The sequence below is a fragment of the Lynx canadensis genome, chromosome C1, assembly GCF_007474595.2.
Source record: "Lynx canadensis isolate LIC74 chromosome C1, mLynCan4.pri.v2, whole genome shotgun sequence".
Lineage (NCBI taxonomy): Eukaryota > Metazoa > Chordata > Mammalia > Carnivora > Felidae > Lynx > Lynx canadensis.
This window is the reverse complement of record NC_044310.1, coordinates 110,231,153-110,375,331: the sequence shown is the minus strand read 5'-3', so window position 1 is coordinate 110,375,331 and position 144,179 is coordinate 110,231,153. Positions and strand designations below refer to the sequence as shown.

The following is a 144,179-nucleotide window of genomic DNA, read 5'->3' as shown; positions in this document are numbered from 1 at the left end:
GGGAGGGTGGGTGATGGGTATTGAGGAGGGCACCTTTTGGGATGAGCACTGGGTGTTGTATGGAAACCAATTTGTCAATAAATTTCATATATATATAAAAAAAATAAACATCAATCAATCAATCAAAAAAAAAAAAAAAAAGAAGAAGTTCTCCAGCTTAAACCTACTCCGTCAGTGACTGCAGGACAGGATCTGTAATCGCAATCAACACATTCCGTAGGGAATTCTAAAGCCATCAAAGTTTGAGAAGCATTGATTTCTTGTACGGACTGAATTGTGCTTCCCCCAACACCCAAATTCATATGTTGAAGCTCTAACCCCCGCAATGTGATTGTATATAGACATTATAGAGATAGGGTCTTTGGGACACATTAAGGTCAAATGAGATCGTCAGGCAGCAGGTATGCTAGCAGGAAGAGAGCTCTCACCAGGAACAAAATTGGTGGATGCCTTGATCTTGGACTTCAAGCCTCCAAAGCCATGAGAAATAAATTTTTGTGCTTTGAGCCACCAGGGTTTTGTGGCACTTTGTTGTAGCAGGCTGAGTTGGCTAAGGCAGATTTGGGGGCAAAAAATGCCAGTCTGTTGTCAGCTACAAAGAAGGGACCCTCATTCTAGATCTCAAGTCTCTGGTGTGAAAAGCCAGGTGTAGCGGTTAGCGGGCTGGAGGCTGGGACCAGTGGCTGGGAGGGGGCACAAGGGTGCTCCTGAAATATTGGCAATGCTCTGTTTCTTGGTTAGGGTGTGATTACACAGACGCGTGTGCTTTGTGAAACCTTGTTAGGCTTAGGATTTGCGTACTTTCCTGTGTGTACTTCTACTTAAAAAAAAAAAAAGACAATATTCAAATAAAAATTTCAAAGGTTTACTTCTTAGAACGGTGAGGATTAAGTGAGCACCTATGTAAGGTGCCTGACCGTTTTCAGCACACAGGATATACTCATTACGTATTTGCCAGCTCTCATCAGCTCATTAGGTGAAAGACCAAACAAATATGCAAATGACCAAACTGTGTGAGTAAAGCATCACCGGTCCACGCCCTCCCCCCCCCCCCCCCCCCCGCAAAAGAGTGCAAGGAGCAACTGCACAGATTTGGGGTTTGTAGTTATGCTTCTCACCCCTGGGAGCAGGGTCACTTAAGCTCTCTGAGGCTCAGCTTTGTAACTGCCCAACAGGTGAGTTGCCAAGATTAAACACTGTACGTAAAGACCCTGTCCTCACAAGCTCTGCTCCCTGCACTCTCACAGCTGGAGGAGTGCTAAGCATGATGGTGAGGAATGGGAAGCTTTGATGTGGCAAAGTCCCCAGGCTCCTGCAGGCAGAATCAGCAGGCGGCTTTAAATGCAGATTCTCTGGTGGCCATTAACCCCTAAGCGGCTGTAGGCTAAAGCTTTCAGTGTTGCTCTAGAAAAGGTAAACTTTCCAAGAAACGCTGTTCGCAATTGACCTTCAAGGAAATCATTTGCAGATGCAGCTGCTGTGTGCTGGCTTTGAGGTTATTGCTGGCGATGACTGAGCCAAGACAGCGGGTGCCAAATACAGCCTTCCTGAGTGACCTTAAAAAAAATTAAGCTAATGGCAATTTTATGTTTTATGGAAGCTTTTCCTGTCTACTAACTGCCAACAAGAGCCAATCCTGGCGTCTTGTGCCTCTATCTCAGCCTGGACACTTCAGGAAACCCAGCAGGAAAGTATATCAGTGCAGATTAAGATGCCTCTTAGCTGTACTGTGAATTTTAGGAGACAAAGGCATACAACTAGGTGCTTGTGGAAACATGATTTTAACAAGTATTTTAACATGCATGGTAATGGTCACTATTATCCTCCTCAGGCTCTTGTTACAGCCCGGATATGACGCAGGCATCAACAACACTCCCAGTGTTTACTTACCCATCAAAGGTGAGGAGGGGCCTCATCTCCTACAGTCTCTCTCTCATGTCACCTTGGCTCTTTGCAACGGCTAAAAGGCCACACATTATAGTTTTCTTGGTATCTTGGTATAGTTTTCTTGGTATTGTACACTCAAAGAATATACACATCCAAGATCAAGAATGAGTAGATGCATCTAAAGCTGATAGCCAGACAAATGTGTGGCAAAGGAAGGGACATTGGAGTGGATGCCTGAATTCTGCCTGTGTTTACCTGCTCTTTGAAAATAAGAGGGTGTGTGCACAAGTGACATAGAGAGATTTGTACTTCCTTTTTTTAAAAAGTTTATTTATTTTGAGAGAAAGAGCATGAGCAGGGGAGGGTCTCACACACACACACACACACACACACACACACAGAGAGAGAAAGAGAGAAAGAGAGAGAGAGAGAGACAGAGAGAGAGAGAGAGATAATCCCAACCAGGCTCTGCACTGACAGCATAGAGCCCGACTCAGGGCTCAGTCCCACAAAACTGTGAGATCATGACCTGAGCTGAAATCAACAGTCCGACGCTCAACCGACTGAACCCCCCAGGCGCCCCAGGAGTAAACTCCTTTTGTGCCTAACCCATAAATCTGGCTTTTCTATCATAAGTCTCATCCATAAGCACAGAACAAGTTAATGACAATGGGTAGGTTTCCCAGTCATGTGATTGTCCTCATTGCTGTATGTATAGCTGTCCCCAATCAGGAAGGGTTTTCAGTATCAGATGACAAAAATCCATTTTGGCTGCTTTAAGGAGATGAAGAATTTATGGAAAATCCTGGACTTCTTTGGAGAGCTGATGAAGCAGCTTGGTTCCCAGGCCGTGCATGAAAAGCACAGTCAAAACTGAACATTACCACAGGTCCTGCGAGGACAGCAAGGCTGCTGCTGAGCAGTACAGGGTTCAGAAGCCAAGCCTCGGGCATAGTGCTCCTGGCATTAGCACCCCAGGAGGGGAGGTCTATTTTGCCATGACTAGTGGTGGAAGACTCGCTATCATTCTGGACCCTTCGCATCTTAGGGACTTACTTCAAGTCCGGGGGAGACAGATCTGACAGCCAGAGTCACATCCTATGCCGTGGTTGACCCTTCTAGAGCTTGCCCACACCTAGTCCTCTTTTCCTGCCAGGGACATTAAGTGTTACATCTTCTTGTCCTCTTGCAGTAAGACAGAGAGGGCAATGGGCTGTAAGTCAAATGGGCTAGCCAAAGGGGTGTGAGTCAAAGTGACAAGTCTCACTTCTGGGCGGAAGCATTTTATTGCCCGGTGACCCCTCTCCAGCAGTCTATTCCTCTGGGGTATTGACAGGGAGGGTCCAGTTATTTCCAGCTACAAGATGGTAAAGCTCTGTCAGCCTGGGTTGCAAGGGGAGTGTGCAGTGCAGAGTCCTGGGACAACCGGTATTACATATGTAACTTAAGCAAGGAATAAACTTGTGCTGTTGAGCCACTGGGATTTAAATTTTTTTTTTCAAGTTTATTTATTTATTTTGAGAGAAAGGGAAACAGAGCACACAAGTGGGCAGAGAGAGAGGGAGAGAGAGAGGATCCCAAGCAGGCTCCACACTGTCAGTGCAGAGCCCTATGAGGGGCTTGAACCCATGGACTGTGAGATCATTACCTGAGCTGAAGTCAAGAGCCAGACACCCAACGGATGGAGCAACCCAGGTGCCCTAAGCCACTGGATTTTAGGATTTTTGTTCCTATAAGAAAATAGGTCAATCTTTCCCTTAAAATTTAGATATTGCCGTATAGTCATTGAATTTGGTACAGAGAAGTCAGGTGAGTCTTATATTTTGACCTCTTGAAGAAACATTTTTTTTCTTTAATGTTTATTATTTATTTTGAAAGAGAGAGAGCACAAGCACACACCAGCAGGGGAGGGGCTGAGAGAGGGAGAGAGAGAATCCCAAGTCAGTTCTACTGACAGTGCAGAGCCCGACATGGGGCTCAATCCCACAAACCGTGAGATCGTGACCTGAGCTGAAATCAAGAGTCGGACGCTTAACTGACTGAGCCACCCAGGTGCCCTGAAGAAACCTTTTCTTAAAAATATAGCTTTACAGAGATATAATTTACATGCCATAAAATTCACTGGTTAAAAATGTGCAACTTAATGGGTTTTAGTATATTTGCAGAGTTTTGCAACCATCACCATAGTCTAGAAGACTTTTATCGCTGCAAAGAAGGACCTGCTACTTATGAGGAGTCACTCCCCATTCTCTCCTCCTTCCAGCCCCTGGCAACCATTGATCTATGAATTTGGCTATTCTGGACATTTTGTGTATATATATGGAATCATGCAATGTTTGGTCTTTTGTGTCTGGTTTCATTCACTCAGCATGTGTTCTAGGCTCATCTATGTTGCAGCGTGTATCAGTACTTCATCCCATTTTAGGGTCAAGTAATATTCCTGTGTATGCAAGGACATATAACATTTTGTTTACACAATCATCAGTTGATGGATATTTGGGTCGTGTCCACTTTTAGGCTATTATGCACATTCATGTTCAAGCTTTTTTAAAAAAATTTTTTGTATAAAGTTTTTTTTAACATTTATTTATTATTGAGAGACAGAGAGACACAGAGCGTGAGCAGGGGAGGGGTAGAGGGAGAGGGAGACACAGAATCTGAAGTAGGCTCCAGGATCTGAGCTGTCAGCACAGAGCCCTATGTGGGGCTCAAACTCACAAACTGTGAGATCATGACCTGAGCCGAAGTCGGTCACCCAACCAACTGAGCCACCCAGGCACCCCTAAAAAATTTTTTTTAATGTTTATTTATTTTTGAGACAGAGAGAGACAGAGCATGAGTGGGGGAGGAGCAGAGAGAGAGGGAGACACAGAATCTGAAGCAGGCTCCAGACTCTGAGCCATCAGCACAGAGCCTGATGCAGGGCTCAAACCCACAAGCTGTGAGATCATGACCTGAGCTGAAGTTGGACGCTCAACCAACTGAGCCACCCAGGTGCCCCAATGCATGTTCAAGTTTTTGTGTGGACATACGTTTCCATTCTTGTGGGTATATACCTAGGAACATAATTGCTGGATCACATGGTAACACTGTTTGACATTCTGATGAACTGCTTGTTTTCCAGAGTGGCTGCACCATTTCACATTCCAGCTTGCAGTATATGAGGGTTCCAGTTTCTCCACATTGTGAACAATGCTGTTATTACAGTGATGCTAATTGGTGTCTTCTTATGATTATTTGCATAACTAATGATGTTAAGCATCTTTTTATGCACTTACTGGCCATTTTCATATCTTCTTTGAATAAATGTTTATTCAAATCCTTGGCCCTTAAAATCCTTAAAAAATTGAGTTATTTGTCTTATTATTGAGTTGCAAGAGTTCTTTAAATATTCAAGATACAAATCCTTAGCAGATACAAGATTTACAAATATATTCTCCTATTCTGTGGATTACTTTTTTACTTTTTTGGTGATGTCATTTAAAACACAAAAGTTTTTTTTTATTTTATAATTTTTATTTATTTCTTTTTAAATGTTTATTTATTATTTTTGAGAGACAGAAAGAGACAGAGCACAAACAGGGGAGGGACAGAGAGAGAGAGACACACAGAATCTGAAGCAGGCTTCAGGCTCTGAGCTGTCAGCACAGAGCCCAACGTGGGACTCGAAGTCACGAGCTGTGAGATCATGACCTGAGTCGAAGTCAGACGCTTAACCAACTGAGTCACCCAGGCACCCTTATTTCTTTTTTTAAATTTCTTTTTTAAATTTACATACAACTTAGCATATAGTGCAATAATGATTTCAGGAGTAGAATCCAGTGATTCACCCCCTACATATAACACCTGGTGCTCATCCCAACAACTGTCTTCCTTAATGCCCCTTACCCCTTTAGCCCATCCCCCCCATCCACAACCCCTCCAGCAACCCTCAGTTTGTTTTCTATATTTAAGAGTCTCTTATGTTTTGTTCCCTCCTTGTTTTTATATTATTTTTGCTTCCCTTCCCTTATGTTCATCTGTTTTATATCTTAAATTTTTTTTAATGTTTATTTTTGACAGAGAGAGAGAGAGAGAGAGAGACAGACAGAGCATGAGTGGGGGAGGGGCAGAGAGAGGGAGACACAGAATCTGAAGCAGGCTCCAGGCTCTGAGCTGTCATCACAGAGCCTGACGCAGGGCTCAAACTCACAGACCATGAGATCATGACCTGAGCCAAAGTCAGACGCTCAACCGACTGAGCCACTCAGGCACCCCTGTTTTGTATATTAAATTCCTCATATGAGTGAAGTAGTATGATATTTGTCTTTGACTAATTTTGTTTAGCATAATACCCTCTAGTTCCATCCACATAGTTGCAAATGGCAAGATTTCATTCTTTTTGATTGCCGAGTAATACTCCACTATATACATATACCACATCTTCTTTATTCACTCATCCGTTGATGGACATTTGGGCTCTTTCCATACTTTGACTATTGTCGATAGTGCTGCTATAGATATCAGGGTTGAATCACAAAAGTTTTAAATTAAAAAATTTGTTAATGTTTTTATTTTATTTTTGAGAGAGAGAGATCAGGGGAGGGGCAAAAAGGGGGGGACAGAGGATCCAAAGCAGTCTCCATGCTGACAAGCACAGAGCCCCACACAGGGTTCAAACTCACAAACCATGAGGTCATGACCTGAGCTTAAGCTGGACGCTTAACCAACTAAACCACCCAGGTGCCCCACAAAAATTTTAAATTTAGATAAAGTCCAACTTATTTTTCTCTCTTGTCACTTATGCTTGGATTTACATCTAAGAAATTATTGTCTACCTAGATACACTGTTTTCTTCTCAGAGTTCTATAATTTTAGCTCTTACATATGGGTTTTTCTGCCATCTGGATCCAATTTTTGCATGTAGTATGAAATGAGTATCCCAAACCATTGTTTTGCATGTGGGCATCCAGTTGCCCTGCATCATTTTGAAAAGACTATTCTTTTCCCATGGAATTGTCTTTGCATGGACACTTTAGCCTTTTGCTTAGTTATCTGAAAAAATGTTTATCCTTAAAGTTCAAAAATGTAACCAAGTAGGGTCTTTTTGTTGTTGTTAAGATTTTATTTGTAAGTAATTCCTACACTTCATATGGGGCTTTAAACTACAACACCCAGATCAAGAGTTGCACACTCCACCACCTGAGCCAGTCAGGCATGCCAAGTAGGGTCTTTATGGCAATTGTTCTCTATCGCTTTTTTCTTGTGCGTGTCTCTTTGACATGCAATTTAAGTGTGTTCACTACAGGGGTGCCTGGGGGGCTCAGTGGGTTAAGTGTCCCAACTCTTGATTCTGGCTCAGATCATGATCTCACAGTTTGTGACTGAGTCTGAGTCCCAGGTCGGGCTCCACGCTGACAGCGTGGAGCCTGCTTGAGACTCTCTATCTCTTTCTCTCTCTCTGCCCCTCCCCTGCCAGTGCATACTTGTGCACACACTCTCTCTCTCAAAAGAAATAATAAAATAAACATTAAAAACAGTAATCATGTGCAGGCTCCTGGGTGGCTCAGTAGGCTAAGCATCTGACTTCGGCTCGGGTCATGATCTCGTGGTTCGTGAGTTCCAACACCACATCAAGCTTTGTTCTGATAGCTCAGAGCCTGTAGCCTGCTTCAGATTCTGTGTCTCCTTCTCTCTCTGCCCCAACCCTGCTCGTGCTCTCTCTGTCTCTGAAAACTAAATAAACATTAAAAAAAAATTTAAAACAAAGTAATCGTGTAAATATATATATTTAAAAAGTATGTTCACTACAGGGATGCCTGGGTGGCTCAGTTGGGAGAGTATGTGGCTCTTGATCTTGGGGTCATGAGTTTGAGCCCCATGTTGGGTATAGAGATTACATAAATAAATGTAAAAAATTTTTTTTTAAATTTAAGTATGTTCATTTCAGGGAAAACTATGCTATATAGGCATATCTTGGAGATATTGTGGGTTTGGTTCCAGACCACCATAATAAAGTAAGTACATATTGCAATAAAGCAAGTCAATGCAGTTTTCGGTTTCCCAGTGCATAAAAAGTTATGTTTACACAATATTGTAGTCTATTAAGTGTGAAATAGCATTATGTCTAAAAAACAATGTACATACTTAAAAACAGTTGATTGCTGGGGCGCCTGGGTGGCGCAGTCGGTTAAGCGTCCGACTTCAGCTCAGGTCACGATCTCGCGGTCTGTGAGTTCGAGCCCCGCGTCAGGCTCTGGGCTGATGGCTCAGAGCCTGGAGCCTGTTTCCGATTCTGTGTCTCCCTCTCTCTCTGCCCCTCCCCTGTTCATGCTCTGTCTCTCTCTGTCCCAAAAATAAATAAACGTTGAAAAAAAAAAAACAGTTGATTGCTGAAAAATGCAAACTATCATCTGAGCTTTCACTGAGTCTAATCTTTTAGGGGGTGGAGGGCCTTGGCTCAGCGCTGGTGGCTGCTGACCAGGGTGCTGATTGCTGAAGGTGGGGTGGCTATGGTAATTTGTTAAAGTAAGACAACAGTGAAGTCTGTGGCATCTATCCACACTTCCTTTCACAAATGATTTCTCTGTAGCATGCAATATTGTTTAATAACTTTTTACCCACAGAACTTCTTACAAAATCGAAGTCAATCCTCTCAAGCCCTGCCACTGCATTATTAACTAAGTTTATGTCATATTCAAAATCCTTTGTTGTCAGCTCAACAATCTTCACAGCATCTTCACCAGGAGTAGATTCCATCTCAGTAAACCATTTTCTTTGCTTATCCATAAGAAGCAACTTCTCATCTGCTCAAGTTTTATGAGACTGCTGCAACTCAATACCATCTTCAGGATCCACTTTTTTAAAAAAAATTTTTAACATTTATTTATTTTTGAGAGAGAGAGAGGGACAGAGCATAAGTGGGGAAGGGGCAGAGAGAGAGGGAGACACAGAATACGAAGCAGGCCCCAGGCTCTGAGCTGGCAGCACAGAGCCCGACATGGGGCTTGAACCCATGAACCATGAGATTATGACCTGAGCCAAAGTGGGACACCTAACCAACTGAGCCACCCAGGCACCCCAAGGCTGTTTTGCTTTCTTATCATTCATGTGTTCACTGGAGTAGCACTTTTAATTTCCTTCAAGAACTTTTTCTTTGCATTCACATCTTGGCTGACTTTGGTGTAAGAGGCTTAGCTGTTGGCCTGTACTGACTTCTGACATGCCTTCCTCACTGAGCTTAATCATTTCTAGCTTCTGATTTAAAGTAACACATGTGTGACTCTTCCTTCCACTTGAACATTTAGAGACCATTGTAGGGTTATTAACTGTCCTAATTTCAATATTGTTTTGTCTCAGGGAATAGTGAGGCCTGAGAGGGAAACAGACAGGAACTAGTGGTCTGAACACATACAATATTTATTTATTAAGTTTGCCATCTTATCTTACATGGGATGTTCATGACACCACAAAACAATTATAATAGTAACAACAAAGATCATTGATCACCATAACAAATATAACAATGAAAAGGTTTGAAATATTGCAAGAATTAACAAAATGTGAACAAATGCAGAAACACGAAGTGAGTAGATGCTGTTGGAAAAATGGCACCAATAGACTTGTTCCACACAGGGCTGTAAAAAAACCTTCAATTTGTAAAAAATGCAGTATATGTGAAGCACAGTAAAGCTAAATACAATAGGGGCGCCTGGGTGGCTCAGTCGGTTAAGCATCCGACTTTGGCTCAGGTCACGATCTCCTGGTTAGTGGGTTTGAGCCCCACGTTGGGCTCTGTGCTGACAGCTCAGAGCCAGGAGTCTGCTTCCTATTTTGTGTCTCCCTCTGTCTCTGTCCTTCCCCCACTTTTGCTCCCTTTCCCTCCCTCTCCCTCTCTCTCTCAAAAATAAATAAACATTAAAAAAAAAGCTATGTGCAATAAAATAAGGTTTGCCTGTATACTAGAAGAGGGTAGGGGAAGAAAACTTCTCTTTCCTCCCTTCCAGTTTCTTTGGCTGGCTTACTAATTACATTGACATGAGATAGACTAACAAGAGAAAAACAAATTTAATTATATGTGTACAGAAGCCTCATAATAATAGGAGCCCTACAGGCAGCCAGGCAATTGGATATACTATGGCATCATGAGCAGAGGAGAAGGGGTAAGGATCTGGGACTTCAAAGGGAGGAGAGGAAGACAATTTATTGGAAGTTGGGAAGAACAAATATTTGGTAAACATATTTGCCATGTTTTGCAGAGAGGTGGGACACAGAAGAATTTGATCTCCAGGCCCTGCCAGCTTCCCCCCCAGTTTAACATGCCTACCCCATATTCTTTGTAGTGATTCCTGGTTACAGTCCTCTTCCTGAACCACACTCTCCATCTAAATTCTTCTAGGTAAAGGGGAAGTAAATAGGTCTTCTGGAGGGTCTTGATTGACTTCAGCTCAAAAGAATCCACATGCCAAAGTGACAGAGTCGTGTATTCTGCTCCCCTTCAAAGGGCAGCTCCAAAAAAAATTGACACCTCTTATACTAAAATTCAGTAATTCCCTCCATTCCATTTTAGTTTTTTCACCTTTAAATTTAAGCAAAATAAAGTTTAATGCTGTTCATATAAAAAAATAATTTGCATAGCACAATCCATTCTATAAAAGTGTTATCTGCCTTTCATCTCAATTATCTCCCTCTTATTGTAATGTCTAGAAATATAATCACTGAATGTTAACACTAATTTTTTCCTAAATGGTAGAGTTTGGGCACATTTACTAATTTCTTCTTTATATCTCTCTGTGTGGGTTAATTAAAAACAATAATGAGAATGTATCATTTTTATATAAAAGTAAAGTCATGAGTTCAAAAATTCATCATAAGTTTTTCAAACACCTTTAAATGGCTATCAAAGCAATTTCGTTCTTTAATATTACTGCAATGTTGCACTTTACTAATCTTTTTTCCCAATTTTATTGAGATATAATTGAAATATAAAATTGTTAGTTTCGAGGATACAGCATAATGGTTTGATATATGCATATGTTGCAAAATCATGAGCACAGTAAGTCTAGTTAAACCCATCTCCTCATATAGTTCTACATTTTTTCCCTTGTGACGAAAACTTTTAAGATCTGCACTCTTAGCAACTGTACAATACAGTGTTGCTAACTGTAATCACCATGCTGTACGTTACATCCCCAAGACTCATTTATAACTGGAAGGTTTGGCCACCTACACCCATTTCTCCTACCCTTTAACACTTATTTCTGATCTAGAGATCCCTCACCTCTGATGAAAGCAGTGAATGTTCATCGCTGTCTGAATGCCTGGTCCTGTGTTGCTGTCTTAAAGGCTTTGAATAGAATGTCCCATTTAATCATCTCATTAACACCTCAGAAATAGGAACTATGATCCTAATTTGACAGGTGTGGCAATTGAGACTTCAAGATGTTAATTAGCTCATCCAGGGTACTTGAATAAACGCATCTATCTATGTATCTATCTATCTATCTATCTATCCATCCACCCATCCATCCATCCATCTGCTTATCTATGTATCTGAGGAGATTTATTGTAAGAATTTGCTCATGTAGTTATGGAGGCCAAGAAGTCCCACAAACTGCCATCTGCAAGCTAGGGAATCAGGAAAGCTGGTGGTATAATTTATTCTGAAGCCAAAGGCCTGAGAACCAGGGGGCTGCTGGTGTAAGTTCCAGAGTCTGAAGGTGCAAAAATCAGGCCAACGTCCAAGGGTAGGAAAAGATGGCCCAGCTCAAGATGGAGAGTGAATTCACCCTTCTTTTGACTTTTTGTTCTGTTTGGGCATTCAATGGATTGGGTGGTATTTGCCCACGTTAGTGAGGGTGGATCTCTACTGAATCACGTAATTTATTCCAGAAATACTCTTATAATAGACACAATCGGAAATGTTTATCAGCTATTTGGGTATTCCTTACCCCGGTAAAGTTGACACATAAATTAACCATCACAAGTCCACCCCTTGTCAGCTATACACATCTCCTTAAACCATACTTAATCTCCAAAGGAAGATAGTAACAAGGTTATAATTCTCCTTAATGTGCTACTACTATCTTGTATACAACCCAAAACCTGCTAACCCCTTTCCTGGAAGAGGAGGTCAAGTCCCTGAGTGATGTTTGTTCTTCTTCTTGATATTCTGTGGCTAAATAACATGATTTAAAATTAACAGTACGAAGCACCATGATATAAAGTCAGTATATCTCATGTTATATGAGAGAATAAGAGAGGAAAGGAAACAGAGATATTTTCTTAATATATGTATATATCTAAACAAAAGTGTATTCAATACAAAATGAAGAGGAAATACTCATAGCAATTACGGTCCTCGTTTCTGTAACCAGTCATGTGTCACAGCTGGTATTTATAACACCTTCTACTACTAAGCATTTTGTATTCACTTTGTCTTCAGCAAGTACCTCAGCTGGTTGTGGTTCTTTACCTGGTGGGATGACTCAAGCCTTCATTTCTGAAGGGTCTGGGTCATTACTAGTCCTGCCTGGATTGGGTTGTTGTAATTTTCCACCGACCTTAATCACAAGACATGGAACTTCTAAGAGACGGCCTGGGGGTGTCCTGTACTCCAGACACACTCTTCTTTCCTTCCATCACGTAGTAGTCCAATTTCCCCATGGTAGTCAGGACCAATCCGCCAGTCACTCCCTTCCTTGCCTGTTGATTCAGAGGCATGAGAAGCCCAAAGTGACTGGGAGGCAGTCTTAACTTCTGGTTCAATGGAATCACTGTTGTGTCTCTTTGTGGAAGTTTCCCTTCCTTTGGAGTTAAGACCTCTAGGCCAGCAGAGCATAAAGTCACAGGAGTAGGAAGCAAATGTGCTCGTGGGTTGCTATGGGTAGCAGTGAGTGGTTCCACTCCTGTTTCTTCCCCTTGGTTCTTGAATCCTGACTATGGAAGGAATAGCACCAGATACTAGTTGCTGTTTTATGGAACACACAGCCTAATGGAGAACCTTGTCCCATCACTGCAAGGTACTGCCACCCAGCTCAGGGCTGTTTGTAACTGAGTCTTCAAAAGCCAGCTGCTTCAGGATGGTGGGGACATGGTAAGACAGTGAATTCTATGAGCATAAGCCCATTGTTTTACTTCTCTTGCTGTGAAGTGAATTCTTTGAACTGCAGCAATGCTGTGTGGAATACCATGATGGAGGATAAAGCATTCTGTAATTCTATGGATGGTAGTTTTGGCAAAAGTTTTGTATGCAGGGAAGGCGAATCCATATCCAGAGTAAGTGCCTATTCCAGTAAGAACAAAACACTGTCCCCTCCATGATGGAAGCAGTCCAATGTAATCAACTTGCCACCAGGTAGCTGGCTGATCACCCAGGGGAATGGTGCCATATTGGGGGCTCAGTGTTGGTCCCTGCTGCTGGCAGATTGGGCACTCAGTAGTGGCCATAGCCAGGTCAGTCCTGATGAGTGGAAGGCCATGTTGCTGAGCCCATGCATAACCACTTCTGCCATCATAGCCTCTCTGTTTATGAGCCAGTTAGGCGATGCTAGGGCTGGCTGGGGAAAGGCAGACTGATGTCTACAGAATGGGTCATCCTATCTGCTTAATTAGTAACATCCTCCTCTTCTAAGATCATCATTTGGTGAACATAGGATGCAAATATACTCATGGTTTTTTTTTTTTTTACCCAAAGAGGTCTATTCAAATACCTCTTCCCCAAATTTCTTTGTCATCAATTTTCCAACCATATTCCAAGTCCCCAATCATGAAAGCAAATCATTGGCTCAGCCATGAATCAGTATACAATTACACATCTTGCCACTTCTTCCAAGCAAAGTGGACAAGCAGGCATACTGCCTGAAGTTCTGACCACTAGGAGGATTTTCCTTCACCACTGTTCTTGAGGGATGGCCCAGAAAGGGGCTGCATGGCTACGACCATCCACTTTCAGGTGGTGCTTACATATCACGCAGAACCATCTGTAAACAAGGCCTGAGTCTTTTCTTCCTTTGTCAACTAGTCACAAAAAACTCCCCGTGAGGTGACAGGTGCAGGAAGGAAGGGAGAAGGCCATGCAGCGGGAGTGGAGAGCATGGGCATTTGGGCCACTTCTTCACGTAATTTACTTGCACCTTCAGGTGCCCGGGTTTGGTCACTTATATACCACTTGTCATTTGATGCTGGAGTGTGGTTGTGCACGCCCAATGTTGTGGCTCGGTGGGTCAGATAACACCCAGTTCATGATAGGTAGCTGAGGTCACATGTAATTTGATGGACCACAGCCAAGCATTCAGTCTCTTCTAGGGCCCAGTAGCAGGCCAAGAGCAATTTCTCAAAAGGAGAGTTGCTATTTGCAGAGGATGTCAGGGCCGTACTCCAAAATCTTAAAGACCTGTAATGCAATAAATCTACAGGGGCCTGTGAAAGGCTCCATGCAGCATCCCTAGTGCCACTGACACTTCCAGTACTTCCACAGGATCTGTGGGTCACGTGGCCCACGTGGCAGAGCAGCTTGCACAGCAGCCTGGAATGTTGCAGAGCCTTCTCTTGTTCTGGGCCCCACTAAAAACTAGCAGCATTTGGGGTCACTTGGCAGATGGGCCAGAGTAACACACCCAAATGAGGAGTACATTGCCTCCAAAATCCAAGGAGGTTGGAGAGTTGATGTCCTCCTGGACAGTGCAGGTGTATTGCTGGTCTTGCCACCTGAAAGCAAACTGCTTTGCTCTGCTGGGCCTTATGGACAGGTTGTGGAGAAAAAGGAATTTACCAGATCAATAGCTGCATGCCAGGCACCAGGGGATGTTAATTTGCACAAGCAACAAAGCCACAGCTGGGACAGCAGCTTCGAATCACTACCTGCTTTAGCTTGTGATAATCTGGTATCATTTCCTAAGACCCACCCGTCTTCTGCAAGGGCCACATAGGGGGGCTTAATGGGGGTGAGGGTGAGCTGGGAGTCACCTTTCACGTCCTTGCACGGATGTCTGCAGTACCTCCAGCAATGCTGAATGGCTTTTTTTTAACAAATATTTTTTAAATGTTTATTTATTTTCAGAGAGAATGTGAGCAGGGGAGGAGCAGAGAGAGAGAGAGAGAGAGAGAGAGACAATCCTAAGCAGGCTCTGCGCTGTGAGCACAGAGCCCGATGTGGGGCTCAATCTCATGAACGCTGATACCATGACCTGAATGAAATCAAGAACCAGATGCTTAACCAACTAAGCCACCCAGGTGTCCCTGAGTTGCTTCTGATGTGCTTTCTAGGTATGCACAGTTCTAAGGGTTTCACTTGGCTTTTCCCACCCTGGTAGCCCTCACTCCACAGGCTGGAGGGCAAATGTGGCGATTCTGCCAGCTGCTAGCTATGTCTGTTCCATTTATATATTCTGAACTGGGAAATCACCACAAGATGGGCTTGGGGACCCACTAGGCCCACAGTGACATGGACCTGAGTTAAAATCTCATTGATCCTTGAGCCCCTACTCTGACCAGAGGGCCACAGTAACGTTTTGGGCCTCCTGGAGTCAATGCCTATTCACAGCCAGTGTCCAGTAATCCATGAGTGGTCTGATTGTTTCCTTTTACCCACTGCACAGTTATCCAGGTAAATGGCTGTAAAGGATCTGGTAAAGGTCAAGGGGACCCATTTCCCTGGTTCGTTCAAGGGGTTCCTGGTCTGGGAACTGGCTCAAGTCTGGGAATTGATCTATTTTATGATTTGAGTTAGACTTTTGTTCACTTTACCTAGAACTTTTCTGCTTATACAGACCAAGTAAGAATTTCATAGGCTTCCTATTTATTTCGTTTCTAGGAACACGATGATTAACCGGCTAGTGCCGTGGGTCTCTGTGAGTCAGACTATTCTGCTTGCTTTGATTCTGCAGTCCTTTGTGGTTACCACACCCACCTTCCCTTTTATGTTGTACAGCCAGAAAAACACTCCTTGGGCCTTGAAAGGGCAAGCCATCTTGAGTTCCCTCGGAATGAATTCTGCCAAAAACCTGTGAGGCTGGAGGAGGATTCAGATGAGCTCCCAGCCCTGGCTGGTACCATGATTGCAGCCTTGCGAGACCCTGATCAAGGCCGTGTAGTTCTGTTATACTACACTCCTGAAGCATGGCAACTGAAATGATAAATGTTGTTTTAACCTGCTAACTTTGCGGTAATTTGTTGTACAGCTTGGAAAACTAGGAGAATATAGACAGGTGTAATGAGAAGAGAAAGCAGGAATGATCTGTACCCTGAAGGCAATAACTGCAGCAACCTGCTACCCCAAATCCCTGACAGTGCTTTAAAAATACCAACTGCGGGGCGCCTGGGTGGCTCAGTCGGTTAAGCGTCTGACTTCAGCTCAGGTCATGATCTCATGATTTGTGGGTTTGAGCCCCGCATTGGGCTCTGTGCTGACAGCTTCAGAGCCTGCTTTGGATCCTCTGTCGCCCTCTCTCTGCCCCACCTCCCCTGGTTCTCTCTCTCTCAAAATAAATAAATAAACTTAAAAAAAATAAACAGCATGGAACCTTAAAAAAAATACCAATTTCATGCTATTGAAATGGTAAAAGTTAATTTATAAGTGATACTTTTTTATTAAAAAAAATTTTTAATGTTTATTCATTCTTGAGAGACAGACAGAGCATGAGTGGGGAAGGGGCAGAGAGAGAAGGAGACACAGAATCCGAAGCAGGGTCCAGGCTCTGAGCTGTCAGCACAGAGCCCGATGCGGGGCTTCAGCCACGAACTGTGAGATCATGACCTGGGCCGAAGTTGGACGCTTAACCAACTGAGCCACCCAGGTGCCCCTCGATGAGGACTTCTTGAGAAATCTACTAGAGAGGAAGTTTCAGGCAACAAAATGACTAGAGAGATATGGACATAAGACTGGTGGTAAGCATTAAATATTTGGGTTTTTTTCCCTAGAAATTAATATTAATCACGGGTTAAAAGGGAGAGTATAGTATGCTACCTGCTGTCAGTATGTTCTGACATTGTAGGTACAGCACAACTATTTAAAAAGTCAGAGGAAACCCCTAAAGGAGATGGAGATTAATTCCTCACCCCCTTAATGTGAGCTATGTTTACAGACTTGCTTCCACAGAGTCGATTATGGAAAGGAGGGAGGGAGGGATAACTTGACAGTAGACGGACCTAGTAAACACTACTTAAACATGTTTGTGTATCTGTCTACTAAAAGATCCTAGCAATAATTACAAACCCAAAAGCAATGGTCATGCCACACTACCTACATTATGCTATGAAAATACTGCTTCCCAGTAAATAAAACCAGAGATTCTTGGAAGAATGACTAAAGAGCAGGATATACATAAGATGTGTCTAGAATATCTTGCCATACCAGATAGCAAAATCATATCAGAAAGAATCAAGAGCCAACCTAAGGATGCTCCTATAAAAAGATACAGACAATAAGTAACTCCTAATGAAAGAACACAATACAATAAGTAGTCTTTCAAAATAAAAAAAAAAATATGAACTGACCAAGACTCTGTATCCATTGGACAGAAAATCATGTTTGAACTATAGTATTAAGTACAATCAAAAAAATCAAAATGCGGGGAACTTAAAGGATTGAGTGCTTTTACAAATAAATTGTAAGAAGGGCACCTGGGTGGCTCAGTCCATTAAGCATCTGACTTCGGCTCGTGTCTATGATCTCACAGTTTGTGAGTTAGAGCCCAGCGTCAGGCTCTGTGCTGACAGCTCAGAGCCTGGAGCCTACTTCAGATTCTGTGTCTCCCTCTCTCTCTGCTCTTTCCCCACTCATGCTCTGTCTTTCTCTCTCTCCTTCAAAAATAAATAAACATTAAAAAAAAATTTTACAAATAAATTTTAAGAAAAAAACAAGGGCCACCTACTAAAAATTTAAAAGGTATATCAAAGACAGAGAACAGATAAGACAGATGGTAATGTTAAGAGATATACACTGGTTCTTAAAACTATGGGGAAATTTAAAAAATGTGATTACCATAACTGTCAAGATAGGGACATCCATTAATGGCAGAGTAGATTTACTAAGAGCAATCACACTCTGGGCCATAAAATACATCTTAACAAATTTAATAGTGTAGAAATCAGTAACATAAAGACGGCTGGAAAATCCCAAAATATTGGGAGATTAAACCACACACTTTTAAATAGCACGTGGGTCAAAAGAGTCTCAAGAGAAGGTAAGAATTTTGAAATAAATGAAAATACAAAGCTTCAAAATTTGTGGAATTCAGTGAAAGCAATGTTTAGAAGGGAATTCATGGCTCTAAACACATATTAGTAGACAAAAAGAAAGATCTAAGATTTAAAAAATATAAACTTCCAATTTAGGAAACCAGAGAAAGAATAGCAACTTTCTAAAGCAAGTTTCTAAAGGAATAGAATAATTAAGATCACTGCAGAAATAAATGAAATTGACAACAGGGAATCAATGGAGAAAATCAACAGAGCCAAAATCTGGTTCTTTAAAAATATCAATCAAATTGATAAAACTCTAACTAGGCTGACCAAGGAGAAAACAGAAGTCACAAACTACTATTATCAGAAATTAAAGAGGAAACGTTAAAGTATCAACATTACAGAACTAAAAAGAATCAGGAGGGAATACTAGAGGCAACTTTAAGCCAAAAAATCTACTTAGAGTAAATGGATGAATTCTTAGAAACACACAAACTATCAATACTGACTCAAGAAGAAACAGATCTGAATAGATCAATAGTAAGTAAGCAAACTGAGATAGCAATAAAAAAAAACTACCCACAAAGAAAATCTCAGGATCAGATGATTTCACTGATGAATTCTAATACATGTTTAAGGAAGAATTAATACAAATCCTTAAAAAAATTTTTTTTAAGTTTATTTATTTTTGACAGTGACAGAGTGTGAGCATGAGCTTGGGAGGGGCAGAGAGAGAGAGGGAGACACAGAATCTGAAGCAGGCTCCAGGCTCTGAGCTGTCAGCACAGAGCCCGACGCGGGGCTAGAACTCACGGACCGCGAGATCATGGCCCGAGCTGAAGTCGGCCACTTAACCAACTGAGCCACCCAGGCGCCCCCTTAAGCGTGTTTAATAATCTAAAGCAGACCATAGACAAAGAACTGAAGGAAATTAGTAAGACGACGTCTGAACAAAATAAGAATATCAGTAAAGAGATGGAAATTATAAAAAGCAACCAAAAAAAAATCTGGAGCTGAAAAGTACTATAACTGAAATGAAAAACTCATTAGAGGGATTCAATAGTAGATTTAAGCAAGTAGAAGAAAGGATCACTGGACTTGAAGATTAGACATTAATTATCCAGAAGAGTAGAAAGAAAAACAAAATGAAGAAAGTGACCAGTCTAAAGAGCTGTGGGACACCACCAAGCACACCATAAATTTGGGGTGTTGATTGTAATCCCTAAGGTAACTCCTAGGAAAATAACATATACAGAAACTGAAAGGAGGGAATCCAAATGGTACACTGCAAAAAATACATTTCATAAAATACATGAAGACATAACAATTATAAACATATCCAGAAATAAGTACCACCAAAACTATATGAAGGAAAAATTGACATAATTGAAGGGGAAATAGTTCAACAATAATAGTTGGAGACTACACTTGCCACTCTCAACAGTGGATAGAAACAACCAGATGGATGAATAAGGAAACCAAGAATGTGAACAACACTATAAACTGAGCTGACGTAACAGACAGATACAGAACACTTAGCAACAGGAGTTGCTACACATCCTTCTCAGGTACATGTGGAATATTCTCCAGAAGAGACCATATGTTAGGCCACAAAACAAGTCTCAATAAATTTAAGTAGCTTTAAACCATATACAATATCTTTTTCAATCACAATAGAATGAAACTGGAAATGAATAAAAGAAATAAAACTGGACAATTTACAAACAGGTGGGAAGTAAACAAACACTCTTTAACCACAAGAACACTAACAAGGGAAATTAGAAAGCACCTTGAGACAAGTGGAAACACAATACGGCAAAACTTAAGGAATGCAGCACAAGCAGTGCTCAGAGGGAAATTTATAGTTGTAAATGTATATGCTGAAAAATGGAATATCTCAAGTCAGTAACCTTAATTGTACATCTTAAGGAGCTAGGGAAAAAAAGCGAACTAATCCCAAAGCTAGCAGAAGGAAATAAAAACAGAATAGAGATAAGAGAACAGAAAGAGAAAATCAACAAAAAAGTTGGTTCTTTGAAAAGATGAACAAAATTAACAAAAACCTTTCTCTAGATTGACTAAGAATAAAAAAAGATTCAAATTACTAAAATCAGAAATGATGGGGCACTTGGGTGGCTCAGTCAGTTGAGTGTCCAACTTTGGCTCAGGTCATGATCTCATGGCTCGTGAGTTCGAGTCCTGCGTCGGGCTCTGTGCTGACAGCTCGGAGCCTAGAGCCTGCTTCTGATTCTATGTCTCCCTCTCTCTACCCCTCCCCCTCTCACTCTCTGTCTCTCTCTCTCTCAAAAACAAATAAACATTAAAAAAATTAAAAAGAAATCAGAAATGAATGTAGGGACATTACTATCAATTTTACGGAAATAAAAAGGATATTCTACCCAAACTAATGCAAGAAGAAATGGAGGTGTGCAAGTGTTGCCACGGGAGGTGAGTGTGCGGCATTGAGGCCTGATGTGGGGAAGGCATCCTACACAATTCTATGGCCAGGTGTAGACATTTCTGTCCAAGGCAAAAACTTCAATGGGAACCTTTGTCTCTAAAGATGGAAACAGTGTGACCACCTGAACAGACACTAAAAATAGCTCTCATCTCAAAGAATCCAGCACTGTGTAACAGTATGAGAACTTAGATGCTGGGGAACAGCATTTGGTGAGTGAATCCTTCCAGCCAGAGACAGTGCTCTCTTTGGACTCATCACCTTGCATTTTTTTCTTTTATTATTATTAGTTTTTTAATTTACATCCAAGCATATAGTGCAACAATGATTTCAGGAGTAGGTTCCTTAATGCCTCTTCCCCATTTAGCCCATTCCCCCTCCCACAACTCCTTCAGTAACCCTCTGTTTGTTCTCCATATTTAAGAGTCTCTTATGTTTCGTACCCCTCCCTGTTTTTATATTGTTTTTGCTTCCCTTCCCTTATGCTCATCTATTTTGTATCTTAAAGTCCTCTTATGAGTGAAGTCATATGATTTTTGTTTTTCTCTAATTTCACTTAGCATAATACCCTCCAGTTCCATCCACGTAGTTGCAAATGGCAAGATTTCATTCTTTTTGATTGCCGAGTAATACTCCATTGTGTGTATGTGTGTGTGTGTGTGTGTGTGTGTGTATATATATATATATATATATATATATCTCACATTTTCTTTATCCATTCATTCATCCTTTATCATTCATCCATCAATGGACATTTGGGCTCTTTCCATACTTTGGCTATTGTTGATAGAGTTGCTCTAAACATTGGGGTGCATGTGTCCCTTTGAAACAGCACACCGTATCCCTTGGATAAATACCTAGTAGTGCAATTTCTGGGTCATAGGGTAGTTCTACTTTTAATTTTTTGAGGAACCTCCATACTGTTTTCCAGAGTGGCTGCACTAGCTTGCATTCCCACCAACGATGCAAAAGAGATCCTCTTTCTCCACATCCTCACCAACATCTGTTGTTGCCTGAGTTGTTAATGTTAGCCATTCTGATAGGTCATCACCTTGCATTTGTAAGCAGATCGGATCTCTTCCCATCATGAGGCTCCTGACAATGTTGAACAGGTTTTCAGTGATCCTTGTAGAAAGACACCCTCCCCAAAGAAATGCAGTATTTACATACAGTCCATTGGTATATACTGGATCTCCAGGAAACACCAGAATTACTAGTTAAGAATGTATTACATGGCTCAAGTGTTACAGTGGAAACTTTTCTATGGGTTCACAGTAAAACTCCTAGAAACACTTCCTGTTTCTGCATTGTTAGAGTCAACGATAGTGCAAAAAATCCACAAATGTATGCAGGGCACATTGTGAAGGTTTAACAAAAAAGAAACCCGAAGATGCATTCTGTTGTGGGGAAAACAACAATTGATCTTTACTCAAGAGATTCCTGGAATTTTTTCTTTGGACAGGCCTCTTTGACAGATGGTGTGGGAATATTCAGCTTTGCCAGGTTATGGCAGTGACTTTTTATAGCTCATGATAGGAAGAACAAAGTAAAGAGATCCAGGAAACATCAAGTGACGATTCAATTTCTGATAACTCTTCTATACCTACAGTGACTAGTATTTTGCTGCGTCAGTCTTGTAAGACTTTAGCCAATGAGATTACACACAAATATGGACTGAAACACTGTCAGGGCCTTGTATGTCTAATGTGAGGCTCCAGCCACTTAGAAAAAGCCAACTACCTCTCCTAAATCTTTGCCCCACCAGTTTGCACAAATTGCAGTTTGCTGGTTTCAACATATTGTAGAAAGATGCAAAGTGCTGGTGAGGTGGACTGATGGTGAATCACTCCAAAACACAGTCAGGAGGATAACGTGAATTTGGCAAAACTTGAGGAAACCTTAATGGAGAAAGTGTGAGCGGGGGAGGGGCAGAGAGAGAGGGAGACACAATCAGAAGCAGGCTCCAGGCTCTGAGCTGTCAGCACAGTGTCCGACATGGGTCTCGAACTCACGAACTGTTGAGATCATGACCTGAGCCGAAGTCCGAGGCTTAACCGACTGAACCACCCTGGTGCCCCAACACAGAATTTTCAGATGATTCAGAAATCCCACTCCTAAATATATATCCAAAGTGAAGTAAAGCCCTTGAACAGATACTTGTATGCCAGTGTTCACTAGAACATTATTTACAATCCACAGGGAGCCTGGGTGGCTCAGTTGGTTCAGGTCTTGATCTCAGGGTTGTGAGTTCAAGCCCTGGGGATGGAGCCTACTTCAAACAAAAACAAAAACAGAAACAAAAACAAACTAGGAAGCTATTTACAATCCAAAAGGTACAAATAACAATGAAGTGTCCCTCAACAGGTAAATGGATAAAATGTGATACATACATATACATAATGCAACATATCGAAAACCACTTAATTGTACACTTTATTTTATTTAAAAAAATTTTTTTTTTCAACGTTTATTTATTTTTGGGACAGAGAGAGACAGAGCATGAACGGGGAGGGGCAGAGAGAGAGGGACACACAGAATCGGAAACAGGCTCCAGGCTCTGAGCCATCAGCCCAGAGCCTGACGCGGGGCTCGAACTCCCGGACTGCGAGATCGTGACCTGGCTGAAGTCGGACGCTTAACCGACTGCGCCACCCAGGCGCCCCAATTGTACATTTTAATTTTTTTTAATGTTTATTTATTTTGAAAGGGGAGGATGGGCAGAAAGGGAGGGAGAGAGAGAATCCTAAGCAGGCTCCGCACTGTCAGTGCAGAGCCCAACATGGGGCTTGATCTCATGAACCATGAGATCATGATCTGAGCCAAGATCCAGAGTGGGAAGCTTAACCAATGAGCCACCCCAGCACCCCTCAATTGTACTTTTTAAATGGGTCAACTATACAGTGTGTGAATTATATTTCAGTCAAGCTGCTTTAAAAAAATTTTTTTTAACGTTTATTTATTTTTGAGACAGAGAGAGACAGAGCATGAACGGGGGAGGGGCAGAGAGAGAGGGAGACACAGAATCGGAAACAGGCTCCAGGCTCCGAGCCATCAGCCCAGAGCCTGACGCGGGGCTCGAACTCACGGACCGCGAGATCGTGACCTGGCTGAAGTCGGACGCTCAACCGACTGCGCCACCCAGGCGCCCCATCAGTCAAGCTGCTTTAATATAAATAATTAATACCATAAAAAATCAGTATCTGAGTTTAACAAATGAAAAACTTTTACTCTGAATACTACCAAATACTGTTGAAAGAAATTAAATTAGTACAAATAAATGGAAAGACAGTCCATGTTTATAGATGAGAAGATTTAATATTAAGGTGGCAAAATTTCCCAAATTTATCTACAGATTCAACATAGTACCTATCAAAATCCCAGACAGCTTCTTTGCAGAAACTGAGAGGCTAATCCCAAAATTGACCTGGAAATTCAAAGGACCTAGGATAGCCAGAACAATCTTGAAAAACAGTAACAAAAAGGAGAACTCACACTTCCCAAATTCAAAACTTCCTATAAAGTTTAGGTAAACAATGGAGCCCCTGGGTGGCTCAGTCAGTTAAGCGTCTGACTTCAGGCCATGATCTCATGGTTTGTGGGCTCAAGCCCTACATTGGGCTCTCTGCTGTCAGTGCAGAGCCTGCTTTGGATCCTCTGTCTCCTTCTCTCTGCTCCTCCCCCACTTGTGTGCATGCTTTCTTTCAAAAATAAATAGAAACATTGAAAAAATTTTTTAAAAAGTTGAGGTAAATAAGATAGCATGCCCTAGGTTTAGACATACAGATCAAGGGAATAGAATTGAGAGATCAGGAGCGTCCGGCTGGCTCAGTGGGGTACAGCATAAAACTCTTGATCTTGGAGTTGTAAGTTTGAGCCCCACATTGGGTATAGAGATTAAAAATAAAATCTTAAGAAATAAATTGACAGTTCAGAAGTAATTCTTCACATATATAATTAACTCATCTTTGACAAACTGCCAGGACAATTCAATGAGGTGAAAGAAGCCTTTTCAATACATGGCAGGGAAGACTGGTAAGCCATAGGCAAAAGAAGGAAGTTGGACCCTTTACTTCACATCAGATGCAAAAATTAACTCAAAAATGGATTCAACTCCTAAATGGGAGTAGTGGTTCTGGGTACAGGGCTGATTTTGGGGGCAATGAAAATATTCTCAAATTGATTATGGGATGGATGCACAACTCCGAATATAGTGAAAGTCACTGAGTTATACACTTCAAGTAGGTGAACTGTATGTTATGTGAATTATAATTCAAAGTTTTAAGATTTTATTTTTAAGTAATCTCTACACACAACATGAGGCTTGAACTCACAACCCTGAGATTGAGAGTCACATGCTTTACTGAGTAGGCCAGTCAGATGCCCCATCTCAAAAACAAATTTTTTTTTTGAGAAGGGGGGTGCAAAGGGAAAGAGAGAGGATCTTAAGCAGGCTCCATGCCCAGTGCAGAGCCCAACATGGTGCTCAATCCCATGACCTGAGTTGAAATCAAGAGTCAGATGCTTAACCTACTGAGCCACCCAGGCACCCCTCAAAATCCAAACAACAAAAAAGGAAAGGTATCACTACTGATCCCATGGACATGAAAAAGATAATAAAGGAATGTTTGGTTAGTTCAGTTGGTGGAGCATGTGACTCTTGATATCAGGATTGTGAGTTCAAGCTCCATGTTGGATGCAGAGATTACTTAAAAATAAAATCTTATAAAAATTTTTTAGTGTTTATTTTTGAGAGACAGAGTGTGAGCAGGGGAGGGGGAGAAAGAGAGGGAGACACAGAATCCAAAGTAGGCTCTAGGCCCTGAGCTGTCAGCACAGAGCCCGACACTGGGCTTGAACTCACAAACTGTGAGATCATGAACTGAGCTGAATGAAGTTGGATGCTTAACTGACTGAGCCACTCAGGTGCCTCTAAAAATGAAATCTTTTTTTTATTTTTTTTTATTTTTTTTATTTTTTTTAAATTTTTTTTTTTCAACGTTTATTTATTTTTGGGACAGAGAGAGACAGAGCATGAACGGGGGAGGGGCAGAGAGAGAGGGAGACACAGCATCGGAAACAGGCTCCAGGCTCTGAGCCATCAGCCCAGAGCCCGACGCGGGGCTCGAACTCACGGACCGCGAGATCGTGACCTGGCTGAAGTCGGACGCTTAACCGACTGCGCCACCCAGGCGCCCCTAAAAATGAAATCTTAAAACGACAAAAACAAAAACCCAAAAAACCCAAAAAGGACATCTACAAAAAACTCCATGCCCACAAATTTACTAACTTAGATGAAATAATAAAATTCCTTGAAAGAAATAGCCAAAACTCACACAAGGAGAAATAGGCCTATATCTATTTTAAAAATTGAATCAATAACTGGTAATTTCCAAAAAACAAAGTACCAGATCCAGATGTTTCCACCGGTGAATCTGACCAAACATTTAAGGAAGAAATTATACCAATTCTCTACACTTCTCCCCAAAAAACAGAAGCAGAGAGAACACTTCCTAAATCCTTCTAGGACGTCAGCATCACCCTGACACTGATAAAGAGAAGTATAAAAAATAAATCATATGTTCTTTCATGAACATAGATGTAACTAAACGTCAGCAAGTTGAAACTAACAATGAATAAAAAGAACTATACATCATAACCAAGTGGAATTTATTCCAGGTATGCTGGTTTCATTGGCTGGTTCAGCAATTTAAAAAGTCAATTAATGTAATCTACTAAATCAACATGCTAAATAAACTCATATGATTGTATCAGTGATGCAGGAAAACATATGACAAAACCCACCATCCATTCTATGATTGAAAACTCTCAGAAAACTAGAAACAAAGAACTTCCTCAACTTAATCAAGAACTTTTAGAAAAGCCTCTTCTCTCACATCGTACTTAATGGTGAGAAACTGGACACTTTATCCCTAAGATTGGAAACAAAGAAGGATACTCCCTCTTACCACTGTTTGTTGTTGTTGTTGTTTGTTTGTTTTGTTTTTTAATGGCAGAAGAAGCCAATGCAGTCTTTATTGGACCTCTTACCACTCTTATTCAACATCTTGCTGGAAGTCCTATCTACTGCAATATGACAGGAAAAAGAAAGAAAACTTATACAGATTGGGAAAGAAGAAATAAAACTGTATTTGTTTACAGATGGCACTGTTGATGTAGAAAGTCCCAAAAAGTTGGCAAAAGCACTTCTGTTAATATAGGAACACCACAGCATATAAGGTTAATAGTATATAGATGTTGACTGCTTTCTTATACACTACTAGTGAACAATTAGAATTTGAAAACACAGTACCATTTATAATAGCATACACATAAAATGAAATACTTAAGTATAAATCTAATGAAATATGTACAAATGTATATGAGGAAAATTACAAAACTCTTATGAAAAAATAAAACACCTAACTAAATGGACGTATCCGTATTTATGGACTAGAACATCCAACATTATTAGGATGCCAATTCTCTCCCAATTGGATTATAGATTCCATGTAGTCCTAATCCAAATTCCAGCAGAGCATTCCATACATATTAACAGATTCTAGAATTTATATGAAAAGACAAAAGACCCAGAATAGCTAACACAACAGTGAAGAACCAAGTTGGAGAACCGATACTGCTCAACTTCAGGACTATAAAGCGATGGTGATTAAGGGGTGCCTGGGTGGCTCAGTCGGTTAAGCATCTGACTCGATTTTGGCTCAGGTCATGATCTCGTGGTTCATGAGTTTGAGCCCCACATTGGGGTCTATACTGACAGCTCAGAGCCTGGAGCCTGCTTCGGATTCTGTGTCTCCCTCTCTCTCCATTCCTCCCCTGCTCATGCTCTGTCTCTATCTGTATCTCAGAAATAAATTAATTAAAACATTTAAAAATATATATAAAAATTTAAAAAAATTAAAAAAAAAAGCTATGGTGATTGAAACAGAGCGGTGCTGGTGGTGAGATGATACACAAGTACATCAGAAGAACAGAAGAGAGGGCCCAGAAATAGTGCCACACAAATACAGTCAAGTGATCTTTGACAAATGGAGCAAAGGTAATTTAATGGGGATGGTCTTTTCAACAAATGGTGCTGGGATTGGAAATACACAAGCACAAACATGTACACAGACCTTACCACTGTCACCAAAATTACCTCAAAATGGATCACAGACCTAAAATGTAAAACACAAAACTATAAAACTCCTATAACAAAATATTGGAGAAAAATCTAGATGACCTTGGGTTTGGCAGTCTTTAGATATAACCCAAAAGCATGATCCACACACACAAAAAGAAATTGATGTACTTTATTAAAATTGAAAACTTCTGCTCTTCTAAAGGCACTGTTAAGTAAATGGAAAGACATGCTGTAGATAGCAAGAAACTATTCGCAAAATGCATACCTTTCAGAAAAAGGACTGGTATCCTAAAAATACAGAGAACTCTTAAAACTCAATCTGAAAACAACCTAATTAACATATGGGCAAAGATCTGAACAGACACCTCATCAAAAATGGTATAAAGATGGCAAATGAGCATATGACAAGTGATTATCATGTCATTATGCATAAAGGCAGGAAACCACTATTTATCTATTAGAATGGCTAAAATCCAGAAGGCAACAACACTAAACATTGGAGAGGATGCCAAGCAACAAGAACTGTCACTGATGGCTGATGATAATGTAAAATGGGACAGTCACTTTAGAAGACAGTTTGGGAGTTTCTTACAAAAATAAACAGTTTTACCTCGTGAGCCAGCAATCACATTCTTCGCTTTTTTCCCCAACTGATCTGAAAATTTATTTCCACACAAAACCTGTGTGCAAATGTTTATAGCAAGCAGCTTTATTCACAATGGTCAAAAACTAGAAGCAAGCAAGATGTCCTTCAATAGGGACATGAGTAAACTTGCATATTTACACAGCAGAATACCACTCAGCAGTAAAAAGGAACGATTTATGATACATACAACAAATGGATGAATCTCAAAATAAGACACAAATAAGCACATACCCTATGACTGCATTTATATGAAGTTCAAGGACAGACAAAACTAATCTGTGATAATGTACAGATGAGCTGTTTACCTTGGTGAGGGGCAGAGGTGTGTTGGCTACAAAGGGGTCATCTTTCTGGGGTTATGGTGATGTCACACATACCTGTATTCAGATGTTAGCTAAACGTTTATGTATTTGTCAAAATGCATAAAACTATAAAGCTAAGATTTGGGTATTTTACTCCAGATAATTGTATCACAGTAACATTGGTTATTTGAAAAAGTCAAGATAGTGGCTGTTTGCGGGGAGGTAGAGGGTTGTGACTGGGATGGGGCAGTGGTGGGGCTTCTGAGGTGACCAACAGAGTTCTAATTTTTACCCTGGGTGGTAATTTCAAAGTTGTTTTTTAAAAAAATTTATGAAGCTATACACTTGTTTCATGTAGTTTTCTTTATCTGTGTTGTATTTTACAATAAAAAAGTACCAAAAAATAATCCTTTCAAAAGGTGTCCATTTTTTCCCAGGTTGAGAATCTTTAAATAGCTTTAAAACTCTAAAATTGTGTGATTCTATATTATTACTGTGATAAAAACTACTGAAAATGAAAATAGTATAAGGCATATTTCTACTTAACGGGGTTTTGAAATATCTGCGTTAAAAATATATATATGAAAGATTTTCTAGACAAAGCAGATAGGTTAAAACTTTTTTTCCCCAGTTTTATGTTTCTTTGATTTTCCAATATAGAGAACAGGAGCCAAATCCAAGCCTTACCCCAAATATATTTCCAATTCTTTCTAATCTTTAAGTTTGTGAATGATAGTTTTCTGGAACAAAAGCCTGGTCTCTGGATTATCTCTTGCTTATAAACCCCTGGAAAGCAGAAGTACTTTAATATTAAAACATATGTCCATACAAAAAAATGTACAGAACAGTTGTATCTATAGTATCAAAACCTGCTAACAACTCGAAAGTCTTCCTACAGGTGAACGGATAAAACAACTTGTGAAACATCCATGCAGTGGAGAGCTTGGTACTCAGCAACAAAAAGCAATGACCTATAGAAACATGGATGAATTTCAGGATAAATTTCCATTATGCTGAGTAAAGCACGCAGACGCCCTCCCTCGAAAAAGAATATATTGTATGATTTCACTCATATACAATTCCAGAAAATACAAACGAATCCAGTGACAAGAGGGCAGACTCGTGTTTGTCTGAAGATAGGGAGGCAGGTAGGGGTGAGAGGGAAGAAATCAGAGGCATGAGGAGAAACTACTGGGTCTGATGGATATGACCTTGACTGTGGGGATGGTGAAATGGGCAAATACATGTGACAAGACTCATCCCCCTGCCTCTCCCAACTTCTGACAGTATAAGGCAAGGAAGTACTGAAAACACTATTGTTCTAACCTGCATTGACAAGCTCCTTTGACCAGGGTTAAGTTTTGTTTAAAGTGAGGTGACAATACTTTTAGACAGAACAGGTCTGTAATGCAGGATCCCAAGTACGTGAATCACAGCCAGCACACCACATGAAACCATGGGGGCAATGTGTGCACAGAAGAGAAACTGAGGCAAAGGAACATTCTTCCAGCACTGGTGTCTAGCAAGCAACCAATAATACCTTTTAAAGTTGGCTCCATACCTCTAGTGGAATAGCCTTGATTATTCTGAGGGCTTCTTGGCCTAGGCTACCCAGGCCTATGTGGCCTAACCAGAAGCCTGCTTTGTTTCTTCTCCAGTGCCATAGCAGATGGGAGCTTACCATTCCAACCGGAGGAAGCTTGTTGCAGGTGAGGCAGAGTGTCAGTCCCAAAGACCAGGGCAGAACTGGCACAGACTCCCCATCTTAAATCTATTTGGGTCGGGGCAAAGAGGTGAGCTTCAGGCCCAAGTTGGCAACCCATGTCCTAAGGAAGAACATCCAGCTGGAAGGGACAGAGGTGGCGGCTGGTGCTCAAAGGAAGCAGGCCTAGCCACTACACCACTCAGGTGGCTCGGAGGAAGCAAGAGCAAACGTGTGAAGAAAATCCACCATTGTTGGCAGCCCCACCCCCACTCCTGCAGCCTCAGTCCTGTAATTTGACCAATTTGTGCCTGCAATGGGACAAAATACAGTCTTGTATTTATGGTAACCAAGAGCCATTGTGACCTCTTCAAAACACCAGGATAAGCAGAACTCACTCACACGGAAGAACAAAACTTTAGCAGAGTCAACTCTCAACAATGTGTGAGAAATTACGGTAGGATACACACATGGTGGACAGCACAGCCCTGATCCACTTGATAAAAAGATGCAAACTGCTCATGTACAAAAACCTCTTTGAGTCCTTTATTAACATTGGGAGATGTGCGGTACATACAATCAACAGCATCACACCAGCTACGCGAAGTACAGATAACTGAGAATGTACTTCAGAACAAGGATCTCAGAGCAACTTCAGATGTTGCTTGCTCGGAACCTCCACAAAAACCCAACTCTGACACACGCAGGACAGACAATATAACAATTTCACTTTGAAATGGTTCTTTAAAAAAATGACAAGAATTAATAGTTCAAACCCTTTAGAGTGTGAGATGTGGCAAGTCTCTTGGTGCCATATGACACTGCTGTAAAAGGCCAGCTCAGGCATTTGAAGGTCAGACAGATAAGAACTGGCTGGGCTGAGGGGAAGAGGTTTGATTTTTCAGTGTAGAGAGATAACAGATGGTCCAAGTGGATACTTTCAGTCCAGGCTCAGTATGGGTCCTGCAGGAATCCGTCAGATAAATACAACTTATAAACCAGAAGGCTGAAAACTGCCAGCCACTCATTTGTGTCACTGATTCTCACTGGCAGACACCGATGCATCAGGAGTCGTTTGTGACACAGCGAGTTTAAGAGGGATATGCCTGAAAGAGAGAATGGAGTTCACTGCATCAGAACAGCTCTGATCCGTTTGTGCCATTGGGTACCATGGGTCCCTCTGCTTTCTTGTGTGAATTAAGGAACACTTCCTTTTTTTCAATGTTCCATTTTGAAAAGAACCAAAACCCTCCCCCCACCCGCACCATCATTCTTCATAAATTCTGTTTCCAAAGTCCTGATTCTTCTGGGTCTAGACTTTCTCCTTTCGCTTCAATTTTGACACCTTCTTGACAGTCCCATTCTTGTTTAGAAGCTTCAGGACACGGTCTTTATGATCTAAAACCTTAAGCATGGAGTCTCTGGCCTCACTGATCTGGTCCATCACAAGTTTACACCGCTGCATATTTCCCTGCAACAGAAGACATCATCACCAATCGGTAATCAGGAGACCACCAGGCTTTTAAATAACTTCACCTTTGGACTGAGGCCATTCTGAGGCTGTCATATAAAAAAATGTTTTAGTCTTTCTTGGTATTGCAGGTTGAAGTAAACAGTAGGTTTTTACTAAATAAGTTAGTGAAAGAGGTAGGGAAATGGGAGAAGTAAGACCATTACGTAGGGATAACCCCTTAAACTGGATGGTCAGAGGGAAGGGCTCAATCAAACCTGTATCAGTTCGTTTATTCGGTGCAGATCATCATCAGTGGCCGCCTTTTTCTTTGGGATAATCCCTTCCTGTAGGTTGGTGAGTCTTTCATAAACATCATGCTCCAGATTTGTCTGCAACACACAAGAGGAAGGGCATCATGACCTCAGAGGTACTTTTCCTGAGTAACGTCAGGCAGATGCACCCACCTTGAATCACTTCTGTAAACTGGTGTGAGAACTGTGTGGGTGATAGGATCCTTTCTCCCGAGGACTAGGGCGCTAACGTAGAGCAAGGGAAACTGTTCAACAACGATTAACAGAACACTGCGTCACAGAGTCCATCTTCAAGGATAACTTTTAAATACTGCCCTGAATTCACAACTGCTCTAAAAAAAAAGTCTGAAGGTTTCAGAGAATATGCTTTTCTAAAGTACAAAAAGTAGCCACGGCACTACTTTATTTTTAGATACTCATAATAGACCATGTTCTTCACATCAGTGCTACTCCAAAGATGGAAAACTTCATGAGGTTGTTTTGACTGATGCCCCTTCACCTTCTTGGTGAAGAAGGAGTCCCACCCTAGGGTGATGGAAACAGACACGTAACACCAGCCAACATTGTACACACATGAGATCAACAGCAGTTTACTAGTCGATATACTCACAGCCCAGGGGAGGAGGACACCACACACCATGCAGGGCCATGCAGGGGCTGCACTCAGGAACAGAGTGAACAAGCAGTGGCTGTAGGAGGCAGGCTTTGTAGTATTAAGAGGGAGAGGTCTCCCCTAGTTCCCATGGGAGGATGAGACAGCTTATTTGAACAATATTGCAAACTGGCAGGGAAATAAATCCCACTAATCAGGAAGAGGTGGGAGCTGAGCCTGGTTCCCGTGATAAGGAGCACTGTGGGCAGCAAGGGTTTACAGTCAGGCCACTTGAGGCTCTCTGTTTCAGATTCATGGCAACACAAAATACTGAGGCTTAACTGTGGGTCTTACACCCACAGTTGTTCAATATATTTTGGTTCCGGGCATCAGACTAAGATATGTTTGAACTGTATCTCTGGGATAGATATAATAATTATAATATTACGTATTAGACATAAAAACTCTGCCATCACCCAGATGGAAATGCTTCAGAATTACTCAAAAGGAAACACTATGAATACGGATACCTCTGGCACCTGTTCCTCATGTCAGCAGGACGTAACAACTTTACTAGAACTCCACCTACCAGCTGTAGCAACTGAGCGGCACAGAGGTGAACTTTCCAGCCTTGAGCACGACAGGACACCCCTTTCTGGTTAGCTATTTCCTGCAGCATAGCTTTCTTCTCTTCTGGAGCCATAAAAAAATAAAAAGTGTATTTCAATTTTTATAAAGCTAAAAGAATTCGGGTTCAAGCTGCTGAGGTGCTACTATGTTATCAAGAATGTCTTCACTTAAATATCTTTATTTAAATAACTCCTTTGCATTGAAGTCATTAGGAATAGAGGTCACAACATGAATCAAAGTTTCTCCTTTTGTTCATCCCCGAAGAATGCCATAATGACGTACTCTGCTAATCTAGAGAGTTCAAAAGAGAGCAAATTAATGTTTTAATCTCTTAAAGGAAGGGAACTGGTCTGTGGTTGCTTAGAGCCCTTGCTCATGTGTGATGCTTCCAAGCCTGTGGAGAACTGGGCATGAGGTTTTAGAAGAGTTTTGCTGTTATCTAGATGTTGGAGAAATGAAAGGAATCAAATTTGTATAACATTTCACATTTGGATAGAAAAGTCCAGTAACCAGAACTGTAGTAAAATAAATATGAAACGTATCATCTGGACTGGGGAGGGATAAACTAGGATAGAGGGGTACTTGTCAAAGGTGAGTTTAGCTGTGTATGTGAAGTTTTAATTACTGTTTAGCTATAACTTAAAATGTATTTACAGATTAACAGATCATTAAAAATTATTTTAAAATATTTTTAAAATTTTACTTTATTATTTAAAAAAATATTCTTGAAAAGACTGTCTATGTATTTGACAAAACCCACAGAATGTAGAACACCAATACTAAGCCTTAATGTAAGCGATGAACTTTAGGTGATATTGATGTGTTCATGTATGTTCATCAAACACACCAAATCTACCATTGTGGTGGGGATGTTGATAGTGCGGGAGGCTATGCATGTGTGGAGCTGAGGGTACATGGGAATCCCCGTACCTTCCATTCAATTTTGTTGTGAACCTAAAACTGCTTTAAGAAGTTTATCAATTAACCCCCCCCCCCCCCCCCCATGGCACCTGAGTGGCTCAGTGGGTTAAGCATTCAACTTTTGTTCATGATCTTGCGGTTCACAAGTTCAAGCCCGGCATCGGGCTCTGTGCTGATGGCTCAGAGACTGGAGCCTTCTTTGGATTCTCTGTCTCCCTCTTTCTCTGTCCCTTCCCCACTTGTACTCTGTCTCTTTCAAAAATAAACCTTAAAAAAAAAAACAAAACAAAACTACCTAGTAGGTAAATATTAGCGTGCATATGATTTAAAGACTTTTTAAACTTTTGAGGCAATTGGAGATTCACATGAAGTTGTAAGAAATAACACAGAGATCCTAAGTACTCTACCTGGTTTCCCCCAGTGGTAACATCTTGTAAAACCACAGTACAATGCCACAACCATGATGATGATGCAGCCTATTTAGATTTCACCAGTACTTGGTGTACTGTACTTGGGTATTTCATTTTAGACATTAAAAAAAACTCTTTACTTTGAAATAATGATGGACTCAGAGGAAACTGCAAAGATGGTACAGGGATACATCTGATAAGAGACTTGTATGTAGAACATACGAAAAATTCTTACAACTCCATAATACAGAGATAAATCGTGTAAAAAGTCAAAGGATCCAAACAGACATTTCTCCGAAAAAGATATACAAATGGCCAATAAGTACGTTCTAGTTTCTGGCTATTCCAACAAAAGTTGCTATGAACAGCTGTGCAGATTTTTGTGTGGACACAGGTTTTCACTTTTCTGGGTAAATGCCCAGGAGTGTAAGGTCATATGGTAAGTGTATGTTCTGGTTTTTATGACACTGGCAAATTGCCTTCCTGAGCAGCTAGCTGGGCAAAGCGTGCAAGACAACTGACTTGTGGAATGACAGTGCACCACTGATCTCTCCAGTGAAAGAGAAAATTTTAGTAACTATTTAAACCTCTGGGAAGGCACATTAAGGGAAAACAGAAATGCAACTCTACTCATGCAACATATATTTAAGCACATCTGCGGTAAGAACAGAGAGTCCATGGTATCTGAATCAAGGCCATTTCTCTGTTTCTCTCCCAGCTCAGTGAGGTGGATACCCCATGTGGACTGCAGCAGCCCAGAACATGGGGTTCCCTTCCCTCCAGCTGCCAGGTGGAAGGCGATCTTCCCAGGAGAAGCAGGTCATCAGGATTTCCCATCCTGACCCCTGCTACCTGCTGCTGAGGCTAAGTACTAGGTGTGTACAACTGAGATGCAGGGGTTCTCTTCTGTTCAATCCCTAGTCCAGAATGGAGACTGTACCCAAGGCAAGTGTGCTAAGAACACTGGGGCCCTGGGAACCCTTTTCCCGCTTTTTGAAGTGATGGTTTTATGCTAGGAGAAGCAAGCCAAGAGGACCCCAGGCTGCTCACTCCTCTTCCCCTCCACTGGATGCTCACCTCCTAGAGAAGGTTGCTCACCTTCAGAGAGAAGGTTGCCATTGTCCCCACCCCACCTCCAGAGTCCTTGCTCAGAGATTCTACCTGGGGCGGGGGGTGGGGAATTGGCCATAAAACAGGTAGCTTCTAATCTTTTTCCAAAGCAACAGGCTCCATGTGCCACAGACTATGAAGCTGAAACCTAAAGGCACTCCTAGGAACAGTGGGTTCCCATAGTATAGGAATAAATGTTAGGGAGGTGTCTCAGTGGTTTAGTCTGTTAAGCATCTGACTCTTGGTTTCTGCTCAGGTCTCATGATCTCATGCTTTGTGGGTTCTGTGCTGGCAGTGTGAAGCATGCTTAGGATTCCCTCTCTCTCTTTCTCTCTGACCCTCCCCACTCACACTCTGTCTTTCAAAACAAACAAACAAACAAACAAACAAACAAACACATTTTATGGTCATTTTCCATTCTAGGACCTAATGAAAATATTATGTCTCCTTAGACAGCTCTTGGCTTGACAGTTTCTCAGACTGTCCTTGATTCTGATGACCTTGACAGTTTTGAAGGGTACTGGTAAAGGAATTTTGAAAGATGCCTTTCTATGTGGATCTGTCTGATGTTTCTCAGGATTAGAATGCAGTTATGAGAGGAGATACAGAGGGGAAGTGACAACGCCATCAAAAACTATGAGGGGTACACACTCCAGTATAATTAACATTAGGTGTACAATATAGTGATTCAACAATTCTATACATTTCTTAGTGCTCATTAGAAGTGTACTTTTTTTTTTAACGTTTATTTATTTCTGAGACAGAGCATGAGTGGGGGAGGGGCAGAGAGAGAGGGAGACACAGAATCTGAAGCAGGCTCCAGGCTCTGAGCTGTCAGCACAGAGCCCTACGCGGGGCTTGAACTCACAGACCATGAGATCATGACCTGAGCTGAGGTCGGATGTTTAACCGACTGAGCCACACAGGCAGCCCAGAAGTGTACTCTTAATCCCCTGTACCTACTTCATCCATCCCTCCTCCCTAACTTCCCTCTAGTAACAATCTGTTTCATCAGTTTGTTCTAGAATTATAATTAAGAGTCTGTTTCTTGGTTTGTCTCTTTCTTTGTTGTTATTGTTTTTTTTAACATTTATTTATTTTTGAGAGTGAGAGAGACAGAGCATGAACGGGGGAGGGGCAGAGAGAGAGGGAGACACAGAATCTGAAGCAGGCTCCGGGCTGAGCTGTCAGCGCAGAGCCCGATGCGGGGCTTGAACTCACGAACTGTGAGATCATGACCTGAGCTGAAGTCAGATGCTTAACCGACTGAGCCACTCGGGCGCCCCTGTTTTGTTTTAAATTCCACATGAGTGAAATCATATGGCACTTGTCTTAGCATTATACCCTCTAGATTCATCCATGTTGTTACAAATGGCAAGCTTTCAATCATTTTTATGGCTGAGTAATATTCCCTTGGGTATATATATCACATCTTTATCCATTCCTCTATCAATGGACACCTTGGTTGCTTCCATAATTCAGCTATTGTAAATAATGCTGCAATAAATATAGGAGTGCATAAATCTTCTCAAATTAGTGTTTTCATACTCTTTGGGTAAATACCCAATAGTGGAATTACATGGTATGATAATTCTTACTTCTAATTTTTTTTAATGTTTATTTTTGAGACAGACAGAGTACGAGTGGAGGAGGGGCAGAGAGAGAGGGAGACACAGAATCCAAAGCAGGCTCCAGGCTCTAGGCTGTCAGCACAGAGCCCAACACGGGGCACAAACTCTGGAACTATGAGATCATGACCTGAGATGAAGTCAGATGCCTAACTGACTGAGCCACCCAGACGCCCTATTTCTAATTAAAAAAAAAAAAAAAAAAAAAAGGTTTATATATTTTTGAGAGAGCGGGAGAGCAAGCGAGCGTGTGTGAACAGGGGAAGGGCAGACAGAAAGAGGGAGACAGAGAATCTCAAGCAGGCTCTGCACCATCAGTGCAGGGCCCGAACCCACAAACCATGAGATCATGAGACTTGAGCTGAAATCAAGAGTCAGTGGCTCAATCGACTGAGCCACCCAGGCGCCCTTCTATTTTTAATTTTTTAAGGAACCTCTATACTATTTTCCACAATGGCTACACCAGTTTGCTTTCCCAACAACAGTGCACAAGGGTTGCTTTTTCTCCACATTCTCCCCAACATTTGCTTCTTTTGTTTTTGATTTTAGCCATTCTGACAGGTGTGAGGTGTGGTAGCTCACTGTGGTTTTGACTTGCATTTCCCTGGTGATGAGAGATGTTGAGCATCTTGTCATGTGTCTGCTGGCCACCTGCATGTCTTCTTTGGAGAAATGTCTGTTCATGTCTTCTGCTCATTTGTTGCTTAGATTATTTAGGTGTTTTTGGTGTTGAGTTATAAAAGCTTTTAACCTTTTATCAGATAGGTCATTTGCAAATATTTTCTACCATCCAGTACACGGTCTTTTAGTTTTGTTTCCTTCACTGTGCACATTTTTATTTTGATAGGGTCCCATAGTTTATTTTTGATTTTGCTTCTCTTGCCTCAGGAGACCTATCTAGAAAAATGTTGCTATGGCCCATGTCAGAGAAATTACTGCTTGTGTTCTCCTCTAGGATTTTTATGATCTCACATTTAGATCCTTAATCAATTTTGAGTTTATTTTTGTGTATGGTGTTAAGAAAGTGGCTCAGTTTCATTCCTTTTTAAAAAATTTTTTTAAAAATGTTTATTTATTTTTGAGAGAGAGAGAGAGACACAGTGAGTAGGGGAGGGACAGAGGGAGGGAGATACAGAATCTGAAGCAGGTTCCAGGCTCTGAGTTGTCAGCACAGAGTCTGACATGGGGCTTGAACTCCTGAACCATGAGATCATGACCTAAGCCAACGTCAGACACTGACTGAGCCACCCAGGTGCTCCAACAGTTTCATTCTTTTGCATGCAGATGTCCAGTTTTCCCAGCATCATTTGTTGAATGGACTGTCTTTTTCCCATTGGATAGTCTTGCTTCCTTTGTCAAAGACTAATTGACCATATAATTATGGACTTATGTCTGGGCTATTTTTTTCCATTAATCTAGGTTTCTATTTTTGTGCCAGTACCATACTGTTTCGATTACTATAGCTTTGTATTCTATCTTGAAATCTGGAATTGTGGTACCTCTAGTTTTTCTTTTCCAAGACAGCATTGGGTATTCAGGGTCTTTTGCGATTCCATACAAATTTCAGAATTATTTGTTATAGTTGTGAAAAATGCTGTTTTATTTTGATAGATATTGCATTAAATCTGTAGACTGCCCTGGGTAGTAATGGCATTTTAACAATACTTGTTCTTCCAAACCATAAGTATCTTTCCATTTTTGTCATATTCAATTTCTCTTATTAATGTTTTATAGTTTTCAGAGTACAGGTCTTTCACCTCCTCGTTTAAGTTTATTCCTAGGTATTTTACTATTTTTGGTACACCAGTAAATGGAACTGTTTTCTTAATTTTTCTTTCTGGTATTTCATTAATAGTACATAGAAATGCAACAGATTTCTGTATAATTATTTTGTAACCTGAAAACTCACTGAATTCATTTGTTAGTTCTAATAGTTTTTTGGTGGAGTCTTTTGGGTTTTCTCTATATATGTCATCTGCAATTAGTGAAATTTTTCCTTCTTCCTTCCCAATTTGGATGCCTTTTGTTTCTTTTTCTTGTCTGACTGCTGTGGCTAGAACTGCCAGTTATATGTTAAATAAAAGTGGTGAGAGTGGACATCCTTGTCTTGTTCCTGTTCTTAGGGGAAAAACTCAGTTTTTACCACTGACTGTGACGTTAGCTATAGGTTTTTCATATATGGCCTTTATTATGTTGAGATATGTTCCCTCTAAACTTACTTTGTTGGAAGGTTTTATGATGAATGGAGGTTGCATTTTGCCAAATGCTTTTTCTACATCTATTAAAATATTCACATCGTTCTTATTCTTTCTTTTATTAAGGTGATGTATCACATTGATTGATTTGTAAATAATGAACCACCCTTGCAAGCCAGGAATAAATCTCACTTGATTATGGTGAAAGACTTTTTAAAATATATTGTTGGATTTGGCTTGCTAGTATTTTGTTGAAGATTTTTGCATCTATGTTCATCAGAGATACTGGCCTATCCTTTTGTTTTGTGGTGTCTTTATCTGATTTTGGTATCAGGGTAATGCTGGCTTCATAGAATGAATTTGGAAGTTTTCTTCCCTCTTCTATTTTCTGGGATAGGTTGGAATAGGTATTAACTCTTCTTTAAATGTTTGGTAGAGGGTGCCTGGCTGGCTCAGTCGGTAGGGCATGCAATTCTTGATCTCGGGGTTGTGAGTTCAAGTCCCAAATTGAGCATGGAGTCTATTTAAAACTAAAAAAAAATTTAAAATGTGAATGTTGAATAGAAGTCACCTGTGGAGGCATCTGGTCCTGGACTTTTGTTTGTTGGCAGTTTTTTGATTACTGATTCAATTTCATTGGTGGTAACCGGTCTGTTCAAATTTTCTATTTCTTCCTGACTCAGTTTTGGGAAGTTATAGGTTTCTAGGAATTTATCCACTTCTTCTATGTTGTCCAATTTGTTGGCACATAATTTTTCATAATATTCTCTTATACTCCTTTGTATTCTTATACTCCTGTGGTGTTGGGTTATTCTTTGTCCTGTTTCATTTGTTTTTGTTTATTCAAATCCTCTGTTTTGATGATTCTGGCTAAAGGTTTATTAATTTTGTTGATGTTTTCAAAGAACTAGCTACTGGTTTCATTAATCTGTTCTATGGTGGTTTTTTTTTTTTTTTTTTTTAAGATTCTCATTTATTTCTGCTCTAATCTTTATTTCCTCCCTTGTACTGGTTTCAGGTTTTTCTTCTTTTTCTAGCTCCTTTAGGAGTCAGATTTACTTGAGATTTTTCTTGCTTCTTGAGGTTGGCCTGTATTACTATGAGCTTCCCTCTTAGAACACCTTTTAATGCATTCCAAAGATTTTGGATTGTGTTTGTTTTCATTTTCATTTGTCTCCATGTATTTTTTGATTTCCTCTTTCATTTCTTAGTCGACCCATTCATTTTTTTAGTATTATGCTATTTAACCTCCATGTATTTATATTCTTTCCAGCTTTTTTCTTGTGGTTGATTTCTAGTTTCACAGCACTGTGGTCAGAAGAGATACAGGGTATGACTTCAATCTTTTTTACTTTGTTGACACTTGTTTTGTGGCCCAACATGTGATCTGTTTTGAAGAATGTTCCATGTGCACTTGAAAACAATGTGTATTGTGCTGTTTTGAGATGGAATGTTCTGAATGTATCTGTTAGATCCACCTGGTCCAATGTGTCATTCAAAGCCACTGTTTCCTTGTTGATTTTCTGTTTGCACGATCCACTGATGTAAGTGGGATGAAGTCCCCTACTATTATTGTATTACTATTGACTATTTCCTTTATGTTTGTTATTAGCTGCTGTATGTATTTGTGTGCTCCCATGCAGGGTACACAAATATTTACAACTGTTATATCTTCTTATTGGATTGTTCCCTTTTATGATTATATAGTGTCCTTCTTTGTCTCTTTGTTTTAAAGTCGTTTTTGTCCAATATAAGCATTGCTACTCCGGCTTTCTTTTCACTTCCATCTGCATGATCAATGCCTTTTCAACTCTTCACTTTCAATCTGCATGTGTCTTTAGGTCTGAAATAGGTCTTGCTTTTTAATCTATTCTGTCATCCTATGTCTTTTGTTTGGAGCATTTAGTTCATTTACATTCAAAGTCATTATGGACAGATATCTATTTGCCATTTTGTTACTTGTTCTATGGTTGTTTTTGTAGTTTTTCTCTGTTCCTTTTCTTCTCTTGCTCTCTTCTCTCATGGTTTGCTGGCTTTCTTCAGTGATATACTTGGATTCCTATATTTGTTGCATATCTACTACTAGTTGTTGACTTGTGGTTATCATCAGTTTTATATGTAACATCTAATGCATACAGCAGTCTACACTGACAGTCACTTATGTTTGAACAGAAGAGTGCATGCTATTAGCATGATGCGTCATTATTCATGTTGACCTTGAACACCTGACTGAGGTGGTGTTTGTAGGGTGTGTCCACTGTAAAGTTACTCTTTTCCCCACCAAAGTACACTTTGTAAGAAAGTCTCTATGTGCAGATCCCACTTAAAGACTGGAAATTTCTTCCCCTTGAACATCTTTTTGTGCATGCCATCCGTGTTATCCTCTTTGGTGAAGTGTCTCTTCATGCCTTTGTCCATTTTCTAATTGGATTATTGTTTTTATTTACTGTTAAGTATTGAAAGTTCCTAATACATATATTCTAGATATGAACCCTTTATCAGATATGTGGTTTGCTAGTATTTTCTCCTGGTCTATAGTTTATCTTTTTATCCTGACAGAGTCTTTCAGTGATAAGAAGTTTTTATTAAGTCCAATTTATTTTCCTTTCCTTTTGTGGACAGTGTTTTTGGTGTCGTGTCTAGGAGCTGTTCACCATGCCCTAGGTCCTGAAGACTTTATCCTAGGTTTTCTTCTAAAAGTTTTATAGTTTTACATTTAATATTTAAATCTATTATCCATTTCGAGTTAACTTTTGTATAAGGTGTGAGGATTAAGTTGAGGCTATTTCTCTCTCTTTTTTTTTACACTTATGGATGTCCACCACCATTTGTTAAAAATAAGAAGATTCTCCTTCCTCCACTTAATTATTTTTCCATTTGGTCAAAAATCAGTTGAGCATATTTGTGTGGGTCTATTTCTGCATTTTCTATTCCATTCCAGGCACTTACATGTATATTCCTCTGCAAATACCACCCTGTTTAAACTACTATAGATAAACTATATGCTTTAATAGCAGAAAAAACGATTTCTCTTATTTTTCAAGATTATTTTAGCTATTCTAACTTTTTATACCTTTCATGTAAAGTTGAGAATAAGATTTACTATGTTTACAAAAATCTTTCTGTGAGTCTGTTAGGAACTGTATCAAACAAACCTACTGATCTAGGGAAAACTGACATCTTATGTTGAGTTTCAAATCCATGAATGCTGCATGTCTCTTCATTTATTCAGATCATTTTTGTTTAATATTTATTTTTGGGAGAGGGCAAGTGGGGGAGGAGCAGAGAGAGGGGGCCAAAGGATCGAAAGTGGGCTCTGCGCTGAAAGTCTGACAGCAGTGAGCCCAATGTGAGCTCAAACTCACAAACCACAGATACTCAGATCTCTTTAGTCAGCATTTCATAGTTATTAGCAAACATGTATGTTTTGCTAGATTTATACGAAAATTACAATTTTAGTATAAAATTGTATCTAAAATTACAATTGATTTGTGTGTTGACATTGTATTCTGCGACCTTGCTGAACTCATTTACTACTTCCAGGAGTTTTTTTTATGGAATCCTTGAGATTTTCTATGTAGACAATGATGTCACTTGCAAACAGAGACAGTTTTATTTATTCTTTTCCAACCCATATAGTCTTTTTGTCTCTTCCTTGACTTATGGCGTGTCTAGAACTTCCACTACTAATCGTGAGTTTGTTTCCTGTGTTGCTTATTGTTCTGTTTTTTTTTCTTCTTCCTGTGAATTACCTGACCAATTTTCAATATTCCATCTTGATTTATTTATATGAACATGATTTTAAAGCTTGGGCAAAGTAGATCAATAAAGTTTAATAGTCAAGAGACCATCTGGATCAACACTTTCAGTGGTCAGATTACCTTTCCTGAGATAAATTTTTGCACAGCGAGTCCCAGGCAGTAGTAACAATCCTTCCGTATGGCATAAATGTTATCAGGCTATACTTTACAATATTTTCCTGCTATGACATGGAACTCCTGTGCCGTGAAGAGATGTTTATTACTGGGCCAATCCCTGCTTCCACCAAAGGCCACCACTCTCTCGTATCTGGAAATCGAGCCTCTTTCCAGACCTCAAAGTCCACTCATAAGAACTGCTGGACATGCAGCCACCTCTGGAGTTCCCTTCAGAGACTGAACTATCAGAAGCTTTACCCCTGCTCGCAGACATTATAGTCCATACCATCTGATTCATCTTGAGGATTCAAGGAAACCATCAGAGATGTTTCCAAGTAGAATTTATTTGAGGGAAGGGGAAATGTGATCAATTCTCTGAAAACTTACACCACTCTGTGCCATGATTATATCGGAGATTAATGATGCTTTTAAAGTCTACCGTCTCGTAGAAATATTTGCAGATATTTGCAAATACTATCGGCTATTTTCACTATATGTGGGTTTATGAAAATGTAATTCTCAAGTACAACCACAACAAAACGTTTACTGAAGGCTTGCCCTAGACCATTTCAGGAGCTTCACATGTTAAACAAAAGGTGTTTTGGAAAATAAACTTCCTGGGGCTTCCAATGTATCTCTCAGCATCCTAGGGACTAATGTGGACTATGTCACATTAGTGACAATAACAATAACAATAAAGCTTTTCCATAACTACCCTGGGGGCTAAGGAGGTCACTGTGTCACCCCCTGGGTTTTCTGGAAACTAGAAAACTGTAATTCTGTCTTTCTACTCTACTATGATTACCATACAGTCAAGTGAGACCAATTTCATGCATTCACAATGGATGTTTCTGGGGAAACTAACCTTTGACCCGGACATCACTGTACCGCTGAAAGTGGTGGTAAGCAGCTTTCCAAGGGTTCCGATAGTGACGGAGCAAAGTAATGGGAGGTCTCGGACGCACTGGGACATACCTCACACCTTCTTCATCTATTCAGAAGAAAAGAAAAGGAAGACATTAAATAACTTATTATATATTGTCAAGAATCCTCAAGATGTAACTTTAAGAAGGATTATGGGAACAGCCTCGGGGATGGACTCCCGACTTAAGTGGGAAAGCTTCACGTGACAATAGCTAGCCCAAGTGACCATTACCAATATACTCCTTGGGTGGAGACTTGCGCTTCTCAGCCTTCACCAAAAGACTCTTGGCAGTGGACTTCTCATCGTCAGTGCTGTTCGTCTCCATCATATCCCCTTCTTCTGTAGAAATCACGTGCTGTTGCTTTCGAGGCTTTTTCCTTGGAGAGGCACCAGGTGGTAGGTCACTTGTAGGCATGGACAGGTTGTTAGCCAGCAATGCGAGAGATGGAGACACAGTGCTGGTAGCCAGGGGGGGAACTGCTGTCATAGGAAAAAGAGCACATACATGTGTGAGAGAACCCACGCATTATGGGTAGCTTCACTGGATTTGCAACCAATGAGAATGGCTAAGACAGAAAAGAGAAGTAACATTTACTGAATCTTCCTATGTGGCTGGTAGTGTGCTAAGCACCCTACTTGTGGCAGAGGGTGCCGACTGCTCCCTAATACATCATGATTTCACCATCCTTAAATGAGGACCCTTACACCTGTAGATGGGCACTCTGCCACTCAGCTGAAAGACTATTTACTAGCCTCCTTTATAGATGGGTGTGGCCATATGAAATGAAAACAGAAGTGTTTTGTAGCATTTTTTATAAGTGTCCTTAAATGAAGGTGTGACCTTCTACTCCTTGTCTTCTGTCACCCTGGAACTCAGATACAATAGCTGGAGTTCTAGCAGCTCTCTTGAATCTAAAGCATGAGGGTCAAACTAGGGGTGGTAGGACCTTGGATCTCTGATCCTATGGAGTCCAGTACTATCCCTGGACTGTCTGCTTGAACCGTCTCTGCTATGGAGGACACTAGGCATGTTCCTCAGGCCTGGAGTGCTCCTTTTCCAGATATCCGAACAGCTGGCACTTCATCTTTTTAATGCCTCTATTCAAAGATGACTTCCTCAGTGAGGCCCTCCCTTTAAAACTCTTCTTAAATTCATAGCTCTGACTTTCCCTCACATAGCCACACCTCACTTTATTGTGCTTTGCAGATACTGTGCTTTTCGAAAATTGATGCTCTGTGGCAACCCTGTGTTAAGCAAGTCTACCAGCACCGTTTTCCCAATAGCATCTGCTTGCTTTGTGTCTGTGTCACATTTTGTTAACACTTTTTCATTATTATTATATTTGTTATGGTGATCGTGATCAGTGATCATGACTCACTGAAAGCTCAGATGATGGTTAGCATTTGTTAGTAATAAGGTATTTTTAAAAAAAGTTTATTTTGAGAGAGAGAGAGAGAGAGAGAGAGAGAGAGAGAATGAGTGGGGGAAGGGCAATGGCAAAGAGATAGGGTGGACAGAGGATCCAAAGTGGGCTCCATGCTGACAGCAGAGAACCCCATGTGGGGCTCGAACTCACGAATGGTGAGATCATGACCTGAGCTGGATGCTTAAATGACTGAGCCGCCTATATACCCCAGCAATAAAGTATTTTTAAATTAAGGTATGTATATTGTTTTTAAAGACATAATGCTATCACAGGGTGCCTGGATAGCTCAGTTGGTGAAGTGTCTGGCTCTTGATTTTGGGTCATGATCTCATGGTTTCTGGGATGGAGCCCCGTGTCAGGCTCTGCACTGACTCTGCCCCTCCCCTGCTTGTGAGTGCACGCTCCCTTAAATAAATAAACATTAAAAAAAAAAAAAAGACCTAATGCTATTGCACACTTATTGTGTAAACATAACTTTTACATAAAATTCATTTGACTTGATTTACTGTGATATTCATTTTACTTTATTATTATTATTTTTTAAATGTTTATTTTTGAGAGACAGAGTACAAGTGGCGGAGGGGCAGAGAGGGAGACACAGAATCTGAAGCAGGCTCCAGGCTCTGAGCTGTCAGCACAGAGCCCGACACGGGGCTTGAACCTATGAACCTCGAGATCATGAGGTTGGACACTTAACCTACTGAGCCACCTACGCGTCCATTATTTTTTTAATCAAAAATAATTTTTTTAGCATTTATTTCTTTGAGAGACCGTGCATGCAAGTAGGGGAGGGGCAGAGAGAGGGAGACAAAAGATTTGAAGCAGGCTCGGTGCTGTGAGCACAGAGCCTGATGTGGGGCTTGAATTCACAAACAGTGAGATCATAACCTGAACTGAAATCAAGAGTCAACCACTCAACTGAGTTACCCAGGCGCCGTGATACTCACTTTACTGCAATACTTGCTTTACTGTGGTGGTCTGGATATGAACCCACAATTTCTCTGAGGTATGCCTGTATCTGTCATTGCTTTTCTTAACTGTTTCTCTCCCCTGCTAAAACGTAAGCTCCAAGAGGATGGAGATGTACTTGTTTTGTACAAGAATGTGTCACAGTACCTGGTGTCAAGCCCTACAATTTGAGGCAGGATTACCATCAGTTTTCCAGTACAGAGAGGTAAGAGGAACTATCCAAATCAAGAGAGAACAGTAAAATGGAAAACATTTAATTTCCCATGCTGGGTTATCCACGGTGTCTTTCAATGGGAGTACTGAGGCTGAATGTGGGTAAGAATAACATTGTGGGTATTATATATATAAAATAATGGGTAAGAAGAATATTTCATGGCATACTAAATACAAATAAACAGCAGGTTTAATAACTGCAGACACAGTACAACCACACCCCTTACTGAACAAACAGCATGGGGGATGGAGGCCTTTATGCCAAAATGCTAAGAGGGCAACGCCTGGTAACGGGAGTACAAAATGACTTGCCTTCCACCTGTGCTTTATCAGCATTTCGTAAATTCTGTACATGATATGTTATTTTTGCAGTCGGGGGAAGCAACGTTCCTCAATAAATTATTAACAAGTATACAAACAATCAGAAAACCTTCAAAGTGACCTGCATTTCACACACTGGAAGTTCAGAGTCAAGGAGAGGAGGGAAAGAAAGTAGCGAGTAATTTCAAGATTTAACTAATCACATGTAAGTTTATCAAGAGAGTATTTTCAACAACATAGATCTTACTTCACTGCATAATAAGGCAACACAAACTGGCAGGGAATAAACTGTTAGATAATTAGCCCTTGGCTTGATTTATCTTGACCCTTATTTTATTTTTTTTTATTTTTATTTTTATTTATTTTTTTTTTCAACGTTTATTTATTTTTGGGACAGAGAGAGACAGAGCATGAACAGGGGAGGGGCAGAGAGAGAGAGGGAGACACAGAATCGGAAACAAGCTCCAGGCTCTGAGCCATCAGCCCAGAGCCCGACGCGGGGCCCGAACTCCCGGACCGCGAGATGGTGACCTGGCTGAAGTCGGACGCTTAACCGACTGCGCCACCCAGGCGCCCCGACCCTTATTTTCTATCTTTAATTTTATTTTTTTATTTTATTTTATTTTTTTCTATTTTTATTTTTTTAATGCTATAAATGTTTGTATTAAGAAAAAAGTTCAGGGGCGCCTGGGTGGCGCAGTCGGTTAAGCGTCCGACTTCAGCCAGGTCACGATCTCACGGTCCGTGGGTTTGAGCCCCGCGTCGGGCTCTGGGCTGATGGCTCAGAGCCTGGAGCCTGTTTCGGATTCTGTGTCTCCCTCTCTCTCTGCCCCTCCCCCGTTCATGCTCTGTCTCTCTCTGTCCCAAAAAAAAAAAAAAAAAAAAAAAAAAAAAAAAAAAAAAAACGTTGAAAAAGAAAAAAGTTCAAATAAACCTTATACCACAAGAAACTAGAAAAAAAAAGAAACTAATTTGAAATTTAGTAGAGGAAGGAGACAACAAAGAAAAATCCGAAAGAGATAAACAGTAACATTACTGAAAGTAATGATCAGTTTTTCCAAAATAAATAAATAAGTAACACTGACAATGTTTTAACTACATTAAGAAAAAAAAGAGACTCAGAAACCAAAATGAGAAATGGAAAAGAAAACACAACAGATAGCCACAGAAGCTCTAGTTCAGGATATTCTTGGAGAAATGTTAACCCTTTTCATGATTCTGTTGAAGAAAGAAAATTAGTGCTAAAAGGGAAGCAAAAATGGGTTGTTTTCAAAAGGAGCCTTGTTAGGGAGTCTTCTCTTTCTTAAAAGGAATGAAATGCAAACAGTGTACCCCAAGGGATCGGGCTCTGCAGCTGAGGGTCCCAGGAGTCCGGCCCTAGGAGTGTCACGTGCCAATGAAGAGTGCTCCGGGAATGAACCTACCAGAGACCGGCCTCATGATGTCCATTGGCTCCACTTCTTCTTTAACTTTTATCTCAGGTACTGGAGGGCCCAACACAGAGGAGAGATTGCCGGCCACAGCGGCTGATGGCGGAGGGGCAGCTGCGATGGTAGTGACAGGAGGAGTGACGGGGACCGCTCCGGGAATGGTTGAGAGGGCGACGGCTGGCTGTGATGGGGGGCTCGTGGCTGCGATCATGGTTGGGATGGTCGGTGGAGGCTGCTGAGCCGTGGGAGGGACTGCAATGGTGGGCTGGTCATTGCTTTGACTGGACACGGTCTCCATGGACACAGTGACTGGAGTGGTCATTGAAACGTGGATTTCTGACTTAGGCTTAGCACTGAAACACGAAAATGAAGATAATGTAGCAAACATCTTGGAGGATGGGTGTTTGTCCAGTTCTTTTTGTACAATGCACAGCACAACCCTAACTCTTACTGGTTTGATTCTAGATATTGAACTTTAAGGTAAGTTTTAAAAATATCCCCACCTGGGCCCACCCTACCAAATTTTATAAGCAGTGATAAAATTAACTCAGAAAATAGCATTCACTTAAAGTCACATCATCAAAAGTCAAAGAACTTTTACTACATTAGTCTTTTTTCTCCCCCAATTCCTTAATGCACATGTTGCCTTACGAAGTTTTGTTTTGAAATCACAATCATACTCACTTTGTCTGTAGTTTCTTGTAAACCTATTTCTTATAGAAGAGGAAGCTCACACACATGGTAATGATTCAAAAGAATACAAATTGAAGATAATTTTCTTCCACTTCACATACCCAGCCCCTTACCCTGAGGCATCACAACTTTCCAGCTATTTTACCAGAATACTTCAGGCCTCTAAAGTAGCTATACATTTAATGTTTAAAACTGTTTATCTGAGGCTCCTGGGTGGCTCTGTCGGTTAAGTATCCGACTTCGGCTCAGGTCATGATCTTGTGGTTCTCATGAGTTCGAGCCCCACAATGGGCTCTGTGCTGACAGCTTGGAGCCTGGAGCCTGCTTCAGATTCTGTGTCTCCCTCTCTCTATGCCCCTCCCCTGCTCATGCTCTGTCTCTCTTTCAAAAAATTAATAAACATTAAAAAAAAATTAGAAAAAAAACTATATACCCTATTTTTTTCAGTTTTATCAGAAGTAGTTCCTCATGTCATTACAAATTCTTCTTAAACATTATTTTTTAAAGTAAAAAAAATATTTTTAAAGACTTTATTTTTGAATAATCACTACACCCAGCATGGGGCTCGAACTCAGGATCAAGGGTCACATGCTCTACCGACAGAGCTGGCCAGGTGTCCCAGTAAAATATTTCATTTAATAGCTGTAAAGGTTTACATACTAATGCTGAAAATTCAGGATATGAAAAGCAGTACTTTTCAAGGTATGAAAAGTACCCCCTCAAGTTCAAGGCCAAAAACAACTGTATTTCCATAGGCAAAAAATTCAACATCAAACCAAATCTCATACCATATACAAAATTGAATTCCACATGGATCATAAATCTGAGTTTAAAATGTAAAACTATAAAAGTTTTATAAAAATACAACTCCCTCCCCCCAGGATTTAGTCAAGAGTTCTTAGACATGATACCAAAAGTACACTCCAAAGAAAAAAATGATAAATTGAGTTTTAGCAAAGTAAAGGCTTTTCCCAAAAAAAAAGAAAATAAAATTAAGACTTTTGCTTTGCTAAAGAGCACTTTAAGAAGTAAAAGACAAGGCACAGACTGAAAAAAAAAAATATTTGTGAAACACATTATGTTGATTCCACTTACATGAGGTACCCAGAGTAGTCAAATTCACTGAAAAAAGAAAAGTACAACAGTGGCCCCCGTGGGCTGGGAGGAGGGAAAATGGAAGTGGCTGAATAATGGGCATAGGGAGTTGCAGTTCTGCATAGATCTGGAGAGGGCTGCCCGAGAGTGAGAATATGCTTAACACTGATGAAATGTACACTTAAAAATGGTTAAGACAAACAAACCAAAACACATTATTATCTATGATAAAAGAATGATATTCACAATATATAAACAACTCTGTAAACTCAATACTGGGAAAACATACAGTCTCAATAGAAGACAACATGAATAAGGAACAAACTTATATGAATAAGGAACAAACACTAGAGAAAATATCCAGGAGGCAAACAGGCACATGAAAAGATGTTCAATACCATCAGCCATTAGAGTCGTGCAAATTAAAGTCTTGATGATATCCTACCACACCCCAATCAGACGGTGAAAATAAAACTTAAGATTTTATAATAGCAAGCACAGGAAAGGATGTAGAGCAACTTGATATACCAAAAACCTCCTAGCACTAATAAATGAGGTTAGCAAGGTTTTAGGATACAAGGATCTCACATGTTGCCAGTGGAAATTTGAAATGGTACAGCCAGTCTGCAAAACAGTTAGGAAGTTCCTTATAAAATGAAAAATACATGGACCATGTAACTTAGCAACTATACTCTTGGGATTTTTATCCCAGAGAAGTGAAAATATATGTCTACCAAGGAAGTTGTACCTGAATGTTCATAGCAGCTTTATTTCTAATAACCCCAAACCGGAACAATCCCAATGAACTTCAATAAGCAAACGGGTAAATAAGCATACAGGTATACCCATGTGATGTAACATTACTCACCCTAAAAAGAAGAAATTACTGATACATAGTACAATTTGGATGGATCTCAAAAGTACAACATTTGGTGAAAAAATAAGCCAGCATCATTAGGTATGAAAAAATATATATATTACATATATAGAGTATATATTTAATTTGAGATTCCATTTACATAAAACTCTCAAAATGAAAAAATTCTGGTGGGGCACAGCTAAGTGGCAAGGTATTATTAGGTTTGTGGGAAAGGTATGACTATGAATAAGGGAATATCTTTGTGGCAACAGAAGAGGTTCACAATCTGATCATGATAATGATTATATAAATCTATTCATGGATGAGATTTCAAATATACACCAAAGGGGGGAAAAAACTGGTGACATTTTAATAAGGTCTGTAGTTGGTCAACAGCATTGTACTAATGCCAATTTTTTCACTTTGAAAAAATACGAGGGTTATGTAAGACGTAATCATTGGGGGAAGCTGGGTAAGGGTACATGGGAACTTTCTGCACTATTTTATAACTTTTTGTGAGTCTTAAATTATTTCAAAATAAGTAAACAAAGGTGGGGTACAGGAAAAGATTATTCTGGAATTAAAGAGAATTAATGTGGGAGTAATGATCTCTGAAAATTCTCTTTCATAAAAGCAACAAAAACTTGGCATTAACAATGTTTTCAGAACTCTGGAAATGAACAATGTAGCAAAATTATTCAAGAAAATCAGCCAAACCTCAGTAAGACCAATAAACTCTGTGGTGTTTAACTTGCCCTATTTTTAACTTTTTTTTTTTTTTTTTTAGAGAGAGAGAGAGAATGGGAGAGCGTGTAGGAGAACGTGTGCAAGCAGGGGAGGGGCAGAGGGAGAGGGGGACAGATCTGAAGTGGGCTCAGTGCTGACAGTAGAGAGCCTGATACGGGATTCAAATCCACGAACCATGAGATCATGACCTGAACTGAAGTCGAATGTTTAATCCGCTGAGCCACCCAGGCGCCCCTGCCCTATTTCTCTCTCTCCCTTTCCACCGCCAATGGTAGGCTTGCTAACCACCAGTCCATGCTTACAGCAAAAACCAGCAGCTGGCAGCTACCAGAGGGGCTAGAGGCCCTTCAAACCCTCTTGACCAGAGAACTATCATTATACAAACTGGTTGCTCCCATTTGCAAGACTGTCTTATCTACCAGACCTGCTCAGTGTGAACACCTTTTCCTTCTAGAGTACTGGAACAAATCAGACACAAGTGATCAGCTTCCCAGCTAACTGATAGGATGGTAACAAGTGGGGCAAACAATAAGCTACCCAAAAAGCTTTAAAGGAAAAGTTGGAGAATGAAATGTCCACAGGGGCTTCAAAAAGCTCCAACGTATTTCTGGCAAATTCAGGAAGCAATATATACATGTAGGACTGTGTGCGTACCTTGGGCTGTGCAGAGCCCAGGAAAGAACCAAGAAGGACACAGGTTCTCACCTCTGGCTCTGTGTAAGCGAAAAGAAAAAAGAGATGTAAAATCGCCTGCTTCAGTGTTGATGGGCTACCCCAAGACACATAAGGCCCTTAGCAAACACAGAGACTTACTGGTTCCAGGCATTAAGGCATTCAAGGAAATCGGTTTAATCATTAGATGACTACAAAGCTAAGAGTGTATTCAGTGGCCACTCTAGACAAAGACAGTGATTTTCTTTTCTTTTTTTTTTTTTTTCAACGTTTATTTATTTTTGGGACAGAGAGAGACAGAGCATGAATGGGGGAGGGGCAGAGAGAGAGAGGGAGACACAGAATCCGAAACAGGCTCCAGGCTCCGAGCCATCAGCCCAGAGCCTGACGCGGGGCTCGAACTCACGGACCGCGAGATCGTGACCTGGCTGAAGTCGGACGCTCAACCGACTGCGCCACCCAGGCGCCCCAAGACAGTGATTTTCAAGAATTATTTTACAAAAGTCCCTAAACAACCAAAACCCAACAACAAACCCCAGCAGCAACAACAAACCCCAGGGACGTGTGGGAATCTGATTTCCAGAGTTGCCACACACTGTTTAAAATGTCAAGTTTTCAACAATAATTCTGAGGTATGTAAAGAAACAAAGCAATGTTTGAACATGGCGGGGGGAAGCAATAAAACAGTCACTAAGGATGCACAGGTGTTAGGCTTACTAGTCAGAGAATTTAAGTTAGCTATTGTAAATATGTTTAAAGAACTAAAGGAGATCATGGTCATAAGAACAGCCTAAAAATCATGTCTCAGCAAACTGAGATTAATAAAGAGACAGAAATTATTTAAAAAAAGACCAAAAAGCAATTCTGCACTTGAAAAATATAAGAGTTGAAAAGAAAACAAAAAATCACTAACAAGACTCAAAAGTGTATTTCTGGGGCACCCAGCTACCTCAGTTGGTACAGCATGTGACTCTTGATCTCGGGGTCATGAGTTGGAGCCCCACATTGGGCAAAGAGATTATTTATAAAAAAAAATATATATATATGTATATATGTACATATATATGTGTATATATATATATATATACACATATATATATAGCAGTTGGAAAAAAAAAACTATATTTCAGCAGGCATAGGAAAGAATCAATAAGCTCAAACATAGGTCAATTGAGATTATCCAGTCTGAGAAACTATAAAAAGGGGTAAGGGGGCACCTGGGTGGCTCAGTCAGTTAAGCATCTGACTGCAGCTCAGATCATGATCTCACAGCTCGTGAGTTTGAGCCCTGTGTCGGGCTCTGTGCTGATAGCTCGGAGCCTGGAGCCTGCATTGGATTCTGTGTCTCCCTCTCTCTCTGCCCCTCTCCTCCTCATGCTCTGTCTCTCTCTCTCTCAAAAATAAACATTTAAAAAAAAAAAACTTAAAAAAAGGGGGGGGTACACAGGAGGAAAAATAAACAGAGCCTCAGAGATCTTTGGGACAGCAATAACTATACCAACATACACATACATAATGGGAGTCCCAGAAGCAAAGAGAGAATGGGGCAGAAACAATATCTGAAGAAACTGTGCCAAAGACTCCCCAGATTTGATGAAAAACATCAATCAACCAACTTGTGTAGGAAAAGCTGAAAAAACCCACACCTAGACACATAATTAAATTGTCAAAATGCACGAATATATATATTAAAAAAAAAATTTAAGTAGACTCCACACCTAATGTGGGACTTGAACTCATGACCCAGAGATCAAGAGTCACATGCTCTACCAACTGAGCCAGTCAAGGTACCCCCCAAGGAATTACTTAAAAGTGAAATTCTGTAATTTGATCGCACCAAAAAAGGGAATATATGGCAAAATACTAAAAGTTAAATCTAGTTGAATAATACTGTGTTCTCTATTTTGTTCTACATTTACAGGTTTTCATATTAAGAACTCCAAAAAAGAATGCTGAGATAAAGTTGAAGATATCGCCTGCAAAGAAAAAGAGATTTTCAATTTAAACTTCTCCCAGCCATTGTATTATTTAAGAGTGTAAGCAGGAATTCTGTTTATGGAAGGATGGCCTGGACATACTTTTCCATATTCTTCCTAGTTAAGTATAGCTGAAATCATGAGTATTACATATAAAAGCAACAAAACAGCTGCTGAGAGATGAAGGCAGACTGGCTAGGGCGCTCAGGACCAAAGGAAGACATAGCAGTGAGTTCCCTGGGTTTCTTTTCTGACTGTGCTCCAGTCTGGGTCCTGGAAGGCCATAATACAGAAATGTCAAAGGGCACAGACAAAAATCCCAAGAAAAGTCTGCTCAAGGAACCAAGGCAGGAGCAGCTGAGCAAGACAGGAGACTTCTAGACAATAACTGCTCTCCCAGTGAAACACCACAGAAACGACTGTGGTCCCAATTCCCACGCTCTCCGGCAAAGGCTGTGGAGAACCTAGACTTCCACACTTGCCAGGCTGTAATGAGGCAGCGTGATTCTCTTTCCGCCATCTCACTATTGAAGTGGTGTCAAAAGAGGTCAAGCAGGGAACCTGGCCTTCAACTCTCCTCTTGGCAGTGAGAAGGCAATGCTTTCCCTTCCCCAGTTGCGGCCATGTGAGAGGAGGACTGCCAAAACATTAAGCTAGAAATAAACTCCAGGGTCTTCTAAGACCATAAAGGTCCAGGTCCAAACAGAAAACCACTCATCTAACCAAGAGCCAAGAAAATCACAACCTGAACAGGAGATGAATGATGTCGGGTAGCATCTGACAAGGACGTAGAGATCATAAAAATGCTTCAACAAGCAATGACAAATTCAAAAGATAAAAAACAAATTTAAAAGATAAAAAAACCAGAAAAATCTCAGCAAAGCAATCAAATTTATAAAAAGATCCAAATTTAAATTACAGAAGTGGAAAACAATAACTGACCAAACATACTCACTGGACATTCTCAGGAGCCCAGTGGAGATAGAATCAGTGGGGTTGAGGACAGATCAATATAATTTACCTAATCTCAACAACAGAGAGAAAGGAGACTTAGACTCCAGAGTGATGGCCCTGCCCACTGTTAGAGCTTGGAGTTGAGGCCACTGGCTGGCCAATGAACTCACAAGTGTAGGTAGTGTGCCACATGAGGGGCAAGTCTTTCGCTACCACCACAAGGGTCCATGGCCCAGTGAATGGAGTTTGATAGTAATTCTTGCTACAAATAAAAACAAAAAGAGTAAGGGCAGAAAAAGGACATTTCCTGATTTGCAAAGGGTCAAAAATTGACATCTTATGTACTGTTTGTCTGCTGCAAAAGAGATGCTCTAACAAATCAGAAAGTAAATCAAGAAAAAAGGAAATATACGTCACCAGGGATGAGATGAAGGGAATTCAGACCGTGAAGGACAAAGGAAACACAAGGGATAACAGCTGGGCACCGAGTCCAGAGAGCAACCAGTGAAGATTGGAGTAAGTGGAAGCAAGGCTTTAAGGAGGGAGGGATGTAAACTAGAAAAAAATGGAACTGACAGAGATCTGATAGGTCTGCCTGTATTTGGAGAATTTCTATAGGTTTCGGGGAGAGTCTGAGGATGAATTAGTACTATGTGATTTGTTTTAAAGTTCATATTTTAAATTTATTTTAACAGCTTTTGGATTTACTTTCTAAATCTGTTTTCTATTTTATAACATTAAAATAATTTTTTTAATGTTTATTCATCTTTGAGAGAAAGAGACAGAGCATGACTGGGGGAGGGGCAGATAGATAAGGAGACACAGAATCCGAAGCAGGACCCAGGCGCCAAGCTGTTAGCAGAGCCAGATGCAGGGCCCGAACCCATGAACCACAAGATCATGACCCGAGCTGAAGTTAGACGTTCAACTGACTCAGACACCCAGGTGCCTCTCTATTAAAAGAAAACTTTTTAATGTTTATTTTTGAGAGACAGAGAGACAGAGTGTGAACAGAGGAAGGGCAGAGAGAGAGGGAGACAGAATCCGAAGCAGGCTCCAGGCTCTGAGCCATCAGCACAGAGCTTGATGCGGGGCTCAAACTCATGAACCAAGAGATCATGAGCTGAGCTGGTCAGATGCTTAACTGACTGAGCCACCCAGGTGCTACCCCCTCCCCCATTTTATATTTTAATCTTCCTTAATCTTTTGGCTTGGAATTGGTAATATAGTCATGTTTCATTTTCTTTTTTTTTTAAGCTCTATGTCCAATGTAGGGCTTGAACCCATAATCTTTTTTTTTTTTTTTTTAATTTTTAAAATTTATTTATTTACTTTGAAAGAGACAGAAATAGCACAAGTAGGGGAGGGTCAGAGAGAGAGGGAGACAGGGAATCCCAAGCATGCTCTGTGCTGCCAGCACAGAACCCAATGCAAGGCTCAAACCCATGAACCATGAAATCATGACCTGAGCCAAAGTCAAGTGCCTGACATTTAACCAACTGAGCCACTCAGATGCCCCATGTTCCTCCGAATTTTATAAAGCACATAGGAATACGATTCAAATCTATATGTTGGTTGGTTCAGCAGGCTATCAGTTTCTAATGGGGCTAGTGTTTGTAAGGCCCAGTTATTCTGTAAGCTTTCCTCCGTTTATGCAATGCGACTAGACATTATTTTGCTCTGGAAGTAGCCATGGTGGGTAAGAAGTTGGGAAGAGAATCTATCAAGTCTCAGTGGTAAAATTATGGTTTGAACTTCTCAGTACTACCCTCTGCAATCAAGAATTGTTCTCTGTTTGAGCAAACAGCTCCTGGAACACTGTTGGGCTCAAGTGATGATTGAGGATCTTACCATGGAACATCCAGGGACTACGAAAATTGTTTTGGTATTATTAAATCCATTTGATAATAATGAGAAGTAATTATAGAAACAATCCATTGTACAGTGCAATTTCACAATGGAAGCATTGCATTTAAACCAGGCTTGAGCAGGTCTAAAAGGCACTAATAAGTGAATGCCTGTTCCTCAACTAGTATGTATGGTCCCAAGGTTTTTTTTACAATAAACTTATGGAAAATGAAACAATTCAGTCCTAGTTTAGAAAAGGGATGGCATGGTATATCAGTGCTAGCCAGGACAGTGATGAAAGTATATTTTTTAATGGGCAAATCTGTGAACATTTCACTTAGATGCCTACTTTGTTGGAAGAAAGAAATAGTCTAAGTCACACATAAACTTCTGAGCACGAGCAGAAGTTGACTGGCTATTGAGAAGCCTGAAAGGAACAACAAAGATCAGTGACAAGGAGATCTGGAGTACCCTTATGTCAATAGATATACTCAAGTGATCATAAAGTAAAAATCTTTCTTAAGTGCCCAGCAATAGCATTCATTACAGAGGAGGCTCTCAATGATCAGGTACCCAGTATAACTTGTACCATGGACATCAGCTATATTATTTTCTATGCCATCTCAGTGTTACACTGGGCCCACAAAAAGATGACCATGGTAGCAAGCATAGAAGTTATATATGGGTATGAAAATATGAACTCCCCTTCAACAAAGCTGATCTAATTATATTATTGATAATTCCTAATATGGCACAATTCTTTGAAGAAGACAAGCTAGCCATCTGGTGGAAGAGTGGATTATTTTCTGGAATAGATACATACTCTGGACATAGGTTTACATCTTTGGCTTCTCAGCACGAATCTCTTAGAGAATTCCTGATCCAATGATACAGTGTGACTGGCAAAATTATGACTGACAAAATTTCCTTGAGAAAAGGAACCTATTTTATGACAAAGGCAGTACAAAAAAGGACTCCGGAACATGACATTCATTGAACCCATAATCTTAAGATCAAGAGTCTCATGCTCTGCGCAAGCCAGCCAGGCGCCCCAGTGATATGTTCATGTTTCAAAGGATGTACTGGGAACTCTTGTTCCCTCCCTTAACCCTCCACTATCTCCACACAACACCACTCTACTGCAGTGTTTCACTGAATCTAAGCTGTCAGTAATTATACACCCATGTCGTGTAGCACTTAAAAATAATTAATGACAACATTAACACATCCTTACTTTTAACTCACATATTGGTTTCTGAGATGTTGACATGTATATGTTTGATCTTGTATCATAGTATATTTTGTATGGTTTTTGTTTTATATTTATTTCTTCTAAAAATTTTGCTTTTTCGGGGCAACTGGGTGGCTCAGTTGGTTGCACGTCCAACTTCGGCTCAGGTCATGATCTCGCCGTCTGTGAGTTTGAGCCCTGCGTCAGGCTCTATGCTGACAGCTCAGAGCCTGGAGGCTGCTTCGGATTCTGTGTCTCCCTCTCTCTCTGCCCCTCCCCTGCTCATGTTCTGTCTCTCTCTCTCTGTCAAAAATAAACATTAAAAAAAATTTTTTTTAATTTTGCTTCTTCCATTTCTATCCTCTATGTCTACACTGTTTTCTATTTTAATTTTACCTTCATTCTGTGGTTTCTTCTAAATCTTTACTGAGTTCTATCCCTTCACATGTCATCCCTTTATGTCCTGTCACTTAGTCTGCATTTCATCCTTTGTGTGTTTTCCATCAGTGAGGTGGTGCTAACGTCATTAAGTAATTTAAATTCACAGTCAGAATTTTAAAATAAGTTTCACACTTATTCTGTAACACTTTTCTGGTGCATGTTCTTACTGAACAAATGAGTATATTTTGTTGCTCTTTTCCTACGTTTTAATTTTAGTTATCTTCACATGAATATCCTTTTATTACTCATCAGTGAATGAGGTGGGCTATTCCTAAAAGCAGCAATTTCCATGAGATTCCTTTCACTTGGGCGTGGGAGTGTGGGGAGACTGCTCTGGTTTCAGCTAGTTATTTTTCACCGTCCAAATGCTCCCTTCTTTCAGGCGGCACAGAAACAGACTGCCCACTGCAAGGAAGGCCATCTGGGTGCCTGCATGCACGGGGCCCTACCTCCACAATCTACCTTGTAACCATATTAAGTCCGGGAAAGACTCTGCAAATAGCCCCTGCTCACCTAAGTTTCTGCACATACAGTTGCTTACAAGGAATGTACTTTTGTATGTCACAGACGCTTCAGTTACTGTATTTTTTTCCCCGCGCTTTAAAAGTTAACTCTAGTGCTACTTAAAAAAAACAAACAAACAAAAAAAACACTTGAAAAACAAAGATAATGTATTAAATTTGTAAAGTTCAGTATCTAATGTTGGCAACAATGTGGAGAAAATGGGAACACGTTTCATGAGGACATAAACAGATACAGTGACTGGAAATCAGAATTTAATCTCCACATTTAATTTGACCCAGTAACGCTACTTCCAGAAATTATTCCAGAGAAATGTTTGCGAAGGGGCTCAATGATAAAGATTCACTGCAGTATTTATTACAGTGATAGAATGGAAATAATTTAAGTGTTCATTAATGGAGGACTAATTATGGCACCAACACTTCTGAGAACATCACACAGTAAAGGAATAGGAATACAGTCTCTTTTTCTGGTTTTTCGTTTTTCTGATCTCCTAAGAGGACATGTCTGAACACGTGGTCTTTGTACCAGGTCTATTCTCTATACTCACTGTTGATGGGCTCTCTTCCACTCTCACGGTGTTAGAAACATGTATCTGCCAAAACTTAATCACCAGCATAGACCTCTATCTTCAATTCTACGACTGTATCTACTTCAGAATTTTATATCCAACTATACATTTGATATCTCCACTTGGCTGTGTCTAACCACCTGGAGATCACAAGAGTAAAATATTTAGAACTAAACTTAAAAAGTTTTTTCTCTCGGAGTGCCTGGGTGGCTCAATTGGTTAAGTGTCTGACTTCGGCTCAGGTCATGATCTCACGGTTTGTGAGTTCAAACCCCGCATCAGGCCCTGTGCTGACAGCTCAGAGCCTGGAACCTGCTTCAGATTCTGTGTCTCCCTCTATCTCTGCCCCTCCCCTGCTTACGCTCTGTCTCTCTCAATAATAAATAAACATTAAAAAAATTTTTTTAAAGAAAAAAGTTTTTTCTCTCCTATTCCCATAGGCTTCCTTACTTCAGAAAGAATAATTCCTTATCTGCAGTTGCTCAGGCAAAACCTCCTAGCCGGACTTCTCCCTTTCTGTCAGAAAATTCTGTCAGCTGTACCTTCAAGATACAACCAGAATCTGAACTCTTTTGAAGACTTTTACTACCTCCACAGTGGTCCATGCCTCTATGATAGTCTAAGGTTGTATTATTTCTCACTTGGTCTCCCTGCTTCCACTCTTACTTCGCTGCAGTTTATTCCCAACACAGTAGCCAGAGCAGTTCTTGTAAAAAAAAGTCAAATCATGTCACTCCTATGCCTTAGACCTCTGATGGCTCTCAGTCTTACCCAGAATAAAATCGAAAGGACACTGAATGATCCACAAAGCCCTACATCATCTGGCCCTCAGTTGTATCTCTGAACCATGCTGTGCAACTCTCCTTTCGTTCTAGGCTGGTTTCTCTTGCTGTTCCTTGTATATACCTAACATATAGATAGTCCTGACTTTGTGCAGCGTGTGAATCGTACGTATATATGTGTAACTACATTATACCAGCCTCCCACCAACGCAGTTCAAATTTGAGCTACCACTCACTATAATATTAACTGTGAGTAGTTATATAAACTTTAAGCAATTTTATGCAAACTTTGCTGCTGCCTCCTCAGTCCATAAATCACTATGTAACTAACAGATGTGCATCAGGATCTATGACCAATCACATCACTTCCTTCGAAATATGTCCATGACTGGTTACTGAATCTGTTATTCAGTTTATACGGACAGCAAAGTGTGGAGCTGTGCAGTCTCTTGTTTCCCAGAGACAAACCCAGGTGAAATTTTATAATAATGGATGACAGAGAGCAAAAACTGGCCAACACAGATAAAAATGCAGAGAAAAAAACAGTCATTCTGGAAGTGAAATTGGATGTGATTAGAAGATTTGAAACCAGCAACAGCAGAGAAGACAGGATGAGCGCTAGGCCTGTATGAAGATACGGCATGGACCACACAGACAGAATCCAATGAATTGGACTTTGACTTTACCGACAAAAATGGTAAAGTCACTTATCATCTTTTAGTTTAAATTGCACTGGGCACAGAAAGCCGCTGTGGCAAAATGTAGTATTGACTTCCACTTTGGACTGAGGACTATTCAATCCTATTCAGGTCTAAGTGGTAAAGTTAGCTGGCACAATGAAAGAAAAAGGCCAATTTCAAGGAGAATGGGGAAAAAAAAAAAAAAAACCCATGAACACAAAACAACAAATCCTTTCCTGGCCAATAAAGGCTGGTTTACTTCAAAGTTAAGTAATTAATTAACTTTAATTTAACGAATTAATGTTAAGCTATCTGATGAAGCTGCTAGCACAGTGAAAAGATTCTGCTTTGAAATGTGCATTTGTATTCCACGTGTTAGTTACGGCAGAGGGTTTTGATAAAAAGGATGAAGATATCCCTAGAAGTGAGGCTGGCAAAAAATTTCACGTTAAACGAACTCTTAGAGACAATCTGCCAACACTGAAAAGATACAGGATACAATGTTAGAAGCAGACCGAAACTCAGAAAGGAGTATGACAATTCACCAACACATGGAAAGACTGTCGCTCTGCGTCAAGTTACACAATGTGAAGGCGGTAAGCGCTGTTCAAACTACTCTTGATTAGTTTTTAGAAGACACTTTAGTTCTCAATGTTTCTCATGTTTAAATTACAGTGTACCAAGTAAGTGTTAGTTTTACTACTTTTTTCACTTCCTTATATATAACTGACAATGAGAGAGTTTTGAGTATTTTCAGTGTTTTTAAAGATCCTAGAGTAAGTACAATCCCACCCCCTACAATTATGATTATTTTTCACAGCTGCCCCTTGAATGGTTATTTGTACTTTTCTGCACTACTGCGTAAAGTAACGACTGCATGTCCTCCCACATAATTCCTGGCCCTGCTCTTTGCTCTGACTCATGCAGCTGGACATCAGGCAGCATGTGGCGCTTCCTTCCTGCCCTTCAACCTCTGCTCAGAGAAGGCTTTCTGGATGGTGTCACCTCTGCCTCCCATCGCTTTACGTTCCCTTCACACTGCCTCCTTTTCCTTCACATATTTGTTTCTCTACACCCACTAGAAAATAAGCTTAAGGAGAATGGACACTTTGTCTTAGTCACTCTTCTATATTCCCAGATTCTAAAACAGTACCTGGCACATACAAGGCATTCATAATTTTCTTCTTGAATGAAGTTTTATGAAGTACATCTAAATACATTAACATGGCAAGCTGTTACTGACAGAAGTAAAAATGGCAAGATACAGAACACTCTAATCAGCAAGATTCTGTTTTTAAGACTCAATCTATCTACCTGTGTACACAGACAAAAGATGCAGAAAGATACTTAATACTGTTACCAATCAATATTAATTCTAGCTAGTGGGACTGGCAAGGTGGGTGGGGAACAGGACAATGATTTTAACTTTATACTTTAAATGTTCTTACATTGCCTCTCTTTCCCAAAATAGTGTTACTGGTGGAATGAAGAACAAAGAAAGCAGCATGTATTAACTACTGACATGATGCCATGTTTGACAGCAACGATAACTGGGTGTTTACTATGAGGCAGGCTCTGTTCTAAACACTTTAAATGCATCATTTCATTTAAATACACAAGAATCCAATGAAACAGATATTATAAGTATGGCTATTTCATAAATAAGAATCAGAGAGGCTGAGAAATATGTCCAGGTCACACAGCTAGAATGTGGATACAAAAAGATGCACACAGGCAAATTATGTAAAATTTGTCACATGTTAGACTCTTTCCTCCTCAATTGTGTGCAGTTGGAACCAAGAGTGATAACATTTATGTGCTCACCCTGCAGGCCTAGGTGACCCAGATGTACTCCGCATAGAGCTTTCCACTCGAGGGCTAGCCACTTCAGGAGGCTGAGGAGGAATGAGGGTTTTCCGAACTGCCATTCTGAAAGAGACCAGACAAACCCAGAAAACAACAGTCCGAGGGCATTAAAGGATAAGAAGTAAATATTTGCTAGGCATAACTATGACAAAATAAAAACACTACATTTGCTAGGCATTTTTTAAAATGGTTTTTAAAATTTTATCCAAATACTATAGATATGTTATTGAAAATGCCAAATTGCACTAAAAAGCTTTTAACAAAACACAGGTCCCCTCCATCTCTCCCCATTTCCTGCCCATCTCTCTCCAGGAAGCAACCACTGTGACTCTTTTAGCTGCTGCTTCGACCACGCCACATCTCCTTTCTACTTATTATCAAACTTAACATCCGTATTAAGTGTTCCTCCCGATCACTGTTGTGTTTACATGTTTATGTTGACCTGAGAAAAAGTTCCTGGAAGTCAAGTGAAAGAAAGATGACCAAGTTAGTGTCACTGTGCCATCCAGTAGAGGCCACGTGTGGCTCAGATGGGAACCAGCGGGCTCAGCAATGTGGAAGCTGTAAGTGTGACATGGGCAGTGTCGGCAGAGTGCTGGAAGCAAATGCCAGATGAGCGGGCTGAGAGAAAATGGCTTGAACCAGAATATACCATTTTGCAAAGCCTAATTAATGGATCCAGATAGTGATCACCAAGTCTGCTAACATCTCAAAATGGGGGACTACTAGACATTTTAATTTATAAACTGGTCTTGCCAAAAATAAAAAATAATAAAAAAAGAATCTGTTCAAGCTTTAGATTCAAGTAACAAGAGACAACGTGGCGGGGACAAGAACAGCAAAACCAAACTACAGGGGTAGTGGGCTAAATTGATATCCAAGTCCTAATCCCTGTACCTGTGAATGTAATAGAGTCTTTGTGAGTGTAATTTAGAGATCTCAAGGTTAAGATCTTTCTGGTGTGGAGGGTAGACCCTAAATCCAATGACTGGTATCCTTATCACGGAAAGGAGAGATATTTGAGACAGAGAGACACAGGAAAGGTCATGTGAATACAGAAGAAGAGACTGGCGTGATATTCCCACAGCCAAAGGATTGCCAATAGCCACCAAAAGTTAGCAAGGAGGCATGGAATGGATTCTCCCAGGGTGCATACACAAGGGAACACCCTGCTGACATCCTGATTTTAGATTTCTAGCCATCAGAACTGTGAGGATAAGTTTTTTTTTAAAGATTTGATTTTTATTTATTTTTGAGAGAGAGAGAGAGAGAGAGAGAGAGAGAGAGAGAGAGAAAGAGACAGAAGGCACAAGTGAGTGAGGGACAGAGAGAAAGAGAGAGAGAAGTGGGGTTCAAGCTCACCCAAAGTAGGGCTCAAGCTTACCCGATGTGGGACTTGAATTCATGAACCGTGAGATCATGACCTGAGCTGAAGTCAGATGCTTAATGACTGAGCCTCCTAGGCGCCCTAAAAGATTTATTTTTAAGCAATCTCTACACTCAACATGGGGCTCGAACTCACAACCCTGAGATCAAGAGTTGCATGCTCCACTGACTGAGCCAGCCAGGCACCTCTGTGAGAATAAATTTCTGTTGTTTTAAGCCACCAGATTTGTGGTAATTTGTTATAGCAGTTATAAGAAACACAAAGGGGATGTAACTGACAAAACCCTGGGAAAGACAGGGAAGGAGAGGAAAAAGTTTATAGGACAAAAGACCAAGTTTCTTCAACAAATAAATCGCAAGGAAAAAAGAGATGAAGGAAATCTATATATAGAAGAGCCTTAGGAGACATATCAACTAAATACAATGTGGGCACCTTATCAGAATACTGATTCAAATAAATTAAAACAAAAAAGTTGTGACCTCTGAGACCCCTAGAGATTTGAACTAGATATTTGATATTATGAGGTTATACTTTTTCATAAGTATCTCTCAATAGACATATGCCGAAATGTATACAAATGAGAAGATGTACTATTTAGGATTTGCTTCAAAATAATTTGGTAGAAGGGGGTGGGTAGGCATCTAGATTAAACATAATTGATTGGCTATGAGGTGATAAGCTGATAACTGAAATTGAATGATGGGTATAACATTCATATGTTCAAAATTTTATTACGTTTAGTTTCCCATAATAAAAAGTAAGACATAAGACCAATTCCACTAACTACCCCCACAGAAAACGAAGAAAACAATTAAACATAGTGAGATACACCACTCTATATCCACAGACTAACCAAACTTAAAGAGTGTCAACAACAAGTGCCGGTGATGATAAATGCGATGACCCCCCCCCCCCTCCCTGCCTGCTTGGAGCATACGCAGGTACCTACCAGAGTTGCACATAAAGCATAGCCTACAACCCAGCCAATCCCCTCCTAGGTATGTAACAAATACATTTAGCTATGTGTCAAAGGTCATGCACAAAAATGTTCAGGATAACATATGGCCCCAAACTGGAAACAACCCAAATATCCATGGATAAACTATGGTACTGTTATTTAATGGCATCTCACATAGCAATAAAAATACTACAATCACATACAATTAACGTGGATGAACTAAACAAAGGGAAGGAAGATGGAGTCATACAAAAACACGTAATATATGATTCAACACAAATGCCACAAGAGGCAAAGCAAGTCAACAAGGTCAAAAGATAAACTGCTTAATTCCCTTTGGGAGAAAGTATTGGTAGTATTCTGTTTCTTGCCTAGATAGTGGTTGCATGCTGTGTTCACTCGGTGCTAAATTACCCCATACCTGCATTATCTATGCAGTTTTCTATACCTCAGTGAAAACGTGGAGAGAGAAAGAAACTAGAAGAAAAAATGGAGTTAGCAAACTCCTTTATTTTCTTTGGAAATAGTAGCAAAAAAACCCATGAGAGCATATTTTTGCTTTCTATGTGAAGGAAACACCAGCGAGAACACACTGGTAAACAGGTGAGAAGGAGGAGAGCTACAGCACTGTTCTCAGCAGGCTAGAAAGGCAGAGGTCAGGGGCTCCAGAGTGAAGGGCTGAGAGTTTGTCCACAGTAAAAGATGAGATGAGTAGAGTGTGGGATACAGATGCCGGCAGGTAGGGAGATTGAAAGCTAGAGTTGACCAAGTTCTCTTTTGGGTGTTTCCATTTTTCTCAAAAAAGGAGGGATCAAGTTCATTAGCTGGTAGTGAACATGGGTAAGGAAGTGTGGGAGTTCTGAGAGGAGCAGGGGGCAACTGTCCAGGAGAGTGGCTTAGGACAGCATCCTATGCTGGTCTTCAAGATCCTAGTGGAGGTCTCTGAGGTTAAGCAAGGCCAGTCAACACAGTTGTTTACCCCACCACAATCTGCTGCGCAAATTCAGCAGAAAGTTGGATTTGACTCTGGTTTTGACAAAGTGAAGAGGGGTGCAAGGAAGTGGGGGCCATATGCAAGGAAGTGATTGCAGCAGACCCCAAAAACTGAGTCAAGGAGAGGAGAGAAAGGTCATGAAAGGGGGTAGCATCAACGGGTGGAAGGCTCCCTGGTGGGTAGTGTGCTCACCACTGCTGGTGAGGTGGGAAGACAGAAGGTAGGCTGTGGGACACCGGAGGACAGAAGAAAAGGTCAAGGAAGGCTTGTGCTTGTGGGTTTGTGCTGATGGATGGGGGAAGACAGAGAGGCATTTAAGCAACTGAGAAATCAGAGACCTGGGATATCATTTCAGACAGAATGACAGCCAGATGTTAGGTACCTTCTGAAGGACATACAAACATACCCCCAAATTGAACTGGAATCTGATCTTGAGCTGCTCTGACCAGCAAGGTAGTCTCTGGCCATACGGGGCTACTAAGTACTTGGAATGATGGGCAAGTGCAACCAGGAGCAAAATTTGTACCGGTATTTCATTTAAATAATTTGAATTTAAAACTGATATTTGATTCAGTTATTAGAAAACTTTTCAGTGGGCCTGGAATGACTTGGCTATGTGAAAGTATACTCTTCAAGTGCAAATTTTATGAAATCTGAATACGAACTGAGTGCTTTCGAAGAGGGATGGCTTGAAAGTGGCAGTGAGGCACCAAGAGGACATGGACCCCAGCACCAGGCCCAGTGACAGGAGGATCAGGAAGAGAGACAGCCATTACTTTCAGGAGAGTACGGGCACAGCAGAAAGGTCACAGGGAGGCGGCCAAGTGGAGGAGAAGGAGGCAGATCTTTTTGTCTCCAGGGTTGTGAGATTTCAACATGTTTATCTAAGTAACAGTTTAAAAAAAGTTTTTTTTAACGTTTATTCATTTTTTGATAGAGACAGAGAGTGAGTGGCAGTGAGGGGCAGAGAGAGAGGGAGACACAGAATCGGAAGCAGGCTCCAGACTCTGAACTGACAGCACAGAGCTCGACACGGGGCTTGAACTTATGGACCGTGAGATTATGACCTGAACTGAAGTTGGACGCTTAACTGACTGAGCCACCCAGGCACCCCTCTCAGTGCTGGTTTATTAACACGCACTGCATCTACTTGTGCTGGGCATGTTGCGGTTCTTTAAATCAGGAAACTCATGCCCTTTAGGTTTGGAAATTTTCTAGGAGTTATTTTTTAAGTGATCTTCCTTCTTTTCACAGATCTCTCACTGAAACATTACTTGGAGGCGGGATCTCCTGAGCTGATTCTTTGATTTTCTTGTCTTTCCTCTTCTATCTTATTTTTGTGTTCGTATTTTTCAATCTACTTTTGAGAGATTTCCTCAACTATACTTTTTTTAAGTTTTTTTTTTAAGTTTATTTATTTTGAGAAAGAGAGAGAACAGGGGAAAGGAAGGGCAGAGAGAGAGAAGGAGTGACAGAATCCCAAGCAGGCTCTGCACTGTTAGCAGAGCTGGATGAGGGGCTCGAACTCACAAACCGTGAGATCATGACCTGATCATGACCTGATAAGTCAGATGCTTAACTGACTGAGCCACCTAGGCACTCCTGTATTTTTTTTTTTTTTTTTTCAATTTTAAGTAGGCTCCACGCTGGGTGTGGAGCCCAAATGCAGGGCTCGAACTCACAACCCTGAGATCAAGACCTGAACTGAGATCAAGTCGGACCTTTAACGGACTGAGCCACCCAAGAGCTCCTCCTCAACTATATTTTCCAACTCCTCTGAGTTCAATTTCTGCTGTGGTAGTTTAAATTTCAGGACACACTCTTTTGTTCTCTAAATGTTCCTTTTTGATAGCACTGCCTTCTTGTTGCACAGATACATCTTTTTTTGTCCTTTGAAGACAGCATTCAGTTTTGGTCTTTATTTGCTTTCACTTTTTGTTTTCGTTCTCCTTGCCTTGCTTTATGCTCCAAGCTGCGTTTTTCAGTATGTCTAGTGGTTTGCCAGAAGGCCCTCAGAAACCTGCTTGGATGTGTGTTCATGATTAGGAACGGAGGACTAATGTTGGCTGGAAGCTCTGAGTTCATGGAAGAACTTGCCTACTTTAAATTTCACGTAAGGGGGATCTGATTCCTGACCTTAGGAAACCCCTAGTGCTGGTATCTGCATCTTTTCATTCGGCTGGACAAGCCCAGAAAGAAAGTGGAGTCAACATCTCACTTTTTGTCAACAGCGTTCAACTGCCAGGGTTCTGCCGGCTAAAAGGGAGAAGGGGACTGGTAAGTCTCAGCACTCTGCAAATCTGTTTCTGGTATAATACTCCTGGCCCCCCCTTGTGCTACTTGATCTCAGTGGACCATTTGCAGTGTTAAACTCTCCAGGTGCATGCTGGGGTTGGGAAGGGCAGTGCACTGCAAAGTATGGGTAGGGAAGGGGATGCAGGGCTCTGATCCTCTCAAACACATTTCAATCCTGCTTCTGTTTAACCCAGTCTTCTATTCTCTCATTCTTGTGTGTTTATATCTTTCTAAAAAGCCTCTTTCCTAAAAGTTCTATAGGGTTTTGAGAGGATAAGAAATTTAGAAGTGCATGTTCAACCTGCCATGTTAAGTACAAGCTTTGCCCTGCATTTTCATTGATAAGGCTCCTTTGCCACAGACTGATTTATCCTTAAAAGAGAGTCTGGTCTACGGAAAGCTCCACACATCAGGAAACCCTGTATGGACCCAGCAGCTTATGTTCTCACTATGCTTTAACCCTAATAATCTTTTGTAGACACACATCAGCTCAGTGCAGCCACAGAAACTCTGCTCTATGAAGTGTGACTGCCCATCTCCCACCTCCCAAGTTTTCATGTTAAGTTTCAGAGCACAGCACATACTTTCCTGCCCATCACCCACCAACTCAGGTTCTATGGCAACACAGTACACTTCTGCTGCTGAATAGGACCCTTACTTAACACACCTGGGAAACTGCTTGTCCTGAACAACAATGCATGCTGGCTGATGAGGAAACAAAAAAAAAACAAACGCAGTACACATTAATGTGCTTACCTAGACAAACCTGAAGGGTCTGTTAGAAGCGACTTAGGGAGTCTAGGATTAAACTCCACAAAATAGAGAGAACTCCTAAAGTAGTATGCAATGGCTGTTTATAAACTAACCCCCCACAGACTCCTGGATTCTTACCGTCCCACAGTCTGGGCTTGGCAAGGCTCTACTGAACAAGCCTGGGGTGAGGTTATTTTGAAAGAGATTAAAAATGTCACGGAAGATGAGAGATTTAGAGTTTGCTACCAGCACAATAGAGAGCCTAATGTTTCTACCAATTATACTCAGAACTAGAGGTGTCATGTGGCACTACTGGGTCTACCTACCCATCCGTGGCGGGCTTCTTCCGGAGGATACTTGGCCGGGGGGACGAGCCCTGGGCCGGAGCGTTGGTGCTAGCACTCTGGCTGTGGGTCTGCACCACAGTTGTTGCTGCTGGAGCGGCACTGAATGGACTGCTAATAGGGTTGGCTACAATTGTGGCTCCATCCGCCAATACCACTGCTGGAGGACAGGGAGAGGGCAGAAGAGAACAATGAAGAAAGGGAAACAAAAGCGAACATTACTAAAATGTCACATAAGGCAAAAACAATCAGACCACTAGAATTAGAGTACCCGTGTTATAACTGATCAATTTCAAGAAAGTAAGGTTTAGAGCACAATGTTCATCTGCCTAAAAGCAGATGGCAAAGTGGGAGGTTACTAAGTCTATTGATGCATGATCAGTAACAACTTCTCTTTGCTTTGGAATCATAATTACTAATGAATCAGATAAAATACATAAAGTACATAGTAGACTTCAAGAAATGGTCTCCTACAATTCTTGTGAAATACCATTGCCTCTCAACCCCTAAAAATGATACCAACATATCAGTCCACTTTAATTTTACAACTTTACATACAACTCGGAAGAAACAGCAGAATGAGAACACTGTGGAAAGATGAATCGGCTTTCTCAACTTTACAGAGTGCTTCCTAACATGTGCAAATGCATATTAGGCTGTTTGTATATATAGTTTCTAATGTTTACAATGACCCTGACAGATAAGTTCTAGGCAATGTTATAAGGAAGAAACTAAGGCACAGAGAAATTACTTGAAACCACCAAGCCAGCAAGAGGCAGAACCAGGATTTTAAACAATTTTTTTTAAAGTTTATTTTTTTTGAGAGAGAGAGAGAGACAGACAGACAGACACCAAGGGAGAGAGGGAGACAGAGAATCCCAAGCAGGCTCCACACTGTCAGCACAGAGCCTGATGCAAGGCTTGAACTTATGAACTGCAAGATCATGACCTAAGCTGAAACCAAGAGTTGGACACTTAACCAACTGAGCCACTGAGGTGCCCCAGAACCAGGATTTTAAACCCAGTATATCTCTTTCTTCCACACCAACCTCCCTGCAAAAAACTCAAATTACCTGAAGTCTTTCCTTCAGGCTGAGGCTGCTGAGTACCCATTGGAGCAGGCTGGAGTCCCTGTGTGCTGATTGGGGTTGCTGAGTGAATTCCCTGTGTGCCCATTGGTGCCGGCTGTATTCCTGGAGTCCCAATGGGGGCTGGCTGTATCCCCTGTGTACTGATAGGTGCTGGCTGGATCCCTTGGATATGTCGAGCATGAGAAGCATCCACGGTCATCAACTGCATGGGGTTTAGGTGGACTGTGGATGCCACCCCAACGCCAGTCTGGGCTGTGATGGCAGAGTTTGGAGCCTGAGCAGAAACTGAAAATGAGACAGAAAGTGACTATACGAATGTTAGCTCTGATTAGACATAGTCCACATAAAGAGAAAAACACTAAAATGAAAACAGAATTTTCCACTGTAAAATTTCTAAATCCTGTTTTTTTTTAAAGTTTATTTATTTAGTTTGAGAAAGCAAGAGCAAATGAGGGAGGGCCAGAGAGAGAGGGAGAGAGAGAATCCCAAGCAGGCAGGGAGCTCGATCCCACAAACCCTGAGAACATGACCTGAGCCTAAATCAAGAATCAGATGCTTAACTGACTAAGCCACTCAGATGCTCCCAAATTCTGTTGTTTTTTGTTTTTGTTAAAAGCACTACATAAAGCTCTATATATTGGAGTTTCCCCCCTCATTTCCTATCAATTTGATTTGATCTTGCTGCAGGTAACTACTAGAAATAGCATTAAAAGCAGGAAAGGCAATCATCCATTAAGTTCCAAACGTGAGCTAGGGAACTGTGCTAAATAAAATAAACCTTCTGAAATACATCTGTAGCTCCCAGGTCAAGAATCTTTGCTTTAATGGACAGAACCACCATCACAAACATTTCTGATAATAAGAACAAACTCTGTAACATAAAAATGAAAACAACAGCATTCCCAGGAAACCACAGAGAAGGGATTTTTCATGTTTCGTGAAAAGAAAAATACAAAAGATGTTTCTTCTCTGGGGTGCCTGGGTGGCTCATGGATGAGCATCTGACTCTTGATTTTGGCTCAGGTAATGATCTCACGGTTCGTGAGTTCAAGCTCCACACTGGGTCAGCACAGAGCCTGCTTGGGATTCTCTCTCTCTTCCTCTCTCTGCCCCTCCTCCCCCCACATGCCCTCTCTGTCTCAAAATAAAACATAAAAAAAAGATGTTTCTTCTCAGTCATCAAAACAATCCCGAAAAAAATATATGCACCCCGTGTTCATTGAAACATTATTTATTATAGCCAAGATATAGAAACAACCCTAAGGTTCCACTGACAGATAAGTGGGTAAATAAAATGTGTTATCTATATCTACACACACACACACACACACACACACACACACACACACACACACAATTATTTAGCCTTACAAGGAATGAAATCTTGCCATCTGTGACAACATGGGTGGACCCTGAGAATATTCAGCTAAGTGAAGTAAGTCAGACAAAAACAGAAAAAAACTCGCTATGATGTCACTTGCACATGGAATCTAAAAACAAACAAAACCAAACCGAATTCACAGATATGAAGAACAGATTGGTGGTTGCCAGAGGCAGGGAATGTAGGGTGGGAGACATATGTGAAGGAGTCAAAAGTACAAACTTCCAGTTATAAAATAAATAAGTCACAAGGATGTAATGCACAGCATGGTGACTAGAGTCAATACTATGTTGTACACTGGAAGTTACTAGGAGGGTAGATCTTTAAGTTCTCCTCATAACAAACAATAATTTGTAATTATTTGAGGTGATGGATGTTAATTAATTAGACTTATTATGGTGCTCATTTCATAAATACACAAATATCAAATCATCAGGTGTTGTACACCTGAAACTAAGATAATGTCATGTCAATTACACACCAATTAAAAAAAGGAAACAATGTAATTTAAGTTCTATAAACCACAGACTGGTTAAAAGGAGATTATTATTATGAATGAGAAAATCACAGCAAAATGTTAGGACGTATAAATTTATAATCATTGCTATATTGCAATTCTTCCCTTGCTGTAAAAGAAAGAAGAAAAAATCAACACCCACCAAATTATTAGTTTCTTCTTGAGAAGTGAGTGAACCTTTGTTGTTTCTGTTCAGTGACGGCTATGGTCTCCTGCCTCAACATGCAGTCCAGTCACCACCCCAACCCTTTCAAGGGCTGATCTCATTCCACGTGCAGCATCCTCACTCACACTACACTCCTGCCCACACCAAACCACTCTGTTCCGAGCGCATATTCTGTGCACTTTCTTCACAGACAGAAAAGTGCTTTCCCCCAGTCCCACCGTGGCTCTGTGCTACTCATTCTGAGAGATGCTTTCCAAATGTCATTTCTTTTAGGAAGTCACTCCTGACCTCTAAGCCTACCCTCTCAAAGTAGAAATAACCTTAGCTCAGAAGCAGCCTGGCTTTGCTCAAGCCTTTTTTGTTGGGATTAGCACATTCTCTCCAGTAATGGTTCTTCATGTCTTATCTCCCCATGTGGCTCTAAGCTTGATCAAAGTAAGATGTTTAAGAGTCAACTTTAAAAATAGAGCCTAGAATAGGACCTTACAGGGTTCAATAAATATTTGTGAAATTAACGCATGAATGAATAAATGAATGAAATGGAAAACATCTCTACAACAAGTGAAATTTCGGGAACAATTTGAGATGGATCAATTACTTACAGAGTATATAGATTATGTGTATATATTCATAATTACATATTTGTATCTACACCTAGTAACTAAATAACCAAAAAGATTCTATCTTTATACACAACCAGAGCCCACGAACTAGTCTAATCTATCATAAACTACGTATTACAGTAATCTCATATTTTGCAAGATCGGAGGCTATTATACACAAATTTTCCTGTTCTCTTCCTGATTTGGAAACATCTGCTTTATAATCATTTACAAAGGAGCCACTTGAAAACACGATATTGTAAGCTGGTTAATAAATCATTCCTTCAGCTGTGTCCACCCATGCAAAGATCCACATGTCTGAGAAATAATATATTACCCCTCCTCTGGACCAACAATGACAGCACTGATACTGGAAGAAGTAAGTGCTGTTGACTGGACTACTCATTTTTCTGTGTTTGTATCCATCAGGAGTATTGCAGTGGTAAAATAACACACTTGGAAAAATAATAATGTAGAGAAACAGATGGTTGGCAGGATCCCCAATACTTCTGACAGTCCTCTTCTGATGGATGTTTACAAATAAACATTTATATAAAATGATAGTGTCTGCAGAGATGGTTCTAGCTCAAGAGGGACTCTGCATGCCCTTTACAGTTGGATAGCATTCAGAAAAATACATATTGGTCATGAGTTATCTTTTCCAGAAAGGCAACCATGACTGCACTGTTACAGAAGTATCAACTGGCTGAGGTAGATGAAAAAACTTTAAGTGTTGTTACTAATGGAGACTTAAGAATTCTCAGCATTAAATGTAACACACACACACACACACACACACACACACACACACACGTGAGTTTACTTAACTGTCAACACGATTCTACCATACTTTTTGCATCCTACTTTTTTTTTTTTAACGTTTGTTTTTCAGAGAGAGAGAGAGAGAGAGAAAGAGAGAAAGAACAAGCAGGGGAGGGGCAGAGAGAGAGAGGGAGACACAGAATCTGAAGCAGGCTCCAGGCTCCGAGCTATCAGCACAGAGCCTGATGTAGGGCTCAAACTCACGAACCATGGGATCATGACAGGAGCCAAAGTCAGACGCTTAACCAACTGAGCCACCCAGGCGCCCCTTGCATCCTATTCTGACATCAGGTAAACATGTTTTAGCTTTATAGGACTGTTAATAAAGAATAGTTAGAAGTTTCTTTTGAACAGATGTTATTACTCTCTTTCCCTCTCTCTGCCCCTCCCTTGCTCGTGCTCTCTCTCAAGATAAATAAACGTTAAAAAAAAAGATGTTATTACTTTGATGTACAGCAAAATAGGACAGAAAACTCAGAACATTTCATCAGCTACTTCCCCACATTAAAATAAGCCTTGGAGAAAGTTTTGTGGGGAAAGAAAAAAACAAACAATAAAAAACCCAAAGCAGAGACTGAGGAACCTGTTTTCAAAGCTATTTAAATTAAACCTGAGAATCTGAAAGTTTTAGACCAATGTTGTCCAATGGAGATGTTAAGTCCATTGCAACTGTAAATTTTCTAGTAGCTACATTAGTAAAGTAAAAAGCGGGCCAAATTAATTTTAATGATATATTTTGTTTAAACCAATATACCACGAATATTACGATTTCAAAATATGATCACTATAAAATAATTAATAAGCTATTTTACATTCTCTTTTCCATACTATGTTTTCAAAATTCAGGGTAAGTTTCACTTTTTAAAAAAAAATTTGTTTTTTAATCTGTATTTATTTTTGAGAGAGAGAGAAACAGAATACGAGCCGGGGGGAGGAACAGAGAGAGGGAGACACAGAATCTGAAGCAGGGTCCAGGCTCCGAGCTGTCAGCACAGAGCCCGATGAGGGGCTTGAACTCACAAACCATGAGATCATGACCTGAGCCGAAGTCAGACCCTTAACCGAGTGAGTCACCCAGGCGCCCCAGGTAAGTTTCACTTTTTAAACATTTTTTTAAGTTAAAACATTTTTATTTGAGAGAGAGAGAGAGAGAGAGAAAGCGTGAGAGGGGTAGAGGGGCAAAGAGAGAGAATCTTAAGTAGGTTCCACGCTCAGTATAGAGTCCAACATGGGGCTTGATCCCATGACCCCAGGGATTATGACCTGAGCCAAAATCAAGAGCCAGACACTGAACTGAAGCCATCCAGGCACCCCAGGGTATGTTTTGTTCTTAAAGCACATCTCAAATCAGATACTGACTTCAATTTTTATCAGGTAAGTTTTTATCAAAAATATTTCATTTGTATTTTGATTCAATATAATCTACAGTTTTGAAACAGTAGTTTCATGATCGCTAAATTGTTCCAAACATATTCAAAATTTCTCTAATTTGCATTAAGTAAAACAGAAAAACAATCAGTTTTTCATTTGTGCTGGGTCCCCATTCAAGTGCTCAATGGCTCCATGTAGCCCTGGCTGCAGTCCCAGGTCACACAGTAGAAAGGCAACACCCACAGTCTGGTCTCTTATGCCTAAAGCAAGCTGAGGGTCTCATGAGAAAAGAAAACACAAACCCTGAGGATTAAGTATTATTTTTTCTGGATTAGCAAAAAGAACACTATTTACAAGTGAGGATGGTGAGTGTTGAGCATAACTGGACTGATATTACAAACACAACAGATAACCCACAAAACAACAGAAGCTCCATAAAAGTACAGCTTTTACCATTTTAACCATACTGCCATTTTAAGATAAACTGTTAACATAATTATCCTCAAGGTGGGATAAAACCATGCAAATATACTAATAAGCAGCAACTTTTTTATAGATCACACAGATGTGATCTAAAACCTTAAAGCCTGAGATTATCACCTTATCTGAATCTGAAAAGAGAAGGTGGAGTAAGAAAACCCATTCTAGAAATACTCACTGGGCAACTTTCACTTCATTGCTTACAAAAACTGGCAAGTTAAAAGTCCCCTAGCAGGGCTTGTACCTGGATACTGTCGGATGGTGGACACAGAGCTGGTGATTGGGGTATACGTGTGCGCAGCCAGTGGGTATGCAGAAGGTGGGTATGTTGGCAAAAAGTACTGGAACTGAACGGGAACAGACGGTCTATAGGTGGAAGACAGATAATATGAGCCAAAATGGATCTATTTTCTTCTTCACTTTCAAATGATCCTATCCCCCAGATCATCTTCATACCCTTATATGCCATACCAACATTTCCCCAATTGTGTACCAAATAAACTGTCAGATCAAAGGACACACACCAAGAGAGTAAGATTTTTAAAAATACATGGGTACTATAAATAACCATTATCAACAAACATAAAAATGTACACAGAGTACTAATTACCAAACTGACTCAAAAGAAAAACTCACAATCAAAGGTTTGCTCAGCTCAATTCCATTTGAAAGACTCTTAAGTTCAGACTGTTTTTACTGGAAATCTTATCAAACACACATAATACAGATAACCTCAAACTTCTACAGACTGATTCAGAGACAAGAAAAAGAAGAAACGAGATCTAACTTACTTTTTTTTAGCTTAATGTAGTCCTGATACCAAAACTGGACAGGGAGAATAGTAGAAAAGATAAACAAATCTCGCTCTCTACATCAACACAAAAATTTCTAAATAAAACTCAATAGAGTACTATGTAAAATAAAATACATCATGATCAAATAAGGTTTATCACAGGAAGAATGACCCACTATCAGAATTTCTACTACTGTTTTAGATACTATTAAAAAATTAAGAGGACAATCATTTGAAGTATCACAAAAGATACACAAAAAATATTTAATAGAAACTAAGATAGCACTAAATGTTAACTAGAATAGAATTAAAAAAATACTCCCCCTCCAAATTTTAATCGCATTCGATACTTATGATATAAATACCTAAAAAATAGGAATAGGAAATCACTTGGTTCCTCAACCTGAAAATAGCATCTACCAAAATCTATAATGAAATTTCACAAGAATTCCCATTCAGGTGAGGAATAAGTTAAGAATGTTCACTATCTCTGCTCTATTCAACACCACATTGGAAGCTCTAGTTAACGAGAAAAAAATAGGTATGTGAAATGGAAACGAAAAAAATCCCTCATACACCTACATACGAAATCCAAGAGAATCTACCAGTTTTAGAGCTAACAGATGTGTTTAGCAAGGTGAATGGGACAGAAGACCAACATATTAAAACCTATAAGCATTCCTACACACAAGAACACACAGTCCTCAAACAAGAACACTTAAAAATGATCCAATTCTGAAATTACTTCATAAGCACTGTATGTACCAGCTTCTCACTGGGGAAGAAGAGATACAAATACGGAATGGTGGAAGAAATGGGGTTGAACTAGAAGTATCAACGTGTACTAAAGAATTTTTACAACATCATATACTTCCTATTTCTGTCTGCTAAAAGGGCCTATCATTACAATCCAGTAGCAATGAACAGAGCTACCACCTAGATCCAGATTTCTAAATGATGAAAAGGAGCCAGGTCTCCCTGGGGAAATGGGAGATGCCAGGGCTCAGACACTATTGAGGAGCGTGGAGTATCTTGTTACAGTGGAAAGTAAGGAAGGGCTAGAATGAATGGGACATGACAAAATCCACAGGAACTGGTCTCAAGAAGCTCCCAGAGAAAATCTGAGCATCAAAACAGAGGACAGCAAAGGATTATAATAGTGAATAGACCAAATCCATGAGCGCATGCTGATTTAAAAAAATAAGATGCACAACAAAACAAATAAATGGGTGTAAATAAGAGAAAACTTATTTACCTAAGAATGTCAACTGACAAATGTGGAAGAAATGACTGTTAGAAAAAGTCACTTTTTTGCAACCATCATACTGCAAGCATCAAGTGATTCAGCCAAGCATCAACAGATGCTAACACCACTGAGACGAAGTTTACTGAGGAGCAGGGTATTTACAGTCTCAAAGTATTTCCACACGGATCAGTGGTTTACAAAGGAGAAAAATATACCTTTATGGAAAAATCTGGCAACCACCACCTTCATTACATAACCAGCATTGCCATGGCTAATGGTGAGACACAAGGGCGTCATAAGCTCTCTGCTGCGGTGACAGTGAGAAGAATGCATCACCTAAGTGGTATTTGCTCCAAAAATGCATAACCTGAATCTAATGATGAAAGTATCCAACAAGCCCAAACCGAAGAACGTTCTACAAAAACAACTGGCCTGTCCATAGTCTTAAAAAATGTCACTGAACGGGAATGGAAGACTAAAGAATCATTTTGGGTAATTGCACTGTGGTTATGAGAAGGTCTCTGTTCTTTGAGGCTGAAAAGGAAAGTACTTGGGGAGAAAGGGTCACGATGCTGCAATCCATACGGTCAGACTGCCTCAAAATAAATCAAACACAGAAACACACCAAACAAAAAAAGCAGATACTAACAGAATATCTATCAAAAGGAGAATAGCTAAATAAACAGCACATTTTCACAAAATGAAAAAATAAATTGTACAACATATTATTTTCAGGAGCAAATTTGAAAATAAGTGTATATATACTATATTGTGAGACATTTTGTTACTGAAAAACCAAACCAACTAATGACACAATGGGGCAGTGTAACCAGCACATTCCCTCCTACCTATTGTCACTTCGGGTTTCCATGGCCACAGGATTTGGAGAGGCCCGATGACCTGAAATGGGAATCAGGCTACTCCTCTCCGCAGGGTAATCAGGCTGGATCCGAGGAGAAGTGTGTGTGATCTGCTGAGGCACCACCTTAGCTACAAATGCAAAATCCAATCACATTACCTCTCATATGCTTTTATTGGCATGCCAAAACATTCTTGGCCAGCAACAATCTTAAGAATGCAAACAGTAATAAGAAGCCTGGCTTTTTAGTTTTCATAATAAAAGAAGAGGAGTACATAAAATTCAACTGAATTATTTCAATCCAATACTCCACTGATACATTCGTATATTTATTTGTCAAACAGGGTTTAACATCATCAGTACTTTAACAAAAATACCAGTAATCAGGTCCTTTCCCCTAGACCTGGCTTCTTGGAGGCCTTTTTTTTAAAAGGAGAAAAAATTTTAATTAGGAAAAAAAAAAATCAACAAAATTTTGAATACAGACATGGCAAAGATCTTAGCTTCTACTTAGCAGAGAGAGAGGGAGGGAGAGACAAACAGAATCCCATGCAGGCTCTGCACTAACAACACAGAGCCTTGATGTGGGGCTTGAACTCACAAACCGTGAGATCGTGACCTGAGCCAAAACCAAGAGTCAGATGCTTAACTGACTGAGCCACCCAAGCGCCCTGATAATCAGTTTATTTCTTAGGTCCTCTGAACATCCTGTGATTTTACATAATGCTTTCGTTTTAGAAAGAAATGCATAATGCTCTCTTTTTTGTGAGAGACAGCGCGCACACGTGAGAGAGAGAGTGAGCGAGCGAGCGAGCGGGGGAAGAGCAGAAAAAGAGGGAGAGACAGAATCCCAAGCAAGCTCCATGCTGTCAGTATAGAGCCTGACTCGGGGCTCAAACTCACGAACCATGAGATCATGACCTGAGCCAAGACTAAGTTGGATGCTTAGTTGACTGAGCCACCCAGGCGCCCCTCCATAATGCTTTACAGCAAAATCAAGATGACTACATATGGTTTTCAAATCTAATGTGAGGCTCAAAGTTTGCTCTCCTCTAGTATTTGCAATCAAGTTTTGTTTAGAAGGTACAGCTGAACTGGGACCTACTTTAGTGTTCTTACAGACCTGTTAACTCTATGTGAGGGAATTTGGAAAGGAGAGCTGCAGGCTACATCAGAGAGACAGAAGGACAGCTACCATCCGTGTAAGACCCAAGTCACAGCAGTGACTGGCACATAAACACTGGTGACGAGGATGATGCCACTACATTAGCCAAAGTGCAGTGCACTAAACACCGACAGTAAGCAGCACAAACCCACCATGATCCCCAGCTATTTCCCATGGGAGGCAGCTGGAGAAATTTCTGCAGGAGGATACTGGAATGCCCAGTTCAACCACTGATGATGACATCTAATGGCTAATGAACGGAGAAGCTGGCATGACACATCTTCCACTGGTGGTAAGGAGAGGGGGAGCAACCAAGCCTTGTTTTCCCACTGTGCCCATAAAAGGTAGGAGAAAAGAATGCTTTCAATAGGAATGCAGTTGTCATTAGGCAGAGCAGCTAACCACTGGTTGGTAAACCATACACACACCCATAAATTTATTGCTGTACCTTTGTTTCTAATTAAAAAAAGCTACAGGGGCCCCTGGGAGGCTTAGTCGGTTAGGGTTCATCTTTGGCTCAGGTCATGATTTCACAGTTCATGGGTTTGAGTGCTGCATTGGGCTCTGTGCTGACAGCTCAGAGCCTGAGGCCTGCTTTAGATTCTGTGTCTCCATTCCTCTCTGCCCCTCCCCCCACTCTCTCAAAAATAAACAAAACATTCAAAAAATTAAAATAAGCCACATATTCTCAATTATCTAAAAACCAAAACACAACACAACAAAACAAAAAAACACCCAAACACTTCAGGAAAAACATAATGCAAAAATCATAAGTTGAACATAATGCCACCTCCAAAGAGAATCCCTGGTTTTCTGAATGCTGTGATCATCCGATTCTGCTTTTTATAATTCCAACACCTCTGTCATATGTAGGCCAGAGCATGGAGAAAATACAGTATTCTACTGGAAATGAGCACTCCTTAAAGGCAGAAACTATGCTCATGGTTAATTAGGCTTTTTTCCCCCTGACTCAACACATTTCTATTAGTAAAAATGGTTGAATTCAGTATTTAATCTCACCTGGAGAAAGCAAGTGTGACTTGGAAAAAGCTGCTTAAGTGATTTTAATATATCCCCTAAAACCCTACTTGAAAACCAATGCTGTAGGGTTAATATCAGGTTTCCTTTCTCAACTGAGGTACCTCTGCACAGGGATCATCTACTAATGTAACAGGAAAGTATTTGGCTTACCGTAAATAAGGAAAAGAAAACTAGAATATGAGCCTAGTGGGACTTAGACGAAATCAGTCACATTAAGTAGCAGATGTTAAATCTGGACACTTCTGTCAAATGATTTTCTTATCTAAAATTTACGAAATGGCTAAAAATCAAAGATTAAACAGCTGGGAGATGTAGAATACTGCCCTGTAACTTAAGACAGGTAAAAAGTTAATTGTTTTAGCCAAATGAATGCACATATTTCTTTCTCCTGGTACTCTGAGTTTACTTCCACAGTGTGACCGCTTGGGAAGATACAGTGACATTAACAGGACCTAATCTCTAAATAACTCTTTACAGAGAGGATTCAAGATGAAACCAGAGAGCCCCTATAGGGCACACTGTCCTCTCTTTACTGGTCTAACTTTCTTCGTAGCTATAGATATGCTAGTGAGGCTCTTGACTATAAAGATGGCAAGAATAAACCTGGATCTGTTGTTACAGTGCTGAGGAGACACAATCAGAAAATGGTGTGAGGTGACAATATGGAATAAGCAATGTTCTTTTCCAATAAAAGTGTGTCAATGCTAAAATCATACCCTCCGAACTTCTTTTCAAAGGAGGGAATTAAATTCAGAGGGGTGTGAAAGAAGTATGGTCTCTCCAATGCCAAGATGCAGTGAGCGGTAACGTGAGAAAAAGGCAGTAGCAGTGTTTTTTCACTGCTAAAAGCCTACTGTGGGACTTACTACCAAGTTAAGGACTGGCGTGGCCGAATTATCTAAGGGAGGGGGAAGGACTTCCTGGGTCCCACCATCATTCCAGAAAAGTGTCCTCCAAGTTTTCCCAGAGGAATGTGAAGCTGACGTGGGAAGGAAGAAAGGAAGGAAGCACAGAGGGAAGGAACACTGGAATGTAGCAGTAGGGAAGCCATTCTTCCGTGTCTGCTCACCAGACTTCTGCCAGGTAAGTATGTCAGTGTGTCATCTCACAGAAAGCACTCTTTCAAAAGTTTATGAAAAACATGGCAGCTGTCCCATGTCTCTGGGAATAAACAGTAAAATGACATGCTTAATTTCATACAACCAAATCAAAGCTAACCCTGGAAACTAAACCTGGGGCTTGTGAATTAAACAGAGCAGTGCTCTGCCTCACAGGTCAGTCTCCGCTTTGGAAGCTGTGACGGTGAGACCTCAGCCCCCAGGACAGGTGTTGGCAGCCTGTGGGCAACTCCCGCCTGATGCTGGTTCTGTATGGCCCATGGGCTGTACATGGGTTCATACTTTGTCATGGTGGGGCGGGGAGGGCAGAAATCAAAAGAAGAACATTTCATGACACATGAAAATTATATGAAATCCAAATTTCTGTGTCCATAAAAAGACTGAACTATAGTCACACTCATTTGTTTACATATTATCCACAACTCAGCAGTTGTGACACAGACCTATGAAGCTTACAAAGCCTAAAATATTTATAATCTGGCGCTACACAGAAAGATGCTCGATCCCTGCTCTTAATGATTAAAGTTTGGCTGCCAGAAATGTTTCAAAGATTTTTTCTTCTTCTTTTTTAAAAATTTCTTTAATGCTTATTTTTGAGAGAAAGTGAGAAACAGCATGAGCAGGAGAGGGACAGAGAAAGAGGGAGACACAGAATCTGAAGCAGGCTCCAGGCTCCAAGCTGTTAGCAGAGAGCCTAATGCGGAGCTCGAACCCACAAACCATGAGACTGTGACCTGACCCAAAGTCAGACGCTTAACTGACTAAGCCACCCAGGTGTCCCACATAGACTTGCTTCTTAATATTCAAGGCATATACAAATTTAAAAGGGGAACAAAGCTTAGAAGAAATTTTATGACGGTTGTGAAGTATCTTGAGGTAGCAGTCAGATGAGAACCTAAGGTAATCAACTTGAGGGTTATCACCCTTCCTGCTGTGCATCATCCAGAGATTTTTCCTAAACAATCCAGCCGTGTACAAGTTCTCTTCATTCCAGATCCGTGCTTCTTTCCTGTTTTTCCTGTGAATCTTGTCTATGTCTGTGAAGTTAACTTACTTCTTAATAGGTACACACAGAAGAGGTAAAGTCTGATGAATGAGAAAGTCAAAGCTGTGTTAAAATGATGTTTGCTTTGAGCTCTCAAACATTATTATCCTCTTTTTCCCCCTTACTCTCAATGCCAAATCTGTATGACAAAGACATTTAAGAGTTAAATTCAGCATTGCCTTGAAAATCAACAACAATAATTAGAAAAAAAAAAAAAAAAACCCTACCAATACTAGCCTTGTATATGAAGACCTGGTCAGAGGGGCAGAAAAATCCCTTTCAAGCTCTGTGTGAAGGTTGCAGGACACTTACCGACTGGGATGTTTGAGGTGGTCACAGCGGTAGCATGGGACGAATGTGAGGGCATTGTCATGGTAACAATTGTACTTGTGGGAGCTTGTGTGTGTGACACAGAGCCTGAAATTGGAGAAAAAAAACCTTTTCAACAATGATCTCTTTACACACACTACAGATTCTCCAAAACCTGACAAAAGGTCTTAGGAAAAGATAAGAAAATTCTTCTAGCCTATTCGTTTCCTCTGACTGAAGCTGAGAAATGAAAAATTAACTCAACACTTAAGACTCACACTTCCCTAGCAGGAGAGCAGGGCTGCCAACTTACCGGCTGTAGTCGCTGAAGGAATGGTGTTGGTTGCCAAAATAGGTGCTACTGTGGCCGCAGCCACTGGTGTACCGGTGCTGAAGATAGTTTTCTGGCGGGGGGAGATCCACAACACAGTTATAAACAAGAACAGCTCAACCTCAATGCAGTTAAAAGCAATTGCTGCCTTCCATACTGCGAGGTTCTTATCAAGTTTTGCACAACTCTGGTCTTAACCCACAGCCTACATGGGTGGTTTTGCCTCTGGTTTTACCTGAGCCATGGTGTGAAGCTGCTGTTTTGGCGTCCCTAATGCAGGATGAGATGGCAGTGTGATTCTTGTTGTTACATCCCGTGACTGGGCAGGACGCTGAATGCTAATTGCTGCAGATGGTGGATGCTGGATAGACAAAGTTGGCCGACTGAAAAGGGAAGAAAAGACATTGTGACTTCTAACTTGCCTCTAGACTCGATGCAGGCAGTCAAGGCCATTTACCTTTTTTTTTTTTTTAATGTTATTTTTGAGAGAGAGACAGTGTGAGCAGGGGAAGGGCAGAGAAAGAGAGGGAGACTCAGAATCCAAAGCAAGCTTCAGGCTCTGAGCTGTCAGCACAGAGCCCAATGTGGGGCTGGAACTCATGAATCACCAGATCATGACCTGAGCCAAAGTTGGATGCCCAATTGACTGAGCCACCCAGGAGACTCCATTTACTATCTTGTACTAGACCACTGTCATACAGTTATATTTTTTGTAGGTCTGTAAAGTGTACAGATGAACCTAGGACATAAATGGTCTGTTAAGTTTCTCTCCTGAAAGTCCCATAAACCTCATTTCCAAAGGTATCAATATGCACCATGAACCAAATCAATTAATTCTTAGTCCTTCTCAGTACTCTCAGTGTAGCTAATCACCACTCTAGGACAATCTTAGGTAAGCATTATTATAATCAATACACTTCACTCTGCGGACAAAACTGGAGATACACACTAAGGTTTTTACGTTATGAGGGAGGATTACAGACAACCTCGATTAACAGCAGCCTATGTCAGGGCCCTTGAAGCACTGACCTGCTCCCAATTTTGTATTATTCCTTTCCATGTCATTCTTAAAGTGTTAGTTATGAGTGCCTAATGATGAAAGGGATATCCATACAGAGAGCAGGTCAAATTAACTGGCAATAAGCTATTGAAATTCCAACAGTGGCAGGAGAACTTGACATTATAACAAAGTTGGCATCTCAAGTCAGAGGGGGAAGAATGGACTACTTGATGATAAATGATGTTGGGAAGACTAGGTAGCCATTTGGAAAAAATAAAATTGGATCCCTGCTTCACACATTACACCAGGATACATAGGAAAAGGATCAAAGATTTTATAAGAAATTTAAAAAAAGCATGTGAAAAAAAAAAGAATTCTTTCATAACTTTGGAGTGGAAGAGAGTTTTTTAACTACTAGAAGCTTTGAAAATCCAAAACTTATAAAAAGATCAATAAATTTTACTCTGTGAATAAGCAAACCTACATAGAGCAAAACATAGTATAAACATAGTCAAAAGACTCATAAATGAAAGTGTAATCTTAATATACTAAGATCTCCTTGTAGTCAATGAGAAAAATAATTCCCCAAAAGAAAACAAGCAAGGGATACGCATAGCCAGTTCCGTTTCACTAACAGAAAATGCAAACGGCCCCTTAATAAAGAAAAGACGCTCGCCCCCACTCATAGGAAGAGAAATACAATTTAAAATACACTGAGACATCACTGTTCACCAATCAGAATGGCCAAAAAAAATCCCCCAAATGGAGAGCATAGGAAACAAGGTGCAAGGAAACAGACACTTCTTTTTTTTTTTTCAATATATGAAGTTTATTGTCAAATTGGTTTCCATACAACACCCAGTGCTCATACCGAAAGGTGCCCTCCTCAATACCCATCACCCACCCTCCCCACCCTCCCACTCTCCATCAACCCTCAGTTTCTCAGTTTTTAAGAGTCTCTTATGCTTTGGCTCTCTCCCACTCTAACCTTCTTTTTTTTTCCTTCCCCTCCCCCATGGGTTTCTGTTAAGTTTCTCAGGATCCACATAAGAGCGAAAACATAGGTATCTGTCTTTCTCTGTATGGCTTATTTCACTTAGCATAACACTCTCCAGTTCCATCCATGTTGCTACAAAGGGCCATATTTCATTCTTTCTCATTGCCACGTAGTACTCCATTGTGTATATAAACCACAATTTCTTTATCCATTCATCAGTTGATGGACATTTAGGCTCTTTCCATAATTTGGCTATTGTTCAGAGTGCTGCTATAAACATTGGGGTACGAGTGCCCCTATGTATCAGCACTCCTGTATCCCTTGGGTAAATTCCTAGCAGTGCTATTGCTGGGTCATAGGGTAGGTCTATTTTTAATTTTTTGAGGAACCTCCACACTGTTTTTCAGAGTGGCTGCACCAGTTTGCATTCCCACCAACAGTGCAAGAGGGTTCCCGTTTCTCCACATCCTCACCAGCATCTATAGTCTCCTGATTTGTTCATTTTGGCCACTCTGACTGGCGTGAGGTGATATCTGAGTGTGGTTTTGATTTGTATTTCCCTGATGAGGAGCGACGTTGAGCATCTTTTCATGTGCCTGGAAACAGACACTTCTAAACATTCTGGATGGAGTATAAACTGGTATAAACCCTAAGGAAGGCAATTAGTAGATATCAAAATTATAACTGTATATAATTGCTGATTACTTTTGGGAATCTATCTATACTTTGGGAATATAGATATTCTTGCACACGTTATTGACTGCAGTATTACTTATGATAGGAAAAGTATTGGAAACAACCTCAAACCCGTTCATACATACAATGGCTCACTATACTGCTACTAAGAGAACAATGAAACGGTCTATGAATGTGGGAAACTTTCGATGTATATTCCTATATGAAAAGAAAGCAAAGAGAATCTATGAGTTAATTTTTGGTTAAAAAGGACAGAAGTAAGAACTGTATGTGAATCTGACTATATACATTTTATTTACATATTTATTTTTTGGGAGAGCGCAAGCGGGGAGGGGCAGAGAGAGGGGGCAGAGGATCTGAAGCAGGCTTTGCGCTGATAGGCTGACAGCAGCGAGCCTGATGTGGGGCTTGAACTCCTGAACTGGGAGATCATGACCTGAGCCAAAGTCGGGTGCTCAACCAACTGAGCTACCCAGGTGCCCCTGAATCTGACCATATTTAAGAAACCCTGGAAGGATAGCCAGTAAGTTATTATCAGGTAATTTAGAAAAGCAAAGGGAAAGGAACATAGGATCTTGGTGGACAGGGGACAGATGAGAGAACAACACTCCTTACTACACATCTTTTTTTATGCTTTTATATTATGAAAACATGTGACTACAAATTAAAAAGAAGTTGGTTAGTTGAGCTGTAAGGGTAGACTTGATTGGGACTGTATATATCTAAAAAATTTTTTTTAATGTTTATTTATTTTTGAAAGAGAGAGAAAGAGACAGACAGAACATGAGCAGGGGAGGGACAGAGAGGGAGACACAGAATCCAAAGCAGATTCCAGGCTCTGAGCTGTCAGCACAGCTGGGGCTTGAACTCATGAATTGTGAGATTATGACCTGAGCTGAAGTCAGACACTCAACCAACTGAGCCAGCCAGGCGCCCCAGGACTGCATGTATCTAAACTAAGCAATGGTTAATTTCATCATAAGGATCCTGTCTCAAAATTCTTAAAAAACAGACATGGGGGATATTAGTGTATATAAAGTGTTAAAACTGAATGAAGGATGGTTTTCTTCCTGAAAAGAAAACTAAATGCCTATCATTCGAGTTTAAAGGAAAGCTGAAAAGACTGGCCACAAACACAACTACGCAACTTGGTAGAACTCACTGAAGAGAAAGCCTACTACCGGAGACTGGATTTTCATGTTTGGATTTTTGTTTTTTCCAGGATGAGCCATTTCCCCAAACCCATTCCCTATGTTCACCCAAGATGTAAAGGACCCCAAAAGATTTCCTCTTAAGTGACTCTCATGTTCTCAAGCCAGAGAAAAAAAACTAGAAACATAAAAACCTGGATAGCCCTGAAAAGTCTTTTGGTTATTCATTTCAAGCTTTTATTATGCCTCTTCTGTTAGTCATCTAAAAAAGGGTGGGAATGAGAAATGGATGTTCTCTTGATAATTTAAATGACCACTTTGAGATTTTGTTTCCATTTCATTTTCTCTCTCATTATGGTAGAATCCAATTTTTTTTATAAGTCATAGAGCCCAAAAGTTATATCCAGAAACACAAAGAAGAAAAATACAAGCTGTGCCTATTTCATAGCCTGGTTAGTCACCACTGGAGAAATGGCACGCTGGTGGGAATATTGGACTAGATTAGCACATACATGGTAGACCAATTCTGACCAGGATGTAGAGATCCACACTGTGCAAGATACCACATTGCGAACCGAAGTACTTCTGTGGGTCCTAACATTACCGACGATGACCATCTGGACCCACTGTCCTGAGGGTCCAAATGCGGGCTGCAGGGTCAGATGTTTGGTACAATCTCTGCTGAATCTGCCTAAAGATATTATTCTTGATGCAGCAAGTGGAGACTCAGTCCTTGCTCAAATTAACAGGATTCTGAACACCACTGGTCCAGTGAATGAACAGTAATTACGACTTTGTTTTACAGCCTGGATTCTTCCCTACGTGGCTTTCACACCCTCTTCGAAGGTGACTTTAGAATAACCTGAGAAGAGCAGATATTTGGGGACACAGATCACCTGCATAAACTTGTTGCTCCAGCTATCAGGACGTCTCTGCAGCTTTATCAGGTAAAAATCCATTTTGGAGACTGGATTTTTTAATGTTTACTTTTGAGAGAGAGGGGTGAGAAGGGGCAAAGAAGGAAGGAGACACAGAATCCAAAGCAGGCTCCAGGCTCTGAGCTGTCAGCTTAGAGCCTAATGTGGGGCTTAAACTCACATGACCTGAGCAGAAGTTAGACACTTAACTGAGTGAGCCACCCAGGCGCCCTAGAGACTGGATTTTTAATAGTTGACAACATAATGTGCTGAATACAGCATCACATAAGATACTTGCTCCTAGCATTTATAATGAAAACCATTCAGAGAGATACATGTATATATAATTAAAATAAGGACAAATTTTAGGATGGATGAACTTAATTATAAAAGTAATTCTGAAAAACCTCATAACAAAGAATAACGCCAACATTTGGATAACTGGGAAAGGGTCTCCTCAATTCACCTTGAATGCACTGACATTTAAGAGGTCCAGCACATGCAAAAAATACCCAAAAAAGAATATCTGTATTAAGGATTCAAATATGGTTTTAAGTGGTTTTGAAAGCACAGACTATAGTGTATAGTAATCTTTGACTTTTCATGTACTCTTAATAAAAAACGATAAATATTAACATTTCTATAACATATATTACATGCTAGGCATATTCTAGGTCCTTTACATATATTAATATGATTATTTATTTAAAACATTTTTTAAAAATATTTTGAGGGGCGCCTGGGTGGCGCAGTCGGTTAAGCGTCCGACTTCAGCCAGGTCACGATCTCGCGGTCCATGAGTTCGAGCCCCGCTTCGGGCTCTGGGCTGATGGCTCGGAGCCTGGAGCCTGTTTCCGATTCTGTGTCTCCCTCTCTCTCTGCCCCTCCCCCGTTCATGCTCTGTCTCTCTCTGTCCCAAAAATAAATAAACGTTGAAAAAAAAAATATTTTGAATGTTTATTTATTTCTGAGACAGAGAGAGAGAGAGACAGAGTGCGAGTGAGGAAGGGGCAGAGAGAGAGGGAGACACAGAATCCAAAGCAGGCTCCAGGCTCTCAGCTGTCAGCACAGAGCCCAACGTGGGGCTCGAACTCATGGACTGCGAGATCACGACCTGAGCCAAAGTCATATGCTTAACTAATTGAGCCACTCAGGTACCCCTATAATCACTTTTTATAATGATCTCTGAGGTAGCTAATATTATTGCCATTTTCTACGTGAGGAAATTGAGGTATTAACTCTTTGACTAGCACTCTCACTTCCATAAACAGAGTTTGAAAATACACCATCTAAAACATGGAACAGCACATGTGTCAAAATGTCCAACACAACATCCATAAGATGGGGTACAATGCAGCCAAAGATAAAAGGAATGAATAAGATATCTCTAGGTACTGATTTGGAGTCCTCTCCAGAATATATTGTTAAGAGAAAAATGCAAGATACAAAACAGTATATATAAATACAACGTGCTAGATTTTCTGTAAGAAAGGAGTGGAAACAAACAAACAAATAAAATGTATGGGTTTATCTATGCATATACTTACTTCATAAAAAGAAACCCTGAGACACCAAATCAGAGAGTAATAAAATGGGGACTCACTAAAGAGCAAATGGCAAATTAGGTGGAGCCACAGACACTTGAGAGTCCATCTTTTTATATAGCTTTGACTTTTGAACCAAATAAATATTTTCCATGTTTTTTAAAAAGTTAAATCAAAAAGTAAATTCTAGGGGCGCCTGGGTGCCTTAGTCAGTTGAGCATCCAACTCTTGATTTTGGCTCAGGTCATGATCTCACAGTTCGTGAAATCAAGCTCGAAGCTCACAGCACAGAGCCTGCTTGGGACTCTTTCTCCCTCTTTCTCTTCCCCTCCCATGCTTGCATGCATGCTCTCTCTCTTAAAAAAAACTAAATCCTTAAAATTAAAAAACAAATTTAAACAAACAGTCCTAACTATGTATTAAATTATAATAAACATGCACTAAAAAGATAACCAAAAAACTAGGAACAGGTTATCTTAAAAAGCAAAGGGATAGGAACATGGGAAATTGGTACCTGAGGGACAGAGAAGAGAATGATACTTCTCACTGTATATCTTTTTATATATTTACATTTTGGACATATGTGAATAGAAAGAAAATGTTACTACATATCCCACAGAGAAAATAATCAAGTGACTTTTGAACACATTCTCACTTTTAGTGGGATCCAGTTTAAGGACAAAAGAACTGTAAAGAAGTCTTAAACTTCATTCAGTCTTATTGTGAGCATAATCTACAGAAAATAAGGGGTTAATTTTCGACGGTGGACTTGGGACTGTGAAGTGTTACTATGAAACTATGTTTTTAATATTATAGATCAAAAAACCCAACTAGTTATGCTAATGTCTTGAGGACACAGGTTTTCAGTATGAAAGATGCACAAGTATAAAATTGAGGAGGGAGTCTGGGTGGCTCAGTTGGTCAAGTGTCTGACTCTTGATTTTGGCTCAGGTCATGATCTTACAGTTTGTGAGACTGAGCCTGAGGAGGGGCTCCACGTTGACTGCGTGGAGACTGCTTGAGATTTTCTCTCACCCTCTCAAAATAAATAAACCTAAAAAAAACAAAAACAAAAAACAAAATATATATATATATATACATACACACATACATATACGTATACATGTATGTATATGTATGTGTGTATATGTACATGTGTATATATATGTGGCGCCTGTGTGACTCAGTTGTTTAAGTGGCCAACTCTTGATTTCAGCTCAGGTTGTGATCTCACAGTTCGTGAGTTTGAGCCCCGCATCTGGCTCTGCACTCATAGCACAGAGCCTGCTTTGGATCCTCTTGTCACCCTCCCTGCCCCTCCCCCACTTGTGCTTACTCTCTCTCTCAAAAATAAAGAAATGTTAGAAAAATTAAAAAAAAAAAAAAAAATATATATATATATATAAAATCGAGGAAAGAAAAAACTTATAATGTTAAATTTCATTTGGAGATATCAGCATGAAGCCATGACTATGTTTACTATACTGATTACCTCTGTCCACAGAAAGAGCCCAAAAGGAATGATACCTCAAGAGCAATGTGTACCCCTAGCAACCAGATCTTGGGTTCTAATTCCCATTCTCCACTAAAGAGAACCAAGAATCTTTGCAGAAATGGCTGATTTCAAGACCAGGGAAGCAGAAAAAATAAAAAAGGGCCTAATTTATCATGTACCAGAAATAGGAGAGTATGTGAAGTCCAAAAGAAGATATCAAAATGACACTCAAGCCAGTTTGTAGGGGTTCTCACTAGCCAAATTTGGGGCAGCTAGGAAAGAAAGGGATTTTCATTAAAATACACCGAGTAAAGAAAATATCCCTGATCCATAGTAGCAACACCCTCCTATACAAAAAAAGATCAAAGAGATTAAGTAAGGTCAGCCAGCTAGAAAGTGCTCCCAAGTCTGTTGTCTTAATCACTATACTATTTCTTTTTAATGGCCTCAGAGGCAGCTCTAGGAATAGACACCCAATTTAGACAAATACAGAAAATATGTGGTTAATTTACAATGAGTAGACTAATGAGCATCCTCCAGTGTTAAACTGGATGTTTGCTTCACTTTAGAGTGAGGACAAGAAGTGCTGTAGGCAGAGACTGCTGGTTTGTGATTTTCTCACCTCTCAGAAAACAGTAACAAGGAAAAGAAAAAGGAATTCAGTCTCCATCTTTGGCAAAACTAGGAGAGACCTGAAAACTCAAACCACAGAAGGGGTAGCAGAACGGCCAAGGCAGTGATACTCAAACATGAGCCAATACAGACAAGATTTCTGCGGCTATAATTTAAGGGACAAGATCCAGTCAAGTATAATTCTCCAAAGTGAGGAGCATACTCTGACACAGGAAACCATAATCTTTTGTTTGTAACAATCAGAGGGGTCACTGAAGCAGAACCTGGACTCGGACCAGTTCCAAGATCCAGGAATCAACGATGTAGGGTTAAACTATTAACCACACACACAAATAAGTGCCATGTGAAAAACAGGGTGTGGTGAGGGGCACCTGGCTGGCTCAGTTGGTAGAGCATGTGACCCTTCATCTCAGGGTCGTGAGTTCAAGTCCCATGTTGGGTACAGAGTTTACTTTAAAAAACAAACAAACAAACAAACAAACAAACAAACAAACAAACAGCATGTGGTGAGATGCAGGGAAGAGAGAAACTGCCATTTGGGACAATCTATCTTCACTAGCAGGAGAGAAGTAATGACCAAGAAAATACAAACACAGGATTCTGAGCCATTAGGAAAATCTCCCCTAATCCAGTACACAGCCTAGCCTACAACAAGAACCAATTACAAATAGATGACGCAGAATACATTCAACTCCATTCAAAGATGAGTAGTCAGAACGCAACCAGTACAGGATCTATCTCATGATGCTATAAGAAAAATGGTGGACAGAAAAAGGGGAAGTTCACTAGAAATACTTTCACTAAGCAGATGAAAATTGTGCCATGAATGAAGAAACCTGATGCAATAACTGCTTCCAGAAATGAAAACACAAAGCAAAGATGTAAGAGCTCACTGGACATAATGATTAGACAACAGAAGGGGCTAAAATAAGCATAGCTCAAGAGAAAAACAGAAGAAAATATTCAGCTGCATCAGGAACGAAAGCAAAACTAAAAAGTAGAGCATGCCAGACAATGGTAGAAACTCAGTAAGAAACAGAGAAGATTGCGAGAAAAGTAAGCAGAATCAAAAGGGGGAAAAGTTAATAAGGCTTAGATAAGGAAGTCATGCAAAAAGGATCCAACAAACACATAACTGGGTGCCCCCTCCCACTAAAATGGAATAGAATAAAGACACAATCCAAGAAAACTGTTCATAAATATGGTGTCACGCTGCAGATTAAAAACATACACCATGTTTCAGAACAGAACAATACACAGTGGTCGCTACAAAACAAATCCCAGTTAAATCATCGAAATTCAAAGATAGAGAGCCTTAGGGGCGCCTGAGTGGCTCAGTTGGTTGAGCTTCCAGCTCTTGGTTTCAGCTCAGGCCATGATCCTAGAGTCGAGACTGAGTCCCATACTGGGCTCAGTGCACAGGATGGAGCTTGCTTAAGATTCTCTCTTCCCTTCCCGACCCCTTCCCCTGTTCATGCTCTCTCTCTCTCTCTCTCTAAAAAAACAAAACAAAAACAAAACACAACAAAACAAAAAACAAAGAAAAAAAATCTTAGGCAATCAGGCAAAAATATCAAGATCCTTTTAAGGTGTTTAAAAAAAGAAATCAAGCTGGCCTTACTTCTGTACATCATCTAGTTCTGGAAGGCAGAGGAAAAACACTTGATAAAGTACTCACAGAAAGAATACAGAAACAAAAGAATTATCAGTTAAACTACTGCTTAAGTATAGTGATAACTGCAAAATGATTCTGAACATGTGAAAACTCAAAATACTGGTCCTGTAAGTTCTTTTTGAGGAAGGTAATAGAGTTCATTCAATCAAGAAACGAACAACAATAAAAAATGATCTAAAAAATTGGCAGATAGGATTACTCTATTTAACAAAAAGAATAAGACTTAAAAATTTTTTGGAACTTTCCTTTGTTTCTATGCCTTAAACCAATTTAATTATCATTGGTTTATCTGGTCTTTGAGAGTTTGATAGAATTCAGTGAAACCGTCTGGGCCTAGTGCTTTTCTGGGAGATGTTGCTTTGAAATTTTTTTCTATTTCTCCAATAGAAATTGGTCTATTTAAACTTTCTGGCTTCAGGGGCACCTGGGTGGCTCAGCTGGTTGCGCATCTGGCTCTTAGCTTTGGCTCAGGTCACAATTTCACAGTTTGTGAGTTCAAGCTCTCCGTTGGGCTCTATGCTGACAGCACACAGCCTGCTTGAGATTCTCCCTCTCTCTCTCTCTGTGCCCCTCCCCCACTCACATGCTCTCTGTCTCTCTCAAAATAAACAAAATTAAAAAAATAAATAAACTTTCTGGCTCAGTTCAAAGGGAGCTAAATATTAGAAATTTATCATTGTTATAGATTTTTTAAACTTAAAAAAAATTATTTATTTTGAAGGACAGAAATAGTGTAAGCAGGGGAGGGACAGAGAGAGAGGGTGAGAGACAGAATCTGAAGTAGGCTCTGTACTGTCAATGTATAGCTCGATGCAGGGCTTGAACTCACGAGCTATGAGATCATGATCTGAGCCGAACACTTAACTGACTGAGCCAGCCAGGTGCCCCTATCACTGTTACAGATTTAAGTAGAAAAATCATCTGGTCATTAGGGTTTTTGCCTGTTTAATTCACTAGTGTATTTCTAGCGCCCAGAGTACTGAGACTGGCAAAATGCTCAAAGTACATCTCACAAAATTCAACATCCATTTTTTTATTAAAAATTCAATACAATGGAAAAGATAGATACTTTGATAACATGGTTTAAAAAAAAAAACTCTAGTTTTCATTGTCTGCACATTTCTAACTTGCAAATTTCCTCATACCATCTGAATATATTAACTTTTTTTTTTTTAAGTTTATTTACTGATTTTGAGAGTAAGAGAGAAAGAGAGCGAGCAAGCAGAGGGAGAGGGAGAGAGAGCATCTCAAGCAGGCTCTGTGCTGTCAGTGCAGAGCCCAACACAGGGCTCAATCCTATGAACTGTGAGATCATGACCTGAGCTGAAATCAAGAGTTGGGACACTCAACCGACTGAGCCACCCAGGCACCCCTGAATACATTAACTTCCTCAAGGTAATACAAAATTAAAATGAACAACATATAATCTGTTTTATGTTGGGCAGTTGTGTCTCTCTATACCTCAGGCAATATTTTAAATTACCAAAAGGTAAAGTATGCTCATTTTACTGAAGAGGAAACTAAGGATCAGTAATGTTGAGAAACTTGCCTAATGCCACACAGCTAGTGAATGACAGAGCTAATGGTTAAATAGAAGTCCTAGGCACTCTTCTACATTTAAAAGTTACTTTCTTCAGAGTTCTGTTCCAGACCCTCTTCTCACTGTATTTATTCCCCCTGGTGAGACTCATACCCCCAACCTTGAACTGTAGCTCACAAGCTGATAACTCCCAAACCCATTATCTCTGGCTCTGACATCTCTTCAACCACCTGCTGACAACAGCCACTTGATTGTTCCATGGATAAACTCAGTATCCCAAAAATCAAAATTATTTCTAACATTCGCTTTCTTTCCCTTGTTTCCTTTTTACTTACTTGGTCAAACAAGGAAAAAAACCAAGGAGACATCTAGACTTCTTCCTCACCACTCTGCCCTGCCTCCAGCTGGTAATCAAGACTTATGGATGGTCTCTTCTGACTGTTTTGGTCTTCATGCCTACTACCCCTTCTTTTGTTCAGTGAATCACTTCTTGTTTATATTGCCAAAGGCAACACATAACCAAAGGTATTAATCAAGAAAGACCTCCTGGCAAGGCTCACATCCCATTGTCTCCGCCCGACTTTCACAACCTTCCCACAATGCAATACAATGCAATATGCCTTGGGGATCAGGAGGACAAATACCATCATGTCTTCACCCAACAGGTGTACTTCCTTAGAGGCACCCCAGATCATTCCTCATCAACCAGACTTTATCCCTGTAGGGCCCTGTTGATCTCTCCCTTTTCAGATACCCAAACCTTCCAATACAGCCTAGAGACTTACAGTCTATCTCTAGCAAATCCGCAATCTCTAATCTGAATATATCCTTTACCTCCCTGCCCTAATGAATCTCGGCTCTCCCCTGAGAATACTCCTTCCCCCTTCAGCCCTCTCACCTGGGAGACCTTTTCTCTCAAAAACCTCTTCCCCATCTATATGGTCTTCCTGAATTATCTCCTTCAGAACTCTTACCTGGACTCCAAACTCCTCTATTAACCTATCTCAACATCTCCACTTCAGTGCTCAGAAGTTAACACCATCTTCCAGTGCTCAAAACCAATCAGGGATTTCTCCCCAAAGCTAGTCCTCCCACTGTTCTTCATCACACGTTACTGCAGCATCACCTTCCTAGCCACATGATGTCACCTTCCTAGCCACGCAGTATTACTGCTGCGAAACCTTCCTAGCTACACAACTGGCAGGGCCAAAATCCTAACTCCTATTCTCTCACTGCCCCTATATAATTCTTCAGAAGTCCTCAACCAACTTCAAACCTCTACTCTGGATCTAACCAGGTTCCACCTCCAACAATCCTCTCTCCTGGATTCCTGACACACCCTTCTAAACCATCTCTCTGTTTCTCACTTTGCCTCTCCACAGCTGATCCACCAAAAACTTCAGATCAGGACACTGCTCTGCTCAAAACTCTGGTAAGGCTTCCCGCTGCACCCCAGCAAAGTCTAAATCTGTAAAGGGCTTCCTGAGGCCCTAAGTGATATGGAGACCCTGTTACTTCCTAAAATAATCTCTGGCCGCTCTCCTCCCATCAGCCTCTTGCTTCTCCTTAGGCATGGCAAACACACTACAATCTCAGGCCTTTGCACTTACTGTTCCCACTGCTTAGAATGCTCATATCCTACACAGCCATATGGCTCACTTCATTACATCTTTCAACTGTTGGCTCCAATCTGTTCTTATCAACAGTTCTCCCGGATCACCTTACATGAAGTGGTAGGCCTGCACTGCCTACCCTGTCGCTCCAAATCTCACCCTATCTAATTTTTCCCCAAAGCACTTTGCACCATCTAGGACACTTTGTTTTTGTGTCTCCAGCCCCTAAAAATAGAAACTCTATGAGGGCAGGAATGTCTCGTTGTTCACTGCTTTACCTCTAGTATCTAGAATACTACAGAGCTCATAGAAAAGCACTCAAGGAGTATTTACTGAGGTAAATGAAAGGATGAAGGAAAGAAAAAGGTAAAGAAGAAGGGCTAGATCTTTAAGCCCCAAATATACCTGAGTGCTGAATCAGTAGCATGTGCTGCTGTTGTAGTAATGACTGGAGATTGAGCTCTGGTGGCTGAAACTGTTGCTACCACAGCAGGAGGGATGGTATTAGAGGTGGTCACAGGTGGACGAGACTACCAAGAAAAGAGAAAAAAATATTTCATTTAAAACAAAAAGCAAAATAAAATACAGTAAGCCAAACACTGTAAGTGTAATTTAAAACCTGGGCCTCCAAACAAGTATGTTGTTCAAATGAAAGGAAATTCTCACCATTCTAAGGAATTCTATGTTCAGATAGGTAATTTTAAGACCAAGAGTCAGAATTACAAAAAAAATTCCCATTTTGGCTGGATAGAGTATATAAATTCCTCCTTTCCAAATATGACTAGATTCAACATTTTATCCTATGGGGAGTAGTTGGGATCCAACCCTTCAGATCTAGAGTGCCCACAGATTTGTTGTTGGTTCTGACATAGACATTCTATACTCCCACACAACCAAGCGCTTTCCACAGAGGGCTCTAAGCCGTCGGATGGAGATGCTGGCTCTCGGGCCCTCTAAGACAGCAAACACGTGAAAACAGCATTTGCTTATGGAAGATTCAGGGTGCCCAGCTGCTCTCTGGCTGTTTTCACATGGATGTACGTCTCTTACCTTCCTTTATACTACATCTGTGTATAAAATCTTCACCAGACAAGTTCCACCCTGGGCTTCACTGGCTTGTCCACTGTCATTTCTTTCGATCATCTGAGCTCTTCTGAGTAGTCCCTTTCTTGACCCTGATACATGCAGTTCAATTTGCAAATGCTGCCCATTTGGATCTGCCTCTTATCTCCAGACCTTCGATCTGCAGTGCCTACGCCTACTGCTACAGCTTGTCTCACACCAGGTCATCACACTAGCTTTAGAACTCCCTGTTTGGGTTCTTTCTCCTGTCCTTCCTGTATACCATTTACACTCCAGGGGCCGAATGAGTCTCCAAATGTGCTTTGTTAGCCAGCAAGCCCTCTTATTTTGTTTTAAATTGAAAACTCTAGGCTGGACATGTACTACCCAGTGTCCTACCCAGCAATCTTCCCCAGCTGTTCCATATATGTGACCAGTCTGGCCCCCAAAAGTATTTGAACATGCATCTACCGTCTGTGGTTCAGCTACATTAATCTTTCAAAGAGATTTCTGTGATCTCATATTACTATGTTCAAAAAACTTAGTGGCTCTCTGCTGTGTATAAAATCAAGTTTACACTCTGTATCTTCAAGCTCTGAATTCAGAGACATCACAGTATCACCTCATAACACAGTATACTTCAGTACTATTGAGGCCATAGATTTCCTTGGGAAAAAGTTGAAAGACACAGACTGTCTTTCTTGAAAAGCACACACACGTGTATAAAAATGTGCACGAAGTATTTAGGGGCTCAAACATCCCTATCTGAATTAAAACTTCTCCGTTCTGGCTCACCTTTACTAAACCCAGTATACAAGTGCCATGGTCTTCCTTGCCACTGTGCATAGTCTCACTCCCTTTCACCGCCTCTTCACTTCTCTGAATCTCCCTCTACACCCATCCCTACGACAGCTTCCCTTGGCCCTGCTCTTCTAAATCTCCGTGGCTGATCATCTCACACCGTATAGAACTCAACCTTCTGGACACCTTGGCGACTAGATCAAAAGTCACGTGAGGTCAAAGGACTCTCCCAGGCTCTAGCAGAGTCAAGAACTCTGAGTAGGCACTTGATACTTGCTGGCTGACTACCCACAAGCTGACATGCCTGGATAGGTTGGTGAATGATATGCTGTACTGCCGGCTGAGCTGTAGCAGTATTTGGCAACTGGGAAGTCGGCCTCAGGACCGTGGTCACTTTAGAACTGGACATCACAGCAGCAGCGGCTGCACCTGGAAAATAATTTTTGTCATTAGTATGGCTTATGGGCTCACCATTTAAATATTCCAATCATATGCCCTAGGAAAAGAGTGCAGATAAAACTCAGTATGTCAGTAATTTAGCTGACATGCCGTATTGTATACTTCCCTTTTGTCACATAGAAAATTTTAAAAAGTACACTCACGGGTTGTGATTTGTTAAGATTAGTAAACTGTTTTGCTTCTTCCAGGACACTATGAAATGAAACTGTTTTCTGTTTTGTTAACTGCAAGGATGCAGAAGAGAGGCACATACTGAATAGCACAGCGCGGGGCTGCTGCCTTCATTTAGGGCAAGGCTCCAGTGGTTCAACCATCAGTAAGGGTTCACCTGAACTACCTCTGCCTTTGTATTGTCAAATACAGGCAAATGACATCTTAGTATTTTCACGAAAGTACTTTCGATCTAACACAGACGCCCTTGCAATCTGTGAACTTTGCTCTGGGGACCAATGAATTACGTTATGACCAAGTAAACCTGGTTTTGTACTTGTTTAGCCTGATTTTGCCAACAATGATTTTACACTCTCCAACATAAGGCTGATGAAGTAGCTGAGAAAAGTCACTGAATTTAATACTTGACAACCTATCAGAATTTAACTGTAAGAATCCATCTTACAGCTGTATTAATTGAGTTACCATTATCACTAAACCTTTAAAATATTCAGTATTCGTATTTGTGACTTTATTCTAAACATCAAGATCATTTTGGACTGTCATAAGTCTGAGGCGTTCCTCATTATAAAGGACAATCTTTAGACCCTACTAAAAATCTGAATTGTTTAAAGTTTACACCCAAAAGCATACACACATGCTTGTTGGGGTATGACTGTAATTAGCACATATTTGACCATGCCAAAAATGTGTATTGCTCTAAGTTTATTCCTGCTGTCCTATAACTTTAATAAGCTGATTCTAGATACATTTTTTATTACTGTATCTCTTACCAAATGTGTATCTGCCAATGCATTTTGAGAACTTAAGCAAAACGTACAGTTTTTACCTCGAGGTAAATGAGAAGCTCCAATGTGAAGAGGGGGCCCAGGAGCATTGCTGCGGATAATAGACATCTGTACATTTGTGGTCATGATATGATGCAGGTTACTGGGATGTCCCTGCAAGAAACAGGACATAATGTTATTTTCATGTGCTTGGTCTTAGCCATTGATGCTTAGCCATTGCTTCTAGGAGGTCAGCTGCCTCCAAATGTGGGTCAGGGTGTTCCTTTTAGACAGTGAGTACCCCAAGGGAAAGGATGTTTAGTTTTTTTTATGCAACATACTACATGAAGACCCATGCCCTCAAGCATGGGGTAAGTGACTGTGAGGACACTTCAACTGCCTTGAGCCACAGTAGGTGCTAGATCTCTAACAGATGGACTCATTTGACTGCCCACTTTGGGACACTCTCATCTCCAATATTAGTCTTTCACACTTGTTCTCTCTGCGTTGGCAAAAAGCTTATTCTATTTTATTTTATTCTATTTTAGAATAAGCCAAAAGCTTATTCTATTTTATTCTTATTTCCTATTCTATTTTTTTTACGTGCCACTGCATTCATCCACTCTTTATGTTATGCAGGACTTCTAAGTAAATGTCAATTAGCACTCAGCAGGTACTCCCATACGAGTTCTTCAACTCCTCCCCTCCTTAGAGGACCTTCCTCACAGGCTCCCAACCCTGATGCCAGTGATACCCAGGTGGGGGTTCCAGTATTTCTGGGAGTACTCAGCAGTATGACAAGAGAAAAAACAAAAAACAAAAAACATAGTGTCTTCTTGGAATACCAATTTTTTTCTTAAAAACTTGAAGGAAAAGTTTTTAGATTCAGGTTTTTTCACTGGTCAATAATTCAAAATATTTAAATAAATCATATACATATTATAGAGTAGGAGTAGAATTTCAGCCAAAAAACATAAGCTAAAACATGAGACTACAAAATAAATGTTCACGACTGATGAGCTGCTTGAGGGCACCTGCTAGGTGCCCAAGACATACACCATCATCCTCCTCAGAGAAAAATCCTAAAGAAGCATTACTGCCACGAGGCTGTTCTCCACCCCCCAAAGCTAACCAGCACAAGTGGACTCTGAGCACCTCAAGGATACGGACGGTCTTGTCTAGACTTGTATCTCACATGGACGGTGGTGCCTCACACATAGCAGATGCTCAATACATACTGGCCAAATGACAAAGACCACTGTGCATGTTGGTTTTACTCCCTGCAGATATCCTTCTCTCTCAAACCTGCTATCCTCCCCTTGCAGATACCAGTGACCATTTAATTTTTTAATTTAATACAGTGCCTAATGTACTGCTGGCATTCAATAAATAATGATCAACAGTTTGGCATCTCAGTTTGAAAATCAGCAAATTAAGAGGAGAAAAACCTGTTGTCCACTGATTGTTGCCACAGGAATGGCTGAAGCTTGAGGGATGCTACTCTCCATGGTAACGGTAACCTGCCCTGGAACCTTGGGGGGAAGTGACAAGGTAGAAGGTGGAGCAGGAGCAATGGGACGGCTAGGCATGGTGGGCTTCGGGGGCGGCTGCGAACAGAAAACCACACGAAACAATCAATAGCTTTTTACGAGTGATGCATTTCCTTCTATAGTTAAAAAAGTACACAAATCAAACCTGGAGAGGGCCAGGAAAGATCCAGAAGCCTTATATATTTTATCTCTTAGCATCACAGCTCTTCCATTCAAGTACCAGCATTTCCATTTTACAGATGAGGAAGCATACAAAGCAAGGCTATGTCACTTGCTCCAAGCCACACAGACAGTAAAAACTGGAACTGGGACTGAAGCCCAGACTTGGATGGCTCACAGCCCACATTCTTTCTTCTGTACAATGCTGCATCCCAAGTTTGGGTGGAAGTAAACAAAACTCCCAGTAACTAAAACATTGCGACAAGGTAATACACAAGGCGATATTCTCAGATACCCCCAAATTAGTGAGCTTTAAAACAAAACCTTGGAGAAGAGTGCCACTCCAAGATAAAAACTAAGTCAGCATGCCCATTAACTTGAATAAAGTCAATGTCAAAATGGATACTAGAAAAGATCCTGTGATGCCAACTGCCCAGCGGCACAAGATAGGCACTGCAGAACAGCAGAGCTCTGAGCGACAGAAAAGAGCTGAACTGATGGGTCAAAAAGAGAACGCTGTGATCCTGGATGCGGCCTAAGACTCTGTGAATACTGTCAGGAACATGAGCCAGTCCTTAGCTGTGGTTTAATGTGAAATTTTAAACCTCTCCATTACCTTCATAAGTCCCTCCGAAAAGGAGAGTGGCACTGCTGGCGTCAGATGTGCTGGTGGGGCTGTCACTGTGACGGGTGTGCCCGATGCAACAGCATGGTGTGTAGACAACATCTGCACCTGTGGATAGGGCCTTACCACAACAGGCTCTTGCTTCTCTTCACGGGACTGGAGGGAGCCGCCGGAACCCATGTGCTCCCTGGCAGTGACTTCAGCCTCTCGACTAGATTCATCATTGACTAGTAAGGGCATTAAGGGAGAAACCTCATGTCATATGCTTTCAGTGTTAAATAATACTAATGAAGTAAACAGCACATACAGCTGTCGGCTGGGCTGATACCTCAGAACCTGGAGCCTGCTTTGCATTCTGTGTCTCCCTCTCTCTCTCTCTCTCTCTGCCCCTCACCCACTTACTCTCTCTCAAAAATAAGAAGGCATTAAAAAAAATTAAAAAAAAAAATTATCTCAAACAGTTGGAAGAGCAATGCAAGACAGGATGCTTTCATTTAAGGTATTTATTTAAAAAGTTATAAAAACCTAACATTAAAAAGATAACATAAATATTCTTAAGCCCAAGAACATACAGCTTTTCAAAACAAATTTCCTACAAAACAAACATGGAGATCTCTATCATTATTACAATCCTATCATCATTAGGTACACCTTTTGAAACTCAACAATTCCACTTGCAGCAATGTATCCTATAAAATACATAGTACATGTGTAAAATGACTTGTGTACATTATTTGTTTCACCATTTTTATTCCAGTAAAGGAATTTTTAAAACCTACGCCATCTATCAACAGGTGACTGGATGTATAAATTCCGGTATACTCCCAGACTACCATGTAACTATAAAAATAAGACAAAGAAGCTTTTTAGGTATTCTTATTAAAAAATCGGTAATGTGCATTATGCAAAAACATATCTAAAGGAAAAAAGCAAGGTACAGAACAGTGAAAAAGTAATCATACATGCCTTTATTTTCTTATGTAGAAACATAACTCCCAAAGTATCTTGATTTCTTGATGGGAAAGAAAGTAGATTCTGAGAGAATAGGGATAGGAGAGATACTTTTTGCTATACACTCTTTCTTTGGGAATTGTGGACCGGAACAACATGTAACTATTTAAAAACAATTTAAAAATTGAGGGAATTTGACTCCCACATTGGGTTCTGTGCTGACAGGGCAGAGCCTGCTTGGGATTCTGTCTCTCCCTCTCTCTCTGCCCCTCCCATGCATGCCTTCTCTCTCTCTCAAAATAAATAAATAAAATTTTTAAAAAAGCTAAATGAGGGGCGCCTGGGTGGCGCAGTCGGTTAAGCGTCCGACTTCAGCCAGGTCACGATCTCGCGGTCCGTGAGTTCGAGCCCCGCGTCAGGCTCTGGGCTGATGGCTCAGAGCCTGGAGCCTGTTTCCGATTCTGTGTCTCCCTCTCTCTCTGCCCCTCCCCCGTTCATGCTCTGTCTCTCTCTGTCCCAAAAATAAATAAACGTTGGAAAAAAAAAAATTTAAAAAAGCTAAATGAAATTCCATTGGATATACCATAACTTTTTTAACCATTATATCACTGATGGGCTTTTAGGTTATTTCCAAATTTTTGCTATTATCAACAACTCTGGGATAAACATCCATATGTATTTTGAGTTCTTGTCCAGCAATTTCCTCAGGAAAAAAATCTCTGAGTACAGGTGTTACGTGAAAAGACAGATGTATATTTTACATTTTGTTATATGTTGATTTTTCTCCCTGGTCATTCAGATTTTTTTTACTTTGATTTTTAAAACCACTCTATTGATGTACAATTTACATACAATAAAATGGCTATTTGGAGACTAGAGAGTTCAACAACCGTTTTTTTGTTTTTTTTTTTTTTTTTTTACGTTCTTAACCAACAGGCTAGGAGTAGAACTGCTGGGTCAAATGGTAAGTAAATGTTTATAGGAGACTGCCAAAATACCTTCCAAAGTGGTTGTATCGTGTTATAGTCCCATCGGCCAGTGGATCAGAGTTCTAGCAGCTCCTTATCCTCACAATTCTTGATACACAGACATTCCAGTGGGTGTTTAGCGGGGTTCTCATGGTGATTTCAGTTAGCATCTCCATGATGACTAGTGATGTGCAACTTCTTTTTATGTGGTCACAGGCCATTCATAAATATCTTCCTTTGTGAAGTATATGTTTCTTTTCAAAAAAAAATTTTTTTTTACATTTATTTATTTTTGAGAAACCGATAGAGTGCGAGTGGGGAAGGGGCAGAGACAGGAGACAGAATCCGAAGCAGGCGCCAGGCTCTGAGCTGTCAGCACAGAGCCCAACATGGGGCTCGAACCCACGAGCCGTGAGATCATGACCTGAGCCGATGTCGGATGCTTAACCGACTAAGCCATGCAGATGCCCCATGAAGTGTATGTTTCTATATTTTGTCCATTTTTTAGTCAGTCAGCTTTACTGAGGTATAATTTACATAGAAAATCCACTAATCCTTTGTATAAAATTAGATGAGTTTTTGCAGGAGTATACAGTATTCTAACCACAATACAATCACGATGGAGAACATTTTCCATTACTCTTACCGGTTCATTCATGCCCCTTTGCAGTCAGTTCCCTCCCTCAGACCCTCCTACCCCTTAGAAACCATTAATTTGCTTTCTAACACTATAGCTTTGTGTTTCCTGGAATTTCATACAAATAGAATCATACAATATTTGGTCTGTTGTGTCGGTTTCTTTCTCTTAGTATAGTCAGTCCTTGAACAACATGGATTTGAATTGCACAGCTGTACTTACACATGGCTTTTGATACGGTACAGTGCTGTAAATGATTTTTTCTTCCATATGCTGTTCTTTCTTTCTTTCTTTATTTTAGAAAGAGAGAGACCATGCATGTGCCTAAGCAGGTTCCACACTCAGCATGGAGCCTGACACGGGCACTGATCCCACAACCCTGGAATCATGACCTGAGCAGAAATCAAGAATCACACCCTCAACCAACTGAGCCACCCAGATGCACCTCTTCCTTAGGCTTTTCTCTGTAACATTATCTTTTCTCTAGCTTACTTCATTATAAAAATACAGTATATGGTATATAAAACACAAATATGTATCGATTGTTTATGTCATCAGTAAGGCTTCTGCTCAACAGTAGGCTATTAGTAAAGTTTTGGGGGAGTCAAAGTTATACTCAAATTGACTCAGAGGGCCAGTGACCCTAACCCTCAGGTTGTTCAAGGGTTAACTGTATAATGTTTTTAAGGTTCATCTATGTTGTTCTATATGCTAGCAGTCTGCTCCTTTTTATTAAGTAGTTTTCCACTGTATGTGTAAACCAAACTTTATCTAGTCACCAGCTGATAAATTCTGGGTTGTTTTCAGTTTATGGCTATTGCTTCTAGGAACACTGATTCTAGGAACACTGAAGTATGAACATTGCTTCTAGGAACACTGAAGTATGAGTCTTTGAACATACATTTCCATTTATCTTGGGGAAATATCTAGGAATGGGATTGCTAGGTTGTATGGTCAAGTTTATATTTAACTCTATGAAGTACTGCCAAACTGTTTCGAAAGTAGCTAGATTATCTGGCGTTCCCAACAAGAAGGTATGGATTCTACTTGCTCCATGAACACCTCAAACTTGGTATTGCTGGTATTTAATTTTAGTCAGTATAGTAGATATGTAGTATTTTCTGTGGTTTAGTTTGCATAGCCTTGAGGAAATAACACAATTGAGTATCTTTCATGTGCTTATTGGACATTCCTATAGCATCTTTGGTGATCAGTCTATTCAAAGTTTGCCCATTAAAAAAAATCAGAGTGTCTCAAATAGCAAAAGCTATTAAGTTACAAGAGTTCTTTATATATTTAGGATATAAGTCCTCTGCAGATATATTTATCCAAATGTCTTTGTGGCTTGCATTTTTGTTAATGGTGTCTTTTGAAGAACAGGCATTTTTAATTTTGATGAAGTACAATGTATCAGTTGTTTCTTTCATAATTAGTGTTTTTTGTGACCTAAACAGTATTTGGTCACTGCAGTTTCCATGTTTTCTTTTAGAAATTTTAAGTTTTACGTTTAGGTCCATAATGATACATTGTGAGTTAATTTTCGTGTAAGGCAAAAGTAAAGGTTAAGGTTCATTTTTTCCATATGGATATTCTGGTGTTCAAGCACTATTCTGTTGAAAAGACTATCATTTCCCTATTGAATTATCTATGTACATTTGTCAGAAATCAGTTGACCAGTATTATGTATGGGTCTGTTTCTGGATCCTCCACTTTCAATGATCTATATTTCTATCTTTATGCCAATACTACACTGTCTTGATTAGTGTAAGCTTACAGCAAGTCTTAAAATAACGTAGTAGAGTCTTCCAACTTTCTTTTCTTTTTAGGGGGATCAAAATTGCTTTGTCTATTGTAGATCCTTTGGTTTCTACATAAATATAGATTCAGGCTGGCAAGTTTTACAAAAGGACATGAAAGGATTTTCATCAGGATTTTAAAAATTCTACAGATCCCCTTGGGTAGAACTATTATTTTAAAAATATTGAGTGTTCCAATCCATAGGCATGATTGATCATTTCATTTATCTAGGTTAAAAAAAATTTTTTTTAATGTTTATTTATTTTTGAGAGAGAGAGAGAGAAACAGAGTGTGAGCAGGGGAGGGGCAGCGAAACAGGGAGACACAGAATCCAAAGCAGGCTCCAGGCTCTGAGCAGTCAGCACAGAGCCTGATGAGGGGCTGGAACTCATGTACCGTGAGATCATGACCTGAACAGAAGTCACTTAACTGACTGAGCCACCTAGATGCCCCACTTTTATCTAGGTTGTTAATTATTCTTAGCCATGTTTTTCATAGGTTTTTAACCCTAAGTGTTACACACGTTTTGTTGGTTTATCCTTAAATATTTTCTGGGCTTTTTTTTTTTTTTGATGCTCTTGCAAATGACATTTTAAAAATTTCATTTTTCAAAAAAATTGCTAGTATTTAAAAATATAATTGGTTTTGGGGCGCCTGGGTGGCGCAGTCGGTTAAGCGTCCGACTTCAGCCAGGTCACGATCTCGCCGTCCGTGAGTTCGAGCCCCGCGTCAGGCTCTGGGCTGATGGCTCAGAGCCTGGAGCCTGTTTCCGATTCTGTGTCTCCCTCTCTCTCTGCCCCTCCCCCGTTCATGCTCTGTCTCTCTCTGTCCCAAAAATAAATAAAACGTTGAAAAAAAAAAATTTTTAAAAAAAAAAAAATATAATTGGTTTTTATACATTGAACTTTTATCCTGAAACCTTTACTAATTTCACTTACTAGTTCTAACAGCTTTTTTTTTTTTTAAAGTTTATTTATTTTGAGAAAGAGTATACGTGCACTCATGTATGCAAGCTGGGAGGAACAGAGAGAGAGAGAGAGAGAGAGAGAGAGAGAGAGAGAATCCCAAGCAGGTTCTGTGCTATCAACACAGAGCCTGACACAGGGCTAGATTTCACTAAGTGTGAGATGAAGACCTGAGCCGAAATCAAGAGTTGGATGCTCAACTGACTGAGCCACCCGGCTCCCCCTTTTCTTTAAAGGGCTTTAAAAATTTTTTTTAAGTAATCTCTATACCCAATGTGGGCCTCGAACTTACCACCCCAAGATCAAGAGTCACATGCTATTCTGATTAAGCCAGGCAGGCACCCTAGTATTTTCTTTATATATGATGTTTTGAACCTTCCCTGTTATCCAAACAGATCTTCCCATAATTAAATTTTTGAGGGAATGGACAATTTAACAACTTTCCCCAAACCTATTTGTCCAGGAAGACTTTGATTTTTGACAATTTCATTAAGATACACTTTACTGACCATTTCCTGTTAAGATCTTTTTGAAACCATTTATCATTTCCTTCCAGATATCTGAGTTCTTCACTTCAGCTTATTTTTACCTGAAAAGAATCCTGAAAGGGTAGTTAAGAACACTGGTTGTAGTCTACACTTCTGAAATTTGAACGTGTTTGAGATCCTGATATGCTTTTACTTCTGATAAAAGCGATAGGAAATATCAAGAAAATATTTAACTCCTTATGGAAAACTTTTGTTTCCTTCTCTGAGAGCAATAGAAGGAAAAAACACACACTATTCACAAGTAAAATTACAGACAATTTTAAGTCAATCATTTCCTCAACAAAATCTGAGGGCAATTATTCCTAAATGACACCATTTTTAATAAGCAGCATAATTCTCTGCAAATAGACATTCAAAAATACTCCCTTTAAGCTATGCTTATTTATTTATTTATTTATTTATTTATTTATTTATTTATTTTGAGAGAGAGAGAGAGAGAGAGAGAGAGAGCGCGCGCATGCAAGTCAGGGAGGGGCAGAGAGAGGGGTGGAGAGAGAGAATCCCAAGCCAGCTCTCCACTGTCAGCGCAGCGCCTGATGCGGGGCTCAAACTCACAAACCATGAGATTGTGACCTGTGCCAAAGTTGGACACTTAACTGCCTGAGCCACCAGGTGCCCCTAAGCTATGTTTCTTTAAATTATTCTATGAATTTATATCAAAGACAAAATACTGTAAAAAATATTTATTAAAAAGCAAAGAACTTTAAGTGGCTCTGTAAGGACTTGATGACCACTACTTTGTGTCCTATGATGTAGCAAGTACAGCAAATACAAAGGTACGCAAGGTGGACGTGGTTCTAGCCCTCATTCCAGGAGGTCCAACCCCTGAGTTGCGGATGGTGGAATCAGTAAACACCTCCTAGAGAAAGTGACATCTGAGATGAAACCTCAAAGAAGAACAGGAATTAATCAGATAAGTGAGTGTGAAAAGGAAGAAGGAAGATTGTGGCAAAAGGAACAGAATGTATAAAGTCTCAGAGTCAAGAAAATTGGGAACTTTTTGTCATTCATTTAGAAAATGAGTAGCTACTATTAAGCAGGAGACATAAAGTAGCTTAAAGTTATTTCAAGTCTAAAGAGAACTGAAATGAATTTGTAACAAAAAAAAGTTTGCAGGAGGGAAGCAAAGGGATAATGAGGTTGAAACACTAGACAAAGGGCCACAGCTCACAGATAAGAGAGAGAGACAGAGCAATTAAAGATGAGGCCATGTTCCTGGTTTGAGCAATGAGCAGACAGTGGTACCATTTACCACGATAAGGAACTTAGGAAGCAGGAGGTGAAGAAAAGGGAATAGAAAAAGAAATACTCCACTTTGCAGTGCCAACTTTTTTCTTGACACATTTAGAGAAAAGACCACTTGAAGGAGTTCCTCAACTTCAGCACTACTGACTGGACTGGATACTTGGGGGCACGGGGGCAGGGGAAGCTCTAAGGCCCATTTAGCAGCATCCCTGACATTTAACTATCAGATGTCAATAGCACCCCCTAGTTGTGACAACCAAAAATGTATCCAGACATTGCCAAATTATTCCCTGGAATGCAAAATCATCCCTGCTGAGGACCACGGACCTATAGCACTCAAAGGGTATACAACCAAAAACTAAGTGTATATATGTGTGCGTATTCCGTAGATCCTTGAACAATGTAGGGGTTAGGTGATGGCCACACCTGCAGTCAAAAATCTGCAAATAACTTTTGATTCCCTTAAACTTAACTACTAGTAGTCTATTGTTGAGTAGAAACCTTACCTGTAACAGTTGACTAATACATATTTTGTATGTTGTAAGTATCATATATCATATTCTTGCAATAAATGAAGCTACAGAAAAAAATGCTAGTAAGAAAATCATAAGGAAGAGGCACCTGGGTGGCTCAGTCAGTTGAGCAGCCCAGTCTTGACTTTGCTTTAGGTCATGATCTCATGGTTGTGAGATCGAGCCCCGCTTCCGGCTCTACACTGAGTGTGGAGCCTGCTTAGGATTCTCTCTTTCCCTCTCTCACTCTGTCCTTCCCCCACATTCACCTACCTTCTATCTCTAAAAATAAATTTTTAAAAAATTCAAAAAAAATTATTGAAAAAAGAAAATCATAAGGAAGACAAAATACATTTACAGTACTTTACTATTTTTTTCAGAAAAAATCCACATGTAATGGAGTTCAAACCCATATTTTTCAAGGGTCAAATGTACTTTTTTTTTTTTTCAAACCTTTTTCCTAGTTCATAGGCTCATAAAAGGCAAGAACTATGCCTTACACAGTTTGGACTCTCTCATGGCACTATTAATACTCTGGGCGTTAATTAAAGGAGAACACACTACTGTATTAAAAATATAGTTCTTGTAGGAATGCTTTAATGTAGTTTTCTGGTATACTCTAGTACATGTGAAAGAATTAAAAAAGGAATTTAAAAAGCCTTGTTTAGATTAGAATTGTAGTATATCCTTTATTCAAATTTGATAACCTAGTATTTACTAAAATCCCACAAGGAATTTGCTAATTAAAAAAAAAATTTTTTTAATGTTTATTTATTTTTGAGAAAAAGAGAAACAGAGTGTGAGCAGAGGAGGAGCAGAGAGGGAAGGAGACACAGAATCGGAAGCAAGTTCCAGGCTCTGAGCTGTCAGCACAGAGCCTGATGTGGGGCTTGAACCCACGAACTATGAGATCATGACCTGAGCTGAAATCGGATACTGAACTAACTGAGCCATCCAGGCACCCCCCCAAAACTGGCAACATTCTTAAAACAAGAAGCAATAGAAGAGAACATCGCATATCTCACCTGTGGCAGCTGGGTTTATCAATCCTGCAGAACCACTGTTTGCAATCTGTGAAGGAGCCTGGCTTAGCCCAGTGGATGGGGTTCCTAACCGAGGAAACTGTTGAGAACTCATTTCCACCTGCAGTGCATACAGTCATATGGTTATTACTAAATTCTCACGTTAGAATCAATAATGAGAAATTAAAGCATCTCCAGTACCTATACTTTCCTTTAGAAAAGCAAATGCAGCATCATTCACCTAGAACAATTATTTGTGATCAATATACAGTGCAGAAGTAAACTAAATTCTGTTAAGTTTTTAGTGGACATAGGTTCAATAATAAAATCATTTGTGTGGTGTTGGGGGGATACTATGACACTCCATAAATACAGCTTAGCACTCTAAAAAATCGACACTGAATTCTGTACAACAGCCATATGACAGGTATTAACACAATACATATACATCGGTATAAAGTTTTATGGAAAACAGCATGTCCTTTTAAAGACTGAAGCTTACACCAAGGTGACCACAACTGTCATGTGTATGTCATAGGAGGAATCTGAGGGGAGATACCTTGTTCTAAGAAATCAGAAACCTGACATCAAGACCTACTTCAAAAGAACTCTCAAATGATTTTCTGCACAGGCCTCCGTTTACCGATTTCCTCCCCCTTTCTCTCACAGACCACCCCCACCCCCCACTAAGCCAGAGGAACCAGAGACCTTCACCACTTTCTCTAAATCGACCCCCCACTTTTCCCTCAAGAGCCAAGCTCTACCGGTCTTTCGATTCGCACGCAACCCCACCCCCACCCCAAAGCCCACCGCTGAGATTGGAGAACACAGGTTTCCAGACACACTTCGGGTGTCTGAGACTCTCGGGTTAGAGGGAGGACGGCATTCTAGGGATCCCTAGCACAAGCGGCGTGCCTCTTTACCTGCAGCCGCCGCCCGCCGCCCGCACCTCCCGCTTCCATCTCGCCGGGCTGGGGGTGCCGCGGAGGGCCCATCTCGGTGGCAGCGTTGGGCTCCGGAGTCGTGGAGACGGATCCTACCGGAGCCCACTTCGTGCCCGCCGCTGTCCAGCCCAGCCGGCCCCGCTCACCCCCGCCACCCCACCGGGCTCCGCTCCAGTACTCTGCCCCCGAACCTGCCCCTACCTCCCCCGCCCGCCCATTGGCCCCACGCCGGGCGCGTCATTCGAGGGCCCGCACCAATCCGCAGAGGCCTGCGCGCTCTGATCCCGCCCCACCCTCCCGCCGACTCTCAGCCAATCAGGCGCGAGCCTCGCCGGGGCAGCCCAAACCCCTCGAGGCTGAGCCAATGGCAGAGGAAGACAAGCGCTCCCGGCGAGGGGGGCGGAGAGGTGGGAGGCCCCGCCTCGGTCGGGGTCTGAAAGCGGCGGGCGCAGGGCCCGGATGTGGAGAGTCACTTTAAACTGCTCCAGGAGCCAAACTCCCTGGGCCGCCCGCCCGCCGGCGTTCCCCCAGCCGCTCTACTTCCCCGCCAGGGCCCACGCCCGCCACGCCCCCAAGCCCGAAACAGCCCACCCCTCCTGGAGCCTCTCTCTTCCTTGCCGCAGGACACCGGGTCCCTGCCGCCGGCCCAACTGCCATGCCCAGCTCATGGAAAAGCGTAGATCTGAGCCGCAGGAGACGAGGCACCGCTGCCCTTCCCCAGGGACGCTCAGCGGGACGGACGCTGCAGCCCGGCTCAGCCGCCCCGCCCCCTCGTCTCCTCCCCTCTCCTCCCCTCCCCTCCCAGGCGCCCGTCCCGCCATTACCTGGGTGCTGCGCCGAGGGGCCGCCGCGCCGCCTCGAGCTCGCTCCTGTGCGCTCTCTGCTTTTGGGGCCGACGTCCTCAGGCTCTGGACCCGCCACCACCGCCGGGGCGCTAGCACTCTGCCCCCCACCCCTCAGCCCAGCGCCGCTGCTTCCGCCGCCGTAACGAGCCTCTCATCTATTGGCTGGGGTAGACCCCGCCTCCCTCTGGGGAAGCCAGTCACCGCCCAGTATGAGCCGGAGAGCGGACGAGCCTGCCCCTCGGAGCCGCGGGGTCCTGTGGGAAATGTAGTCTCCAGTGCCAGGAGGGCGGGCCTGGGCGGGACCTCCGGGCGACCCGGCCCGTGTAACACACCCCTTTGCTGCCTAGAGTGGATTCTGCCTTTTCTCTTTGCTTAGTTAAAAGGTAGTGAATCCCACCCCTTTGCCTCAGCTGATGGCACTAGGTTGCATTTTCCCCATGGAGGTGCGGCACGGGAAAATGGTAATGCAGGCCGACTGCAGCGGGCCGAAGAGGCCGCAGGCAGGGCCGAGGGTTTTCCTGACTGTGCTCACTTCCCCGCGCGGTGTGTGGGACTTGATGTCACCACCGAAGGCCAACCACGGCTAGCAAAGCCTAAGCACCGTGGGAGAATCGGGTGCGCTGAACTGGAGCTATTCTATGGGGTTTGCGCCGAGCGCGCCGCCTCAGGCATTGCGCACCGGGCTGGGCCGCCCCAGAGCGGTACACCCTCGGGTTGAATCAGGATCCTGACGCAAGGCTCGGGCACTGTGCACTTGCTCAGTTTTTTCCAGATTACAAAGAAGCCAAAGGGGATGGTGTTGCTTTGTTGTTTTGTTTGGGGTGGAAGATTGGAGTTTGTACACCTGTAGAAGTCTTAGCGAAAACTGGGGAAGCAAAATTTGGATCTGTATTATGTTCCCCTCCTCCTTTCCCAGATGGTAATTTAGGCCTGGAGTTTTGTGACAAGTTAGAAATAAGAGGGGCTTAAATCTCTCCTTTCTATCGTGCACAGTTCTGTAAGATAACTGATTGGTAGGACGATAGTAGCTCAAGGCAACAAAGATGAGTCTCAAGTACCCCTCTCCTTCCTCAAGCCATTTTCTCACTTTCTTCCCTTCTCAGATTTCTTCTGAAAGTAACTGATGTGATATACTTTAGTCTGCTCTCTCCTTAGGCAGTCTCTACCCCTTGTTGGATTCTGCTCCTGCCACTCTTCTCAAACTGCTCCCCAAAAGTTGCCAGTAACCTACTTCACCCAGTGGTCCTTGCTTAGTTCTCATCTCCTCTACCTTGCTGACAGTAATTCCTCCTTAAAGTGTTCTTCCCTTGGCCTCTATAACCACGCTTTCTCCTTGTTCTACTCCTATCCTTATCAAACTCCATGGTACCTCTTCTTTCTCACAAATACAGCCTTCTCCAAGGCTCCAACCATCTTCTGATTTATACTATCTTCCTAACTGGTTTAATGCACTCTCACACTTTCAAATATCATTCTTGAAAATGACTCAAAATCTTATCTACACAATGTGACTTCTCTCATAGTTGTACACTTACAGGTCCACAAATATGTCTTACAAGCCCCTGAAAAGTAACCGATAGAACACCTTTATTGATTTGTCTCATGTATGTACTCCTGATTTCTGGGTTTGATGAATGGCATCACCATCCTCTCTGCCTGTGGTTTTATTGTTGTTATTTTCCACTTTTCCATCTCCTAACATCACCATATGTACCTCTATACCCCTTTTCCAATGGTTACCATAGCCTTGGCTCAAGCTTTCACTATTTCTTGTCTGGATTAGAGCAGTGCTGTAATGAGTGCCCCCATGTGAATCTCATCCTGCCCCCAATCTGTCCTCCACAGTTATTTTTCTAAAACATTAATCTGAGTCCATTCTTCCCATCCTTGGCGTTCAGTAACTTCAGAATAAACCTCTAAATCCAGTATTCAAGGTTTTAATAATTTAATCCCTCCTACCCAAACATAGGATACTCTCTCAACAGTAGTTTCCACCAAATTTCCATACAGTTTGACTTCCAGAGTTTTGCTCAAGGCTGACATGCCTTCTATAAAGGCCTCAACCTTCAGTGATCATCCGGTAGAGTCCTGCCGATTCTACGCTACCTAACTGGAAAGAAAAGGATTTATTATCTACTACAAGCCTTCCCTGAATTCCTCTCCTTCCTTCTCCTCCACAGGATACTTCCTGGAACTTCTTCAGTACCTCTAATATAGCACTGTCTACTCTGTATTTCTCCTGGAGTAGGCAAAGAAACCACTGATCTTTATATCTCCAATAAACAGGAAGAATTCAATAAATGTTTGCTGAGTCTAGTCACAAACAAGTCAGAGTACATGAGTGAAATCTGAGTTTTCTTTAGTAACTAGGGATAGTCTCTGCTGCTGTATTCATGCATATCTCTAATCCTTCATATCATGTACACTTGAAGGAAAATCCATGGTTGTGTTGCTAGGTTTTAGAATCCCCATCTACTGGGCTTGGTGTGCTGAAGACAACCTCCTGGTGCCCTGGCTGGGATGAATCTTCCATATATCTCAGGTATTCAAGCCCCCTGTCAGTTTCAGGGACTCATTACTCTCTTGGATTCTTGAAAATGATGTTGCCCATACAAGAGAGTTTTGATGGATTGAGCAAAGACACCAACAGTTATGCATCTACTAGGTGGTTATCTAAAGAAAGGGAAGTAACTACTCCCCTTTGCCAACAAAGGGCACAGGTTCTCAATGCAAGTGTCCTGTGGTGGTCAGTCAAGTGTCAGCAGGTGGCCTATACGTGTTTGTGAAGTAAACAATGCCTTTGGCACTGGACCCCAATGGTTCTCAGTCTGTAAGAGCCTCAGTGGTCCAATGATACTCTTTGCAGTTCCTCTAAGTCCAGAAACTCCCATTGGCCCAGCTCTTCATACAGAGAAACCTAGTCCCTTCTGGTTTGCTCATCTGTAAAGGGAGAATACAGTTACCTATCTCTATCTTTTTGTATAGATTAAATGAACTATAGATATAAAGGATGTGATGTTTTTGAACTTTCTTATATCCATTGTCTTTATGACCTTCATCTGTTTATTACTGAGGCCAGACTCAGCATCTGTCTCCGCCTGGCACCACATTCTGTACCACTGTCCCTACCCCAAATGCATGTATGCTAGGTGTGGTGGGCAGACACTAGAATGACCTCTCATGATCCTCCTCCTGGTGTTTATTCCCTTGTATAATTCCTTTCCCTTGAGTATGAGGAGGACCCGTGATTTGTTGTAACCAATAGAATATGACAAAGGTGACGAAATGCCACTCCATGACATGTCATATTCTATGAGATTGTCTTGCTGCCACACCTGATCTAGAGGCTCCTACCTGGGCTGATGAAACAGCCAAGTGACATGGCAAGGGACTGTAGGTGGCTTGTAGGAATTGTAAGCAACCTCTAGGATTTGAGGGTGGCCTCCAGAAAACACTTGCAAGGGCTTAGACCTTCAATCCTACACACCAAGGGAATTAATTCTGCCAACAACCTGGGTGAGCTTTGAAGCTGATTCTTACTTAGTCAAGCTTCTGGATGAGAACTTAGTCCAGTTGATACTTGTAATTGTAGACTTTGAAACTATAAGCAGAGAATGAAGCTAAGATACACCTGGGCTCCTGACCCACAGAAATTGAGATAATACATGTGTTGTTTTAAGCTGCTGAGTTTGTGGTGATTTGTTATTCAGCAATAGCTAACTAATACACTCAGAGTAGAGTGGCATCTGATCCTAGGGCATCTATTCTATAGGCTGTCCTGAAGGAATATACTGTCCAAACTAGAAGGAATGTAATTGACCAAACTTCTCAATTCTCCAGAATTTGAAAGTAGAATTTGAAATATATAGAAGAAGAGAAGGAACAGAAGCTGAAAAGCTTGAGCATTAATGAAAACCATAAGAAAACTGAGCCAGAAACAGGCTGCAGCCATAGACAGAAAAGAGCAGCATAGAGTTCCCAAGGACAACTGGAAGTCGGGAGAAACCATAGAAGCAGAAACAGATAAGGGCCAATTCATTAGGCAGTGGGTGGGAGATGGACAATTACCTCTTAGAAAGCCAGAGCAACCAGAGCTCCTGGGTGGCTCAGTTGGTTAAGCGTCTGACTCTTGATTTCAGCTCAGGTCATGATCTGACGATCATTGAGTTCAAGCCCCAGCACTGGGCTCTGTGCTGACAGGATAGAGCCTGCTTGGGATTCTCTGTGTCCTTCTCTCTCTGCCCCTCCCTGCGGTATCTCTCTCTCTCTCTCTCTCTCTCTCTCTCTCTCTCTCAAAAATAAATAAATAAACATTAAAGAAGAAAAAGAAAGCCAGAGCAGCCAGAGCAACCAGCTGACTCAGTCTCTAGAACTGACCCAGAGGAGGTTTGTGTGTCTTCAACTACAGCATCTGCATATACAGATGAGCCAGAGTGAACCCATCTTCTTTACAGCCATGCCCAACCTGTTGATAAGTTCACATTAACTTGAGTGAGTCTCACTGTAGCAGCCAAACCCTGTCAAGGTGAGGTATGAACCTGAAGGCAGGCAGTTGAGAGGTGATACAGTGGCCATGCCATCTACAAAGATCCCTGTTGCTGTCTCCTGCTCTGCCAAATTTCATGATCCAAGTTGGCAGCACCAGCTCTAGCCATCTACTACTCTGGTTTCACCCCAGCTGCTAGTGCTAAGTGGACTGCAATTCAGTCGAGACACTAACCACCCATTAGTGTAGGCCTCCCCAGGTTGGGGGCAGGGTCCTCCCCAGGCTGCCCTCACTTATTGCCCCCAGCAATAAATTTCAGGGGGTCCCCAGGCCACTCGTACCTCTGACTAATTGGCTACAAATTTGGGGGGTTCCCACAAATTTGTTTAAAAACTCACCAGCATGACTCATGAAACTCAGGAGAGCGCTATAGTTACAGTTTTATTGTCAAGGACACGCATACGGTGAGATCTGAGAGGAAGTGCAGATCTTGGATGCCCTCTTCTCACAGAATTGGGGTGCATCACCCTCCCAGCACATCAGCGTGTTCATCAGCCAGGAAACTTCTCTGAACTTCAATGTCTAGAATCTATAGTCGTATTTCACTATGTAAGCATGAGCAATGAAATCATTGGCCAGATGACTGAACTCAATCTCCAGCCCCTTTTCCAACACCAGAGCTGAAAGTCCCAGCCCTCTGCCCCCGTCCTAGAGCTATCTAAATGCCCACCAGGAATCATCTCATTAACATAACAAAGTCACCCTCCTCATCCAGGAGATCCCAAGCTTTTTTGAAGCTTGATGCCAGGAACCCAGCACAAAGACCAGACAAATTATTTATTGTACCACACCATCACATCTGTATTTTAGCCAGGAGTAAGGAGCAAAAAAGGCCCCATCTTTACTGGAAGCTGCACAGGACTATTCCACTAATATCTCAGTGGCTGGAACACAGACACTGTGTTGCAAAAGAGTCTGGGGACTGCAGGTGTTTTCCTTGACAGAAATGTGTCTAGCTAAAAATTGAAGACACTATTTTTAGGAAGGAAGGGAAGATTGGTCATTCAGTAGGCAACTAGTGGTATTTCACAGAACTCATGCAAAGGGTAGAGAGAAACACAAAAGGCAGAAAGAATGCTTTTTTCATTTCAGCCTCTGTGGGAGGTTGAGATGTCAAAGAACCACTAACACAGCTGTGAATAGTTTCCATAGTAACAAATGCCAATGTCATGGCCCCCCAACCCTGAGATCTCGCAGTGGCTGCCAGGAGCAGAGCTGTTAGTGTGCCCACATTAGAGGCTAGGTTACTGTCTGTGGTGTTACAAAGGACAAGAGAGATCACCCTGGCAGCCAGAGGAGAAGACAATGGCACATGTCCATTGGACATGTGGACAGACAGGAAGAATGGCCTATGGAGCAGACAGGAAGAATGGGCCACTCATTCCACCAATAGACTAAGTGACAGGCACTCCACAGAGGCTAGTTACACAGAGCCCAATGAAACACTTCCATCACCACCCTCAGAGAACATTATATAAATACAATAAAACTTCCCTGCAGAAGGCTAGGGGCAGAGTCACAGAACAAATAAGTGGTGACCATTATTATGACAATATCTTTACTCCCAGGCCTGTGTGACCATAGAAATCCCAGTGAAGAACCATCGTTCAAACACTTTTTATAGAAGAATGTGCCTGAACACTGCCAGTGAGCAACTGGTGTTTTGGCTAATCCATAGTCCTTCCTCTTAGGAAAGACTCATCTCCACAACCCCACATATGGTGATGACAATCACATGGTCCTGTCCCCTGACCACCAGGATTGGTATGGGCCCTGCTGGAAGAGTGAATTCTCTCTCATGAACTGGAAACTTATGTGGAGACATGGCAGACATTGAATGAGAATGGAGCCCAGTCATCTCATGGCACCCTTCAAGGTTCTGGTACACAGGATGCCAGAGATGTCTGGGCTCCCACCCTTTCTGGAGTCTGCTCTTTGGGCTCTTCTTTGGGTGCTGTGTGCCTTTGAGTATGTATCTGAATTAGTTTTCTGTGGCTGTTATAAAAAATTACCACAAACAGAAAGAACCCACATTTATTGTCTTACTGTTTCTCAGCTCATTCGTCCAATGTAAATCTCACCTGGTGTCAGGCAGGCTGTTTTCTGGAGGCTTTCCTTGCTCATGTGCCTTGTTGGCAGAATTCAGATCCCTGCGTTGGTAGGACCAAGGTCTTCTTTTCCTGCTGCTGTCAGCTGAGGGCTCACATTTCTTGGATCTGAGCTCTTTCTTCATCTTTAAAACCAGCAATACAAGGGTCCTGCTCATGTTTTGAATCTCTTCTTCTTCCATTTCATCTCTCTGAGCAAGCCGGGAGAAGCTCTCTGCTTTTAGAGACTCATGTGATTAAACTGTACCCACCAGAATAATGCAGGATAATCTCCCCATCTCAGGATTTATACCTTTAATTACATCTGCAAATCCCCTTTTGCCATGTAAGGTTCTAGGGATCGGAGGGTGGGCATCTTTGGTAGGCCATTATTCTATGTACCATGCTACATGTCTAATTAAGTCCTGGGGTTTGGCGATCTGATTTCTACCCTGACTCTGCTTCTAGTCAGCTGTCCGACACCAGACAATACATTTCCTATCTTTATGCTCTCAGGTCACACCAGGAGTTCATGTTCTGGTAAGCCATGTTGGCAGACCTGCCATACAGGCTGACACAGGGCAGATGGAACAGGTCAGCTCCCTGGAGGAATCAGGGTAGATTGAGTATGAGGGTAAAAGCAGAGTTGCTCCTGAGGAGCCATGGGGGCAACTGGAAAAGCCAGAGAGGAGCAGAAGCATTGGAGCTGGGACATCTCCATGGGGGAAGGAAGAAGCTGGGGTACACCAAAAACCATAAAATACCCAGGAATAAATCCAACCAAAGTGGTGAAAAATCTATACACTGAAAATTATAGAAAGCTTATGAAAGAAATTGAAGAAGACACACATAAAAAAAGGAAAAATATTCCATGCTCCTGGATAGGAAGAACAAAGATTGTCAAAATGTCAACACTACCCAAAGCAATCTACATATTCAATGCAATCCCTATCAAAATAACACCAGCATTCTTCACAGAGCTAGAACAAATAATCCTACAATTTGTATAGAAGCCAAAAAGACCTCGAATAGCCAAAGCAATCTTGAAAAAGAAAACCAAAGCGGGAGGCATCACAATTCCGGACTTCAAGCTGTATTACAAACCTGTAATCATCAAGACAGTATGGTACTGGCACAAAAACAGACACTCAGACCAATGGAACAGAATAGAGAACCCAGAAATGGACCCACAAATATATGGCCAACTAATTTTTGACAAAGCAGGAGATAATATCGAATGAAATAAACACAGTCTCTTCAGCAAGTGGTGCTGGGAAAACTGGACAGTGACATGCAGAAAAATGAACCTGCTCCACTTTCTTACACCATACACAAAAATAAACTCAAAATGGACAAAAGACCTAAATGTAAGACAGGAAGCCATCAAAATCCTCGAGGAGATAGCAGGCAAAAACCTCTTTGATTTAGGCCGCAGCAACTTCTTACTGAACATGTCTCTGGAGGCAAGGGAAACAAAAGCAAAAATGAACTATTGGGACCTCATCAAAATGAAAAGCTTCTGCATAGAGAAGAAAACAATCAGCAAAAGTAAAAAGCAACCGACGGAATGGGAGAAGATATTTGCAAACGACATATCAGATAAAGGGTTAGTATCCAAAATCTATAAAGAAGTTATCAAGCTCAACACCCAAAAAACAAATAATCCAGTGAAGAAATGAGCAAAAGACATGAATAGACACTTCTCCAAGAAGACATCCTGATGGCTGACAGACACATGAAAAAATGCTCAATATCACTCATCATCAGGGAAATACAAATCAAAAGCACAATGAGATACCACCTCACGCCTGTCAGAATGGCTAACATTAACAACTCAGGCAACAACAGATGTTGGCGAGGATACAGAGAAAGTGGATTTCTTTTGCACTGTTGGTGGGAATGCAAACTGGGTAGCCACTCTGGACAACAGTATGGAGGTTCCTCAAAAAATTAAAAATAGAACTACCCTATGACCCAGCAATTGCACTACTAGGTATTTATCTAAAGGATACAGGTGTGTTGTTTCGAATGGACACATGCACCCCAATGCTTAGAGCAGTACTACCAACAATAGCCAAAGTATGGAAAGAGCCCAAATGTCCATCGATGGATGAATGGATAAAGAAGATGTGGTACATATAGACAATGGAGTATTACTCGGCAATCAAAAAGAATGAAATCTTGCCATTTGCAACTCTGTGGATGGAACTGGAGAGTATTATGCTAAGCAAAATTAGTCAGTCAGAGAAAGACAAATATCATATGACTTCACTCATAATGAGAACTTTAAGATACAAAAAAGATGAACATAAGGGAAGGGAAGCAAAAATAATATAAAAACAGGGAGAGGGAAGAAACATAAGAGACTCTTAAATATAGAGAACAAAAAGAGGGTTACTGGAGGGGTTGTGGGAGGGGGGATGGGCTAAATGGGGAAGAGGCAATAAGGAATCTACTCCTGAAATCATTGTTGCACCATATGCTCACTCACTTGGATGTAAATTAAAGAATAAATTAAATTTTAAAAAAGTAAGCTATAAAACGACTTTAGTTTGATATCTATTGGCAATGATAACCCAATGAATTTTTTAAAAACCAAATTCACAAATACATATAGGAACATACCTTAGAGACATTGTGGGTTTGGTCCCAGACCACTTCAATAAAGTGAGCATCTCAATAAAAAAAAAAAAAAAAGATGCTAGGCCACTATGCCGAGTGCCAGTACAATGTTAGTGGGAAGTCAAGCAGTATCAGGGCATAGCCATCCTGACAGGCTGCAGAATCAGATCTCATACCTACTCCCTCTCCCTAAGGCCTCTTGTGGACTCCATGGGCCTTTTTTTCAGATGCTCAGTCTGGACCCTTTTGACTCTTGGTGGCCTCAGACCCTCTGAAAAGTTGGCATATGATTCCATTCCTGGACACATTCCCTACCGCCTCTTTCACCCGCCACACAGAAGCCATGGGCCATATAAAAAAGTCCAGTGGGCACTCTCTCCAGGTGCGGAGACTTGCTCCAGGCCCGCCTCCTGCCCCTTCTACAAAGCTTTGTTTGGCAAATCCCCTGGAGTCCCCACTGCTTAACTACTTCCACTGATAATACCTTTGATCAGCTAAGCCAGTTGGAGTCCAGCCCCTTCAGGAAGGAGGTGATCCACAAAATCTACTGGGCCACTGCAGCCTCTCTTGGATCTGGAATAGGGAAAAGCACAGGTGGCTTGCCAGACCTGTTTGGGCCCTTTTTTCCTTCCTGATCCACACATCTCGAAATCACCTGGCTTTCTCTCACACTAGATTGAGCCATCTAGCTCAAAGACCTCTGTTCTAGAGCCTCTTTTTCCAGCAAGCTGGCCTTGAGAAAAACTATCTGCTTTGGGAAAAGGAACTCTTCACCATAGAGGTCACCTTTGGAGGCCTGACTCTCTGGAGTCTAGCATCCTTGTGAAGAGTCCTCAGATAGCTCTAGAGCTGGCAGTCCTGCTTTTCAGCATTTGAGTATACTTCCCTATTTGCTTTTAATCATTTAAAGTTGAAAATTTTAATTCCACCATAGATAATATATAGTGTTATATTGGTTTCAGGTATGCAGTATAGTGAGTCAACCAGTCCATACATTACTCAGAGCTTTTCAAGATAAGTGTATTCTTGATCTCCTTCACTTATTTCACCCATCCCCCTACCCACCTCCCCTCTGATAACCATCAGTTTGTTCTCTACAGTAAGAGTCTGTGTTGGTTTTTCTCTCTTTTTGTTCCTTTGTTCATTTGTTTTGTTTCTTAAAATTCCATATACGAGTGAAATCATATGGTATTTGTCTTTCTCTTGACTGGCTTGTTTCACTTAGCATTATACTCTCTAGATCCATCCATGTTGTTGCAAATGGCAAGATTTCCTTCTTTTTTTATGGCTGAATTATACTACACTGCATATATATACTATATCTTCTTTATCCATTCATCTATTGGTGGGCACTTAGGTTGCTCCCATAATTTGGCTATCGTAAACAATGCTGCAATAAATACAGGGATCCATGCATCCCTTTGAATTAGTGTTTTTGTATTCTTTGAGTGCATACCCAGTAGTATGATTACTGGGTCACCGGGTAGTTCTTTTTTTTTTTTTATTTTTTGAGAAACCTCTATAATATCTTCCATAGTGGCTGCATCAGTTTACATTCCCATCAACAATGCATGAGGGTTCTATTTCTCCACATCCTCACCAACACTTGTGTTTCTTGTGTTGTTGATTTTAGCTATTCTGACAGGTGTGAGGTGAAATCTCATTGTAGTTTTGATTTGCATTTCCCTGATGATGAGTGATGTTGAGTATTTTTTCATATGTCGGTTGGCCATCTGGATATTTTCTTTGGGGAAATGTCTCTTCATGTCTCCCACCTATTTTTTAATCGGATTCTTTGTTTTATGGATGTTGGGTTGTATAACTTTAAAATATATTTGGGATACTATTTGCTGTGCAGGAACTTTTTATTTTGATGTAGTCCCAATAGTTTGTTTTGCTTTTGTTTCCCTTCCCCCAGAAGACATATCTAGGGAGAAGTTGCTATGGCCCATGTCAAAGACGTTACTGCTTGTGTTCTCCTCTAGGATTTTTGTGGTTTCAGGTCTCACATTTGGCCCTTAATCCATTTTGAGTTTACTCTTGTGTATGGTGTAAGAAAGTGGTCCAGTTTCATTCTTCTGCATGTTGCTGTCCAGTTTTCTCAACACTATTTGTCAAAGACACTGCCTTTTCCCCCACTGCATATTCTTTCTTGCTGTGTTGAAAATTAATTGGCCACATAACTGTAGGTTTATTTCTGAGCTTTCTATTATTATGTTCCATTGATCTCTGCATCTATTTTTTTTTGTGCCAATACTATTTTGTTTTAACTACTATCGTTTTGTCTGGAAGTCTGAAATTTTATCATGACATTTTAATCTATGTCAATAAGAGCATTTTTGTGGATATAAACAGCTAATTCAGGCATTGGTCAGCTGTTCTGTTTACCCTTCTTGACTTAGTCTCTCCTTTCTTCACTGTTCCTTCATTATCCCTGATGCTCTTCTGATTCCTCTTTTTCCCGCAGCTCTGACAATGTCCCAGGCCCTCCCATCTACTATGCCCTTACTCCACCACCCCTCCCCCAAAAGCTGAGCAGGGACCTGACAGACAAGTCTTCTGTGCAAGAAGAATTATCAGAATAATCACGAGCGAGAATATGTCCCACGTTGGCAAGAAAGAAATGGAAATTACTTCCGTTTTGTCCTTGGCCAGATTGGAGTTGCCACCCTGAGGTAGTGTGGCACCAAGGGAATCACAGAGGGAGAGGCAGAGAAGACCTCTGGACACCAGAAGTCACAGATCCCAAGGGTCTCCTGGATAGAGAAGCTGAAGTAAAAGGAAATAGAAAATTCCAGAGGGGTCAGAGAGACATTTAAAAATATTTCCAAGTGTTGATATTAAATTTTTTTCTTATTTTATGAATTCTGTGCAGTTAAACAGTTCTAACACAGGTATTCCTGTCTGATCCCAAATAAAAGTGACAATACTGGACTTGTCATCTTGTTCCACTATTGCAACCACTTTACCACTACAGCCTTGAATAGCTGAGATGCCTGTAAAGTCAGCACAAATGGGACTAGGAATCTGCCTCTTTCAGGTATCTTTGGACAGTGAAGGAAAGTCAAATGGGCCTATATCCTGGAAAGCTAGAGAACCAGAGAACAACAACAACCAAGTTAGTGAATGTAGCAAGGTCATAGAATATATGGTCAATATATAAACATCAATTCTGTGTCTTATAATAGTGATGAACTTTAAGAAAATGAAATTTAGAAATAATACCATTTATGATAGCAACAAAAATAAAATACTTATGGGTAAACTTAACAAAATACATATTTACAAACCACTGTATATAAAAAATCTCCAAAGATTGCTGATAGAAACTGAAAAATGAAATAAGTGGAGATACATGCCATGAGTTTGGATTAGTAGACTAAATGTTAAAGGGACAATTTTGCCCACATCAATCTATGGATTCAACATAATCCCAATCAAAATCCCAGCAAGCTTTTGCAGAAATTGACAAGCTGGTTCTAAAGTGTACAAAGAGATACATATGTTTGTATACACATGTAATGGATATACACATTTTAGAATCAGGAGATGCAAAGGACCTAAAACAATCTTTTTTTTTTAATATGCATTTTTGAGAGAGAGAGAGAGGGAGAAAGAGCATGCACATGCATGTGTGCAAGCTGGGGAGGGGCAGAAAAAGGGGGACAGAGGATCCAAAGCGGGCTTCATGCTGACAGCAGAGAGCCTATGTAGGGCTTATACTTGCAAACCATAAAAGCATGACTTGGGGCAAAGTTAGATGCTTAACCAATTGAGCCACACAGGGTCCCCAAGACCTAAAACAATCTTAAAAACAAAGGATAAAGTCAGAAGACCTATACTACCTGATTTCAAGTCTTTCAAGACTTACTGTAAAGCTACAGTCATCAGGACAACGAAGTATTGCAGTAAGGATAGCTATGTCATCCAATGGAACAGAATAGAAAATGTAGAAACAAATCCCCCTTCTGTACAATAAATTGCATTTCCAAATTGTGCAAAGGTAATTCAATGGGAATATAATTATCTTTTCAATAACTGTTGTGAGAGCAGTTGCATATTTGAATGGAAAGAAGAAGAATGTTCACTTTTACCTGAAAGTACATGTAAGAATTAACTCATGCTGAACTTATAAAAAAGCCCCTTAAATGTGTTCAAAGAAATAAAAATGAAATAAAACTATTATTCCAATGTCTTAGTTGTTATATAAATATTAATGAAAATGCCTCAGTGTCATATTTAATGGCATATTGTGTGTCAAAGAAGAAGACATTTAAGAAATACTCACCTATCATGCATGGATATAGAATATGTCGTAGTTTTTAATTACAGTGTAGTTGACATATAGTATATTAGTTTCAGGCATACAATATAGTGATGCTATAATTATGTATACTACAAAATGGTCACCACAATATAGTTACCATCTGTCATCATACAAAGTTATTACAATATTATTGACTATATTCCCTATGTCATACTTTTCATCTTTGAGATTTATTTATTTTTGTAACTAGAAGTTTGTACCCTTTACCTACTTCACCTGTACATCTATTGCCCATTTGGCAACCATCAGTTTGTTTTCTGTATTTATGAATCTCTTTTCTGTTTTGGTGGTGGTGGCGGTGGTGGTTTTGTTTTTTGGTTCCCACATACAGGTGAAATAATCTGATATTTGTCTTTTACAGTCTTATTTGTTTCACTTAGCATAATACCTTCTAGGTCCATCCAGGTTGTCATGAATGACAAGATTTCATTCATTTTTATGGCTGAGTAATATTCCATTGTGTATATACACCATATCTTCTTTATCTATTCATCTGTTGATGGGCACATACGTTGCTTCCATATATTGACTCTTATAAATAATGCTGCAATGAGCATAGGGTTGCAAGTATCTTTTTTAGTTAGTGTTTTCATTTTCTTCTGATAAATACCCAGAAGTAGAATTTCTGGGTCATAAGATATTCTATTTTTAATTTTTTATTAAAATTTTTTTAATGTTTATTTATTTTTGAGAGACAGAGCATGAGCTGGAGAGGGGCAGAGAGAGAGGGAGACACAGAATCTGAAGCAGGCTCTAGGCTCTGAGCTGTCATTACAGAGCCCAACGTGGGGCTTGAACTCACAAACCATGAGATCATGAGCTGAAGTCAGACCCTCAACTGACTGAGCCACCCAGATGCCCCTATTTTTAATATTTTAAAAGTTTATTTATTTATTTTGAGACAGAGAGAGAGCACGGTAGGGGCAGAGAGAGAGAGGGAGAATCTCAAGCAGGCTCTACACTGCCAGCACAGAGCCTGACGCAGGGCTGGAACTTACAAACCATGAGATCGTGACCTGAGCCAAAATCAAAAGTTGGATGCCTAACCGACTGAGCCACCCAGGCGCCCCTGTTTTTAATTTTTTGAGGGACCTCCATACTGTTTTTCGTAGTGGCTGAAGCAAATTACATTTCCACCAACAGTGCATGAGGGTTCCCCTTTCTCCACATCCTCACCAACACTCTTTGTTTCTTGTGTTGTTGATTTTAGCCATCCTGACAGATGTGAGGTGATATCTTATTGTGGTTTTGATTTGTATTTCCCTGATGAAAGTGATGTTGAACATCTTTTCATGGGTTTGTTGGCCATCTGGATGTCTTCTTTGTAAAAAGGTCTATTTATGTCTTCTGACTATTTTTTAATTGGATTATTCATTTTCTGAGTATTGAGTTTTGTTTTTAAGTAAACTCTACATCCAATGTGGAGCTCAAACTCAATACCCCACAATCAAGAGTCACATCAGCTACAGACTGAGACAGCCAGATGCTCCTGGGTGTTGAGTTTTATAAGTTCTTTATATATTTTGGACACTAATCCTTTATTGGGTATGTCATTTGCAAATACCTTCTCCCATTCTGTAGGCTGCCTTTTAGTTTTGTTGATTGTTTCCTTCACTGTGCAGAAGATTTATTTTTTTATTAAAATTTTTTAAAAGTTTATTTACTTTGAAAGAGAGAGAAAGCAAATGAACTGGGGAGGAGCAGAGAGAGGCAGAGAGGGAGAGAATCCCAAGCAGGCTCCATACTGCAAGCACAGAACCCTATGTAGGGCTTGAACCCTTGAACCATGAGTTCATGACCTGAGTTGAAATCAGAAGTTGGAGGCCCAAGCCACCCAGGTGCCACAGAAGATTTTTATTTTGATGTAGTCCCAATAGTTTATTTTTGCTTTTGTTTCCTTTCCCTCAGGAGACATATCTAGGAAAAAATTGCCAAAGCCCATGTCAAAGAGGTTACTGTCTGTGTTCTTTTCTAGAATTTTTATGTTTTTAGGTCTCACATTTAGGTCTTTCATCCATTTTGAGGTTACTTTTGTGTATGGTGTAAGAAAGTGGTCCAGTTTCATTCTTCTGCATGTTGTGGTCCAGTTTTCCCAACATCATTTGTTGAAGAGACAGTCTTTTTCCAATTGGATACTCTTTCCTGCTTTGTCAAAGATTAATTGACCATGTATTGTGGGTTCATTTCTGGCTTTCTATTCTATTCTATTGATCTATGTGTCTATTTTTGTGCCAGTACCATACTGTTTTGATTACTACAGTTTTGTAATATAACTTGAAGTCTGGAATTGTGATGACTCTGGCTTTCCTTTTCTTTTTCAAGATTGCTTTGGTATGCAGGGTCTTTTGTGGTACCATATACATCTTAGGATTGTTTATTCTAGCTTTGTGAAAAATGCTCATGTTATTTTGATAGGGATTACACTGAATGTGTAGATGGCTTTGGGTAGTGTAGACATTTTAACAGTATGTTCTTCCAACCCATGAGTATGGAATGTCTTTCCATTTCGTTGTGTCATCTTCAATTTCTTTCATGAGTGTTTTATAGTTTTCAGGGTACAGGTCTTTCACATCTTTGGTTAGGTTTATTCCTAGGTGCCTTATGTTCTTGGTGCAATTGTAAATGGGATTGATTCCTTAATTTCTCTTTCTGCTGCTTCATTATTGGTTTATAGAAATGCAACAGATTTCTGTATGTTGATTTTGTATCTTATGACTTTACTGAATTCATTTATCAATTCTATCAGTTTTTTGGTAGAGATTTTCAGGTTTTCTATGTATAGCATCATGTCACCTGCAAATAGTGAAAGTTTCACACTTCCTTGCCATTTTGGATGCCTTTGATTTTTTTAAATGATTTATTATTTCTTAAGTTATTTTTATTTTTTTAAAAAAATTTAAATGTTTATTTATTTTGTACAGAGAGAGAGAGAGAGACAGACAGAGTGTGAGTGGGGGAGGGGCACAGAGAGTGGGAGACACAGAATCTGAAGCAGGCTCCAGACTCCAAGCTGTCAGCACAGAGCCTGATGCAGGGATTGAACTCACAAATCATGAGATCATGACCTGAGCCGGAAACAGATGCTCAATCAAGTGAGCCACCCAAGCACCCTTAAGTTATTGGGTTTTTTTTCGTTCATTTATTTATTTATTTATTAGATTTTGGTTTTTTTTACACACAAGAAATAATTCCTTCTAACCACCCACTACTGTGACTCAACTTGTCTATTACATTAGAAATACTGTATTAGTAGAAAGAAAGGGAGAAATTCATTTGGACAATTAGCTAACAATCATTATACTAATCCATTTCCACAAACCTTTATAATACATCTTAAGATATCCCCCACAGAAGTACACCAGAAATTTGGGCTACAAAACAAACATTTATATTGATGCCATATGTTTTACTAATCATCCAGAGTTGTTTTTTTTTTTTTAATTTACATCCAAGTTAGCATGTAGTGCAATAATGATTTCAGGCGTAGATTCCAGTGATTCATCCCTATGTATAACACCCAGTGCTCATCCCAACAAGTGTCGACCTTGATGCCCCTTACCCACTTAGCGCATCCCCCCCCACAACCCCTCTGGCAAACTTCAGTTTGTTCTCTGTATTTAAGAGTCTCTTGTGTTTTGTTCCCCTCCTTGTTTTTATATTATTTTTATTTCCCTTCCCTTATGTTCATCTGTTTTGTATTTTAATTTCCACATATGAGTGAAGTCATTGATATTTGTCTTTTTCTAATTTTGCTTAGCATGATATACTTTAGCTCCATCCACTTTGTTGCAAATGGCAAGATTTCATTCTTTTTGCTTTCCAAGTAATATTCCATTGTCTATATATACACCACATCTTCTTTTTTTTTTTTTAATTTATTCATTTTTGAGAGACAGAGCGTGAGCAGGGGAGGGGAAGAGAGAGAAAGGGAGACACAGAATCTGAAGCAGGCTCCAGGCTCTTATCTGTCAGCACAGAGCCCCATGCGGGGCTCGAACCCACAAACTGTGAGATCACGACGTGAGCCTAAGTCGGACACTTAACTGAATGAGCCATCCAGGAGCCCCTATCCCACATCTTCTTTATCCTTTCATCAGTTGATGGACATTTGGGCTCTTTCCGTACTTTGGCTATTGTTGACAGTGCCGTTATAAATATTGGGGTGCATGTGCCCTTTTGAAACAGCACACCTGTATCCTTTGGATAAATATCTAGTAGTGTAATTGCTGGGTCGTAGGGTTCTACTTATTTTTTAATTAAAAAAATGTTTCTTTATTTTTGAGAGACAGAGAGACAGACAGCAAGAGGGGGAGGGGCAGAGAGAGATGGAGACACAGAATCTGAAGCAGGATCCAGGCCCTGAGCTATCAGAACAGAGCCCGTCACAGGTCTCAAATCCATGAGCTGTGAGATCATTACCTGAGCCGAAGTTTACTGATGCTTAACCGACTGAGCCACGTACCCCAGGGTAGTTCTGTTTTTAATTTTTTGAGGAACCTCCGTACTGTTTTCCAGAGTGTCTGGCTGCACCAGTTTGCATTCACACTAGCAGTGCAAAAGGGTTCCTCTTTCTCTCCATCCTCGCCAGCATCTGTTGTTGCCTGAATTGTTAATGTTAGCCATTCTGACAGGTGTGAGGTGGTATCACATTGTGGTTTAATTTCTATTTCCCTGTGATAGGTGATGTTGACCATTTTTTCATGTGTCTGTCGGCCATCTGGATGTCTTCTCTATTCGTGTCTTGCCCATTTCTTCACTGGATCATTTGTTTTTTGGGTGTTGAGTTTGATAACTTCTTTATAGATTTTGGATAGTAACAAAGGTATGTGTCATTTGCAAATATCTTCTCCCATTCCATCAGTTGCCTTTTAGTTTTGCTGACTGTTTCCTTTGCCATGCAGAAGGTTTTTATTTTGATGAGGTCCCAATAGTTCATTTTTGCTTTTGTTTCCCTTGCCTCCAGAGACATGTTCAGTAAGAAGTTGCTGTGGCCTAGGTCAAAGAGGTTTTTGCCTGCTTTCTCCTCGAGGATTTTGATGGCTTCCTGTCTTACATTTAGGTCTTTTGTCTATTTTGAGTTTATTTTTGTGTATGGTGTAAGAAAGTGGAGCAGGTTCATTTTTCTGCATGTCACGGTTCAGTTTTCCCAGCACCACTTGCTGAAAGAGACTGTCTTTATTCCATTGGATATTCTTTCTTGCTTTGTCAAAAATTAGTTGGCCATACGTTTGTGGGTCCATTTCTGAGCTCTATTCTGTTCCATTGATCTGAGTGTTTTTGTGCCAGTACCATACTGTCTTAATGATTACAGCTTTGTAATGCATCTTAAAGTCCAGAATTGTGATGCATCCACCTTCAGTTTTCTTTTTCAGGATTGCTTTCGCTATTCGAGGTCTTTTCTGGTTTCGTACAAATTTTAGGATTGTTTGCTCTAGCTCTGTGAAGAATGCTGGTGTTATTTTTATAGGGATTGCATCAAATATGTAGATTGCTTTGGGTAGTATCAATCTTTAACAATGCTTGTTCTTTCAATCCAGGAGCATGGAATTTTTTTCATTTTTTTTTTGTGTCTTCTTCAATTTCTTTCATAAGCTTTCTATAGTTTTCAGTGCATAGATTTTTCACCTCTTTGGTTATGTTTATTCCTAGGTATTTTATGGTTTTTGGTGCAATTGTAAATGGGATCAATTCATTGATTTCTTTTTCTGCTGTTTCATTATTGGTGTATAGAAATGCAACCGATATCTGTGCATTAATTTTATATCCTGCGACTTTGCTGAATTCATGGATCAGTTCTAGCAGTTTTTTGGTGGAATCTTTTGGGTTTTCCACATAGAATATCATGCTGACTTTAAAGAGTGAAAGTTTGACTGAACCTTGCTGACTGGGAGGCCTTTCATTTCTTTGTGTTGTCTGATTGCTGAGGCTAAGACTGCCAATACTATGTTGAATAACAGTGGCAATACTGGACATCCCTGTCGTGTTCCTGACCTTAGGGGAAAAGCTCTGTTTTTCCCCACTGAGGATGATATTAGCGGTGGGTCTTTCATATATGGCTTTTATGGTCTTGAGGTGTGATCCTTCTATCTCTATTCTCTCGAGGGTTTTTATCAAGAAACGATGCTGTATTTTGTCAAATGCTTTCTCTGCATCTATTGAGAGGGTCATGTGGTTCTTGTCCTTTCTTTTATTAATGTTATGTATCACATTGATTGATTCATGGATATTGAACCAGCCCTGCATCCCAGGTATAAATCCCACTTTATTGTGGTGATTAATTCTTTTACTGTATTGTTGGATCCAGTTGGCTAGTATCTTGTTGAGAATTTTTGCACCCATGTTCATAAGGGAAATTGGTCTGAGTTCTCCTTTTTAGTGGGGACTTTGTCTGGTTTTGGAATCAAGGTAATGTTGGCCTTGTAGATTCAGGTTGAAGTTTTCCTTCCTTTTCTATTTTTTGGAACAGCTTCAAAAGAATAGGTGTTTGACTAATTTTTAAACGTTTGGTAGAATTCCCCTGGAAAGCCATCCGGCCCTGGACTCTTGTTTTTGGGGAGAGTTTTGATTACTAATTCAATTTCTTTACTTGTTATGGGTTTGGTCAAATTTTCTATTTCTTCCTGTTTCAGTTTCAGTAGTTTATATGTTTCTAGGAATTTGTCCATTTCTTCCAGATTGCCCAATTTATTGGCATATTGGCTCATAATATCTCATTATTGTTTGTGTTTCTACAGTGTTGGTTGTGACCTCTCCTCTTTCATTCTTGATTTTATTTATTTGGGTCCTTTTCTTTTTCTTTTTGATCAATCTGGCTAGAGGTTTGTCAATTTTGTTAATTCTTTCAAAGAACCAGCTCCTGATTTCATTGATTTGTTCTATTGATCTTTTGATTTTGATATCATTGATTTCTGCTCTAATTTCTATTATTTCCCATCCTCTGATGGTTTTGGGTTTTATTTGCTGTTCTTTCTTCAGCTCTTTAAGGTGTAAAGTTTTGTTGTGTGTCTGAGACCTTTCTTTCCTCTTTAGGAAGGCCTGGATTGCTATATACTTCCTTCTTATGATTGCCGTTGCTGCATCCCAGAGGTTTTGGGCTGTGGCGTTATCATTGTCATTTTATTCCATGTACTTTTTAATTTCCTCTTTAAGTTCTTGGTTAACTCATATATTCTTTAGTAGGATGTTCTTTAATCTCCAAGTATTTGTGGTTTTTCCGAGTTTTTTCTTGTCATTGATTTTGAGTTTCATAATTAATTGGTTTATATATTTGGGTATCTTCATGTTGGGGACATAAATGTTTACAATGTTAGATCTTGGTGGATAGACCCCTTAATTATGATATAATGCCCTTCTTCATCTTTTGTTACAGTCTTTATTTAAAAATCTAGTTTGTCTGATATAAGTAAGTATGTCTACTCCAGTTTTCTTTTGGCGACCATTAGCATGATAGATGGTTCTCTGTCTCCTTAATTTCAATCTGAAGGTGACTTAAGGTCTAAAATAGGTCTCTTGTAAACAGCATATAGATGAATCTTGTTTTCTTATCCATTCTGATACTCTATGTCTTTTGATTGGAGTGTTTAGTCCATTGACATTTAGAGTGAGTACTGAAAGATATGAATTTATTGCCATTGTGTTGCCTGTAGAGTTGGAGTTTCTGGTGGTATTCTCTTGTTCTTTCTAGTCTGTGTTGCTTTTGGTCTTTTTGTTTTGTTTTGTTTCATCTTTTCTTCCCTCAGAGAGTCCTCCTTAAAATTTCTTGGTCACAAACTCCTTTATTTTTTGTTTGAAAATCTCTTTTTTTCATTAAATTTTTTAAAAAAGTTTGTTAGTTAATTTATTTATTTTTGAGAGAGAGAGAGAGAGAGAGAACATGAGCAGGGAGGAGCAGAAAGAGAGGGAGATATAGAATCTGAAGCAGGCTCCGAGCTGTCAGCATAGAGCCTAATGCAGGGCTGAAACTCACAAACTGAGATCATGACCTGAGCCAAAGTCAGATGCTTAACCAACTGAACCACTCAGGCACCCCTTGTCTGGGAAACTCTTTATCTCTCCTTCTATTTTGAATTATAGCCTTGCTTTATAAAGAATTCTTGGCTGCATATTTTTCTGATTCAGCAAGTTGAATATATCCTGCCACTCCTTGCTGTCCTGCCAAGTTTCTGTGGATAGGTCTGCTGTGAACCTGATCTGTCTTCCCTTGTATGGTAAGGACCTTTTTTTCTTTGTTGCTTTCATAATTCTTTCCTTGTCTGTTTATTTTGTGAATTTGACTATGATATGCCTTGTTGATGGTTGTTTTTTGTTGAATCTAATGGGAGTTCTCAGTGCTTCTTGGATTTTGATGTCTGTGTCTTTCCCCAGATTAGAAAAGTTTTCAGCTGTAATTTGTTCACATAAACCTTCTCCCCTTTTTTCTCTGTCTTCATCTTCTGGGACTCTTATGATTTGGATGTTATTCCTTTTTAATAAGTCACTGAGTTCTCTAATTCTTGTATCATGTTCTTTTGCCTTAGTTTCCCTCTTTTTTCTGCTTCATTATTCTCCATAATTTTGTCTTCTATGTCACTTACTCGCTGCTCTGCTTCATCCATCCTTTCCGTCATGGCAAAAGCCCCTATCTTTGATTTCTTTTGTTGTCTGTTGTGGGTAGGACGTCCAGCCCTATGTTGAATAAAAGTGGTGAGAATGGACATCATTCCTGTCTTGTTCCTGACCATAGAGGAAAAGCTCTCAGTTTTCCTCCATTTAGTATGATGTTACCTGTGGGTTTTTCATATATGGCCTTTATTATGTTGAGATATGTTCCCTCTAAACCTACTTTATTGTGTTTTTTTATCATGAATGAATGTTGTCCTTTGTCAAATGTTTTTTCTGCACCTATTGAAATGATCATATAGTTCTTATTCTTTCTTGTATTAATGTGATGTATCACATTGATTGATTAGCAAATATTGAACCTCAATGGCAACCCAGGAATAAATCCCACACGATCATGGTGAATGATTTTTTTTAATGTATCGTTGGGTTCTGTTTGCTAGTATTTTGTTGAGGATTTTTGCATTGATATTCATCAGAGTTATTGGCCTATAGTTCTCTTTTATGTGTGTGTGTGTGTCTTTATCTGGTTTTGGTATCAGGGTAATTCTGGCCTCATAGAAGGAATTTGGAAGTTTTCCTTCCTTTTCTATCTTTTGGAATAGTTTGAGAAGAAAAGATATTAACTCTTCTTTGTTTTTTATGCTTTTATTTGTTTATTTTGAGAGAGAGAGAGAACATGCAAGTGGGGGAGGGACAGAAAGAGAGGCAAATAGAGAATCCCAAGCAGTCTCTGCATTGACAGCACAGAGCCTGATGCAGGGATTGATCTCATGACAATGAGAGCATTACCTGAACCAAAATCAAGAGTTGGACACTTAACCCACAGAGCCAGCCAGGAGCCCCTGACTTTTCAAATGTTTGGTAAAATTCTTCTGTGAAGCCATCTGGTCCTGGACTTTTGTTTGTTAGGTGTTTTTTGATTACTAACTCAATTTCTTGCTAGTTATTATTCTGTTCAAGTTTTCTATTTCTTCCTGTTTCAGTTTTGGGAAGTTATATGTTTCTAGAAATTTACCCATTTCTTCTAGTTTGTCCAATTTGTTGGCATATGGCATTTCATAATATTCTCTTATAACTGTTTGTATTTCTGTGGTGTTGGTTGTTATTTCTTTTCTCTCTTCTGTTGGTTCCTTTCTCTTTCCTTTTTGATAAGTTTGGTTAGAGGGCTATCAACTTTATTAATTTTTTCAAAGAACAACCCCTTGTTTCATTGATCTGTTTTATTGTTTTTTAGTTTCTGTATCATTTGTGTCTTCTCTAATATTTATTATTTCCTTCCTTCTTCTGGCTTTAGATTTTGTTTTTCTTTTTCCAGCTCCTTTAGGTGTAAAGTTAGGTTATTTGAGACTTTTCTTGCTCCTTGAAGTAGTCCTGTATTGCTCTATAATTCCCTCTTAGGGCTGCTTTTGCTGCATCCAAAACATTTTGGATTGTTGTGTTTTTATTTTCATTTGTTTCCATGTATTTTTTTCATTTCTTCTCTTATTTCCTGGCTTACCCATTCATTGTTTAGTAGCATGTTATTGAACTTCCATGTATTTGTGGTCTTTCTGGATTTTTTCTTGTGGTTGACATCTAGTTTCATAGCATTGTGGTCAGAAAAGGAACATGGTAGAACTTCAATCTTCTTATATTGCCTAAGGCCTGTTTTGTGACCCAATATATGATCTATTCTGGAGAATATTGCATGTGCACTTGAAAAGAATGTGCATTCTGCTGTTTTGGGATGGGAAGTTCTGAATGTATCTGTTAAGTCTATCTGATCCAGTGTGTCATTCAAAGCCATTGTTTCCTTGCTGATTTTCTGTTTAAAGATTTTCCTTTCTAAATTTTTTATTTTTATTTTTTTATTAAAAATTTTTTTAATGTTCATTTATTTTTGACAGAGAGAGAGACACAGAGCATGAGTGAGGGGGGAGGGGCAGAGAGAGGGAGACACAGAATCTGAAGCAGGCCCCAGGCTCTGAGCTGTCAGCACAGACGCTGACACGGGGCTCGAACTCATGGACTGCAAGACTTCACTCCGAGGTGAAGTCGGACGCTCAACCAACTGAGCCACCCAGGCGCCCCTCTAAATTTTTTTTTAAACGTTTATTCATTTTTTGGTACAGAGAGACAGAGCACGAGTGGGGGAGGGGCAGAGAGAGAGGGAGACATAGAATCTGAAACAGGCTCCAGGCTCCGAACTGACAGCACAGAGCCCCACGCGAGGCTCGAACTCATGGACTGCGAGACCATGACCTGAGCTGAAGTTGGATGCCCAATGGCTGAGCCACCAGGTGCCCCAAAAGATTTTACTTTAAGTAATCTCTACACCCAACATGGGGCTTTAACTTACAACCTGAAGATCAAGAGTTGAATGCTTTACCAACTGAGGCAGCTAGGTACCCCTGATTTTTTGTTTAGATGACATGTCCATTGATATAAGTGGTGTATTAAATCCCCCTACTATTATTGTGTTAATATCAATTAGTTCCTTTATGTTTGCTATTAATTGTTTTATATATTTGAGGGCTCTCCTGTTGGGTGCATAAATGTTTACAATTGTTACATGTTTTTGTTGGTTGTCTCCTTTATAATTATATAGTGCCCTTCTCTGTCTCTTGTGATAGTCTTTTTTTTTTAATTAAAAATTATTTTTACATTTATTTATTTTTGGGAGACAGAGAAAGACAGAGCACAAGTGGGGGAGGGGCAAAGAGAGAATGAGACACAGAATCCAAAGCAGGCTCCATGCTCTCAGCTCTGAGGTTGCACTTTGTGCTTTTTTTCCTTTTTCGTATAAAAACATATCCTGGAAATAACACCAGCATTCTTCACAGAGCTAGAGCAAACGATCCTGAAATTTGTATGGAACCAGAAAAGACCCTGAATAGCCAAAGAAACCTTGAAAAAGGAAACCAAGGCTGGAGGCATCACAATCCCAGGCTTCAAGATGTATTATAAAGCTGCAATCATCAAGACAGTATGGTACTGACACAAAAACTGTATCTAAAGGAACAGAATAGAGAACCCAGATAGGGACCCACAAATGTATGGCCAACTAATCTTTGACAAAGCAGGAAAGAATATGCAATGGAATAAAGACAGTTTCTTTAGCAAATGATGTTGGGAAAACTGGACAGTGACATGCAGAAAAATGAACCTGGACCACTTTCTTACACCATACACAAAAATAAACTCATAACGGATGAAAGACCTAAACGTCAGACAGGAAGCCATCAAAATCCTAGAGGAGAAAGCAGGCAAAAACCTCTTTGACCTAGGCTGCAGTGACTTCTTACTCAACATGTCTCTGGAGGCAAGGGAAACAAAAGCAAAAATGAACTATTGGGACCTCATCAAAATGAAAAGCTTCTGCATAGAGAGGGAAACAATCAGCAAAAGTAAAAAGCAACAGACGGAATGGGAGAAGATATTTACAAATGACATTTCAGATGAAGGGTTAGTGTCCAAAATCTATAAAGAAGTTATCAAACTCAACACCCAAAAAACAAATAATCCCGTGAGGAAATGGGCAAAAGACATGAATAGACACTTCTCCAAGAAGACATCCTGATGGCCGACAGACACATGAAAAAGTGCTCAACATCACTCATCATCAGGGAAATACAAATCAAAACCACAATGAGATATCACCTCACACCTGTCAGAATGGCTAACATTAACAACTCAGGCAACAACAGATGTTGGCGAGGATGTGGAGAAAGCGTGTCTCTTTTGCACTGTTGGTGGGAATGCAAACTGGTGCAGCCACTCTGGAAAACAGTATGGAGGTTCCTCAAAAAATTAAAAATAGAACTACCCTATGACCCAGCAATTGCATTACTAGGTATTTATCCAAGGGATACAGGTGTGCTGTTTCGAAGGGACACATGCACCCCCATGTTTATAGCAGCACTATCAACAATAGCCAAAGTATGGAAAGAGCCCAAATGTCCATCAGCAGATGAATGGATAGAGAAGATGTAGTATACACACACACACACACACACACACACACACACACACTGGAGTATTACTTGGCAATCAAAAAGAATGAAATCTTGCCATTTGCAGCTATGTGGATGGGACTAGAGGGTTTTATGCTTAGTGAAATTAGTCAGAGAAAGACAAATACCATATGACTTCATTCATATGAGGAATTTAAGATACAAAACAGATGAACATAAGGGAAGGGAAGCAAAAATAATATAAACACAGGGAGGGGGACAAAACATAAAAGTTTCTTAAATATAAAGAACAAACTGATGGTTGCTGGAGGGGTTTTAGGAGGGGTGATGATCTAAATGGGCAAGGGGCATTAAGGAATCTACTCCTGAAATCATCGTTACATTGTATGCTAACTTGGCTGTAAATTAAACAATAAATAGATAACAAAATATATTAAAAAATAAATCTATACTAAATAATAAGGTCTATTAATTAAAAAATAATAAGGCATCTATTTTGGCTAATGTTAAAAAAAATTTTTTTAATGTTTATTTATTTTTGAGACAGAGAGAGACAGAGCATGAACGGGGGATGGTCAGAGAGAGAGGGAGACACAGAATCTGAAGCAGGCTCCAGGCTCTGAGCTGTCCGCACAGAGCCCGACGCGGGGCTCAAACTCACAGACCGCGAGATCATGACCTGAGCCGAAGTCGGACGCTCAACCAACTGAGCCACCCAGGCGCCCCTATTTTGGCTAATGTTTAACAAAATACTAATGTCCAAATATTAGCTCCACAATATCTAGCATTAAATGTGACCAAATTTGAGTTGTAAATGCAATTTTACTCCTGTGGCTGTAAACTAATGTTTGACCAGGTAAATTAAAATGTCACATTTGAAAAATAAATAAATAAATTCCCTATCAGTTATGTTATTTATATCTGTTTTGCTTGGATCTCTGGCTGTGACCTTATAGTGTTTTTTCATTTGGAATAAATTCCTCTGTCTTCTCATTTTGTCTAAGTCTCTGCCATCTTCTCTGTGTTAGAAATCCCAGTTATGTCTCCTCTTCCTGAAAGTAATGGCCTTATGAAGAAGAGAGCCTGTAGTGTGCAGGGTCTGGCACTTCAGGGAATGCCTCTAGCATGTGTTACATGGGCTCTGCTGTTGTGTTCTGGCTGTTCTGTCCTCCAGGCCAGTCATCTGCAGAGGCTCTCCCTGCCTGCTGTGGGCAATGCTTGTTCCTGGCCTGGATGTAGTGAGTTTTAACTAGGTATGCTATGGTCTGCTTGTGAAATGAGACCTGTTACCACCTCTCCTGGAACTGAGGACCTGAAAAACTCTGTTGTTAGGAGATGTGTTGTGGGCAGGAGTTTGTGTGGTCTTCTACAGGAGGGGCCTGCCTTGCTGGGACTGAGCAGGGCAGTTCTATCAGAGCCCAAGGCAGTGGGACTTGGTGTAAGCACATTAGGTAGCCAATGTCTACACTGTGTTGCTTCCTGCAGGTGGATCTGCGTTTCTGTTGAGGGCCATCAGAGAAGAGTGGCACTATTCAGCTCCCTTGTTCCCAGAGAGGTGCCTCTGTGAGCACTGCCTCTCAGGGACACTCTCCAAGAAGAGAAGAATGAATAATCTCTCCACTGTGTGTCCCATGTGTTCTTCAGATGGACGTTTCCATGCTGTTGTCACCCATCCTCCAGGGTTGTTTGCCTGCCTTCTCTGTAAGAGCAGTGCAGTGCCTGCAGGGCTCAATCCCAGCCAAGTCTGGGGACCTTTACTTCTCCAGGCTTTAAGCTGCCCTATTTGCAAGGAGGCATGAAATTCAGCCCCTCTTGCTTTCCAAGCCAATGGCTATGGGGAAATATTCTCCCTGTGTATTCGCCTGTGTGCTTCTCACTCTCGCCCTTCTATGTGACCACAGCTCCCCTCCCTCAACAGCAGCCAGGATCCATCTCCTCTCTAAGCTGCTTCACCATACTTTCTATCTTCTTCAATGTGGACTCTTGTCTCCATTTAGTTCTGGAGCTTGTTCTGTCAGTCTTCAGGCTGATTTCTGGGGTATTTAGGATGATTTGATAGTTACCTAGTTACATTGGTGGGATGAGGTGAGCCTAGGGTCCTCCTTGTCTGTCACCATTTTCCTCTCTGACTAGGCTTATTGGGATTTTTTTTCTCAATTTCTTTTCTGCTACTTTGTTATTAGCATTTGGAAATGCAACAGATTTTTATAGATTAATTTTGTATCACATGACTTTATTAGTTTTAATAATTTTCTTTGGTGGAGTCTCTAAGGTTTTCTACTTATACTAGTGTGTCACATACAAATATTGACAGTTTTATTTCTTCCTTAACAATTTGGATACTTTTATTTCTTTTTCTTGTCTGACTGCTGTGACTAGGACTTTCAGTAGTATGTTGAATAAAAGTGGTGAGAGGGGACATCCTTGTCTTGTCCCTGACCTTAGGGGAAAAGCTTTCAGTTTTTCACTGATTTTAGTTGTGGGTTTGTCATATATGACCTTTATTATGTTGAGCTTGTTCCCTCTAAATGTGCTTTGTTGAGAATTTTTGAATTTTTTATTATTATTTTTTTAAAACATTATTTATTATTGAGAGACAGAGAGACACAGAGCGTGAGCAGGGGAGGGTCAGAGAGAGGGGGAGACACAGAATCTGAAGCAGGCTCCAGACTCTGAGCTGTCAGCACAGAGCCCGATGTGGGGCTCGAATTCACAAACCCGAGATCATGAACTGAGCTGAAGTCAGACGCTTAACCATCTGAGCCACCCAGCTGTCCCGAGTTTACTTTTTATCATGAACAGATGTTGAATTTTGTCAAAAGCTTTTTCTGCATCTGTTGAGATGATTATATGATTTCTATCCTTCATTTGTTAATTGATTTGCTGATGCTGAACCATCCTTGCATCTCTGGAATGGATCCCACTTGATTGTGGTGGATGACTTTTTAAAATGTATTGTTGAATTTCATTTGTTAATATTTTGTTGAGGATTTTTGCACCTGTGCTCATCAGGGATATTGGCTTGTAGTTTTTTGTTTTGTTTTGTTTTGTTTTTGTAGTGTCCTTGTCTGGTTTTGGTATCAGGGTAATGCTGGCCTCCTTGAATGAATTTGGAAGTTTTCCTTACTCTCCTATTTTTTGGAATAGTTTGAGAAGGAAAGGTATTAACTTAACTTTAAATGTTTAGTAGAATTCAGATGTGAAGCCATCTGGTCCTGAACTCTTATTTTTGTTTGTTTTTTTATTTAAAAAAATTTTTTAACATTTATTCATTTTTGTGAGACAGAGAGAGACAGAGCATGAGTGGGGGAGGGGCAGAAAGAATTCAAAGCAGGCTCCAGGCTCTGAGCTGTCAGCACAGAGCCCAATGTGGGGCTCACACCCATGAACTGTGAGATCATGACCTGAGCTGAAGGCAGACGCTTAACCGACTGAGCCACCCAGGTGTCCCACTGAACTCTTGTTTGTTGGGAGTTTTTTGTACTGATTCAATTTTGTCGGTAGCAATCTGTCTGTTCAGATTTTCTTTTTTTTTTTTTTAACGTTTATTTATTTATTTATTTATTTATTTTTTTCAACGTTTTTTATTTATTTTTGGGACAGAGAGAGACAGAGCATGAACGGGCGAGGGGCAGAGAGAGAGGGAGACACAGAATCGGAAGCAGGCTCCAGGCTCTGAGCCATCAGCCCAGAGCCCGACGCGGGGCTCGAACTCAAGGACTGCGAGATCGTGACCTGAGCTGAAGTCGGATGCCCAACTGACTGAGCCACCCAGGCGCCCCCAGATTTTCTATTTCTTCCTGATTTAGTCTTGGAAGATTGTGTGTTTCTAGGAATTTATCCATTTCTTCTAGGCTTTTATTTATTGGCATACAATTTATCCTAGTAATATAAAACTTTGTATTTGTGTAGTGTTAGTTGTAATTTCTCCTCTTTCATTACTGATATGATTTATTTTGGTTCTCTTTCTCTCTCTGATGAATCTTTCTAAAGTTTTATC

General features: G+C 40.6%; 1 protein-coding gene and 1 non-coding gene across 9 annotated transcripts; one reads left to right on the top strand and one right to left on the bottom strand.

Annotated features, from left to right (window-relative positions):
* Positions 1–30,821: 30,821 nt before the first annotated feature.
* On the bottom strand, positions 30,822–114,156 carry SAP130 (Sin3A associated protein 130). 8 transcript variants are annotated; one of them, XM_030324843.1, is made up of 21 exons: positions 114,023–114,156; positions 112,258–112,375; positions 103,601–103,836; positions 102,724–102,882; positions 101,338–101,449; positions 100,183–100,307; positions 98,421–98,545; positions 84,990–85,137; positions 84,737–84,827; positions 84,427–84,531; positions 79,735–79,876; positions 77,092–77,213; positions 71,491–71,793; positions 70,400–70,577; positions 63,645–63,749; positions 48,744–49,102; positions 44,621–44,869; positions 44,330–44,455; positions 33,243–33,346; positions 32,026–32,139; positions 30,822–31,768 (listed from the first exon to the last, which is right to left on the bottom strand). In XM_030324843.1, exons 2-21 carry the CDS (start codon positions 112,367–112,369, stop codon positions 31,610–31,612), a joined length of 3,174 nt encoding a protein of 1,057 aa, XP_030180703.1. In that variant the 5' UTR covers positions 112,370–112,375; positions 114,023–114,156; the 3' UTR covers positions 30,822–31,609. The 8 variants fall into 8 exon arrangements, with proteins under 8 accessions (XP_030180703.1, XP_030180701.1, XP_030180702.1 ...); XM_030324841.1 differs by lacking the exon at positions 114,023–114,156 and adding an exon at positions 113,178–113,339 and having other exon boundaries at positions 44,621–44,866; XM_030324842.1 differs by lacking the exon at positions 114,023–114,156 and adding an exon at positions 113,178–113,339 and having other exon boundaries at positions 70,400–70,574.
* LOC115522615 lies at positions 55,862–56,015 on the top strand. The gene has a single exon (XR_003971504.1). It is a non-coding gene; the product is annotated as a small nucleolar RNA SNORA62/SNORA6 family (small nucleolar RNA).
* Positions 114,157–144,179: the final 30,023 nt, after the last annotated feature.

Bases quoted from the DNA above. Each gene is read 5' to 3' on its own strand.
- SAP130 (XM_030324840.1), bottom strand. From the start codon at position 113,249: ATGGGCCCTCCGCGGCACCCCCAGCCCGGCGAGATGGAAGCGGGAGGT. The intron at 84,828-84,989 runs GTAAAACCAGAG...TCCCCCCGCCAG, and splicing joins AGCTTCACACCATGGCTCAG to AAAACTATCTTCAGCACCGG. The intron at 49,103-63,644 runs GTGAGCACATAA...TTCGTGTTTCAG, and splicing joins GGGTCACCTAGGCCTGCAGG to TGCTAAGCCTAAGTCAGAAA.